At 41.1% G+C, this 144,179-nt stretch overlaps 1 non-coding gene across 1 annotated transcript; it reads right to left on the minus strand.

The window, feature by feature from the left end:
• Nucleotides 1–7,342: 7,342 nt before the first annotated feature.
• Trnat-ugu (transfer RNA threonine (anticodon UGU)) lies at nucleotides 7,343–7,416 on the minus strand. Its single transcript has one exon. It is a non-coding gene; the product is annotated as a tRNA-Thr (tRNA).
• Between the last annotated feature and the right edge of the window lie 136,763 nt (nucleotides 7,417–144,179).

Consider the following 144,179-nt stretch of genomic DNA (forward strand, 5'->3'; position numbering starts at 1 on the left):
CTCTTTTCTCCAAAGCTTATATTTTTTAATAATTTATTGTTCCGTGGGACCATATTAAGGAGAAATCTTCATGGTCATAGAACGAGTCAATACATGAAATTATAACACGATAGTAGAAACAGATAAAGTGAAATATAAAAACATATTAAGGCGACAAGTTGTAAGTTTAAATAAAAAAATTAACTACGTAACACTGAAATTTGCATAATTTTTTAGCTCTTCCAGGAGCTCCTCGACCGAATAGAAGGAGTGAGCCATGAGGAAACTCTTCAGTTTAGACTTAAAAGATTTTGGGCTACTGGTAAGATTTTTGAGTTCTTGTGGTAGCTTATTGACAATGGATGCAGCAGAATACTGCACTCCTTTCTGCACAAGAGTCAAGGAAGTGCATTCCACATACAGATTTGATTTGTGCCTAGTATTAACTGATTGAAAGCTGCTAACTGTTGGGAATACGCTAATACTGCTAACAATAAACAACATTAAAGAAAATATATGCTGTCAGGGCAATGTCAGAATTCCCAGACTATTGAATAGGGGCCAACAAGAGGTTCTCGAACTTACACCCCATATAGCTCGAACAGCCCGTTTTGAGCCAAAAATACCCTTTTTGAATCAGAAGAATTACCCAAAGAATATAATACCATACGACCTAAGCGTATGAAAATATGCGAAGTAGATTATCTTCCATGTTGAACTGTCACTAATTTCAGATACTGTTCTAATGGTAACTAAAGCAGCATTTAGTTTCTGAACAAGATCCTGGACATGGGCTTTCCACAACGGCTTACTATATATCCGATCGCCTAGGAACTTTAACTGTTTCGTCTCGCTTATAACATGCCCATTCTGTCTGATCAAAATATCGGTCCTTGTTGAATTGTGAATTAGAAACTGCAAAAACTGAGTCTTACTGTGATTTAGCATCAAATTGTTATCCACAAGCCATGAACTTATTCCATTAACTACATTATTTGATACTGTTTCAGTATTACACACGAGATCCTTCACTGCCAAACTGGTGTCATCAGCAAACAGAAATATTTTTGAATCACCTGTAATACTAGAGGGCATATCATTTATATAAGTAAGAAACAGCAGTGGCCCCAGAACCGACCCTTGGGGGAATGCCCTCTTAACAGAGCCCCATTGCGAATGATTATCACTACCACTCTCAATATCGCAGAGAATTACCTTCTGCTTTCTGTTCTTAAAGTAAGAGGGGAACCAATTGTATGCTACTCCCTTACTCCATAATGGTCCAACTTGTGCAGTAATATTTTGTGGTCAACACAGTCAAAAGCCTTCGTTAAATCAAAGAAAACACCTAGCGTTCGCAACCTTTTATTTTATCCGTCCAAAACCTCACAGAGAAAAGAGAATATAGCATTTTCAGTTGTTAAACCATTTCTGAAACCAAACTGTACATTTGACAGCAAATAATGTGAATTTAAATGCTCCAGTAACCTTGTATATACAACCTTCTCGATAACTTTAGCAAACACCGATGGCATGGAAATAGGTCTAAAGTTGTCAACATTATCCTTTCTCCCTTTTTATGAAGTGGCTTCAGTAGAGAGTACTTTAATCGGTCAGGAAACCGACCACCGCTAAAGGAAAAGTCACAGATATGGCTAAGTACTGGGCCAACATACACAGAACAATACTTCAGTATTCTGCTAGATACCCTGCCATATCCATGAGAGTTCTTGGTCTTTAGTGATTTAATTATTAACTCAATCTCCCTCTTGTCAGTATCATGGAGGACCGTTTCAGGTAACAGTCTCGGAACACTTTTTTCTAAGAGCGCTATATGATTCCCTGTTGGGGCTAGGTTTCTATTTAGTTCACATGGTACATTCACAAAGTGATTATTAAGTACTGTACATATATGCGACTTATCAGTAACACGAACATTCCCACTACGCACTGATTCTATATCGTCGACCTGTCTCTACAGACCAGCCACTTCATTTACGACTGACCATATGGTTTTAATTGTATCCTGAGACATAGCTATTCTATCTGCATACCACTTTGCCATACCAGTTTACATATGATTATATGAATTAAGGAGATCTACCAGCATCCTTTTACTTGCACAATCACCTTACAATTAATATTGAAATCACCACATATAAATAATTTTTTGTATTTCCTACAAAGTGTACCAAAAACCTCCTCTAGCTTTAGCAAAAATGTTGTGAAATTGGCGTCTGTGGCTCTGTAAATAACAATTAGAAGTTTAGCTCCATTAAATTTAACCATACCTTCACAACATTCTAACACCTTTTCAGTGCAGTACTTAGAAACATCAATTGACTCTAATGGGATGCTGTTTTTCACATACATGGCTACTCCCCCACACCGAAAAGAGCTCCTAGAAAAGCTGCCAGCCAACCTGTATTCTGGTAAAGGAAGCCTCTGAATTATCTCCTTATTTAAGAAGTGCTCAAATATACCAATAATTTCAGAGTCAACATCTATAAGCAGTTCACTAACTTTATCTCTAACATCTTGTATATTTTGATGAAATATACTAATTGTCTCATTACTTGGATACTTAAGCTTTGTCAAAAGTGGATCTTTTGTTAGAGAGACTTCCCTTAAGCAGGAACACCTATCAGCTGACTGGTGCAGCTCTAACATCAACTACTGCAGGAATTTTCCCATGAGTGATCCCACCACCTCGATCTATGCTGTCACTTTAATTTTCCTGTAGGCGGTGTCTATCTTACCCATGGTGATTTTCGCCTCTACATCCTTACATTTGTCCTCTAGCCATCCCTGCTTAGCCATTTTGCACTTCATGTCGATCTAATTTTTGAGACGTTTGTATTCCTTTTCGCCTGCTTCATTTACTGCATTTTTATATTTTCTCCTTTCATCAATTGAATTCAATATTTCTTCTGTTACCCAAGGATTCCTACTAGCCCTCGGCTTTTTGCCTACTTGATCCTCTGCTGCCTTCACTACTTCATCCCTCAAGGCTACCCATTCTTCTTCTACTGTATTTCATTCCCCCATTCCTATCAATTGTTCCCTTATGCTCTCCCTGAAACTCTGTACAACCTCTGGTTCTTTCAGTTTATCCAGGTCCCATCTCCTTAATTTCCCACATTTTTGCAGTTTCTTCAGTTTTAATCTACAGTTCATAACCTATAGATTGTGGTCAGAGTACACATTTGCCCCTGGAAATGTCTTACAATTTAATACCTGGTTTCTTACCATTATATAATCTATCTAAAATCTTGCAGTATCTCCAGGTCTCTTCCACGTATACAACGTTCTTTCACGATTCTTGAACCAAGTGTTAGCGATGATTAAGTTATGCTCTGGGCAAAAACCTACCAGGCGGCTTCCTCTTTCATTTCTTACCACCATTCCATATTCACCTACTACGTTTCCTTTTCTTCATTTCTCTACTATCAAATTCCAATCACTTGTCACTATTCTATTTTCATCTCCCTTCACTATCTGAACAATTTCTTTTATCTCATCACACATTTCATCAATTTCTTCCTCATCTGCGGACTACTTTTAAGATTATGGTAGGTGTGGGCTTCATGTCTATCTTGGCCACAATAACACGTTCACTGTGCTGCTTGTAGTAGCTAACCCGCATTCGAATTTTTTTTTATTCATCATTAGACCTACCCATGCGTTAGGTTCATATTGGCCTTCCTAATACTTAAATCTATATTCGATGTTAACAATGACGCCGGTGGATAGACTATATGAAATTACTGATCGTCGATAAAGTCGCGAATATAACCGACATGCTATTGGGCCCTTCGCAGGGAAAGGGTTTTCGCCGCAAAAAGCGGGAAACTGGAATCCAGCAAATGAGTAAAAAATATATATTCAGTGACAAAAAATTAGTGTACGTACACAACAATAGTCTGGGATTTCTGTATTACATAAAACAGTTTTTGTGATTGTATCTTGCAGCTTTAGTTATTTTTAATTAAAAGAGATTTTAAAAGGACAGAAAGAGCGTTTTGGTCTACGCTACACATCGTTCTGTTAGTATAGTCTTGACTTCGTAATCACTTTCGTGGACTTCTGCAACTCTCAATCAAAATCTCCAACCTAATCGAGACAATACGCTACGATACAGCCGACATGATGACAAGAGAATGGGCTACATCAAACTCGAAGTAATTTTATATAGATAAGGATCTCAATGACCTGTGTACGTCTAATATAAAAGATCTCCTAACTATTCTCCTCAAATAGATCGCCATCTTCACTTGACCTTTAACTGAAACTGTTTCAGAATTAAAGACTGAATTCAAAGAAAATTTGGCTTCCAGTCACAAAACTAGAAAAATAAAAATAATAAAAGTGAGAATGTGAAACAGGTTAGCAATAACCACAAACAGGAGATTCTACAGAAAATCAAAGTGAGAAAGGAAATTATTAATATTATCGACCGTTTAGGAACTCTATGCTACGAAAGGGATGAAACCACATATAGAATAACTGGTGGAAAAGTTAGTGTGTTTTAAGATTAAATCCAAACAACAATTAGAGAAAAATATATCGAAGCTAGGCCTATATTACGAAAAATTGCTAAATCTCGAGGCATATTGTGTCCTCCAGTATTTGATGAAGTGTTTGTGCCCCTAGCACGGATAAAACAGGATCTACAGCATCAACAGAAACTTCGGATATGTGTTTCATATTTCATCCAAGCCTACAGTCTATAAACACTAAAACAAAATACCACTACAGGGAAACTACCTACGAAGAAGTTCTTGGTAAAACTATGTAGCTGTAGTTGCCTTGGACTAACGACGTGTGATTATCAATGTAACCTGTACAGACTGTACGCTTTCCAAAGCTGTTATCCATGAAAAAGCTAAACGACGTTTCGTGAACAAAACACAATTTAAGACCGGACAACTAATAAAATTATCTGACAATAGGCACTGTTGAAAATTTGTGCCAGACCAGGATTACCACCCGAGTCTCCTGGTTACTAGGGAGAGGCAATGATCACTGTGTCCGAATTACGCAGTGGTCAACATAATAGCACGAACTGCCCGAGCATGCCGTTCGTCAGATCCAAATTCTCAATTTCTCCATAGACTGCTAATGCAGTGCTCCTTGAACATTATCCTCCTCGCCTTAATTAAACAGACACAGAATATATACAAGCTTGGCCTTACGAACATTGCAGACGCCGTCTATGCAACACGCGTCACACTTCAAAGAGTTTACCAATACATTGCATTGTTTACTATCGACCACGGATCAAGCAACGTAAAAAGCACTGCGTCTACTGAGATCATGATTCAGAGTTTTTTTTTTTAAAAAAAAAGAAACTAATAAGTCGCCTACATATTATAGTTGCTGCCGAAAGAGGAGAATCACTATTTTCCCACAAACGGAAATATAGTTAAAATTACGCTTCTAATTCGGCTAGTTTCGGCGGTTACTAAAATTTGTAGTGAAAGTTACATAGGGAACTCTCCCGTCCCCCCACCAGAAACGTAGTTTTCGTCGCTGTTGTGCGACTTTTGTACACAGCCAGAGAAAGTGTGTTAAACATGGCGCGGACGGAAACACTAGGCTACGCTACAAGGAAATCTGCTTACACAACGTTTACTCGGCATTAATAATCGTTGGCGTAAACATCTCTCAATCAAATTACCCCCTTCCAACCTAACTTAGATCTCGGGCTACACTGCCCATAGGCCTGTCATCACAACCAAAATTTCAGTGTGTGGGGGATATCCTGTATTTCTCGCTAATCTCTCTCTAGGCAAAAATGTCAGTTATTGTAGATTGGTGGCAGTCTCAACTACAAGATTTACTAATGATAAACACTATTGAGGCGGCTCGTAATTTTAGAATAGTTCTCTTCGTCTTACTTGGCATAAATTGTTCGCTGGCGTCCCAGCAGCTAGCTCCTTCAGTGTCTGCTTCTGCCATCGCACCACGCCAGTCTGTTGTTATCCTAGCAGACAGAACGCACCGCACATCCGACAACTTCGGAACCACTCAACTGGCCAGTTAGCAACTGAGCCGAACACTGTTTACACCGTCAAAGGAAAACTATGCAAAGATGTACACTCGAATGGCACGACTGAGTAGTACACACACACACAAACACACAAACAGTAATATCTGTAGGATGTCCATCGACACGCGCAGAACGAAATTCTTCTCGCGAACGTACAGCGTCTCCGAAAAAAATCTAGTGACTATATTCCGGCATTACGGCCAGGTTCTCATTCAAATGAGCAAAAAATGTTATATATTTTTTTTGAGACAGTGAAAATACACTTGAAGGATCTGTTTGGGAGTTACGAGTGATCATACTATGAGCTTTATTTTAGATTTTCAGTAAAAAAAAATGGCGCCCGCAATTATGATTTGATCACGCGGACTGCGTGCAGTGTGGCCTCTCAGATGTTACCTGAAATCAAAAATGGATGACATCAGTTGATACTAAATTACTTCTCTGAAATTGAAAATGGAAAACATCAGTCGATATTACATAAAATTTATGGGAGCGCATACCTAACCGCAATGAAACAACCGTAAATTTAACGATACGGTGCTAATTCGAACTCTGAGTTCGATTTTTTGGGTGGTTTATTTCACTCCTTATGCCTTCACAAAAATTACTTAATATTAATCAGTGTCATATATTATAGGTATAAGCTCCTAAGAAAAGTGTTTACTTTTCTGGGTCAGAGGTAGAAGTTAAGAGATTGAACCATTTTTAGTTAATGCTGCATGCCGTTCTGAGAAAATTGTTTCTCCAAAAAAAAAAAAAAAAAAAAGTTCAACGTCTAGGGAAACCTTTTAGTTATATTATTACTTCGATTTGCATGAACTGAGGGTTACATGTATATTTTTAATGTCGCTGAACACGAATCTGCAGTAAGATTTTCAATATTCAAAACGGCTAATGCAATACGGAGAGCACAGGATTATGCTTTGTCCAATTTTTACCAAAAATGCATTTTCGTTATTTACGTTTAGTGTGCAATCCAAGGAGCACTTTTCAACCCTTCCTCTGGCTGGAATTGTTCCTAGATAGCAACTCCCTGTTCTTCTTGGCAGGAAAAGCCGATCTGTCTAACCTGGATATGCAGCACTCGTTATTCGTCAGTGTTATCGGCGAGTATGTTTGCAGTATGAATCATTTTGTGCACGTGCGTCACGGGACGAGCTTTGATCTACATCTATATGGATACTCTGCAAATCACATTTAAGTGCCTGGCAAAGGGTTCTTCGAATCCCCTTCACAATTGATAGTTAATTGAAACCCTCAGCTGCCGACAGGTGTTGTTGATATACTTCGATGGGGACAGCTGAAAATGTGTGCCCCGACCGGGACTCGAACCCGGGATCTCCTGCTTACATGGCAGACGCTCTATCCATTTGAGCCACCGAGGACACAGATGAATACCGCGACTGCAGGCATTTATCCCTTACACGCTTCCCGTGAGACTCACATTTCCAACCGGCCACAATCCACAAACGTAATGTACGTAATAGGTGTTTGCCCATCCACTCAATACTGGCCCACACTAAGGTGACGATTCCCGTAAGATTTCGGGCAATCTGTGCGCATTCGCACAGACGAAGGTCAATGGCTGGGTAACGTTTAACCATATATATATAGATAGTAACTGTTCTCGAAAGAACAGGCGCCACTGACGACCGGGCAGCTTCTCTAGAATACATGGTAGACCGGCCTATGTGGCCGAGCGGTTCTAGGCGCTTCAGTCGGGAGCCGTGCGACAGCTACGGTCGCAGGTTCAAATCCTGCCTCGAGTATGGATGTGTGTGATGTCCTTAGGTTAGTTAGGTTTAAGTCGTTCTAAGTTCTAGAGGACTGATGACCTCAATTGTTAAGTCCCATAGTGTTCAGAGCCATTTGAACCATCAGTCCCTGTGCTTACACACTACTTACATTAACTTATGCTAAGGACAACAAACAAACACAACGATGCCCAAGGGAGGACTCGAACCTCCAACGGGGGGAGCCGCGCGAACCGTGACAAGGCGTTTGAGACATGGCGCATACCCCGCGCGGCTCATGGCAGTCGTGACACTGCTTCAAACAATGGGCTGTAGAAACTTTTTTAAAGCACGGATTAAGAAAAAAACCTTTCCGTTCCAAGAGTCTGGACAAGTACACCTTAAAAAAATGCAACTACAAAGAAATTGAATTTTCGAACTTTTTGGATGAGAACCTGTCCCTACGGAACACCGTTGATAAAATGTCACAGGGATTATGTACTCAGGTTTCACATGTGGATTACCAATTCCTAATCGAGGAATTTGCATCTCCCACCTTGGAATTCTCAGTACAGAATTTTTATCCATTACGAGATTCTCAGCCACTTGCAGAAGTGATTTCCCGTGATTCTGCAAAACTTTTCCGTTAGCCAATCGTAGCAACTATAATATTTGGTTCCTGGTGCATGACATGTCTCTTAACTTAAAGTGACCAACTCATTTGCATAAAGAGCTAACTTATCATCCGCTTCTTTACTTGCGTAGACCGTTTATGGTCTTCAAAGATTTTTTTTTCTTTAATCGTTTTTTTATGTCTTTTATAAACTGCAACACTTTCTAAACTTAACGCCATTGAAGCATCGTCTTTTACTGAATGACCAAGAAACAATGCCGACAGCTGGAGTCGAAGGTTTTTGTTAATCAAGCCGTTTGTATTCTTGTGGTGATATCTCCATAGAATCTTTCATTCCGCAACACATATTTCTTTTATATAACTGAGAAGTGAAATACCTGTTTTCATAGATGCAGATTTAACATATTTTAATATAAAGCAATAAATATTTCATTAAAATTTTCATCCCCTTACTATCGAAGTTCCAAAACCACTGAAACACATAGTTTTTAAAAATTCTAACAGAGGAGCCGAATACGAATTGTCAGATATATTTAGTAATGCTTTCATAATGAACCATTTTGAGAAACATCTCACACCCTTTAGGAGTTAGGTTTTCAAAAACAATTAAACATGTATTCTTCTATTTAGAACCAAGGAGCCAAATTCAAATCTTCATCCATTTAATTCTAAAAATGCTTTCATAGTGAAATATTTCATAAAACTTTTCATCCCCTATTTCACTCTATTAATGAGTTAAATTTCCAAAATCAACGAAACACATTTTTTTACATCCAACTGAGAAGTCAATTACCTATTTTCATAGATGTAACTTTAACAATGCTTTAGTAGTTCTTTAATAATGATTTATTTTCAAAAAACCTTCACTATTTATTCTATCCCCCCCCCCCCAATGAAAGAATTTCGGAAAATGATAAAAACCTTTTTTTTTGTTTCTGGCTGAGAAACCAAATGTCAATTTTCGTAGTTTTGTAGTTCTAGCTTCAACAGTGACATAGGGACATATTTTTTTTTTAAAAAAACTTTTCAACCCATATTTCACCCCCTTAGGAGTGGAATTTCGAAAAATCTCTTCTTAAATGGTGCTTTCAGCGTAATATTTACACCTTCATCAAATTTCAAGTCTGTATACTTTGCAGGTTGGGCTGGAAGGCGATGAGTGAGTGGATACATGTGCCCCTATCGCATCTCCTTGGAGGTTGTAGTTCCAAAAACAGTGAAACACGTATATTTCAATAACAGAATTTCCATATATTTATCTTTAAAAATTCTTTCACACTGAATTATTTTCATAAAACATTTCATCCTATATTCCCCCTCATTATGAATTGAATGTATCAAAAACAGTGAGACATGTAAATTTTTTTTTTATTTTTACTTCAACCGAGAAGCCAAATTCAGGTTTAAATATATTTAGCTTTAAAAATGCTTTCATAATTAAATATTTCATGAAACATTTCATCCTCTATGTAATGGGATTGTGGTAGTGACACACCAAAATCACAATAGTAATCCGTTGTAGTTGCTACACATTTTATTACAATCAAAAGCATTATAAAATCACAATCACAAAAATACAAGAGATTGCCTTATAAGGCCAGATCAGATGGACAAATAATAAATAAATTTTTTTACGTGGAACAAGACCCGTTAAACTTCAAATTTGGATATGACTAGGTAAATATACTTAGGTAAGGCTTTACTTAAATAGTACAAATGTGCATAGAATGTGCAGCAGAACTCTCATTACTTCCAATCAGCAGAGAAACAGATTAAGCCTAAGAAACAGATTTTTTAACGTTTGGCTACTCAACTTTCCATAACAAAACTATATACAAATGATTAAAGCAATTAAGGAGGTACTTTATTTTTGACCAAACCGACCTTCAAATTTACTTACTCAATTGATTAATCAACAATATTCTTAGAATGATTACAACTAGAACATGACCATATGACAATTCCCTTAAAATAAGGTTGCTTCAATATTTTCGTGTGAATTGGCGATAGACGCGAGCAGACCAAGGATTCAAATCAATGCGAGAGATCCACGAGACAGGGAGTGACATAGAAATATACTCAACTTGACAGTGCAATTGAACTTTGGATGCTATAGTTCTCCACCGGAACGATGGAATCACGCGAAAGTGACAACATAACCGAAGATGTAAAGGAGAGGACATGGCCTTAAACATCTCTCTGCCGCCGTGGTGCTCTGTTCCCAGTATGCTAGCGTCGACCGCTGCCAATTATCTCTAACACAACACACATCAAGGGTAGAGAGTTTTCTGAGACATATACTACACAACCTTATCTGGAGAACAGGTGATCATTACAACTGAACTGAAACAAATGAGCCTCCGTCAGTTACTTGCCCAGTGCCAGCCCTTAAACTTTGATTAATAAGTTCGCTAAAAGTCATGCCGAAGTTAAGATGACAAGATTTATCTCCAGGTTCCGCATATTAGGGGCAGAGACAATGAATTGGCGACGCTCTTAGCCGTATGTTCGCGGGAGAGTCTGGGGAAGGCAAGGGCCACGTGGAGCCGGATCTTGGAGCGAATTTCCTTCTCTCTGAGACACCCGGTTTCTTCTGCGACTCAGCCGGCAATCAGGCTGTGGACCCCAGGTGGGGACCGAATAGGCAGCAGTAGGCGGATGGCGACGTCGTTACTGGCTATTGCCCTGTTGCCTTCGGGGGGGCGGGGGGCTCTTGTGTAAAGGGGGAGACAACCGTGGTGAAGTGAAGGTCTCTATTCCACAGGAACGAGTTAGCATGATATATCCACGATTCGGTGGTCGGGGGTCATTTGGCGCTATACAAGACCTAGAACCGAGTTCGGGAACACATGTTTTGGCCCAACCTATATCGCGATGTCAGGAGATTTGTTGGCAACTGTGTCCAGTGTAAGCGCGGTAAGCCCGATGTGGGTCCGTGCAGAGAACTACTACAGTCGCTTAGGGAGCAGTGTCCTCTGGACCGCGACTCAAAGATCGAAGCAACGATCGATGGAAACTGGCGCCAGAAACGCACCAGCTCACTCTATTTCATCCCCTTAGGGGTTGAACTTCCAAAAACACTAAAACACGTATTTTCTTATTTGTAACCTTGAAGTCAAATACCAATTTTCGTAGATGTAGCCTTAAAAATACTTTCATAGTTATTCCATAATTATTTATCTCAAAATAAAATGTTCACCCGCTATTTCACCTCATTCCCAGTAATAATGGAACACATATTTCTTTATTTCTGACCTAGAAACCAGATACAAATTTTCGTATGCCTAGCTTCAAAATTACCTTAATAGCTACATGTTTCAAAAATCCTATAATTTCCTGTGTCTCCCCCTTTCAGTGTAGGAGGGATAGTGTCGTACAAGAGACAGTATACTCAGTAGACAACGAACTGCTAGTTGTGAAATCAGCGACATAGGAACCGAGACTGACACAGAAGGTGCTGAAGGTGAAGCACACTAGACTCGTGTCTACCACGGCTTCTAATAATATCGATTTACCATGAACGGAAGTTCCGAAAAGTGAGCAAGTAATTTTACAGTAAATTCAGTACCGATGGAGAGGATATACAACGAAAAACATTTCTATAAAATTTCAGAAATAATGAAATATTCCACTCAAGTCGCGCGGCAGAACACGCAATGGATATGCTTGCACTTAAGACGGAAAGCCCCACGTGCTTACGCAGGCTTACGACAGATCTCAAAATTCGGCAGTAGGCGTAAGCCAACCTCGTGTGCTGCTACCTGTTGTTGATGCCAGGCATCAAGGTCTCAGTAGTACGGCCATGCACTGGAGAGTAGTTGCTTTGTAAGCACTCCGTCTTCAGTCCACGAGTGGCCTACTGGGACGGGACCATCCGACCGCTGCGTCCATCCGTGGAGGATGCGAACAGGAGGGGCGTGGGGTCAGCACACTGCTCTCCCCGTCGTTATGGCGGTTTTCTTTGACCGGAGCCGCTACTATTCGGTCGAGTAGCTCCTCGATTGGCACCACGAGGCTGAGTGCACCCCGAAAAATGGCAAGAGCGCATGGCGGCCTGGATGACCACCCATTCAAGTGCCGACCACGTCCGACAACGCACTTAACTTCGGTGATCTCACGTGAACCAATGCAACCTCAGGGGCAAGGCCGTTGCCGCAGATATTTTAGAGTAGTTGCTAACGTTTCATAATTATCTAGTTTACGGGGAAAATGTAAAAATGGCGATTGTCACCGAAGCTACAACTAATCGGAATTTCTGGTTAGTTATCAAGTGGTCTTGTGTGCGAGCCTGAATTTTTCATCCTTTGCGGTGGGAATGATTCAAACCTGTCATGTTCTTCTTATGAAGTGTTCTATTTATTTTACACACAATGATCATTTGTAGTTGTGTTGAGTTACTACCTTGATAAATTTTTGGATGGCGCACGTATCATAACTGAGATCTGCGCTTGCGCTTAATGGCTGAAGGTGAATTAGCGTAATGAGTAGTAGCGAATGTTATAGTAACATGTTTGTAAATTATTTCAGGTAAATTACGTTAGTCGTGTAATATTATCCGTATACCAGTACAGTATGTGGGCCCATTACGTTAGTCATGGAATACTATCCGTATAAGACTATGTCACCTTGATGTCCCGGAATTTGCTTTAATTTTGGAATCCACGAAAGAACTGGAAATTTTCCTTTACACAGCTTTCCATATAACTTCTATTACAGTGATTCAGTCTTGTCTGTCACTCGACTTTTCTGATCGGGAAATAAATTCTATCGCTCAGATGCTTATTACCTCTTCGTGTTTCTATTTGCCGATATTGCTCATAAACACTTGCATATCTCAAAGTTGCTATGGACAGTGATGGAACGACACACTTTTCTATGGCGACACTGCAGTTTAGAGATAGAAAAACCGATCGGTTAAAACGATATGGGTATTTTAGTTCTGAATAACCCATGTCTTTCGGTATTTGTTTGCTCTCGGTTATAACAAGTATCTTTTTTTTCCTGATAACCACGTAAAAACAGATATATCGATTAGCCACAGCAGCCGCAGTAAAATTTTTAGTTTTCAAGTAAACCTTTTTTTAAAAAAGACGAGTAATTTTTATTCGTAAGATTTCCATAGCTCTGAAATACTGCGTTATTACAGAAAAATGGGAAAAGTGATGTATGCCACTTTAATAACACTGCTGACAGAAACGAGCAACAAATGGATTGGTCCAGCATTGCCGAGACAATATTGTGCCTGTTATACAAGCAGTGCGCGAGACTGGACGCAGTTTCTCGCTGTTGTCGAACGTCAGTTGTAACACAGAATGGCACCATCTGGAAGTCTGGAAGTATTTTACGATATGCGGTAACGAGTGAAGCACATGGGTTGATTTGGTCGACTTGAAACATCATACAAGGAAAAAAGTTAAAATTTCCGGGATAAAAATAGAAAGTGCCTGATCTGCTGCCTGTGTCTACGTAGTATGCCGTTATCTGCTTGTAGCCCTTGAAAACAGAGAAATTAAAACGAAAAAGAGTTCTCCAGCCGAAGTATTCACCCTTTATTGCAGGACTATACGTAACTCCCGCATAGTGCTGTGATAACCGATTACAATATAATTTTTGAGCAGAGCTTCTAAAAACTAAAATCAGTAGGAGAATACTGGCAGTTTTCTGTAGTACGGAAGCACTCGCCATATTTTGAGAGAAGCAGCGAACAGCTGACAAAGTTTTATTTGACTATTTATTTTAAATTATGTCCGAAAGAACAGACACCATATCCATATACGTATATGGTTCTGGCAATACCAGCCATGACCTTCTTCTGTGAAGATGCACACGTATTCCCCGAACTGTTACGGCACTTGGTAAGAATGTCTTCCACGAGTAATGAGTGTGTTGGTGTGAGACACTACGAATGTAGTGTGTGCACATACTATGTGAGTCTCGCGGGAGGCCTGTGCGAGATAGTCCCTGCAGTCACTATCGTCTGTGCCCTCGGTGGCTCAGATGGACAGAGCGTCTGCCATGTAAGCAAGAGATCCCGGGCTTTAGTCCCAGACGGGGCACACATTGTCACCTGTCCCCGTTGATGTATATCGACACCCGAGAGCAGCTGACGGTATTAATATAATTCTAATTTCGTTCTGGACGGCTGCAGGTCATCATAAAAGTATTTAATTTTACGTGTTGATTCCATTTATCAAGAAACTGAGAAAGTCAAATTTTTTAAATCTTTGTAGGATTCCTACGTTTACTAGAGGAAATAATGTAAATAAAAGACTGAAAATCGGTTATTACAAGCACTGGAATAGTGACGGGCTTTAACAATTAGGTTAAAGTGAGCCGAAAACCAGTTGTTTCAGCGATAACCGACATTCCCACTGGAGTTCTGCGTGGTAAGATTGACGCGCAATTGACGCATGGTGCACGGAATGGCAATTGAATCTCAATGTAGACAAGTGCACTCCGACAACAGAGGAAGTGGGTTACAATACGCTTGTTCGCCCACTGCTTGAATACTGCTCAGCAGTGTGGGATCCGTACCAGATAGGGTTGATAGAAGAGAGAGAGAAGATCCAACGGAGAGCAGCGCGCTTCGCTACAGGATCATTTAGTAATCGCGAAAGCGTTACGGAGATGACAGATAAACTCCAGTGGAAGACTCTGCAGGAGAGACGCTCAGTAGCCCGGTACGGGCTTTTGATAAAGTTTCGAGAACATACCTTCACCGAAGAGTCAAGCAGTATATTTCTCCCTTCTACGTATATCTAGCGAAGAGACCATGAGGATAAAATCAGAGAGATTAGAGCCCACACAGAAGCATACCGACAATCCTTCTTTCCACGTACAATATGAGACTGGAATAGAAGGGAGAACCGATAGAGTACCCTCCGCCACAGACCGTCAGGTAGCGTGCCTAGTATGGATGTAGATTTAGACATCTAGGACAGTTTTTCAGGAAGGTTACTGCAGCTCTGATGTTCTCAAAATGAACGGGCCAGCCATTGGCGTCCTCGAGGGGGAGGGGAGGAGGTGGGGAGGGGAGAAGAGGCAAAGGGGCACTTTCACCCATAGCCCCCAACCCTCCCTGGAATCTGGAGTAAAGAGGTTTTATTCGTTACAGTATACTCATACTCTTCCAGATAAGACTTCTCCACAATACTGCTAAACCTTAGCTTTGACCAGTTGTAGCGCTTATAGAGTTAGGGTCTTGCAGCTTGTTGCATCTCGTAACTGACCAGCTGATTTGTACACACAGTGCCAGTTTCAGAATCATGCACTCCAGCCCCGACGCGCCTCCCGCACTCCCCTCCACTGGAAATATTTCTGCAGATTCCAGTCTGCCACTGTGCATATGTTTTGATAACATCCTGGTTTTAATAGCATCGAAGGAACAGCATTGTGCAGTAAAGGGTAGACCTAGCACAGAACACACCATTCACATTGAAACGCATCACTTAGTAGATGGTGAAGTACTCTGAAGCTAGCCAGATAGAAACAGAAGTTCCTGGCACTATATTTGACCCAAATTCTAATCTTACACTAATCTCTTGTATCTACCTACCACGCCCTCAAAAAGCCAACGATTTACTATTATCAGAAGTTCCGAAAAATGAGGAAGAAATTGGCCCACACTTTTTTCCGTTGTGTATTATTTCGATTCCCCCATAAAGGGAATGGACTTGTAGACACAGGTTACACAAGCGATAGATGGCTTAAAATACATAAAAAGAGATGACAATAAGAGACGATTTTTAAAAACACAATGATACACGGTATTTTCGATTTTTACAGGAAAATAATGGATGAAAAAATAAAGGTTTTTGAAAAATACGCTGGTGGACAATATTGGGGAATTTTTATCTTTATAGATGACTAGCGGAAAAGCATGGCGTTGACCAGGCATTTATTTACAGCTGTGCGTCCACGCCCGTACAATGCAGCGTCTGGCCTTGTCCTGAATTTTTATAACGTATCTCCTGAAACATGTGTCGTACAATGATATAATTTTGTAGGTACGTTCAGCGTCATATGCGGATACTGTCTGCGAAATTTATTGCGAATATAGTAGCAAAGAAGAAACAAATTTAAATGTCACGAATGCTGTGATGCCCACACACTTGGGTGCAGCTAATGTACACGGAATGCTTGGCACGATCATTATAGCTACCATCACCTATGGTCGAAATTGGACCATCTGTGTCGACGTGGTGAAAATATAAATGTGCATAACATGGTAAACGTCCATTCTTTCGAGCCATCGGACCTGATCTACGATCAAAAATATCTTGTAAATGTGGTAGGGGCCACGGCCTTGCCGCAGTGGATACACCGGTTCCCGTCTGATTACTGAAGTTTAGCACTATCGGGCGAGGTCGGCACTTGGATGGGTGACCATCTGGGCCGCGATGTGCTGTTGCCATTTTTCGGGTTGCACTCAGCCTTGCGATGCCAGTTGAGGAACTACTCGACCGAATAGTAGCGGCTCCAGTCAAAGGAAACTACCACAACGAGTGGGAGAGCCAGCTCCTCCTCCACCCTCAGTGAGGATAACGTGGCGGTAGGATGGTCCTGATTGGCCACTTGTGGCCTGAAGACGGAGTGCTTTTTTAAAGTAGTGCTGCCTAGATAAAACTGACAGTCTGGGCTCAGGGACTGTCCACGGTAAATGCTGCATTGGACCTACGAATACTATTAAAATAACAGTTTGAGTTCTCTTTAATTGTCCAATCATCTGAAGTGAGTCCTTATTACAGTGAGCTGAAAAATAGATTTTACGTTAATGGAAGATAAATTTTATGTTTCCAGAATGAGATTTTCACTCTGCAGCGGAGTGTGCGCTGATATGAAACTTCCTGGCAGATTAAAACTGTGTGCCCGACCGACACTCGAAATCGGGACCTTTGCCTTTCGCGGGCAAGTGCTCTACCATCTGAGCTACCGAATCACGACTCACGCCCGGTACTCACAGCTTTACTTCTGCAAGTATCCGTCTCCTACCTTCCAAACTTTACAGAAGCTTTCCTGCGAACCTTGCAGAACTAGCACTCCTGAAAGGAAGCTGTGAGTGCCGGGCGTGAATCGTGCTTCGGTAGCTCAGATGGTAGAACACTTGCCCGCGAAAGGCAAAGGTCCCGAGTTCGAGACTCGGTCGGGCACACAGTTTTAATCTGCCAGGAAGTTTCATATCAGCGCACACTCCGCTGCAGACTGAAAATATCATTCTGGAAACATCCCCCAGGCAGTGGCTAAGCCATGTGCCCGCAATATCCTTTCGTTCAGGAGTGCTAGTTCTGCAAGGTTCGCAGGAGAGCTTCTGTAAAGTTTGGAAGGTAGGAGACGGATACTGGCAGAAGTAAAGCTGTGAGTACCGGGCGTGAATCGTGCTTCGGTAGCTCAGATAGTAGAGCACTTGCCCGCGAAAGGCAAAGGTCCCGAGTTCGAGTCTCGGTCGGGCACACAGTTTTAATCTGCCAGGAAGTTTCAAATTTCATGTTAATGGCGGCAAATTAACTTTACCCTAATGACACACAAGGTCAATGCCGTTCTATCACATAAAGTATTCTCAGATCGAAATGTTTAGCATTACAAAATCTGCAATGTAGATTCATCATGCCACAATTATAATTCTCAAAATAATTTGGAGCTACGTTCAATGCATATTTAAATGCATCTTTCAAAACAATAACAGAATTCTCATTAGATCATCATTACCAGTGGCTAGAGAATTCCTATTATTTCGTCTACCAAAAACCGCGTCTCACTATGGCTACTTCAGTACAGTTTTGTTTTCCACTGCTGACAATGGAAACGATCTGGTAGATGTGGCATTGTAGATGCCCAGTATGCGTGTCTTAATGGAAATAAACCGTCTGGAACGTTTACCCTTGAACGTCCCTGGAATGGGATTTCATGGAACGTTATTACTTTCCTGTGTCCATTTCTATCACACCAGCTGATCGCCATGACTGGGGAGGGGGAGGAGGGGGTGAATTTAAATTTGGCAGCACTTTGAGTGGCAGAAAAACCGAAGAAAACCTAACGTTTACGTCATTTGTTTGACGTAGTGCCAGTTCGTCACATAGGACGCTTTTCTTTCGGAAACGTTTACATTCATCGTCTGGCAATCAATGTCGCCTGCCGAGGTATGCAGTCGCACCACTCTGTACGAAATAGAAGCTTAAGTTGATGGAGTCGACAAGTAAGCAGCAGTGTCTGTCTTGTTTTAGATATGGAAAATTCAATTATAGGCCTTATTTGCTGCCTTGTAGTTGACATAGGACCTTGCGATTTTGCACGACCGAGGTCCGGTAGCCACACCACACGGGAAAATGCGAGGAGTGTTAATGTGTAGTAAAAACCGAAGAAAACCTTACGTTTTCTACATTTGTTTTCCTAATAACGAAATGGGAAATGGTCAGAATGAACGCTTTTCTCTCAGAAACGTTTACATTTATCGTCTGGCAATTAATGTCGCGTGCTGAGGTATGCAGTCGCACCACTCTGTACGAAATACAGTAGGTTCTAAGGTGATGCAGTCGACAAGTATGGTCGCAATATATTGTCACCTCGAAATACATCGACACCTCGAAATAAATCAACACCTCGAAATAAATCGCCACCTCGAAATAAATCGCCACCTCGAAATAAATCGCCACCTCGAAATAAATCGAAACCACGAAAGAAATCGAGACCCAGAGATAAATCAAAACCTCGATATAAACCGACACATCCAAAACAACCGACACATCGAAATGAGTCGAAATATCGAAATGTATAGACATCAAGACGCATTACGACGTACGAAATGGATCGATAATTCGAAATAATTCGAGGTCTCGATATTATGCGTGGTCTAGAAACACATCCATATCTGGAAATATATCGATACCTCGTAATACAAAGATTTCTCTAAAAAGAGGGATATCTAGAAATTTATGGTTACTTGAGGTATAGAGATATCTCGAAATATATCGATATCTCGAAAGAAATCGCTATCTGGAGTACACCTATACATGGAAATATATAGATACCTCGAAATATATAGACAACCCGTATTGTGTCGGTATATCAAAATAAATCGATATCTCGACATAACCGGATACATTGAATCAATCGATATCTCGAAATACGTCGACTATTCGATATAGACAGATATATAGAAATAAATCGACTGCTCAATACAAAACTGGGCCTCGAAATAAAATGGTATATCGAAATGAATCGATAATGTGATATGTATGGATGTCTCAAAATAAATCTGACCTCTAAGAAAACGATTCACGAAATAAATAAATAAATATCGAAATATATCGCTAACTCGATAAATAACGATATCTAGTGGTCAGATATATGTTTCAAGATGACAACACATATCAGTATAGTTCGATATACATCAAAATAGTTTCGATTTTCAATATATCGATAGCTTCCTAGACCTCGGGAAACAAAACGCCGATCCGACCTCGGGACAAAAACGCCGACCTCGGGGGAAAAACGCCGACCTCGGGGGAAAAACGCCGACCTCGGCGTTATGACATGGTCATAACAGAAAAGACCCATTATTTAGAAAGTTTAGAATGAGATGTTCTAAATATTACAGATAATCTATTTACAATAATCTACAAGTACTGCACAATGAGAAGAGACTTTGAAATAGTGCACAGCCAGGAAGACAGAGGTTGCATTGCTGTTTCTAATCTTCTGGTGTTTGAGATTCAGAATCTAGGATTGCCTATAATGAGAACAGCAGGAATGAATGTCCTGCAACAGTATAGAACATACTCTGAAACTCCATAGAAAATCACATGGCACAATTATTTTACATCATTCTCAGCAAGCTACAGAAGCCTCTAATGGACATAACAACGTCGTCACCTCCTTCACCAGTGAAAGATCTTAGTAGCTATTGAGTCATGACTAGGTGGCCAATTAATAATTTGTTGTTCAAAGCTAATTTCAGTATAAATGGGAATACTCAGTGGACATCTATTACAGTCATATTTTACTGTCTAAGATATATCAACTTTCCAGACTATAAGTATAAGCAGAGCTCGGTCTTTCCCATTCCGAGTTTGTTTAGAATGTATCAAGGGAATCTGATCCACTGGGCATTTAGAGCAATCTGCTTTAAACAATATGAGCAGGCAGTAGACACAGACACGGAATTTTTCATTTCTCTCTGAAACGGTTACCTTCATCGTCTGCAAACATGTTCCGTGCTGCGGTACGTGGAGGCACTAATAGCAATAAGGTAGAACACAGAAGAAGCTTATAAGTTGATGTAATCGGCCAGTAAGAAGTAGTACAATTGAAGTTTAGTTATCGATTATTGACTTATTAGCCAACTTTGGTGCCTGGGACATGACCAACGACCTTAAGATTTGGCATGAAACGAGACCTGGCAGCCACGTTACACGAAGAATGTGAAAAGTGTCCATATGTATTAAAAACCTGAGAAATCCGACCGTTTTCGTCATTTGCTATCGAATCGACGTAATGCCAGATCGTCACATTGGCCGCTCTTCTCTCGAAAACGGTTACATTTATCGTGTGCAAAGCTATGTCGCGTGCTGCGGTATGCGGAGACACTAAAAGCACCATAGTAGAACACAGAAGAAGCTTCTAAGTTGATGTAATAGACAGCAAGAAGCAGTACAATTCAAGGTTTGTTATCGATTATTGACTTTTTAGCCGGCTTTGGTGCCTTGGACATGAGCTATGACCTTACGATTTTGCATGAAGGGAGGTCTAGCAGCCACGTTGCACGGGAGAATGTGAAAAGTGTTCATATGTAGTAAGAACCTGAGAAATCCACCCGATTTCTTCATTTGCTATCGAATCGACTTAATGCCAGATCGTCACATTGGCCGCTTTTCTCTATCAAACGATTACATTTATCGTCTGAAAACTTATGTGGGATGCTGCGGTATGCGGAGACACTAAAAGCACCACAGTAGAACACACAAGAAACTTTCTAACTTGATGTATCGGTCAGTTAGAAACAGTACAATTCAAGTTTTAGCTATCGATTATTGACTTATTAGGTGGATTTGGTGCCTTGGACATGACCGACGACCTTAAGATTCTGCATCAAACAACGACTGGCAGTCACGTTGCACGAGAGAATGTGAAGAGGGTCCATATGTAATAAAACCCTGAGAAATCGCACCGCTTTCTTCATTTGCTATCGTATCGACGGATTGCAAGATCGTCACATTGGAAGCTTTTCTCTCTCAAACGGTTACATATATCGTCTGCAAACCTATGTGGCGTGCTGCGGTAGGTGGACACACTAAAAAGACCATAGTAGAACACAGAAGAAGCTTCTAAAATGATGTAATCGGCCAGTAAAGAGCAGTACAATTCAAGTTTCAGTTATCGATTATTGACTTATTAGGTGGCTTTGGTGTCTTGGACATGACCGAGGACCATAATATTTTGCATGTAACAACGGCTGGCAGCCATGTTACCCAAGATAATGTGAAACGTGTCCATAAATAGTAAAAACCTTAGACATCGCACCGTTTTCGTCATTTGCTATCGTATCGACGTAATGCGAGATCGTCACTTTGGCCGCTTTTCCTTCTGAAACGGTTACATTTATAATATGCAAACTTATGTGGCGTGCTGTGGAATGCGGAGACACTAAAAGCACCGCAGTAGAACACAGATGAAACTTCTAAGTTGATGTAATCGGCAAGTAAGGAGCAGTACAATTCAAGTTTTAGTTATCGATTATTGACTTATTAGCCGGCTTTGGTGTCTTGGACATGACCGAGGACCATAAGAGTTTGCATGTAACTACGGCTGGCAGCCACGTTGTTGTTGTTGTTGTTGTTGTTGTTGTTGTTGTGGTCTTCAGTCCAGAGACTGGTCTGATGCAGCTCTCCATGCTACTCTATCCTGTGCAAGCTTCTTCATCTCCCAGTACCTACTGCAACCTACATCCTTCTGAATATGCTTAGTGTTTCATCTCTTGGTCTCCCTCAACGATTTTTGCCTTCCATCCTGTCCTCCAATACTAAATACGTGATCCCCTGTTGCCTCAGAACATTTCCTACCAACCGATCCCTTCTTCTGGTCAAGTTTTGCCACAAACTTCTCTTCTCCCCAACACTGTTCAACACTTCGTCATTAGTTATGTGATCTACCCATGTAATCTTCAGCATTCTTCTGTAGCACCACATTTCAAAAGCTTCTATTCTCTTCTTGTCCAAACTATTTATCGTCCACGTTTCACTTCCATACATGGCTATATACCATAAAAATACTTTCAGAAATGTCTTCCTGACACTTAAATCTATACTCGATGTTAACAAATTTCTCTTCTTCAGAAACTCTTTCCTTGCCATTGCCAGTCTACATTTTATATCCTCTCTACTTCGACCATCATCAGTTATTTTGCTCCCCAAATGGCAAAACTCCTTTACTACTTTAAGTATCTCATTTCCTAATCTAATTCCCTCAGCATCACCCGACTTAATTCGACTACATGCCATTATCCTCGATTTGCTTTTGTTGATGTTCATGTTATATCCTCCTTTCAAGGCACTGTCCATTCCATTCAACTGCTCTTCCAAGTCCTTTGCTGTCTCTGACAGAATTACAATGTCATCGGCGAACCTCAAAATTTTTATTTCTTCTCCATGGATTTTAATACCTACTCCGAATTTTTCTTTTGTTTCCTTGACCGCTTGCTCAATATACAGATTGAATAACATCGGGGAGAGGCTACAACCCAGTCTCACTCCCTTCCCAACCACTGCTTCCCTTTCATGTCCCTCGATTCTTATAACTGCCATCTGGTTTCTGTACAAATTGTAAATAGCCTTTCGCTCCCTGTATTTTACCCCTGCCACCTTTAGAATTTGAAAGAGAGTATTCCAGTCAACATTGTCAAAAGCTTTCTCTAAGTCTACAAATTCTAGGAACATAGGTTTGCCTTTCCTTAATCTTTCTTCTAAGATAAGTCGTAAGGTCAGTATTGCCTCACGTGTTCCAGTGTTTCTATGGAATCCAAATTGATCTTCCCCGAGATCGGCTTCTACTAGTTTTTCCATTCGTCTATGAAGTATTCGTGTTAGTATTTTGCAGCTGTGACTTATTAAACTGATAGTTCGGTAATTTTCACATCTGTCAACACCTGCTTTCTTTGGGATTGGAATTATTATGTTCTTCTTGAAGTCTGAGGGTATTTCACCTGTCTCACACATCTTGCTCACCAGATGGTAGAGTTTTGTCAGGACTGGCTCTTCCAAGGCTGTCAGTAGTTCTAATGGAATGTTGTCTACTCCTGGAGCCTTGTTTCGACTTAGGTCTGTCAGTGCTCTGTCAAACTCTTCACGCAATATCGTATCTCCCATTTCATCTTCATCTACATACTCTTCAATTTCCATAATATTGCCCTCAAGTATTTCGCCTGTGTACAGACCCTCTATATACTCCTTCCACCTTTCTGCTTTCCCCTCTTTGCTTAGAACTGGGTTTCCATCTGAGCTCTTGATGTTCATACAAGGGTTCTCTTATCTCCAAATGTCTCTTTAATTTTGCTGTAGGCAATATCTATCTTACCCCTAGTGAGATATGCCTCTACATCCTTACATTTGTCCTCTAGCCATCCCTGCTTAGCCATTTTGCATTTCCTGTCGATCTCATTTTTGAGACGGTTGTATTCCTTTTTGGTTGCTTCATTTACTGCATTTTTATATTTTCTCCTTTCACCAATTAAATTCAATATTTCTTCTGTTACCCAAGGATTTCTACCAGCCCTCGTCTTTTTACCTACTTGATCCTCTGCTGCCTTCACTACTTCATCCCTCAGAGCTACCCATTCATCTTCTACTGTATTTCTTTCCCCCATTCCTGTCAATTGTTCCCTTATGCTCTCCCTGAAACTCTGTACAACCACTGGTTCTTTCAGTTTGTCCAGGTCCCATCTCCTTAAATTCCCACCGTTTTGCAGTTTCTTCAGTTTTAATCTACAGGTCATAACCAATAGATTGTGGTCAGAGTTCACATCTGCTCCTGGAAATGTCTTACAATTTAAAACCTGGTTCCTAAATCTCTGTCTTACCATTATATAATCTATCTGATACCTTTTAGTATCTCCAGGGTTCTTCCATGTATACAACCTTCTTTCATGGTTCTTAAACCAAGTGTTAGCTATGACTAAGTTGTGCTCTGTACAAAATTCTACGAGGCGGCTTCCTCTTTAATTTCTTAGCCCCAATCCATAATCAGCTACTACGTTTCCTTCTCTCCCTTTTCCTACACTCGTTTTCCAGTCGTCCTTGACTATTAAATTTTCGTCGCCCTTCACTACCTGAATAATTTCTTCTATTTCATCATACATTTCTTCAATTTCTTCGTCATCTGCAGAGCTAGTTGGCATATAAACTTGTACTACTGTAGTACGTGTGGGCTTCGTATCTATCTTGGCCACAGTAATGCGTTCACTATGCTGTTTGTAGTAGCTTACCCGCATTCCTATTTTCCTATTCATTATTAAACCTACTCCTGCATTACCCTTATTTGATTTTGTGTTTATAACCCTGTATTCACCTGACCAAAAGTCTTGTTCCTCCTGCCACCAAACTTCACTAATTCCCACTATATCTAACTTTAACCTATCCATTTTCGTTTTTAAATTTTCTAACCTACCTGCCCGATTGAGGGATCTGACATTAAACGCTCCGACCCGTAGAACGCCAGTTTTCTTTCTCCTGATAACGACATCCTCCTGAGTAGTCCCCGCCCAGAGATCCTAATGGGGGACTATTTTACCTCCGGAATATTTTACCCAAGAGGACGCCATCATCATTTAATCATACAGTAAAGCTGCATGCTCTCGGGAAGGATTACGGCCGTAGTTTCCCCTTGCTTTCAGCCGTTCGCAGTACCAGGACGGCAAGGCCGTTTTGGTTAATGTTACAAGGCCAGATCAGTCAATCATCCAGACTGTTGCCCCTGCAACTACTGAAAAGGCTGCTGCCCCTCTTCAGGAACCACACGTTCGTCTGGCCTCTCAACAGATACCAATCCGTTGTGGTTGTACCTACGGTACGGCTACCTGTATCGTTGAGGCACACAAGCCACCACACCAACGGCAAGGTCCATGGTTCATGGGGGGGGGGGGGGGGGGGGGGGGGGGGCAGCCACGTTATGCGAGAGAATGTGAAAAGTGTCAATAAATAGTATAAACGTGAGAAATCGAACCGTTTTCGTCATTTGCTATCCTATCGTCGGAATGCCAAATCGTCACATTGGAAGCTTTTCTCTCTCAAACGGTAACTTCTATCGTCTGCAAACTTATGTCGCGGAGACACTAAAAGCACAACAGTAGAACACAGAAGAAGCTTCTAAGTTGATGTTATCAAACAGTAAGAAGCAGTACAAATCAAGTTTTATTCATCAATTATTGATTTATTAGCAGGCTTTGGTGTCTTGGACATGATCGAGGACCATAAAATTTTGCATGTAACAACGGCTGGCAGCCACGTTACAAGAGAGAATGTGAAAAGAGTCCATAAATAGTAAAAGTCTGAGGAATCACACCGTTTTCGTCATGTGCAATCGTATTGACGGAATGCCAGATTGTCGCATAGGAAGCTTTTCTCTCTCAAACGGTTACATATATCGACTACAAACCTATGTGGCGTGCTGCGGTATGCGGAGGCACTAAAAGCATAACAGTTGAACACACAAAAAGCTTCTAAGTTGATGTTATCAAACAGTAAGAAGCAGTACAATTCAAGTTTTAGTTATCGATTATTGACTTATTAGCTGGCTTTGGTGACGTGGACATGACCAACGACCCTAAGATTTTGCATGAAACAACGACTGGCAGCCACGTTAAACGAGAGAATGTGAAAAGTGTCCAAATGTTGTAAAAACCTGAGAATTCGCACCGTTTTCGTCATTTGCTATCGTATCGACGTAATGCCAGTTCGTCACTTTGGCCGCGTTTCTCAGTAGAACGGTTACATTTAACTTCTGCAAACTTATATCGCGTTCCGCGATATGCGGAGACACTAAACGCTCCACAGTAGAACACAGAAGAAGCTTCTAAGTTGATGTAATCGGCCAGTAAGAAGCAGTACAATTCATGTGCTAGTAATTGATTATTGACTTATTAGCCGGCTTTGGTGCCTTGGACATGACCGACGATCTTTCGATTTTGCTGGAAACAACGACTGGGAGAAACTTTACAGGAGAGAATGAAAAAAATATCCACATGTAGTGAACACCTGAGAAATCGCACCGTTTTCGTCATGTGGTATCGAATCGACTTATACCCGGGCCGTTGAAACATTGCACTTGACGTTTGCGTATGAAGTTGGCAGCGTAACAGAGTAACAAGTGAAGAACGATAGGCACTAGACGTTCAGCGTGTGGCGCCAGCCAATCACAGCGCAGTGAGCACTGCTGTTACTCACGTGCTGTGACGTTAAAGTTACCGCGTTGCCGGCTTTGTTTAGTGAATGTGTATACAACGTGAGTTGTGTGTTGTTTACCGCGTATTTTCGTTGTACTGTGTGCTATATCGTTGTGACTTTTGTTACGTTGTGAGTTTACGTACTTGGAAAATGCCACCGAAAAGACTTCGTTCACCTAGTGACAATCCTTTGCGTCGAGGGGTGCCGCTAAACAGCCAGGCACTGGAGTTGCTACGCAGAACTCGTGAGTTTTACGAGCAGGAGAAAAGCTACGTAAGCATTCATGGACAGCCATCAATTCCTGCCGACAAAGTGGTGGAACGTACGTCGAAAACTCTTAGTATTAGTGCAAGAACGGTAGTAAGTAAGGGAGTATTACTACAAAACTTTGAAGATACTGAAGTGAGCCGTAACGACTCCGAGCTGTCTGGATCAAATAATACATTTTTATCAACCCCGGGAAAGAAGAAAAAGCGGCGTAGTCCTATCACAGATTTAGATTCTTTCCAGACTGATGCAGTTCGTAGGCATGTTTATGCTTACTACAGCAGAAAAGAGTATCTGACTGTAGCTAAGTTATTAATCTCTTTAAAAGAAAGTGAACTCTTCAGGGGTGGTAAAACATCACTAAAATTTGTGCTAAAAAATATGGGTTTCCGTTACAAAACGCTAGACGGACGCAAAGTACTGTTAGAGAGGGCACATATTGTTACCGCTCGTAGCATTTTCTTGCACAAAATTGTGGGCAGAGACATTCATTCCATAATTTGGCTAGACTAAACGTGGGTTAATGCCGGGGAAGCTGTCAGTAAATGTTGGAGGGATAACACACCCAGCAGTACCGGCCATCAGCCGACGGGAAGAGGAGCTAGATTAATTGTGGTCCATGCAGGCTCCTCCAGTTGATTTGTCCCTGACGCACTTTCAGTTTTTAGATCAAAAAAGACTGGTGATTACCATGAAGATATGGATCACGCACGATTTGTTGAGTAGTTCAGGAACCTTTTAAAACAATTTCTTGTCCCTACAACAATTGTAATGGACAATGCTCCATATCATTCGGTGATACAGAACAAAGCCCCAACTACAAATGATCGGAAAGAAATTATGGTGCAGTGGTTACAGGCTCGAAATATTGCAGCGGATATGGGTATGACAAAGGTTCTGTTATATTCTCTTGTTAAAGAAAATAAGCCTACGACACCTACATACGTAGTAGACGAAATTGCCAAGGAGCAGGGTCGTACTGTAATAAGGCTGCCACCATATCACTGCCATTTCAACCCTATTGAGTTAGTATGGAGTGACGTAAAAATGTATGTAAGGAACAACAACAAGTCCTTTACAATAGCAGAGGTGGAAAAGCTGTTGCGTGAAGCTCTTGTGACTGTGGATGCAGCCTCACGGAGAAAAAAAGTAGAGCACGTCGAGAAGCTTATACGAGCAGCACAGACAATAGAAGGCATTATCAGTGGCCTGAACAATTAATGATTTGTCTTGCCGATGACGACGATGAAGACGGTTTTAGCGATGAATCGGACAACAGTGACGATGGCGAGCTGGATGGAATTGAGCCATTATCGCTGTAAATTGGTGAGTGAAAAAATTCTAATATTGGTTATTTATTGCAATCTCGGTTATTATTTATTTTGTAAACTACGTACATTATTGATTTTAAAGTACCAGTCGTCAGATGCTTGTTTTTTGTATTTCTATGCTCCGTTATCGAAAGGGTGCGCATTGTTATGCTTTTACATGCATTATTATACGGTTGTTTACTTCCTGTCATTGTAGTACAACTAAAAACGAGTTTTTATATACATTGCAATTGCTCAATCGCTTGCATTTACGAGACGGGACGGAAAACTGTATCGTCTGCTGTGTGTATAGAGGCTGCTGTTGCAACATCGCTATTACAGTATAGCCAACCTAACTAGACAAAAAGCGAACTGTCAAGTGCATTGTTTCTCCGGCGGGGGAATAATGCCAGATCGTCAGTTGGCCCGCTTTTCTCTCTCAAACGGTTACATTTATCGACTGCAAACTTATGTCGCGTGCTATGGTATTCGGAGACACTAAAAGACCACAATAGAAGACAGAAGAAGCTTCCAAGTTGATGTAATCGGCCAGTAAGAAGCAGTACATTTGAAGTTTTAGTTATCGGTTATTGGCTTATTAGCCGGATTTAGTGACTTGGACATGACCGACGACCTTAAGATTTTGCATGAAACAGCGACTGGCAGCCACGTTACACGAGGGAATATGAAAAGTGTCCATTTGCAGTAAAAACCAGAGAAATCGCACCGTTTTCGTCATTTGCTATCGTATCGACTTAATGCCAGATCGTCTCTTTGGCCGCTTTCCTCTTTCAAACGGTTACATTTATCGTCTGCAAATTTGTGTGGCGTGCTGCGGTATGTGGAGACACTAAAACACCACAGTAGAGCACAGAAATTTCTAAGTCGATGTAATCGGCGAGTAAAAAGCAGTACAGTTTAAGTTTTAGTCATCGATTATTGACTTATTAGCCGGCTTTGGCGCCTTGATCATGAGCTAGGACCTTGCGATTTTGCATGAAACGACATCTGGACCTCACGTTGCACGGGAGAATGTGAAAAGTGTTCATATGTAATAGAAACTTGAGAAATCCGCCCCTTTTCGTCATATGCTATCGAATTTACTTAATGCCAGATCGTCACATCGGTCGCTTTTTACTCACTGAAACGTTTACATTTATCGTCTGCAAAGTTATGTCGCGTGCTGCGGTATGCGGAGACACTAAAAGCACTATAGTAGAACACAGAAGAAGCTTCAAAGAAGATGTAATCGGCCAGTAACAAGGAGTACAATTCATTTTTATTTATCGGTTATTGACTTATTTCGCTGCTTTAGTGCCTTGGACATGAGCTTGGACCTTGCGATTTTGCATGAAACGACGTCTGGACGCCACGTTGCACGGGATAATGTGAAAAGTGTTTATATATGGTAAAACTTGAGAAATCCACCCTGTTTCACCTTTTGCTTTCGAATCGACGTAATGCCATATCGTCACATTGTCCCCTATTCTCTCTGAAACGTTTACATTTATCGTCTGAAAACTTATTTCGCTTGCTGCGGTGTGGGGTGACACTACAAGCAACAAAATAGGAGCTTCTTAGTTGATGCAATCGGCCAGTAAGAAGTAGTATAAGTGAGATTTTTGTTACTCATTGATGAATTATTGGCCGGCTTTTATTGCCTTGCATGTGACCGAGGACCCTATGCTTTAGCATGAGCCGAGGTCAGGCAGCCACGTTACACGCAAAAATGCGAAAACTTTTAATATGTATTTAAAAACTGTAGAAGAGCACCCGTTTGCGTCACTTGCCTTATCACGTATTGCTAGATAGTCACATAGGTATCTTTTCTCTTGGAAACGTTTACATTTATGGTCTGGAAACCTATGTCACGTACTGAGGTATCCAGTAGTAACACAAGGAACAAAATAGAAGCTTCTAAGTTGTTGCAATTGACTAGTAAGAAGTAGTACAAGACTAGTTTCGGTTACGGAATGTCAATTATTGGCCAGTTTTGGTGTCTTGCAGTAGATTGAGGACCTGGGAACTTATCTGTCTACTTACGCTCCCCCCTCCCCTCCCGTCCGGAAGATTTCTGTCTACCTATCGCTCTTCCGCTACCGCTACTCTCGTATTAGGTCTGCCTACCTACCACCCCATGGAAGATCTCTCTCTACCTACCCCACCCATTGGAAGACATTTGTCTACCTACTCCCCTCCATGGAATATGTCACTCTACCTTCCTCCCATCAGAAGATGTCTGTCGACCTCCCCCTTTCCAGAGATGTCTGATTACCCACCCACGCAATCGGAAGATGTTTGTCTTCCTACCCCCTTGGAAGATGTCTGTCTACCTACCCCATGCCAGGATGTGTCTATCCCCCCCTCCTTGGAAGATGTCTGTCTACCCCCTCTTGGAACATGTCTTCCTGCTCCCCCTCGGAAGATGTCTGTCTGCCAACCCTCCAGACAGAAGATGTCTGTCGACCTTATCCCTCACTCGGAAGATGTCTTTCTACCATACACACTGCTTTGGAAGATGTGTGTCTATCTACGCCCTCCCTCCTCCCGTCTTGGAGGATTTCACTCTACCTACCACCCCTAGGAAGAAGGCTATCTAACCAACTGTCGGAAGATGTCTCCCCCCTCTCGGAATATGTCTATCTACCACCCTCTCAGAAAGTATCTAACCCCCTCGGAAGATGTCTACCACCACACGGAAGATGTCTACCTACCCTCGGAAAATGTCTGTCTACCTACCCCCTTCAGAGGATATCTGTCTACCTACCTCCCATCTGAAGATGTCTGTCTACCTACCCGCACCCTTGGAAGACGTCTGTCTACCTACCCCACTTGGAAGATATCTGTCTACATACTCACTCTCTATGAAGATGTATGTCTCCCTACCCACCCCTCGGAACAGGTCTGTCTACCTACCCCTCCCCCCCCCCCCCCCTGGGAAGATGTCTGTCTACCTACCCTATACTTTGAAGACGTCTGTCTGCCTACCTCCCCTCGTAAGGTTCTGACTACCTTTTTGTTTAGCCCATCCAGTACTTCACAGAGAAAAGAGAATATACCATTTTCAGTTGCCAAACGACTTCTAAAACCGAACTGTGCATTTGATACAAATCGTGTGATATAAAATGATCAACTAACCTTACATGCACAGCCTTTTCGGTAACTTTTGCAAACACTGATGGCATAGAAATAGGTCTAAAATTTTCTACATTATCCCTTTCTCCCTTTTCATAAAGCGGCTTTACAGCTGAGTACTTTAATCGCTCAGGAAACTGACCGTTCCTAAAGAAAAATTACAAATTTGGCTGAATACAGAACTAACATGTGCAGCACAGTACTTTAATATTATGCAAGACACTCCATCATAACCATGAGAGTCCTTAGTATTCAGTGATTTAATTATTGACTCAATCTCCCCCTTGTCTGTATCACAGAGGAGTATTTCAGACATCAATCTCAGAAAGGTATTTGCTAAGAAATTTGTATGATTTCCTGTTGAAACTAAATTTTTATTTAGCTCGCCAGCAATGCTCAGAAAGTGATTGTTAAATACCGTACATATATCTGATTTATCACTAACGAAAATATTATTACTTAGAACTAACTTTATATCATCGACCTTGTGCTGATGACCAGTCACTCCCTTCACAACTAACCAAATGTCTTTAATATTATCCTGTGAATAAGCTATTCTATTTGCATATCACATACTTTTTGCCTTGCTAATAACATTTTTAGGCACCTTATAATCCTGTTTGTAAGGGGCTATGGTAGCTCGATTGTGACTACTTCTAACATTTTGATGTATTTCCCGCTATGTTCTACATGATATCCTTATCCCACTAGTCAGCCAACCGGGCTGTCCATGACTGCTAGTACCCCATTTAGAATGTTCTAATGGAAAACAACTCTCAAAGAGCATGAGAAATGTGTTATGGAAAGCATTGCATTTATCCTCTGTATTATTGGCACTATAAACATCTTGCCACTCTTGTTCCTTGACAAGTTTTAAAAAACTCTCTATTGCTGTTGGATTGACTTTCCTATGTTCTATGTAACTAAATATGACATTGGTTGGAGTAAAAAAACCTTTTAGTGTTAAAATTTGTGCATTATGGTCTGAAAGGCCATTCACTCTTTTACTAACAGAATGCCCATCTAGTAATGAAGAACGAATAAAAATATGGTCTATGACTGTGCTACTTTTCCCCTGCACCCAAGTTGGAAAAAAACACAGTTTGCATCAGATCATATGAATTTAGGAGATCTTCCAACATCATTTTTCTTGGGACCGAGCGAGGTGGCGCAGTGGTTAAGACACTGGACTCACATCGGGGAGGACGACGGTTCAGTCCCGCGTTCAGCCATCCTGATTTAGGTTTTCTGTGATTTCCCTAAATCACTTCAGGCAAATGCCGGGTTAGTTCCTCTCAAAGGGCATGGCCGACTTCCTTCCCTAACCCGACGAGACCAATGACCTCGATGTCTGGTCTCCTTCCCCAAACAACCCAACCCCCCTTTTTCTTGCACAATCATATACAAAATTAATATTGAAGTCCCCACATATAACTACTTTCTGGTACTTCCTACAAAAGTGAATCAAGAACCCTCTCTAGCTTAAGCAAAAATGCTCTGAAGTTGGAGTTAGAGGCCCTATAAACAACAGCAATTAGAAGTTTAATTTCACTAAATTCAACAAATGCTGCACAACTTTCAAATACCTGTTCAGTGCAGTGTCGCGACAAGTCTATGGACTCAAATAACATACTGTTTTATTATGTACAGAGACACTTCCCCACCCCGCACGGAACTCCTTGAGAAACAGCCAGCTAATCTGTAGCCTGGTAAAGCAAGCCTATAAATTATCAATTTATTGAAGTGGTGCTCTGATGTACCAATAATTTCAGCATTAACATCTATTAGCAGTTCACTAACTTTATCTCTAATAAATCTTATATTTTGATGAAATATGCTAATTCCTTCTTTACTTGGAAACATTACATCCTCTGGAGGAGAGCCCTTAAAGGCACTTTCTTTAAGCAGGTATACCTATCAGCTGACTTCAGTATTAAAAAGGTGCAGCTCTAACAGCAACTACTACAGGAACTTTTCCATGAGTGACACCACTACCGCCACCACCACCCACTACACTGTCACCTATAAGCTTAGGTAGCCTCCCCTTCACATACCTATTGAGGTGCAGGCCATGCCTAGTGAAACCCAATTTACTGATAGACCCAACTGGTACCACTGAGATGTGATCCATGCCCTCTGTCATCAGTGCACCCTCCAGCCCCACATTAACGCGCCTAACTGCCGCATTAAGGTGTGGCCGATCATGATGCTGAAACAGTTTCACGAAAAGCACATTAGTGCCACCAGTTTGAGTAGCTATCTTAACCAAGTCACCACTGACATCATACCCCCTGTCCCTATTGCGACTGCTCCCAGCTCCATCCACTATCACTACCTTATCCTCCTTTGTAAAATTCTTACATAACTCCCCTACGCTTTCAGCCACCTGAGCCAACCCTGCACTAGGCTTCACAATGCTTGTGACCTGGTACTGACTCCACAAAACTTCCTGCAAATGCTGGCCCACACCTCTACCGTGGGAACTACCTAGCAGCAGAACCTAGGCCTCCTAATTGCTGAGGACTGCTGCAAGTTACCTACATATACAGCTTCACGAGGCTCCTCTCCGCTCTACTCTGACAGTTTGTCGTATCTATTGCATGTATGCAAAGTAAAACTGTCTGACTACCTCCTTTTCCTAGCTATCTTCCTGCCAACTGCCATTTCCCATTCCCTAGCACCTTTCACCCTCCTCAACTTATCTAGTTCCTTCTTTGCGCATTGTAACTGCACCTGAAGGGCACAGATCTTACACTCCTGCTCCTCTATTAACTTGTTTCTACTACAGATTCTACATTCCCACGACAGGATCACCCTAAAATTACCACTGGCTTCCCCAATGCATTTCCCGCAATGAAAACACTTTGAACAAATCCCACAGTGTAATCCACTACTCACAAACCTACGACAGAACCCACACTTCTCACTCATGATAAAATTTTACAGTTACTAAAAAAAACTATACGTCTACGTTACCAAAGTTCAGTTACAAAAGCAGCACTGTTTAAGAACTAACAACTATGGTCTCGAAATTCTCTAACTACTAAGAAAGCAGCTACTTGTATTAATACTACTACAACACAGCCGATACCAATACCAGCAAAACTTCACAAAATTATTGGCTAAAACCAAAAAATTAAAACTAAACGCCAGTTCAAAACTAAAGCACGAAATTTACTGAAAACTCTATAAAACACAGCGAGCGAACGATTACAAAAGTTTATTAAGTCATTATTTCACCACAAACGTCAAGCAACACCACTGTAATCCATTCAATTTAATAACTGTATTACAGAGCACAAACAAGTTCGTCAGTACTTAGCTTATAACCGCTACAGATGCAGTGAACGCCGCAAAATGTAAACACACTGATGAGGCGCGAGGCTTAGACGAACCACGAAAGCACACTCACAAATAATAGACCACTCGAGTCAATGCAACAGGAAGAAAGACGGAGGTAAATGAATATCCACTAATAAGTTGCTTTTACGGCTAAAATAATAACACAAACAAACTATAAAATACGTAAATGAAGCCTAAAAGTTATAAAACATTAACAAGCTATTTCAACAGCAGTGCAGCTCACTTGACGTCACACCCATGATGATCTGCCCCCCCCCCCCCCCTGGGATGGTGCCTATCTACCCCACACTCGAAATATGCCTATCTATCCCCCTCAGAAGATATCTGCCTAGCTACCCCCCCCCCCCCCCTCGGAAGATATCTGTCTACCTACCCCTCCTCGGAAGATCTATGTCAACCTGCACCTACCTCCCCACCCCCTCAGATGAAGTCTGTGTACCTACCCACACCCTTGGAAGATGTCTGTCTACCTAACCCCCCCCCCCCCCCCAGAATATGTATGACTACCTACCACTCCCCTCGGAATATGTATGTCTACCTACCCCACCCCTCGGAAGATATCTACCTACACCTCCCACATCGGAAGATGTCATTCTACCTCTCCCTCATTGAAAACTGTCTGTCTCTCATCGCCCCACCACCTAATATGTCATTCTACCTACTTGCCTCCTTAGAAAATATCAGTCTACATAACCCCCCCACAGGCGATGTCTTTCTACCTGCCCCGTGAATGACGTCTATCTACTTAACCCCCTCGGTAGATGTCTGCCTACCTCAACCCCCTAAGGAAGATGTTTGTCCACCTACCTCACCCTCTGAAGATGTCTATCTACATCCCCCAGAAAAACTTTCTCCCCACCTCGTAAGATGTCTATCACTCTGGAAGATGTCTCTCAACCCTCCCCCCCCCCCCCACTCGCTACGCAGATGTCTATCTACCTACCTGCCCTCTCGGAATATGTCTGTCTACCTATCCCAACCCCCATCCAGCCCCCCGCTCAGAAGTTGTTTACCCCTATCATGGAAGATGTCTAGAGACCCCCAAATTTCAGAAGGTGTCTTCCAGCCCTCATCACCATTCGAAGATGTCTACCCCCTTGGAGGATGTCTACTCCCCCTGGAAAATGTCTGTCTACCCATGTTGGATGATGTCTGTCTATCTACTCAGCCCCCCTGGAAAGATGTCTGTTAAACTACCACCCCTTGGAATTTGTTTATCTATTATTACCAGCACAAAAGATGTCCATCAACCTACAATCGCCCTCTGAAGATGTCTGTCTACCTGTAGCTCCCGCTTGGAAGATGTCTGTCTACCTACAACAGCCCTCAGAAGATGTCGGTCTACCTATCCCCACATCAGAAAATGTCTGTCTCATCTCCCCACCCTTGAAATATGTCTGTATACCTACATTCCCCGTCGGAAATGTCTGTCTACCTAAGCTCCCTCAAAACATATCCGATTAGCTATCCACCCCAAAAGATGTCTGTCTACCTACCCAACCGCCGGAAGATGTCTGTTTACCTACCCCTCCCCCTCGGAAAATGTCTGTCTCTCATCCCCCCACCAGAGGATATGTCTGTCTACTTACCTGCCCTCCCTCGGAAAGATCTCTGTCTAACTAAACGCACCCCTCAGAAGATGTGTGACTACCTACCCCTCCCCTTGGAAGATGTATGTTTTCCTACCCTCCCTTCAGAATATTTCTGCCTACCTATCCTCTACCATGAAGGATGTCTGTCCACCTACAATTCCTTTCAGAATGTGTCTGTCTACATACCCACCCACACTCGGAAGAAGTTTGTCTACCTGCCCACCCCCTCAGGAAATGTCGGTCTACCAACCCCCTTAGAAGATGTCTGTCTACCTGTACCCCTCTGATGACGACTGTCTACCTAACCGCCCTCTGAAGAAGCCTGTCTACCTAACCCCCTTGGAAGATGTCTGTCCTCCTACAACCCTTCAGAATATGTCTGCCTACCTACCCCCGTCTTGTGAGATATCTGTCTACATACCCCCCCCCCCCCCACATGATCTGTCTACCTACTCCCCTCCCCTGTCATAAGATGAATGTCTACCTATACTCCTCAGAAGATGTATGCTTATCTACCCCCCCTTCAAATGATTCGATTTTATCCCTCCTGTGGGAGATGTCTGTCTCCCTACCCCTACCTCTGAGGATATCTGTCTACCTACCCCCCCTTTCGGAAGATGTCAAACTTCCACTCCTCTCCGAAGATATCTACTCCAACATCAGAGAATGTCTACACCCCTCTTGGTCTGTCTACCAAAACGCATACTTTGAAAGATGTCTCCCTCCCCTTGAAAGATGTCTGTCTAACAAGGACACCACTCAGAAGATGTCTGTCTACTGAACTCACCCTCAGAATATGTCTCCTCCTTACTTACCCCCCCCCCCCCCCACCTTGGAATATGTCTGTCTACCTACCCAATTCCCCATAAGATGATAACTGTCTACCTTATTCCCCTCAGAAGGTGTATGTCTACATACCACCCCTCGGAACATGTGTGCCTACCTAAAACCCTCGGAAGAGGTCCATCTTCTCCCATCTTGGAAGATATTTATTTACCGCCCTCTTGGAAGATATCTACCCTTGTCTTGGAGGATGACTACCTCCCTCTCGGAGGATGTCTACCCCTCTCTGAAGATATCTGTCTACGTACCCTCCTCTCGAAAGGTATCTCTCCTCCGTCACATGATGTAAGTCTATCAACCCTCAAATGGAAAATGTCTGTCCTCCTAATCCCCCTCGGAAGATGTCTGTGTACCTACCCACCCATGATGTCTGTCTACCTCCCCCTTAGGTATATGTCCGTATACCTACACCCGTTTGGAAGGTGTCTGTATACCAAACACCCCTCCGAAGATGACTATCTACCTACCCTGCTTCAGAAGCTGTCAGTCTACCTAACCCCTCCTTGGAAGATGCCTGTCTACAAAACTGCACTGGGAAGATGTCTGCCTACCTAACCCTTTCCACAATTGATGTCTATTTACCAACCGCTCTGCCTCGGAAGATGTCTGCCTTCCTACAAATCTCACAACAGAAGAGGTCTATCTACCTACTTACACCCCTTGGAAGATGTCTCTCTACATAGCCCCAGTCATAAAATATTGTCTACCAACCCATACCTCGGAATATGTCTGTCTGTCTATCTACCCCCCAGAAGATGATTGTCTGATTACCCCCTCATCTGAAGATGTCTGCCTACCTAGCCCCCACTTGGAAAATGTATGTCTATGTACACCCCTCGGAAAATGTCTGTCTACCTACGCCCCCTCAGAAGATGTCTGCCTACCTACGTGAACTTTTGTATGATGTCTATCTACAATGCCTGCACTTCGAAGATGTTTGGCTACCTACCGCACCCATTGGAATATGTCAGTCTACGTACCCACCACCCATCGGAAGATGTCTGTCCACCTACACATCCCCCTCGGAAGATGTCTGTCTACCTACACCCATCAGAAGATGTCTACTTACCACCATCGGAATATGTCTCTCTAACTATCCCCTCTTGGCAAATGTCATTCTACACAAACCCTCTGAAGAGGTCAGTTTACCTACAACCCCCCAGAAGAAGTCTGTCTACCTACCCCCCCTCTCAAAAAATGTCTATAGTCACCCTACCTCGGACAATGTCTCTCTACCTATGCCCCATCATGGAAGATGTCTGTCTACCCACCCACCCATCAGAAGAAGGCTGTCTACTACCATCCCCTCACAGAAGATGTCTGCCAACCAACCCCCTATTGGAAGATGTCTGTCTACCTACCCCACCCCACCTCTGAAGATGTCTGTCTACCAACCCTCCACTTGGAAGATGTCTGTCCTCCTACAACCCCTCAGATGATGTCAGTCTACCTAACCCTCTCTCAGACGTTATCTGCCTAAATACCCCTCCTCAGATGGTTTCTGTCTACCTACACCCACAACCCCTCATAATATGAATGTGTACCTAAACCCCTCAGAATCTGTATATTTACCTACCCAACGTCGAATGATTTGTGTCTATCTTATCCCTATCTCGGAAGATGTCTGTCTCCCTACCCACCCCCTCTGAGGGTGTCTGTATACCTACCCCCCTTCTCAAAAGTTGTCTCTCTACATTCACCACACATTTGAAGATGTCTATCTATGTACCTCCTCTCGAAAGATATCTATCTATTGCCACCATGGAAGAAAAGTATCTCTCCCCTCTCGGAAGATGTCAGTCTACCACTCCTCTCAGAAGTTATACACTCCCCATCTGAGAATGTCTACACCCCTCTCGGAGGATGTCTGTCTACCAAACTACATCCTTTAGAAGCTGTTTCCCACCCCTTGGAAGATATCTGTCTTCCAACACCCCCCATCCCCCCATGGAAGATGTCTGTCTACCAAACCCAGCCTCAGAAGATGTCTCCATACCTACCACCACTCAGAAGATGTCTGTCTACCTACCCACCCCCATCAGAAGATGACTGTCGACGTTATCGCCTTCAGAAGATGTCTGTCTACATACCCTCCCTCAGAAGATGTCTGCCTACCTAAGACCAGTGGATGATGGACAACAACCTCCCTCTCGGAGGATGACTACCTCCTCTCTGAAGATATCTGTCTATGTACCCTCCCCTCGAAAGATGTCTCTTCCCCCTCAGATGATGTATGTCTACCAACGCCCACATGGAAAGTGTCTGTCCTTCTAACCCCTTCGGATGATGTCTGTGTACCTACCCACCTGGAAGATGGCTGTCTACCTACCCCCAATCGGGACATGTCTGTCTACCTTCCCACCTAGGCATATGTCTGTATACCTACAGACGGCCATGGTGGTCTCGCGGTTCTAGGCGCACAGTCCGAAACCGTGCGACTGCTATGGTCGCAGGTTCGAATCCTGCCTCGGGCATAGATGTGTGTGATGTCCTTAGTTTAGTTAGGTTTAAGTAGTTCTAAGTTCTAGGGGACTGATGACCATAGCAGTTGAGTCCCATAGTGCTCAGAGCCATTTGAACCATTTTTTTTATACCTACGCCCTTTCGGAAAATGTCTGTCTACCTACCCCATCACCTCAGAAGATGTAATTCTACTTACCACATCTCGGAAAGTGTCAGTCTACTTATGCCCCACCCTCAGAAACTGTCTGTCTACCTTGCCCCTTTGGAATATGTCAGTTTACCAACCCCACTCAAAAGATGTCTGCTTACCTACTCTCCCATCCAAAGATATCTGTCTACCTACCACCTCTCGGAGGATTTTGTCTACCCCCTCTCTGAGATGTCTTCCTACATCCCCTTGGAAGATGCCTATCTAAACCCCTAGGAAGATATCCCTCCCTCTAAAAATGCCTACCTAATCCCTTCCACATCGGAAGATGCCAATCTCGCCCCTTAGGTTGATGCCTACCCACACCCACCTCATAAGATTATCTATCCATTCCCTCCAAAGATGCCAATCTCCCTCCTCGGAAGAGGTCTATCTACACCCCTCAGAAGATGTGTATCTACCACTAATCTTGGAAAATGTCTATCTACCCCCCTTAGAAGCTGTCTCCCTACCCCCCATGGAAGATGTCTACCCCCTTCTGAAGATGTCTATCTACCCAGCCCAGGCGGAAAATATCTATGTATCCCTCCACTTGGATGGTGAAAATCAACCAACAGCTTGGAAGATGTCTATCTACCCCACCCTCAGATGACATCTACACCCTCTGGAAGATACCTATCCCGACCTCAGAAGATGTATATCCCCCAGGAGGATGTATATAACCCACCTCATGAAAGATGCCTGTCTACCAACCCCCTCCTCTTGGAATATGTCTGTCTACCTACCCCACCCCTGTAAGATTTCCATCTGGCCCCTCCCCTCAGAGGACGTTTATCCTACACTCAAAAGATTTCACAGCCTTCCTTCATTTGGAATGTGTCTACCGCCTATTCTGAAGATGTCTGTCTACCTCCAAATTCTAGGAACATGTCTGTATGTCTGTCTTCCTCACAAACTCGGGAAAAGGCTATCTATCCCCCCTATGGAAGAAATCTATCTAACCCTCTCTCGGAAGATGTATACCTACCCTCCTTGCCGAAGATATCTACACCCCATCTTCGAGGAGCTCTATCACCCCTTCACGGAAGATGCCTGTTTATCTACCAGAACCCATCGGAAGATGTAAGTGTACATACCATCACTCCCCACAGAACATGTCTGTCTACTTACCGACCATTCTTGGAAGATGTCTGTCTACCCCCCTCCCCCTTTGAAGATGCCTGACTACTCACCTCCCCCCATGGAAGAATACTATCTCCCCCCCTCCCAGAAGATGTCAATCTACCTCTCGAAAATATCTACCTCCCCCCCCAGAAAAATGTCAACCCTCTCTCTCGAAGGATATCTGTTTACTTATCCGGCCCGAATCGAAAAATGTCTCCCCCTTGGAAAATGTCTGTCTACCAAGCTCCCTCCTGGAAGACGTCTGTCTAAGAAACAACCACTCAGAAGATGTCTGTCTATCTACCCCTCCTCGGAATTGTTTGTCTACCATTATCACCACAGAAGATGTCTACTCCCTCCCCCCTTGGAAGATGTCTGTCTACCTACCACCCCCTCAGAAGATGTCTGACCACATACCCTGCTTCGGAATATGTCCGTCTACTTACCCCTCGCAGAAGATGTGTGTCTTCCTACCTCCCCACAGAAGATGTAGGTAAACAGATATCTTTCGAGAGGGAGTAGGTAGACAGACATCTTGCAAGGGAGTGATATGTAGACAGAAATTACCAAGGGGTGGGGAAAATTTAGACAGACTTCTTCCGGGGGGGGGGGGGGGGCGGGGGGGGGCATGGGTATACATACATTTTCTGAGTGTATGTAGGTAGACAATCTTCTGAGGGAGTAGGCAGTAAGGCACCTTCCGAGGGGTTAGGTAGACAGACATCTCCCATTGGTGGGTTGGTAGACAGCCAACTTCCGAGGGGCGTACTTAGACAGACATCTTCTAGAGGGGTAAGTAGACCAACATCTTCCAAGAGGGGGGGGGGGGTAGGTAGACAGACATCCTCAGAGGATAGGGGGGGGGGGTAGGTAGATAGACATTATCTGTGGAGGTGTGGATAAACAGACATCTTCTGAGGGGTAGGTAGACAGACATTTTCTGAGTTGTGTTATAGGTAGACAGATATCTTGCAAAGGGGGGTAGGTAGACAGAGACTTCCTTGGTGGTAGTTTGAGAGACATCTCCTGATGGGGGGTTGGTAAACAGACTTCTTCTGAAGAGGGGTAGGTACACAGACATCTACTGTTGGTGCAGGACAGATAGACACAATTCTTCTGAGGCTGGGGATAACAGAAATCTTCCGAAGGATGGCACATGGACAGATATTTTCCAAGTTGGGCAGGCTGACAGACATCTTCCGGGGGGTAGAAAGACATAGATATTCCAAGGGTGGTAGGTAGACAGACATCATATGTGCGGTGGAAGGTTGATAGACATCATCTTAGTTTGGGTATGTAGACAGGCATCTTCCAAGGGGAGGGGGGTATATAGGAAGATACCTTCTGAAGGGGATGATAGACATCTTATGGGAGTAGGTAAACAGACATCATTTGTGTGGATTTGATAGACATATATATTGGGAGGGGGGTAGTTAGACATCTTCCGAGTGGTGGAAAATAGACAACTTCCAAGGGGGAAGTAGGCATCTTCCTAAGTGAGGGGGCAGGTTGCCTGACATCTTCCATGGGGTAGGTAGCCAATCATCTTCCAAGGATGGGTTGAGTGGACAGATATATTCGATGGGGGGGAGGGGGGTAGGTAGAGAGACATCTTACATACAGGGGTAGGTAGACTATCATTTTCTCAGGGTAAGATGGGTACACAGACATTTTGTGGGGGGTAGGTAGACAGACATCTTCAAGGGGGTAGGTAGACAGACAACGGGGGGGGGGGGGGGGTTGTTAGACAGACATGTTCCAAGGAGGGGTAGATAGACAAACATCTTATGGGGGGGGGGGGGGGGGCAGGTAGACAGACATCTTCCATGTGGGGTACGTAGACAGACATATTCTGAGGGGGTGAGACTGGCATATACCGAGGTTCGTTAGTTAGACAGACATCTTCCAGAGGGGTCCTAGGTAGACATACACCTTACGAGGGTAGTGATAGGAAGTCATACATCTTCCAAAGCGGTTTTTTCGGTTGTCAAATGACTTCCAAAAGGGGGGTATGTACACAGACATCCTCCAGGGATGGGGGAGGGTTTGACAGAGATCTTCAGAGGTGGGGTAGGCAGTTAAACATCTTTCGAAGTGGGGGTAGGTAGCCAGACACCTTCTAAATGGCGGTACCTAGGTAGATGGGCAGACATCTTCTGGGGGGGGGGGGGGGGGGGAGGGAGGTAGGTAGACAGGTATCTTCCAAGGGTGTGTACGAAGAAAGTCATCTTCTGATGGCGGGTTTGAAAACACGTTTTCCGGTTGAGGGGGTAAGTAAAGAGACATCTCAGGGGGAAGTAGGTAGACAGACATCTTACGATGGGGGGTGGTGTACGTAGGCTGTCATCTTACGAGGGGGGGGGGGGGGGGGGGGTGGTAGATAGACAGATAGGTTCCAAGGTACTCTATCAACTGCAAAACACCAAAACCGACCAATAACTGAATTTTCTATTACTAAAACTAGACTTATAATATGTCTTACTTGCCTATTACATCAACTTATAAGTTTCTATTTTGTTTCTTGTGGAGTCATCACATACATCAGCAGGCGAGAGAAGTTTTCAGATGATAAATGTAGACCTTTCCGGAAAAAAAGAGATCAATGTGACGAGATGTCATTACGTCATTACGAAAGAAAAAGACGAAATCGTGAGGTTTTCTCAGTTTTTTACTACATATTATCACTTTTCGCATTTTCTCGTGTAATGTGGGTGCCAGACCTCGGTTCATGCGAAATCATAAGGTCCTCGGTCAAATGCAAGGCACCAAAACCGGCCTACAGTTTAATTTTCGATACCTAAAACTTCAGTAGTACTACTTCTTACCTACCTATTACATCGACTTAGAAGCTCATATTTTGTCGGTTGTGGTCCCACCGCATACCTCAGCACATGACGTAAGTATCCAGATGTATATGTAAACATTTCCGTGAGCAAAGCTGCCACTGCGACGATCTGGCATTACGATTAAGCGCGTGAGTGCGTGTGAAATCGCTCTCTAAGTTTTCATACATTTTTAGGTTTCAGATACATATTTTAACGGTTTTTGTGATAATATTTACTATATAAGTTGCTTATTAATGGTTTCTTCATTCACCTCCGCCTTTCTTGAGTTGTGACCCGATCTTTGTGAGTGTTTCGTATCGAGCACCTTAACTTCTTACCTGTGTTTACATTCCGCGCTGACCAGGTACAGCTGTAGCGGCGCATCCAAAGCTAAGTACTAATTACTTGTTTGTGTATAGTGGCTTATTTTGGAACTTTAAGAGTCTTCGTCCGGTGTTCTTATTGTCATCTGGTGAAATAATTTCAAACGAAATTTTCGCGAACTGTTTTCAGTTTCGTTACTGTGTCATTAGACGTTTGATTATCTTTCTGTTTTGGCTTTTGTTATATTTGCTGTTGATAAATACTGTTAATAATAGTAGCTACTTGATTTGTAGAGCAAGATTATGATTATTGTAGCCAGTTTCTTATTGTACTAACGGAACTTAAATAAATGCGAAAGGTTTTCTCAGGTTTTTACTACATATTAACACATTTCACATTTCTCCGTGCAACGTGGCGGCCAGACCTCGATTGATGCAAAAGCTTAAGGTCCACGATCATGTCCAAGGCACCAAAGCCGGCTAATATGTCAATAATCGATAACCAAAACCTGAATTGTACTGGTTCTTTCTGGCCGATTACATCAAATTAGAAGCTTCATCTGTTTTATACTTTGTTGCTTTTAGTGTCTCCGCATACCGCAGCACACGACATAAGCTTGCAGACGATAAATGTAATAGTTTCAGAGAGAAAAGCGGCGAATGTGACGATCTGGCATTACGTCGATTCAAAAGCAAATGACGAAAACGAAAGGTTTTCTTAGAATTTTACTACATATGAACACCTTTCAGATTCTCTCGTGTAATGTGGCTGCCAGACCTCGTTCGATGCCAAATCTTAAGGGCCTCGGTCATATCCAACGCACCAAAGCCAGCTAATAAATCAATAATTGATAGCTAAAACTTGATTTGTACTGCTTCTTACTGTCCGATTACATCAACTTAGAAGCTTCTTCTGTGTTTTAATATGGTGCTTTTAGTGTATCCGCATTACCGAAGCACACGACATAGCTTTGCAGACGATAAATGTATCCGTTGCAGGGAGAAAAGCGGCCATTGTGACGATCTGGCATTAATTCGACTCGATAGCAAATGACTAAAACGGGCGGATTTCTCGAGTTTTTACTACATATGAACACCTTTCACATTCTCCCGTGCAACGTGGTCGACAGACCTCGTTTCATGCAAAATCTTAAGGTCCTAGCTCATGTCCAAAGTACCAAAGCCGTGTAATGAGTCAATAATCGATAACTAAAACTTTAGTTGTAGTGGCATTTGCTGTCCGATTACATCAACTTAGAAGCATCTTCTGTCTTTTACTGTGGTGCTCTTAGTGTCTTCGCAAACAGCAGTATGTGACATAGCTCTGCAAACGATAAATGTAACCGTTTCAGAGAGAAGAGCTCCCAATGTGACGATCTGGCATTAGGTCGATTCGATAGAAAATGACGAAAACGAGCGGATTTCTCAGGTTTTTACTACATATGAACAGTTTTCACATTCTACTGTGCAACGTGGCTGACAGACTTCGTTCGATGCCAAATCTTAAAGGCCTCGGTCGTATCCGACGCACCAAAGCCAGCTAATAAATCAATCATTGATAGCTAAAACATGATTTGTACTGCTTCTTACTGGCCGATTACATCAACTTAGAAGCTTCTTCTGTGTTTTAATATTGTATTTAATATTGTGTATCCGCATTGCCGCAGCACACGACATAGCTTTGCAGACGATAAATGTATCCGTTGCAGGGAGAAAAGCTGCCATTGTGACGATCTGGCACTAAGTCGATTCGATAGCCAATGGCAAAAAAGCGCGGATTTCTCAGGTTTTTACTACATATGAACACTTTTCACACTCTCCCGTGCAACGTGACTGGTAGACCTGCCTTCATGCAAAATCGTAAGGTCTTAGCTCATGTCCAAGGCACCAAAGCCGGCCAAAAAGTCAATAATCTTTAACCAAAATTTGAATTGTACTGCTTCTTACTGGCTATTACATCAACTTAGAAGCTTCTTCTGTGTTCTACTATAGTGTTCTCAGTGTCTCCGGTTACCGCAGCACGCAACATAGCTTTGCCGACGATAAGTGTAACCGTTTCATAGAGAAGAGCAACAAAGTGACGATGTGGCATTAAGTCGATTCGGTAGCAAATGACAAAAACGAGCGGATTTCTTACGTTTTTACTACATATGAACACTTTTCACACTCACGTGCAACGTGGGTGCTAGATCTCCCTTCATGCAAAATCGTAAGGTCTTAGCTCATGTCCAAGGCACCAAGCCGTCACTAATCGAGAACTAAAACTTTAGTTATACTGCTTCTTACTATCCACTACATCAACTTAGAAGCTTGTGTTCTACTATGGTACTTTCAGTGTCTCCGGATACCGCAGCACGCAATATAGCTTTCCAGACGATAAGTGTAAATGTTTCATAGAGAAGAGCGGCCAAAGTGACGATCTGGCATGAAGTCGATTCCATAGCAAATGACAAAAACCGGCGTTTCTCTCATGTTTTTACTACATATGAACACTTTACACACTCTCCTTTGCAACGTGGCTGCTATACTTCCCTTCATGCAAAATCGTAGGGTCTTAGCTCATGTCCAAGGCACCAAAGCCGGCTTAAAAGTCAATAATCGATAACTAATACTTGAATTGTACTGCTTCTTACTGTCTATTACATCAATATAGAAGCTTCATCAATGTTCCACTATGGTGCTTTCAGTGTCTCCGGATACCGCAGCACGCAAAATAGCTTTGCAGTCGATAAGTGTAACCGTTCCATAGAGAAGAGCCGCCAAAGTGACGATTTGGCATTAAGTGGATTCGATAGCAAATTACAAAATCGGGCGGATTTCTCAGGTTTTTACTACATATGAACACTTTTCACACTCTCCCATGCAATGTGGCTATTAGACCTCCCTTCCTGCAAAATCGTAACGTCTTAGCTCATGTCCAAGACACCAAAGCTGGCTTGAAACTCGATAATCGATAACTAAAACTTGAATTATACTGCTTCTTACTGGCTATTACATCAACTTAGAAGCTTCTTCTGTGTTCTACTATGGTGCTTTCAGTGTCAACGGATACCGCTGCACGCAACATAGCTTTGCAGACGATAAGTGTAACCGTTTCATACAGAAGAGCGGCCAAAGTGACGATCTGGCATTAAGTCGATTTGATGGCAAATGAGCTAAACGGGCAGATTTCTCAGGTTTTTACTGCATTGTAACACTTTTCACATTCTCCCATGCAACGTGGCTGGTAGTCGTCCCATCATGCAAAATCGTAACATCTTAGATCATGTCCAAGGCACCAAAGCCGTCTAAAAAGTCAGTAATCGATAAGTAAAACTTGAATTGTACTACTTCTTACTGGCTATTCCACCAACTTAGAAGTTTCTTCTGTGTTCTACTATGGTGCTTTCAGTGTCTCCCGATACCGCAGCACGCAACATAGCTTTGCAGACAATAAGTGTAACCGTTTCATAGAGAAGAGCGGCCAAAGTGACGATCTGGCATTAAGTCGATTAGATAGCAAATGACAAAAACGTTCGGTTTTTTCAGGTTTTTACTACATATGAACACTTTTTACACTCTCCCGTGCAACGTGGATGGTAGACCTCCCTTCATGCAAAATCGTAACGTCTTAGCTCATGTCCAAGGCACCAAAGCCGCCTAAAAAGTCAATAAACGATAACTAAAACTTGAATTCTACTGCTTCTTACTGGTTATTACATCAACTTAAAAGCTTCTTCTGTGTTCTACTATGGTGCTTTCAGTGTCTCCGGATACCGCAGCACGCAACATAGCTTTGCCGACGATAAGTGTAACCGTTTCATAGAGAAGAGCAGCCAATGTGACGATCTGGCATTAAGTCGATTCGATACAAATGACAAAAACGGGCGGATATCTAAGGTTTTTAATACATATGAACACTTTTCACACACTCCCGTGCAACGTGGGTGGTGGACCTCAATTCATCCAAATCATTAGGTCTTAGATCATTTCCAAGGCATCAAACCCTGCTTAATAGTCAAGAATCTATAGCTAAAACTTGAATTGTACTGCTTCTTACTCGCTATTACATCAACTTAGAAGCTTCTTCTGTGTTCTACTATTGTGATTTTAGTGGTTCCGCATACTGCAGCACGCAACATAGCTTTCCAGTCGATAAGTGTAACCGTTTCATAGAGAAGAGAGGCCAAAGTGACGATCTGACATTCAGTCGATTCCATTGCAAATGACAAAAACGGGTGGTTCTCTAAGTTTTTTACTACGTATGAACACTTTACACACTCTCCCGTGCAACGTGGCTGGTAGACCTCCCTTCATGCAAAATCGTAAGGTCTTAGCTCATATCCAAGGCACAAAAAGCCGGCTAAAAAGTCAATAATTGATAGCTAAAACTTGAATTGTACTGCTTCTTACTATCTATTACATCAACTTAGAAGCTTCCTCTGTGTTCTACTATGGTGCTTTCAGTGTCTCGGGATACCGCAGCACGCAATATAGCTTTGCACACGATACGTGTAACCGTTTCATACATAAGAGCGGCCAAAGTGACGATCTGGTATTAAGTCGATTCGATAGCAAATGACAAAAACGGGCGGATTTCTCAGGTTTTTACTACATATGAGCACTTTTCACACTCTCTCGCGCAATGTGGCTGGTAGACCTCCCTTCTTGCAAAATCGTAAGGTCTTATCTCATGTCCAACGCTTAAATGCCGACTTAGTAGTCAATAACCGATAACTAAAAGTTGAAGTGTACTGCTTCTTACTGGATATTACATCAACTTGGAAACTTCGTCTGTGTTCTACTATGGTGCTTGCAGCGTCACTCGATACCGCAGCACGCAACATAGCTTTGCAGACGATAAGTGTAACCGTTTCATAGACAAGATCGGCAAAACTGACGATCTGGCATTTAGTCGATTCGATAGCAAATGACAACAACGGGCGGATTTCTCAGGTTTTTACTACATATGAACACTTTTCACATTCTTCCGTGCAATGTGGCTGGTAGGCCTCCCTTCATGCAGAATCGTAAGGTCTTAGCTCATGTCCAAGGCAGCAAAGCCGGCTTCAAAATCAGTAATGGGTAACTAAAACTTGAATTGTACTGCTTCTGACTGGCTATTACATCAACTCAGAAGCTTAGTCTGTGTTCTACTATGGTGCTTTCAGTGTCTAGGGATACCGCAGCACGCAACATAGCTTTCCAGACGATAATTGTAACCGTTTCATAGAGAAGAGCGGCCAATGTGTCGATCTGGCATTAAGTCGATTCAATAGCAAATGACGAAAACCGGCAGATTTTTCAGGTGTTTACCACATATGAACAGTTTTCACATTCTCCCGTGCAACGTGGTTGCTAGGCCTCCCTTCAGGCAAAATCTCAAGTCCAAGCTCATGTCCTAGGCACCAAAGAAGGCTAAAAAGTCAATAATCAATAACTAAAACTTGAATTGTACTACTTCATACTGTCTGTTTCATGAACTTAGAAGCTTCTTCAGTGTTCTACTATGGTGCTATTAGTGTCTCCGCATACCGCAGCACGCGACATAGCTTTGCAGACGACATATGTAACCGTTTCATAGAGAAGAGCGGCCGATGTGACGATCTGGCATTAAGTGGATTCGATAGCAAATTAAGAAAACGTGCGGATGTTACAGGTATTTACTACATATGGACATTTTACTCATTCTACCGTGCAACGTGGCTGCTAGACCTCCCTTCGTGCAAAATCTTAAGGTCCTAGCTCAAGTCCAAGGCACCAAAGCCGGCTAAAAAGTCAATAATCGATAACTATAACTTGAATTGTACTTCTTCTTACTGGCTATTACATCAACTTAAAACCTTCTTCTGTGTTTTATTATGTTGCTTTACGTATCTCCGCATTCCGCAGCACCCGACATAGCTTTGCAGAAGAAAAATGTAACCGTTTCATAGATGATAGCGGCCAATGTGACGATCTGGCATTAAGTCGATTCCATAGCAAATGAAGAAAACGGGCGGATTTTTCTGGTTTCTACTACATATGAACACTTTGCACATTCTCCCTTGCAACGCGGCTGCTAGACCTCCCTTCATGCAAAATCGTAACGTCTTAGCTCATGTCCAAGGCACCAAAGCCGGCTAAAAAGTCCATAATCAATAAATAAAACTTGATTTGTACTGCTTCTTACTTGCTATTACATCAACTTAAAAGCTCCTTCAGTGTTTTACTATGGTGCTTTTAGTGTCTCCGCATACCGGAGCACACGACATAGGTTTGCAGACGAAAAGTGTAACCGTCTCATAGAGAAGAGCGGCCAATGTGATGATCTGTCATTAAGTCGATTCGGTAGCAAATGCCGAAAACGGGTAGATTTTACAGGTTTTTACTACATATGAACACATTTCACATTCTCCCGCGCAACGTGGTAATAGACCTCTCTTCAGGCAAAATCTTAAGGTACTAGCTCATGTCGAAGGCACCAAAGCCGGCTAAAGAGACAATAATCGATAACTAAAACTAGAATTGTAGTGCTTCTTACTGGCTAATACATCAACTTAGAAGCTTCTTCTGTGTTCTACTATGGTGATTTTAGTGTCTCCGCATACCGCAGCACGCGACATAGCATTACAGACGAAACGTGTAACTGTTTCATAGAGGAGATCGGCCAATGTGACGAACTGGCATTAAGTCGATTCGATAGCAAAGGACGAAAACGGGCGGGTTTTACGGTTTCTTACTACATATGAACACTTTTCACACTCTCCCGTGCAACGTGGATAATAGACCTCTCTTCAGGCAAATTATTAAGGTCCTAGCTCATTCCCAAGGCATCAAAGCCGGCTAAAGAGACAATAATCGATGACTAAAACTCGATTTGTACTGCTGCTTACTGGCTATCACATCAACTTACGAGCTTCTTCAGTGTTCTACTATGGTGCTTTTAGTGTCTCCGCATACCGCACCACTCCACATAGCATTGCAGACGAAAAGTGTAACCGTCTCATAGAGAAGAGCGGCCGATGTGACGATCTGGCGTTAAGTTGATTCGATAGCAAATTTCGAAAACGTGCGGATTTTACAGGTTTTTACTACATATGAACATTTTTCACATTCTACCGTTCAACGTGGCTGCTAGACCAACCTTCGCGCAAAATCTTAATGTCCTAGCTCATGTCCAAGGCAAAAAGCCGGCTTAAAGGTCAATAACCGATAACTAAAACTTGATTTGTACTGCTTATTACTGGGTATTACATAAAGTTACAAGCTTTTTCTATGTTCTACTATGGTGCTTTTAGTGTCTCCGCATACCGCAGCAAGTGAAATAGCTTTGCAGACGAAAAGTGCAACCTTTTCATCGAGAAGAGCGGTCAATGTGACGATCTGGCATGAAGTCGATTCGGTAGCAAATGACGAAAACAGGCGGATTTTGCAGGTTTTTACTACATATGTACACTTTTCACATTCTCCCGCGCAACGTGGTAATAGACCTCTCTTCATTCAAAAACTTAAGGTACTAGCTAATGTCGAAGGCACCAAAGCCGGCTAAAGAGACAATAATCGATAACTAAAACTAGAATTGTAGTGCTTCTTACTGGCTAATACATCAACTTAGAAGCTTCTTCTGTGTTCTACTATGGTGATTTTAGTGTCTCCGCATACCGCAGCACGCGACATAACATTACAGACTAAACGTGTAACCGTTTTATAGAGAAGAGCGGTCAATGTGACGATCTGGCATTAAGTCGATTCGATAGCAAATGACGAAAACGGGCGGATTTTACAGGTTTTTATTACCTACGAACACCTTTCACATTCTACCGTGCAATGCGGGTAGCCACACCTCCATTCATGCAAAATCCTAAGGTTCTAGCTCATGTCCAAGGCACCAAAGATGGCAAAAATGTCAATAATCGATAACTAAAACTTGAATTGTACTGCTTCTTACTGGCTATTACACCAACTTAGAAGGTTCTTGTGTGATCTACTATTGTGCTTTTAGTGTCTCCGCATACCGCAGCACGCGACATAGCATTACAGACGAAACGTGTAACTGTTTCATAGAGAAGAGCGGCCAATGTGACGATCTGGCATTAAGTCGATTCGATAGCAAATGACGAAAACGCTTGGATTTTACAGGTTTTTACTACCTACAAACAACTTTCACATTCTACCGTGCAACGCGGTCTGCTAGACCTCCCTTCATGCAAAATCTTAAGGTTCGAGCTCATGTCCATGGACCAAAGGTGGCAAAAATGTCAATAATCGAAAACTAAAACTTGAATTGTACTGCTTCTTACTGGCTATTACACCAACTTAGAAACTTCTTGTGTGATCTACGATTGTGCTTTTAGTGTATCCGCATACAGCAGGACGCGACATAGCTTTACAGACGAAACGTGTAAGAGTTTCATAGAGAAGAGCGGCCAGTGTGACGACCTGGCTTTGAGTCGATTCGATAGCAAAGGACGAAAACGGGCGGATTTTAGGGGTTTTTACTACATTCGAACACCTTTCACACCCTTCCGTGCAACGTGGCTGCTAGACCTCACTTCATGCAAAACCTTAAGTTCCTAGCTCTTGTCCAAGGCACCAAAGCCGGCTAAAAAGTCGATAATCGACAACTAAAACTTGATTTGTATAGCTTCTTACTATCTATCACATCAACTTAGAAGCTTCTTCTGCGTTCTACTATGGTCCTTTTAGTGTCTTCGCATACCACAGCACGCGACGTAGCTTTGCAGACGGAAAGTGTAACCGTTTCTTAGAGAAGAGCGGGCAATGTGACGATCTGGCTTTCAGTCGATTCCATAGCAAATGACGAATACCGGCGGATTTTAGAGGCTTTTACTACATTCGAACACCTTTCACATTCTACCGTTCAACGTTGCTGCTAGATCTCTCTTCATGCAATATTTTAAGGTCCTAGCTCATGTCCAACGCACCAAAGCCGGCTAAAAAGACAATAATCGGAAACTAAATTTGATTTCTACTGCATCTTACTATCTATCACATCAACTTAGAAGTTTCTTCTGCGTTCTACTATGGTCCTTTTAGTGTCTTCGCATACCACAGCACGCGACGTAGCTTTGCAGACGGAAAGTGTAACCGTTTCTTAGAGAGGAGCGGCCAATGTGACGATCTGGCATTAAGTCGATTCGATAGCAAATGACGAAAACGGGCAGATTTTACAGGTTTTTACTACATATGAACACTTTTCACATTCTCCCGTGCAACGTAGCTGCTAGACCTCCCTTCAGGCAAAATCTCAAGGAACTAGCTCATGTCCACGGCGCCAAAGCCGGCTAAAAAAACAATAATCGATAACTCGAACTTGAATTTTACTTCTTCTTACTGGCTATTACATCAACTAAGAAGCTTGTTTTATGTTCTACTATGGTGCTTTTAGTGTCTCCGCATACCGCAGCAAGTGAAATAGCTTTGCAGACGAAAAGTGTAACCGTTCCATAGAGAAGATCGGCCAATGTGACGATCTGGCATTAAGTCGATTCGATAGCAAATAACGCAAACGGGCAGATTTTACAGGTTTTTACTACCTACGAACACCTTTCACATTCTCCCGTGCAACGTGGCTGCTAGACCTGTCTTCAGGCAAAATCTCAAGGAAGTAGCTCATGTCCACGCCGCCAAAGCCGACTAAAAAATAAATAATCGATAACTAAAATTTTAATATTACTGCTTCTTACTGGCAATTACATCAACTTAGAAGCTTCTTTTGTGTTCTACTATGTTGCTTTTACTGTCTCCACATACCGCAGCACACGACATAGCTTTGCAGACGAAAAGTGTAACCGTTTCATAGAGAAGAGCGGCCAATGTGACGATATGGCATTAAGTCGATTCGATAGCAAATAACGAAAACGGGCAGATTTTACAGGTTTTTAATACATATGAACACTTTTCACATTCTCACGCGCAACGTGGTAATAGACCTCTCTTCAGGCAAAATCTTAAGGTACTAGCTCATGTCGAAGGCACCAAAGCCGGCTAAAGAGACAATAATCGATAACTAAAACTAAAATTGTAGTGCTTCTCACTGGCTAATACATCAACTTAGAACCTTCTTCTGTGTTCTACTATTGTGATTTTAGTGTCTTCGCATACCGTAGCACGCGACATAGCATTACAGACGAAACGTGTAACCGTTTCATAGAGAAGAGCGACCAATGTGACGATATGTCATTAAGTCGATTCGATAGCAAATGACGAAAACGCTCGGATTTTACAGGTTTTTACTACCTACGAACACTTTACACATTCTACCGTGCAACGCTTGCTGCTAGACCTCCCTTCATGCAAAATCTTAAGGTTCGAGCTCATGTCCTTGGACCAAAGATGGCAAAAATGTCAATAATCGATAACTAAAACTTGAATTGTACTGCTTCTTACTGGCTATTACACCAACTTAGAAGCTTCTTGTGTGATCTACGATTGTGCTTTTCGTGTCTCCGCATACCGCAGCACGCGACATAGCTTTGCAGACGGAAAGTGTATCCGTTTCTTAGAGAAGAGCGGCCAATGTGACGATCTGGCATTGAGTCGATTCGACAGCAAGTGACGAAAACGGGCGGATTTTAGAGGTTTTTACAACATTCGAACACCTTTCACACCCTTCCGTGCAACGTGGCTTCTAGACCTCACTTCATGCAAAACCTTCATGTCCTAGCTCTTGTCCAAGGCACCAAAGCCGGCTAAAAAGTCAATAATCGACAACTAAAACTTGATTTGTAAAGCTTCTTACTATCTATCACATCAACTTAGAAGCTTCTTCTGCGTTCTACTATGGTCCTTTTAGTGTCTTCGCATACCACAGCACGCGACGTACCTTTGTAGACGGAAAGTGTAACCGTTTCTTAGAGAGGAGCGGCCAATGTGACGATCTGGCATTGAGTCGATTCGGTAGCAAATGACGAAAACGGGCGGATTTTACAGGTTTTTACTACCTACAAACAACTTTCACATTCTACCGTGCAACGCGGTCTGCTAGACCTCCCTTCATGCAAAATCTTAAGGTTAGAGCTCATGTCCATGGACCAAAGGTGGCAAAAATGTCAATAATCGAAAACTAAAACTTGAATTGTACTGCTTCTTACTGGCTATTACACCAACTTAGAAGCTTCTTGTGTGATCTACTATTGTGCTTTTAGTGTCTCCGCATACCGCAGCACGCGACATAGCATTACAGACGAAACGTGTAACTGTTTCATAGAGAAGAGCGGCAAATGTGACGATCTGGCATTAAGTCGATTCGATAGCAAATGACGAAAACGCTCGGATTTTACAGGTTTTTACTACCTACAAACAACTTTCTCATTCTACCGTGCAACGCGGTCTGCTAGACCTCCTTCATGCAAAATCTTAAGGTTCGAGCTCATGTCCATGGACCAAAGGTGGCAAAAATGTCAATAATCGATAACTAAAACTTGAATTGTACTGCTTCTTACTGGCAATTACATCAACTTAGAAGCTTCTTTTGTGTTCTACTATGGTGATTTTAGTGTCTCCGCATACCGCAGCACGCGACATAGCATTACAGACGAAACGTGTAACTGTTTCATAGAGAAGAGCGGCCAATGTGACGATCTGGCATTAAGTCGATTCGATAGCAAATGACGAAAACGCTTGGATTTTACAGGTTTTTACTACCTACAAACAACTTTCACATTCTACCGTGCAACACGGTCTGCTAGACCTCCCTTCATGCAAAATCTTAAGGTTCGAGCTCATGTCCATGGAGCAAAGGTGGCAAAAATGTCAATAATCGAAAACTAAAACTTGAATTGTACTGCTTCTTACTGGCTATTACACCAACTTAGAAACTTCTTGTGTGATCTACGATTGTGCTTTTAGTGTATCCGCATACAGCAGGACGCGACATAGCTTTACAGACGAAACGTGTAAGAGTTTCATAGAGAAGAGCGGCCAGTGTGACGATCTGGCTTTGAGTCGATTCGATAGCAAAGGACGAAAACGGGCGGATTTTAGGGGTTTTTACTACATTCGAACACCTTTCACAACCTTCCGTGCAACGTGGCTGCTAGACCTCACTTCATGCAATATTTTAAGGTCCTAGCTCATGTCCAACGCACCAAAGCCGGCTAAAAAGACAATAATCGGAAACTAAATTTGATTTCTACTGCTTCTTACTATCTATCACATCAACTTAGAAGTTTCTTCTACGTTCTACTATGGTCCTTTTAGTGTCTTCGCATACCGCTGCACGCGACATAGCTTCGCAGACGGAAAGTGTATCCGTTTCTTAGAGAAGAGCGGCCAATGTGACGATCTGGCATTGAGTCGATTCGACAGCAAATGACGAAAACAGGCGGATTTTACAGGTTTTTACTACAAATGTACACTTTTCACATTCTCCCGTGCAACGTGGCTGCTAGACCTCCCTTCAGGCAAAATCTCAAGGAACTAGCTCATGTCCACGGCGCCAAAGCCGGCTAAAAAAACAATAATCGATAACTCGAACTTGAATTTTACTTCTTCTTACTGGCTATTACGTCAACTAAGAAGCTTGTTTTATGTTCTACTATGGTGCTTTTAGTGTCTTCGCATACCACAGCACGCGACGTAGCTTTGCAGACGGAAAGTGTAACCGTTTCTTAGAGAGGAGCGGCCAATGTGACGATCTGGCATTGAGTCGATTCGATAGCAAATGACGAAAACGGGCCGATTTTACAGGTTTTTACTACATATGTACACTTTTCACATTCTCCCGTGCAACGTGGCTGCTAGACCTCCCTTCATTCAAAATCTCAAGGAAATAGCTCATGTCCACGGCACCAAAGCCGCCTAAAAAATCAATAATCGATAACTAATATTTTAATTGTACTGCTTCTTACTGGCAATTACATCAACTTACAAGCTTCTTTTGTGTTCTACTATATTGCTTTTACTGTCTCCAAATACCGCAGCACCCGTCATAGCTTTGCAGACGAAAAGTGTAACCGTTTCATAGAGAAGAGCGGCCAATGTGACGATCTGGCATTAAGTCGATTCGATAGCAAATAACGAAAACAGTCAGATTTTACAGGTTTTTACTACATACGAACACTTTTCACATTCTCCCGCGCAACGTGGTAATAGACCTCTCTTCAGGCAAAATCTTAAGGTACTATCTTTTGTCCAAGGCACCAAAGCCGGCTGAAAAGTCAATAATGGACAACTAAAACTTGATTTGTATAGCTTCTTACTGGCTATCAAATCAACTTAGAAGTTTCTTCTGCGTTCTACTATGGTCCTTTTAGTGTCTTCGCATACCACAGCACGCGACACAGCTTTGCAGACGATAAATGTAACCGTTTCTTAGAGAAGAGCGGCCAATGTGACGATCTGGCATTAAATCGATTCGATAGGAGATGACGAAAACAGTTGGATTTTACAGGTTTTTACTACATATGAACACTTTTTACATTCTCCCGTGAAGCGTGGCTGCTAGACCTCTCTTCATGCATACACTTAAGGTCCTAGTTCATGTCCAAGGCACCAAAGCCGGCTAAAAAGTCAATAATCGATAACTCAAACTTGAATTTTACTTCTTCTTACTGGCTATTACATCAAGTTAGAAGCTTGTTTTGTGTTGTACTATAGTGCTTTTAGTGTCTCCGCATACCGCAGCACGTGTCATAGCTTTGCAGACGAAAAATGTAACCGTTTCAGTGAGAAGAGCGGCCAGTGTGACGATCTGGCTTTAAGTCGATTCGATAGCAAATGAAGAAAACTGGCCGATTTTACAGGTTTCTGCTACATATGAACACTTTTCACATTCTCCCGTGCAATGTGGCTACTAGACCTCTCTTCATGCAAAATCGTAAGTTCCTAGCTCATGTCCAAAATACCAAAGCCGGCTACAAAGTCAATAATCGATAACTAAAACTTGATTTGTAGTGCTTCTTTCTGACTATCACATCAACTTAGAAGCTTCTTCTGCGTTCTACTATGTTGCTTTTATTGTCTCCGCATACCGCAGCACGTGACATAGCTTTGCAGACGGAAAGAGTAACCGTTTCATAGAGAAGATCGGCCAATGTGACAATCTGGCATTAAGTCGATTCGATAGCAAATGACGAAAAGGAGCAGTTTTTAAGGTTTTTACTACATATGAACACATTTCACATTCCCGCGTACAACATGGCTGATAGACATCACTTCAGGCAAAATCTTAAGGTAGTAGCTCATGTCCAAGGCACCAAAGCCGGCAAAAAAAACCATAATCGATAACTCGAACTTGAATTTTATTTCTTCTTACTGGCTATTACATCAACTTAGAAGCTTGTTTTATGTTCTACTATGGTGCTTTTAGTGTCTCCGCATACCGCAGCAAGTGAAATAGCTTTGCAGACGAAACGTGTAACAGTTTCATAGAGAAGAGCGGCCAGTGTGACGATCTGGCTTAGAGTCGATTCGACAGCAAATGACGAAAACGGGCGGATTTTACAGGTTTTTACTACAAATGTACACTTTTCACATTCTCCCGTGCAACGTGGCTGCTAGACCTCCCTTCAGGCAAAATCTCAAGGAACTAGCTCATGTCCACGGCACGTAAGCCGACTAAAAATTCAATAATCGATAACTAAAATTTTAATTGTACTCCTTCTCACTGGCAATTACATCAACTTAGAAGCTTCTTTTGTGTTCTACTATGTTGCTTTTACTGTCTCCGCATACCGTAGCAGCAGACATAGCTTTGCAGACGAAAAGTGTAACAATTTCACAGAGAAGAGCGGCCAATGTGACGATCTGGCATTAAGTCGACTCCATAGCAAATGACGAAAACGGGCAGATTTTATAGGTTTTTACTACATATGAACACTTTTCACATTCTCCCGTGCAACGTGGCTGCTAGACCTCCCTTCAGGCAAAATCTTAAGGTAGTAGCTCATGTCGAAGGCACCAAAGCCGGCTAAAAAACCATAATCGATAACTCGAACTTGAATTTTACTTCTTCTTACTGGCTATTACATCAACTTAGAAGCTTGTTTTATGTTCTACTATGGTGCTTTTAGTGTCTCCGCATACCGCAGCAAGTGAAATAGCTTTGCAGACGAAACGTGTAACAGTTTCATAGAGAAGAGCGGCCAGTGTGACGATCTGGCTTAGAGTCGATTCGATAGCAAACGACGAAAACGGGCGGATTTTACAGGTTTTTACTACATACGAACACCTTTCACATTCTACCGTTCAACGTGGCTACTAGACCTCTCTTCATGCAATATTTTAAGGTCCTATCTCATGTCCAAGGCACCAAAGCCGGCTAAAAAGACAATAATTGAAAACTAAATTTGATTTCTACTGCTTCTTACTATCGATCACATCAACTTAGAAGCTTCTTCTGCGTTCTACTATGGTCCTTTTAGTGTCTTCGCATACCATGGCACGCGACATAGCTTTGCAGACGGAAAGTGTAACCGTTTCTTAGACAAGAGCGGCCAATGTGGCGATCTGGCATTAAGTCGATTCGATAGGAAATGACGAAACCGGGCGGGTTTTACAGGTTTTTTACTACATATGAACACTTTTTACATTCTCCCGTGATACGTGGCCGCTAGACCTCTCTTCATGCATACTCTTAAGGTCCTAGCCATTGTCTAAGGCACCAAAGCCGGCTACAAAGTCAATAACCGATAACTAAAACTTGAATTGTACTGGTTCTTACTGGCTATTACTTCAACTTAGAAGCTTCTTCTGTGTTCTACTTGGTGCTTTTAGTGTCTCCGCTTACCGCAGCACGTGTCATAGCTTTGCAGACGAAAAATGTAACCGTTTCAGTGAGAAGAGCGGCCAGTGTGACGATCTGGCATGAAGTCGATTCGATAGCAAATGAAGAAAACTGGCCGATTTTACAGGTTTCTGCTACATATGAACACTTTTCACATTCTCCCGTGCAATGTGGCTACTAGACCTCTCTTCATGCAAAATCGTAAGTTCCTAGCTCATGTCCAAAATACCAAAGCCGGCTACAAAGTCAATAATCGATAACTAAAACTTGATTTGTAGTGCTTCTTTCCTACTATCACATCAACTTAGAAGCTTCTTCTGCGTTCTACTATGTTGCTTTTATTGTCTCCGCATACCGCAGCACGTGACATAGCTTTGCAGACGGAAAGAGTAACCGTTTCATAGAGAAGATCGGCCAATGTGACAATCTGGCATTAAGTCGATTCGATAGCAAATGACGAAAAGGAGCAGTTTTTAAGGTTTTTACTACATATGAACACATTTCACATTCCCGCGTACAACATGGCTGATAGACATCACTTCAGGCAAATTCTTAAAGTAGTAGCTCATGTCCAAGGCACCAAAGCCGGCAAAAAAAAACCATAATCGATAACTCGATCTTGGATTTCACTTCTTCTTACTGGCTATTACATCAACTTAGAAGCTTGTTTTATGTTCTACTATGGTGCTTTTAGTGTCTCCGCATACCGCAGCAAGTGAAATAGCTTTGCAGACGAAACGTGTAACAGTTTCATAGAGAAGAGCGGCCAGTGTGACGATCTGGCTTAGAGTCGATTCGACAGCAAATGACGAAAACGGGCGGATTTTACAGGTTTTTACTACAAATGTACACTTTTCACATTCTCCCGTGCAACGTGGCTGCTAGACCTCCCTTCAGGCAAAATCTCAAGGAACTAGCTCATGTCCACGGCACCAAAGCCGACTAAAAATTCAATAATCGATAACTAAAATTTTAATTGTACTCCTTCTCACTGGCAATTACATCAACTTAGAAGCTTCTTTTGTGTTATACTATGTTGCTTTTACTGTCTCCAAATACCGCAGCACCCGACATAGCTTTGCAGACAGAAAGTGTAACCGTTTCTTAGAGAAGAGCGGCCAATGTGGCGATCTGGCATTAAGTCGATTCGATAGGAAATGACGAAACCGGGCGGATTTTACAGGTTTTTACTACATATGAACACTTTTTACATTCTCCCGTGATACGTGGCCGCTAGACCTCTCTTCATGCATACTCTTAAGGTCCTAGCCATTGTCCAAGGCACCAAAGCCGGCTACAAAGTATATAACCAATAACTAAAACTTGAATTGTACTGCTTCTTACTGGCTATTACATCAACTTCGAAGCTTTTTTTATGTTCTACTTGGTGCTTTTAGTGTCGCCGCATACAGCAGCAAGCGACATAGCTTTGCTGACGATAAATATAACCGTTTCATAGAGAGGAGCGGACATTGTGACGATCTGGCATGAAGTCGATTCGATAGCAAATTACGAAAACGGGCGGATTTTACAGGTTTTTACTACATATGAACACTTTTCACATTCTCCCGTGCAACGTGGCTGCTAGACCTCCCTTCAGGCAAAATCTCAAGGAACTAGCTCATGTGCACGGCGCGAAAGCCGGCTGAAAAAAACAATAATCGATAACTCGAACTTGAATTTTACTTCTTCTTACTGGCTATTACATCAACTAAGAAGCTTGTTTTATGTTCTACTATGGTGCTTTTAGTGTCTCCGCATACCGCAGCAAGTGAAATAGCTTTGCAGACGAAAAGTGTGCCGGCCGCGGTGGTCACGTGGTTCTAGGCGCGCAGTCCGGAACCGTGCGACTGCTACGGTCGCAGGTTCGAATCCTGCCTCGGGCATGGATGTGTGTGATGTCCTTAGGTTAGTTAGGTTTAAATAGTTCTAAGGTCTAGGGGACTAATGACCACAGCAGTTGAGTCCCATAGTGCTCAGAGCCATTTGAACCATTTTTGAACGAAAAGTGTAACCGTTTCATAGAGAAGATCGGCCAATGTGACGATCTGGCATTAAGTCGATTCGGTAGCAAGTGACGAAAACGGGCGGATTTTAGAGGTTTTTACTACATTCGAACACCTTTCACACCCTTCCGTGCAACGTGGCTGCTAGACCTCACTTCATGCAAAACCTTAAGGTCCTACCTCTTGTCCAAGGCACCAAAGCCGGCTAAAAAGTCAATAATCGACAACTAAAACTTGATTTGTATAGCTTCTCACTGGCTATCACATCAACTTAGAAGCTTCTTTTGCGTTCTACTATGGTCCTTTTAGTGTCTTCGCATACCACAGCAGGCGACGTAGCTTTGCAGACGGAAAGTGTAACCGTTTCTTAGAGAGGAGCGGCCAATGTGACGATCTGGCATCGAGTCGATTCGATAGCAAATGACGAAAACGGGCGGATTTTACAGGTTTTTACTACATATGTACACTTTTCACATTCTCCCGTGCAACGTGGCTGCTAGACCTCCCTTCAGGCAAAATCTTAAGATAGTAGCTCATGTCCAAGGCACCAAAGCCGGCTAAAAAAACCATAATCGATAACTCGAACTTGAATTTTACTTCTTCTTACTGGCTATTACATCAACTTAGAAGCTTGTTTTATGTTCTACTATGGTGCTTTTAGTGTCTCCGCATACCGCAGCAAGTGAAATAGCTTTGCAGACGAAACGTGTAACAGTTTCATAGAGAAGAGCGGCCAGTGTGACGATCTGGCTTAGAGTCGATTCGATAGCAAAGGACGAAAACGGGCGGATTTTACAGGTTTTTACTACATACGAACACCTTTCACATTCTACCGTTCAACGTGGCTGCTAGACCTCTCTCCATGCAATATTTTAAGGTCCTATCTCATGTCCAAGGCACCAAAGCCTGCTAAAAAGACAATAATTGAATACAAAATTTGATTTCTACTGCTTCTTACTATCTATCACATCAACTTAGAAGCTTCTTCTGCGTTCTACTATGGTCCTTTTAGTGTCTTCGCATACCACGGCACGCGACATAGCTTTGCAGACGGAAAGTGTAACCGTTTCTTAGACAAGAGCGGCCAATGTGGCGATCTGGCATTAAGTCGATTCGATAGGAAATGACGAAACCGGGCGGATTTTACAGGTTTTCACTATATGAACACTTTTTACACTCTCCCGTAATACGTGGCCGCTAGACCTCTCTTCATGCATACTCTTAAGGTCCTAGCCATTGTCTAAGGCACCAAAGCCGGCTACAAAGTCAATAACCGATAACTAAAACTTGAATTGTACTGCTTCTTACTGGCGATTACATCAACTTCGGAGCTTATTTTATGTTCTACTTGGTGCTTTTAGTGTCTCCGCATACAGCAGCAAGCGACATAGCTTTGCTGACGATAAATATAACCGTTTCATAGAGAGGAGCGGACATTGTGACGATCTGGCATGAAGTCGATTCGATAGCAAATTACGAAAACGGGCGGATTTTACAGGTTTTTACTACATATGAACACTTTTCACATTCTACCGTGCAACGCGGGCTGATAGACCTCCCTTCATGCAAAATCTTAAGGTCTTAGCTCGTATCCAAGGCACTATAGCCAGCTAAATAGACAATAATAGAAAACTTAAACTTGATTTGTATTGCTTCTTACTGGCTATCACGTCAACTTACAAGCTTCTTCTGCGTTTTACTATGGTGCTTTTAGTGTCTTCGCATACCACAGCACGCGACATAGCTTTGCAGACGAAAAGTGTAACCGTTTCATAGAGAAGAGCGGCCGATGTGACGATCTGGCATTAAGTCGTTTCGATAGCAAAGGACGAAAACGGGCGGATTTTACAGGTTTTTACTACATATGAACACTTTTCACATTCTCCCGTGCAACTTAGATAATAGACCTCTCTTCAGGCAAAATCTTAAGGTTCCAGCTCATGCCCAAGGCATCAAAGCCGGCTAAAAAGACAATAATCGATGACTAAAACTCGATTTGTACTGCTTCTTACTGGCTATCACATCAACTTAGAAGCTTCTTCTGCGTTCTACTATGGTGCTTTTAGTGTTTCCGCATACCTCAGCACGTGACATAGCTTTGCAGACGAAAAGTGTAACCGTCTCATAGAGAAGATCGGCCAATGTGACGATCTAGTAATTAAGTCGATTCGATAGCAAATGACGAAAACGAGCTGTTTTTAAGGTTTTTACTAGATATGAAATCATTTCACATTCCCGCGTACAACATGGCTGCTAGACCTCGCTTAAGGCAAAATCATAAGGTACTAGCTCATGTCCAAGGCACCAAAGCCGGCTAAAAAGTCGATAATCGATAACTAAAACTTGAATTGTACTGCTCCTTACTGCCTATTACATCAACTTAGAAACTTCTTCTGTGTTCTACTACGGTGCTTTTAGTGTCTCCGCATACCGCAGCACGCGACATAGCTTTACAGACGAAACGTGTAACCGTTTCATAGAGAAGAGCGGCCAATGTGACGATCTGGTATTAAGTGTGAGATGATCCACATGAGTTCCAAAAGAAATCCGCTGAAATTCCATTACTCGATAGATAGTATAATTCTCAAGGCTGTCAATTCAACTAAGTACCTGGGTGTTAAAATTACGAACAACTTCAGTTGGAAGGACCACATAGATAATAATGTCGGGAAGGCGAGCCAAAGTTGCGGTTCATTGGCAGGACACTTAGAAAATGCAACAACTCCACTAAAGAGACAGCTTATACTACACTCGTTCGTCCTCTGTTAGAATATTCATGCGCAGTGTGGGATCCTTACCAGGTGTCTCCACATACCGCAGCACTCGATATAGCTTTGCACACGATAAATTTAACCGTTTCAGGGAGAAAAGTGGCCAATGTGACGATCTGGCATTAAGTCGATTCGATAACAAATGACGAAAACGGGCGGATTTCTCAGGTTTTTACTACAAATGAACACTTTTCACATTCTCCCGTGCCACGCGGCTGCTAGTCCTCCTTTAATGCAAAAATCTTAAGGGCCTAGCTCTTGTCCAGGGCACCAAAGAAGGGTAAAAAGTCAATAATCGATAACTAAAACTTCAATTGTACTGCTTCTTACTGGCTATTACATCAACTTAGAAGCTTTATCTGTTTTATACTATCGTGCTTTTAGTATCTCCGCATACCGCAGCACGCGCCATAGCTTTGCACACGATAAATGTAACCGTTTCAGAGAGAATAGCGGCCAATGTGACGTTCTGGTTTTAGGTCGATTCTATAACAAATGACGAAAACGGGCGGATTTCTCAGGTTTTTACTACATATTAACACTTTTCACATTCTCAAGTGCAACGCGGCTGCTAGTCCTCCTTTAATGCAAAAATCTTAAGGGCCTAGCTCTTGTCCAGGGCACTAAAGAAGGGTAAAAAGTCAATAATCCATAACTAAAACTTCAATTGTACTTCTTCCTACTGGCTATTACATCAACTTAGAAGCCTCTTTTGTGTTGTACTATGGTGCCTTTAGTGTCTCGGCATACCGCAGCACGCGACATTGCTTTGCAGACGATAAATGTAACCATTTCAGAAAGAAGAGCGCCAATGTGAAGATCTGGCTTTAAGTCGATTCGATAACAAATTACGAAAACGAACGGATTTTTCAGGTATTTACTACATCTGAACAATTTTCACATTCTCTCATGCAGCGTGGCTGCCAGTCCTCCTTTCATGCAAAATCTTAAGGTACTAGCTCATGTCCATGGTATCAAAGCCGGTTAAAAAGTCAATAATCGATAACTAAAACTGGAATTGTACTGCTTCTTAGTGGCTGTTACATCAACGTAGAAGCTTCTTCTGTATTCTACTATGGTGCTTTTAGTGTCTCCGCATACTGCAGCACGCGACATAGCTTTGCAGACGATAAATGTAACCATTTCAGAGAGAAGAGCGGCCAATGTGACGATCTGGCTTTAAGTCGATTCGATAACAAATGGCGAAAAGGACGGATTTCGCAGGTTTTTACTATATATGAACACATTTCATATTCTCCCGTGCAACGTGTGTGCTAGACCTCCCTTCATCGAAAATCGTAAGGTCCTAGCTTATGTCCAAGACACCAAAGGCGGCTAAAAAGTCAATAATCGTTAACTAAAATTTGAATTGTACTGCTTCTTACTGGCTATTGTATCAATTTAGAAGCTTCTTCTGTGTTCTACTATGGTGGTTTTAGTGTCTCCGCATACCGCAGCACGCGACATAGCTTTACACACGAAGGATATAACCGTTTCAGAGAGAAGAGCGGCCAATGTGGCGATATGGAATGAAGTCGATTCGATAGCAAATTACGAAAACGGTCGTATTTCTCAGGTTTTTACTAGATATAAACACTTTTCACATTCTTTCGTACAACGCGGCTCCCTGACCTCCCTTCATGCAAAATCTTAAGGTCTTACCTCATGTCCAAGGCACCAAAGCCAGCTAAAAAGTCAATAATCGATAACAAAAACATTAATTTTACTGCTTCTAACTGGCGATTACATCAACTTCGTAGCTTCTTCTGTGTTGTACTGTGGTTCTTTTTGTGTCTCCACGTACCGCAGCACGCGATATAGCTTTGCAGACGTTAAATGTAAACCTTTCAGAGAACAGAGCAGGCAATGTGACGATCTGGCCTTAAGTCGATTCGATAGTAAATTACGAAAACGGACGGATATCTCTTGTTTTTACTACATATGAACACCTTTCACATTCTCCCGTGCAACGCGGCTGCTAGTCCTCCTTTCATGCAAAATCTTAAGCTCCCGGCTCATGTCCAAGGCACCAAAGAATGGTAAAAATTCAATAATCGATAACTAAAACTTGAATTGTACTGCATCTTACTGGCTATTACATCAACTTAGAAGCCTCTTCTGTGTTCTACTATGGTGCGTTTAGTGTCTCCGCATACCACAGCATGCGACATAGCTTTACACACAACAAATGTAACGGTTTCAGACAGAAGAGCGACCAATGTGGCGGTGTGGAATGAAGTCGAATCGATAGCAATTGACGAAATCGGCCGTATTTCTCAGGTTTTAACTACATATGAACACTTTTCTCATTCTTCCGTGCAACGCGGCACCCTGACCTCCCTTCATACAAAATCTTAAGGTCTTAGCTCATGTTCAAGGCACCAAAGCCAGCTAAAATCAATAATCGATAACTAAAATTTGAATTGTGTTGCTTCTAACTGCCTATTACATCAACTTCGAAGCTTCCTCTGTGTTCTACTGTGGTTCTTTTAGCGCCTACACGTATCGCAACACGCGATATAGCTTTGCACACGATAAATGTAACCGTTTCAGAGAGGAGAGCGGCCAATATGACGATCTGGCATTAAGTCGATTCGATACAAATGACGAAAACAAGCTGATTTCTCAGGTCTTTACTACATACGAACACTTTTTACATTCTCCCGTGCAACGCGGCTGCTAGTCCACCTTTCATGCAAAATCTTAAGGTTCTAGCTCATGTCCAAGGCACCAAAGCCGGCTAAAAGTTTAATAATCGACAACTAAAACTTGCATTGTACTGCTTCTTACTGGCTATTACATCAACTTAGAAGCTTCTTCTGTGTTCTACTATGGTGCTTTTAGTGTCCCCGCATACCGCACCACGCGACATAGCTTTGCACACGATAAATGTAACCGTTTCAGAGACAATAGCGGACAATGTGACGATCTGGCTTTAAGTCGATTCGATAACAAATGACGAAAACGGGCGGTTTTCTCAGGTTGTTACTACATATGAACACTTTTCACATTCTCCCGTGCAACGCGACTGCTAGTCCTCCTTTCATGCAAAATCTTAAGGTCCTACCTCATGTCCAAGGCACCAAAGAAGGGTAAAAAATCAGTAATCGTTAACCAAAACTTGAATTGTCCTCCTTCTTACTGCCTTTCACAACAACTTAGAAGCTTCTTCTGTGTTCTACTATGGTGCTTTTAGTGTCTCCGCATACCGCACCACGCGACATAGTTTTTCAGACGATAAATGTAACCGTTTCTGAGAGAATAGCGGCCAATGTGACGATCTGGCTTTAAGTCGATTCGATAACAAATGACGAAAACGGGCGGTTTTCTCAGGTTGTTACTACATATGAACACTTTTCACATTCTCCCGTGCGACGCGGCTGCTAGTCCTCCTTTCATGCAAACTCTTAAGGTCCTAGCTTGAAACGTCCCCTTTGAAAAATTTATACACGACTGTGCTCAAACTGACACACAATATTTTAGCGCAACGCAATCTGACTTCCAAAAATCCCTACGAAAGAATGGCCCTGATTAACATTAACGTATACGTTTCACAAATCACTTACCTCATAAAAATCTTCGTTACTCGAACTACTGCAATACAGCGAGCGCCACTACTGCCAGCTAACTAAAAGAATCAAACTACGGAAGGCACTAACTACTGATAGGTACAGTTAGCAAATGAAAGATTTTAATAGAGAACAAACAATGTATTTACCTTAATAGTCATAATATATATATCAGTTCATGACACCAATTCTTACAAATTTCAAAACTCCGCCATCTCTCTCCCCACGTCCACCACTGCTGGCGGCTCACCTCCAACTGCGCAACGCTACGCGCTGTTAGCATCCAGCTGCCGCTGCCCAACACTACAATGGCAGACAACAATGCAAACTAAACACAGACTGCACACGGCACAGCCAGTGATTTTTTCATACCGAGCGCTATGTGGCGTTACCAATAAGAAGACCTAAACAGCCTACTTACATAGCCCCCATGCTCCCCACAAAAAATTTTTACAAATTGTTTTGGGCAGTGGCCAATAATGATTTGATAAAATTTTTCATAATTACTGTAACAAAGATATCAAATACACACACTTATTGATACAATGTTGGTCAGAAGCTAAAACTTTCTCACAGTCCATAAAGACAGTCCTGATCGTTCATCATAGTATAATAGCAGTGTTTTTGATCAATGTCTATGCAGTAAAAGAAAATGCACATTGAAGTAGTGGATTTCCATGCAGCCTTGAAGAAGTAGTGTTTTCCTTCCAACAGAAAGACAGTGCTGGCTCTTCACATGCTGACAGGTAATGGGCCACCACAGAGCAAACCCACAGCAGAGTCAGCCCAAGTTTTGAAGAATATTGGTAGGTAGGTCGTCACAGAATAGGCCCATTGTAGTCCTGGTAGAGATTACGGTATTGGTGGGCCACCAGAGGTGCAGACCCATTGCAGTCCTTGTAGAAATAATGGTATTGGTGAGTCATCAAAGGTGTAGACCCACTGTAGCCCTTGTAGAGATGGCCAGCAGCTATCTGTTTGACTGTGCAGGCGCACAATCACCATTGAAGAGTCTTGCGGATAATATAACAAGTCCATAACCACCACTTGTGCACTCAGAAAAATTGTTTTTGAATTGTCCTTAGAACCAGCAATGCTGTTATCCATTCCCTTACAGAGTTATTAACACACGTGCAAACACTATCAGTCCCTACTTCTCACATATTGTCCATATACTATGACCAACAGAAACGTGTGACGTGAAATGTAATTTACAAGTTACTTAATTTGATGAACTGGTGTCAATTACAATTTTATAACATAAGAATGCAATAACAAAGGTACAAAATACATCTTTAAAGAACATAACATTACAGATAACATTTGCAGTAGTACAGGCTTTACAAAAGAATCGAAATAGCAAATATATCAGTGTTACAAAAATTACAACAAAAGTACATACATAAGGTTCAGAATAACTTTTGAAACATCAACTTCACACATGAGCATTAAAACAAAACACTATAAATAATGTCTGAACATATTTACAAAGAAAATGACATAGTATTTGAAAAATTCTACAACATAAATCTTATTAGCTAAACACATAAAGACAGGAAAAAGACAAATACACAAGGGTATATAAACACATAGAGGGATAATACGAAAGGAAAGGACAGGGTTTGTTTTACTGCAGTATTTTGCATAGAGATCTCCCTTAGTTCATCATTTTTCCAAAAAGTCCTATCTAAACCTGCTTTCTGTATTCGGTTCACATCCTCTTTCAAAAATAGTTTTTCTCCACTGTACACTACTTTTTTGGCCAAACCAGTTTCTTAAAGCTTCTCAATGCTTTTCTTCCAATTCATCATAGTTAGTTTCTTATATAGTCTACCCCCTCTTAAGCTAACTTAAATCTACTGAGCTCAGATACGAAACTAAGGGACGAGGCAATGCAGCAGCACAAAACAATTAACACAAACAGCAATGATAAGAAAATGGAAATTGGCAAAAAAAAGGCAGCAATATTACAACTAATATAAGGCAAACAAGAAAAATAAATCAGTAATAAAATTAGCTTAACCTAGTAATACAAAGTGACATTCAGTAGCACTATGAATGGCAAGCAGCCGCAGCAAATGCTATAACTTATACCTAAACATGACAAAGCTGAAGCAGAAAAAATATTACAGTATAAATGTTTAATACCTATGTCACATCTTAACACTAGAGTGATGCATCACGAAAACATACGCTAGCAGATAAGTTACCAAATCGTAAAAAGATTATTTTTGCAATTCCTGTGAAGGGAAATGTCTATTTGTGTTCTCTTTTCTAAGAAAGTATCATAAAATGATTCTTTACTGGGTCTGTAGACAGAAAATAGTGATATTAGTACATCTATTAAGTTTTGTTTTAGCCAATGCTGCAGTGCAGATAGAAACTGGATATTAAAGAAAATGAGCAATCTCTCAGCTATAAAGACAATAGATATAAAATATTTCTCATCATTTCATTTCAGTAAATATCATAAATTAAGAGCTTCACAGTGTAATCATATGTTTTCAGGTTTGGGCGTGGCATATTTGCGATGCTTTCTACAAAGGAATGAATGTCAATAGCGAGGATAATGGCCTCTTTTTTTTTACCTGTGTCTCTGAAAGGCACACACTAATGGCTTTCTTTTTGTCAGGTGGTTGTCGCGCAGCTGGGTGCCCACGACGCATTACATGCAGGTGGTCACTTAACTGTCTTATCGAAATATTTACGACACCAGTTTCCGCTACAGTGGCAGGCTCATATAAAAAAATTCACAGGTCAAGAATTTGCGTTACACATCTGTAGAAACAAAATACTATTGATATAACAGTGTCCAAAAAATTTTCGTCGGCATTGTAATACGTTCACGCATTTACATACATTTCATAACTCTTAAAGTACGATTCTTGGTTTCCAACAACTTTTTTCACAAACCAGAGTCCCTAACCTCTTCTCATTATTTCTTACCTTATTCGTCGACACTTCTTCAATATTTCATCATAACAGATACATAGCATAATCAAATGACTCATATAGCATCGGCTTATCGATCATAAACATACCGCAAGAGCATAATACACATAGTAATCGTAATAATAACATCATAACACCTCAGTCAACTCTCAAAATCTCCGTAACTTCCTCCAATAATTTCAAAACCTAAAAAAAAAAATTCTCTGCTCATGTCAAAAGTGTCATCTGCCTCAAACGTACTTTCAAAATCGTGATCCCATACCAAATATGTCATTCAAAGCTCTCATAGTATCACAATGGTTCCGAAAAAATATGAACAGTTCACAAAGTACAGACAAAATACAACTTCGTAAGTGTGAAGTTATCCAATGGTGTAATTACGTAAACATCTGTCGCTGATGCAGTAAAGTAAATGTTTGTCTCTCTCAGTTAAATGATCAGATAGCTGTGTAATTTATGTGTTAGAGAAATATGGTACCGATGTGTAAAGTTGTATAAGCAAATACCATATTAGCTAGGGCTCCTTGTGCTTGCCAAACACATGGTACACAAAGCATGCGTGTACCCCCCTGAGGATAATGTAATTATATCCTCAAGTGTTACAGATTACAGCAATGGAATGAAATGTATTACAGAAAACTTTCTTTGTAATTAAAATATGTTGAAAAATAAATAGTTTAATGCGTGTCCTGTAGCGCTAAATGTGCGTCTTGCTGTAAGACAATCTCTGTGGAAGTGTCGTTGTTGTTGTCCTCCGAAGGCTAAGTTCTGCAGAAGTCAATGTACTTACCTCATGATAAACGAAATTGAAATGCTATGCGTATAGATATCATAGTTATTACACTTATTGCCGTGATGAAGTAAGTACTGTACTGTACGTATTGTTGTGCTACAGAAAAGGCTGTCTCATTGTAGCTATACCACAAACGTTACTACTAAAACATGTTTTACTTTCCAGAAAAATTCAGAAAAACTGTGTAGATATAAAACAGATAAACTGCAAAAGCAACGTTGTAAATTGTCACTCATCAGTAGCGTCGTGATAAAATCGTGTAGCTGTCACATAAACTAACCACTGTATCATCTGGTATCTCACAGAAAGTACTTTAAATCCAGAATGTATTTTCAAGTAAACCAAAATGTTGCATTAAAATCCCATTAGCAATACTGGTAAATGTTCTAAGTATGTGAACCTTATGGTCGTTACGTAATCGTGCAACTAACAAGCAAGAATGTACACGCACAATAAGACTGTGACGTCTGTTCACTATAACAATGCATTCGTAATTTCTGTTTAAATATGTTCCGTAGGTTCTAAACTGGATAGTAAACTTCAAACATTGTTGCATGTTAACAGTTTCTCAGTGTGACAAAGCATACTAGAAATGTGAAGTGAAATGTTTTATGGCAAAGACAAAGTTAAAAAGCAGATTATCTTTCAATAAACGGTTTTACATGTGAAATGTGGTGTAAACCTTTACTCTTCCTAGTACGCAGAGTTTCAACTTCAACGAAATTATCATGTGGTATACGTCGGATTCTGTAAGGTCCATTGTAAACTAGAGAGAATTTGTGACTCAAGTGTTTCTTCTTATGTGACAATGGATAAGCTTTAATGAGAACTTTCTGACCAATATATAATTTCTTTGCATTTGCTTTACCATGTAATTTTTTTCCTTTTGTCTGCAGCAGAATTTATATTTTTAATAGCCAAATCAATTATGTCTTTGTGTCGAAGTTTACGTGTATTCGGAAAAGGTACAAGCTCTCTGATTCTGTTTGGTGGTTCTTTATTCTTCAGTACAAGAACAGGTGGTAAAGCAGTGGAGTCATGAGGCATTTCATTCAGCACGTTTTGAAATAAGTGTAAATATCTGTCCCAATGCTGATGCTTTCTGTGACAATAAAGTCTGCAAAGCTTATTGATTTCTTTCATAATCCGTTCAGACGGGTTACAATGTGGTGAGTACAATGAAATAAAAACAGATTTGATTTTATGGTTACGAAGCATGCGTGACCAAACAGCAGATCTGAATTGCGGTCCGTTATCTGAAATTACTTTACTAACGTGTCCAACTTCACGTAAGAAATTTCTAACAAAGGCGTTGGATACAGACCGTCCAGTGGCTTTACGTAACGGAGTGAAAGAAACGAATTTTGAAGTAAGTTCAACAGCGACTAGAACGTACGAAAATCCATTAGATGTTCTGACAAGCGGTCCCAAGAGATCAACAGCAGCAAATTCTTTTCATTTAGAAGGAATGATAGGAAACAATGGAGCACGATGAGTGACAGTAGATGGTTTCGCCTTTTGACAAAGTTTACAAATAGACAAGACTCTTTGAATTCTCTTTTCCATATTGTTAAAATAACAAGTCGTTCGAAGAATATGATAACATTTTCGTGGACCAAAATGTGCATAGCTGAAATGAATGTACCAAATGAGCTTATTAACAAAATCGTCTGGAATGCAAAGTACCCATAGCTTGTCATCAACAGTGCATCGTTTGAACAGTATGTTGTTTCTAACCAGATAATAAAGCCGAATCTGTGTGTGTGTCTTTTCATGCCATTTACTTTTGATGTCTTTCCAAATCGGATCTTTGTCTTGTTCATGAGCAATGTCCTTTAAAGATGTGGTGATGAAGTTTTCAAAGGCGACTTTCTGGATGTAAAGAATACTGAAATTTCTCTCGAGGTTGCTTTCTGTGTTACTTTTCTCAAGCCCAGCCGGTGCGCGTGACAGTGCGTCCGCAACAATGTTCTCCTTGCCGGGAATGTAGACTATTGTGAAGTGGAATTCTTGCAGAAACAATGCCCAACGTTTTAACCTGTCATGATTTAATTTTGAAGACATAAGAAATTGTAATGCACTGTGGTCACTGTATACTTTTACGTGCTTACCATAAAGAAAGAAACGGAATTTGTTAAATGCCCAAACGATAGCTAAAGCTTCTAATTCAGTAACGGAATAATTTTTTTCAGATTTTGTTAGCACTCGGCTAGCAAAAGCAATGGTTTTCTGAACAGTAATGTCATTTTCTGTGGCTTCTTGAAATAAATGGGCACCAAGACCGACTTTAGAAGAATCCGTGCTTAGGCAAAAGTCTTGTGAAAGATCTGGATGAGCTAGTATTGGCGCGTTAAGGAGCGATTCTTTCAAAGAATTGAATTCCAAATGTGCTTGTTCGTCCCAGTTCCAAATAGTATTTTTTCCAGTGAGAGAACAAAGTTTTGGTGTAACTAGAATTTGCATATTCAGAAAACGACGGTAAAAATTTACGAGACCTAGAAAACTGCGGACTTGTTTTTTTGTGGATGGAATTGGAATGGCTCTGATTGCTTCTAACTTTTCAGGAACCGGCTGGATGCCTTCAGAAGAAATAATATGTCCCAAAAACTTCACTTTTGTCCTACCGAATTCAGACTTTTCCAAGTTAACTGTAATTCCAGATTCTGCAAAAATATGTAACACGCTGTTGAGGATGCGATTATGTTGTTCCCATGAGGCTTCTGCTATCAGAATATCGTCCACATATAAGGTGATGTGACGTTTTAAGAGCTCAGGTAATATGGAATTTAGCCCGCGAATGAATGCTGCCGAGGAAATGTTCAAACCAAAAGGAAGTTTCCGAAACTGATAACAAACGCCAAAACAAAGAAAAGCTGTATATTTTCTACATTCTGGATGATGTTCGATCTGATAAAAGCTGGATCTGAGATCAATGGAAGACAACACTTTTACACCATTAAAATTTTGAAGAAGTTCTTCCAACGTTTGCGGCCTGTCTGTTTCAGGAATAATGATAGTATTGATTTGTCTCGAATCTAAGACAAGCCTGATCGATCCATTTTTCTTCTCAACAACATGTAATGGATTGTTGTATGAGCTTACTGCAGGCTCAATAATGCCGTCGTCAAGCATGGATTGTATTTCTGTTCTAACACGGTCCCTATAATGTGCTGGAATTACGTATGGTCTAACACAAAATTTAGTATGCTCATGAACACGAAATTGGTATTGAAATCCCTTGATTGTTCCTGTTTTGTGAGTAAAAACTGTGGAATGTGCTTGTAAAATCTCAGAAAGGTCCTGCCTATCAGTGTCATTACAATTCTCAATTGTTTGAATTTTATTCTGAATTAACTCATTAGTTTCAATTGTGCCGTCGATATCATCCCTGTCAGTACTTGCAGAGCGACTGTTAGTGTCTAGTTCCGTAGAAAATTCCGAACTGTTGTCTAACAGAAGGTAAATCCGATTAATTTCCTCGTCATGGTTTGAGAGCCAATCTTCAAATTTCAAAGTTATTGACTTACCTTCTTTCTCTAAACTTATTTCAGCATCGTGAAAGTTTAAGATTGCTTTGTATTCATTCAAAAAGTCTACTCCCAGTATAATTTCCGACGACAACAATGGAACAATAAGAAAGTTCATAGAGAAGCTGTGGCTCTGACAAAAGAATTCTAAGTTGGTTTGTTGGTGTACATCTACACTTTTTCCAATGACTGCACTTTGTAATTTAATCTTGCGTAACGGAAGTGTGGGGCAATCGTTCGATTTATTGCATTTGCTAAAAGCTGTTTCACTAATTACTGAAATGGGACTGCCTGAGTCAAGTACTGCCGTAAATTTTACGTCATTTACAGTAATGTGAATCACAGGATATGCAATGTTGTTGTGTTTTACGTCGTGTTCCTGGAGTAATATATCCCTAATGTCTTCCATTTTAACGTAATTACTAGCTACGGCAGCTGCGTCGTCAGTTTGATAAGTACGTTTTGAGGCTGCCAGCGGTATGAGTCATTGCCTATTGTGTCTTTGTTGGCGCGCGTCGTTATTGGGATTTGGAGACCTAACTTCTACAAATTCACCTTGTCGAGAGGGCCCTGCTCTGTTTGATTCCCGCCAGTTCTGCTGCAATTCAGGTCTGTCGTTACGATCATATCGTCTGTCGTCATGTCGGTAGATTCCATAGTTTCTTTCTTGTCGGTCACGTGGTGGAGAATTTCTCTCTGAATCGTAACTGCGCGCTGGACCGTTGCGTCTAAAGTTATTCTGTCTCCCTTGATAGTAATTATTTTGGTTCCCATATTGTCTGTTTCTCTGATTGTCTCTGTGATAGTCATTACCGCGGAGAGGTGACCTTTCCCTGTAATTATTACTACTCTGCCAACGGTTGTCATACGGGTGGTGTCTGTTTTGGTCACGATTTGTATTGTGAGAATAGCCTTGTCGTGTCCAGTTATTATTTCTTTCATCGCGGAATTGCGACGGATGTGACCTGTAATTGTTGTGTTCCTGTTTTCGCGTTCCGCGATTGTCAGTGTCAATTTCTAATTCTTGTAAGAGTCCCTGAAAAGCTTCAATGTCGTCTTTGCAACGGCCTGCCAAAATAATATGCCGTAAATGTTCAGGCAATTTGATTAAGCAAATGCGGATGAGTTCTGACAGGCTGTATGGGTTTGACAGGTACTGATTCTTGTGCAACATGTCTTCAAAATATTTCACAAGACTGGAAAATTCAGATTGTTCGAAATGTTTCATCATCATGATGCCATGTTTTACTCGGTCTTGTGTGGCTTGCGGCCAATATGCTGAGAGGAAGGCATGGTAAAATTCTCCTTCACTGTGGCAATCGTGAATGACCAATCGCATTCTTACAGCTGGTTCATTCTCTAAGTAGCCATACATAAATTCTAATCTGTGCTCTAGTGACCAGTTGGGAGGAAAACAATGAGAGAATTGATGGAGCCACGCTTGTGGATGAATGTCGTTGCCAGAATTCTTAAATGTTTTGAATTTACGTGTAGTAATGAACAGCTTATAGTCAAAATCATCGTCTCGGCGGGTAGCATATCGGTCATTGTTACGTCGTGTCGGCGGTTCCATCTCAGAATTCGGTGTACCTTGCCAATTTCTTTCATAATTTTCGAAGTGCCCTGTGATATTATTTTGTGGCTGTTCCGTATTTCTATGTCCCTCTTTCCGTGTTGGAGCGCGAGTGTCCTCTGAAATACGTAATTGTTGTATTACCTGTGTCAGCTGATCTTGTACTTCCCGGATTTCTCTTTGGTGTTGCGTACTAATTTGATTCAGACTTTGTTTGAATTTCCTAATTTGTTCGCACTCTTCTGTGTCATTAAAGACTACCGGTTTTGTGTCATTCAAATTATCATCTACCTTCGTAGATAAATTAGTGAACTGATCCGAAACTTCGGCTACTTTCTCCGATAGTGAACACATTTCCTCAGTGTGATTTTCTGAACCAAATTTCAGAATGTCCATTTGTGTTGAAATCGAATCTACTGTGTCCTTTAAGTTTTCCTGAATTCTTGCAAGTTGCATAACCGAATCGGTGGATGCAACTGAGTCCATTTTAGCTTGCAAGGTGTCATGATTTTCACGAACAACAGTTTGCAATTCTTTTATGGCTGCTTCGTGATTCTGTAATGAGTTTTCATGCCGCGAAAAAATAGGTTGAAAATGCTCACAAATTTGTGTTTTTACGTCATTACAGATTTTTTGACATTTCGATTCAATGTTATGTAACTCAGTAGTTAAATCTTCACGTGTTTGTTCAAGTGTGGTGTCTAACTTCCGAGGATTATGTTCCATTGTGTCCAACTGTTGCTGTGTTTGTCTCTGATTTTGTTCCATTGTGTCTAACTTTTGAAGATTTTGTTCCATTGTGTCTAACTTTTGAAGATTATGTTCCATTGTGTCTAACTTTTGAAGATTTTGTTCGATTGTGTCTAACTGTTGCTGTGTTTGTCTCTGGTTTTGTTTCATTTGTTGCATTAATTGCAATAATAATGTATTAGTGTCTGGAATTTGATCATCTATGCTTTTCGGCAGTGCATTTGCACCGGCAACATTCACAGTTTGACAAGCAGAAAATGTGTCTCGGCTTATTTGAGAAAACGGTGAGGACGCAAAACCTGAATGTACAGTATTTGCAAGATTGTGTCCTGTCATATCGGATTCCTGACGCGAGCTGTTGCCGACCAATCGAACGATAATGCTTCCCTGTTCACTAACTGTTTCACTTCCTACACCATTATTTGCAGCCCGCTCCATTTTCCTATGCACTATTACCAAATTACTACTTTGAACATTTGTGAATTCATTACATGGTGGCGCTAACACATTGCTTCCGTCTTCACTGTCATTTCCCGGTTTACTTTGTAGCCTAGTATTACGTTTTTCACACGCCATTATTGTCACAATATTTCACACGATAACACAGAAAAGCACAATTTGAAGAGCAAAAATAACAGAACACATTAACATAGCACTGAAAATAATATCTAGTTAATTGCAAGCGCAGCTGCGAAATACTTGGTGCAACTCTACATGCATGCCACAACTGTTGTACTGTACAACAATGAAAGACTACAACTACAAAGGAAATTCACTCTAAGATTAGGCGCTAGCAATAAACAAAAGCTACACTAATTACACAAACTACAAGGAAAAAATCAGAAGATTCAAAAATGGTTCAAATGGCTCTGAGCACTATGGGACTTAACATCTGTGGTCATCAGTCCCCTAGAACTTAGAACTACTTAAACCTAACTAACCTAACGACATCACACACATCCATGCCCGAGGCAGGATTCGAACCTGCGACCGTAGCAGTCACGCGGTTCCGGACTGAGCGCCTTAACCGCGAGACCGCCGCAGCCGGCAAAATCAGAAGATTCCAGTGAGGTATCCTCGGCTAAGGGTCGACATATGAAACGTCCCCTTAGAAAAATTATACAAGACTGTGCTTAAATTGACACACAATAGTTTTTAGCTCAACGCAATCTGACTTTCATTAATCCCTACAAAAGAATGGCCCTGACTAACGTTAACCTATATGTTTCACAAATCACTTACCTCATAAAAATCTTCGTTACTCGAACTACTGCAATACAGCGAGCGCCACTACTGCCAGCTAACTAAAAGAATCAAACTGCGGAAGGCACTAACTACTGATAGGTACAGTTAGCAAATGAAAGATTTTGATAGAGAACAAACAATGTATTTACCTTAATAGTCATAATATATATATCAGTTCATGACACCAATTCTTACAAATTTCAAAACTCCGCCATCTCTCTCCCCACGTCCACCACTGCTGGCGGCTCACCTCCAACTGCGCAACGCTACGCGCTGTTAGCATCCAGCTGCCGCTGCACAACACTACAATGGCAGACAACAATGCAAACTAAACACAGACTGCACACGGCACAGCCAGTGATTTTTTCATACCGAGCGCTATGTGGCGTTACCAATAAGAAGACCTAAACAGCCTACTTACAAGCTCATGTCCAAGGCATCAAAGATGGGTAAAAAATTAATAATCGATAACTAAAACTTGAATTGTACTACTTCTTACTGGCTATTACATCAACTTAGAAGCTTCATCTGTGGTATACTATGGTGCTTTTAGTGTCTCCGCATACCGCAGCACGCGACATACCTTTGCAGGCGATAAATGTAACCGTTTCAGAGAGAAAAGCGGCCAATGTGACGATTTGGCCTTAAGTCGATTCGCTAACAAATGACGAAAACGGACGGATTTCTCAGGTTTTTACGACATATGAACACTTTTTACATTCTTCCGTGCATCGCGGCTGCTAGTGATCCTTCCATGCAAAATCTTAAGGTCCTAGCACATCTACAAGACACCAAAGAAGGGTAAAAAGTGAATAATCGATAACTAGTACTTGAATTGTACTGCTTCTTACTGGCTATTACATCAACTGAGAAGCTTCTTCTGTGTTCTGCTATGGTGCTTTAAGTGTCCCCGCATACCGCACCACGCTACATAGCTTTGCAGACGATAAATGTAACCGTTTCAGACAGAAGAGCGGCCAGTGTGACGATCTGGCTTTAAGTCGTAACGATAACAAATGACGAAAACGGACGGATTTCTCTGGTTTTTACTACATATAAACTCTTTTCACATTCTCCCGTGCAACGCGGCTGCTTGTCCTCTTTTCATCCAAAATCGTAAGGTCCTAGCTCATGTCCAAGGCACCAAAGAGGGGTAAAAAGTCAATAGTCGATAGCTAAAACTTGAATTGTACTGCTATTTAAAGGCTATTACATCAACTTAGATGCTTCTTCTGTGTTCTACTATGGTGCTTTTAGTGTCTCCGCAAACCGCAGCACGCTACATAGATTTGCAGACGACAAATGTAACCGTTTCACATAGAATAGCGGCCAATGTGACGATCTGGCTTTAAGTCGATTCGTTGACAAATGACGAAAACGGGCGGATTTCTCAGGTTTTCACTACATATGAACACTTTTCACATTCTCCCAAGCGACGCGTCTGCTAGTTCTCCTTTCATGCAAAATCTTAAGGTCCTAGCTCATGTCCAAGGCACCAAAGCCGGATAAGAAGTCAATAATCGATAACTAATACTTGAGTAGTACTGCTTCTTACTGGCTATTAAATCAACTTAGAAGTTTTTTCTGTGTTCTACTATTGTGCATTTAGTGTCTTCGCATACCGCAGAACACGACATAGCTTTGCAGACGATAAATGTAACCGTCCCAGAGAAAAGAGCGGATAATGTGACGATCTGGCTTTGAGTCGATTCGATAACGAATGACGAAAACGGACATATTTCTCCTGTTTTTACTACATATGAACAGAGTTCACATTCTGCCGTGCAACGGGGCTGCTAATCCGCCATTCATGCAAAATCTTAAGGTCCTAGCTCATGTCCAAGGCACCAAAGCCAGTTAAAAAGTCAATAATCGACAACTAAAATTTGAGTTCAACTGCTTCTGACTGGCTATTACATCAACTTAGAAGCTTCTTCTGTGTTCAACTATGGTGTTTTTAGTGTCTCCGCATACCGCCGCACGCGACATACCTTTGCAGTCGATAAATGTAACCGTTTCAGAGAGAATAGTGGCCAATGTGTCGATCTGGCTTTAAGTCGATTCGATAACAAATGACGAAAACGGACGGATTTCTCAGGTTTTTACCACATATGAACACAGTTCACATTCTCCTGTGCAACGCGGCTGCTAGTCCGCCATTCATGCTAAATCTTAAGGTCCTAGCTCATGTCCAAGGATCCAAATAAGGCTAAAAAGTCAATAACCGATAACTAAAACTTGAATTGTACTGCTTCTTGCTGGCTTTTACATCAACTTAGAAGCTTCTCCTGTGTTCTACTATGGTGCTTCTACTGTCACCGCATGCCGCACCACGCGACATAGCTTTGCAGACGATAAATGTATCCGTTTCAGAGAAAATAGCGGCCTTTGTGACGATCGGGCTTTAAGTCGATTCGATAACAAATGAAGAAAACGGACGGATTTCTCAGGTTTTTACTACATATGAACACTTTTCACATTTTCCCGTGCGACGCGGCTGCTAGTACGCCTTTCACGCAAAATCTTAAGGTCCTAGCTCATGTCCAAGGCACCAAGGAAGGCTAAAAAGTCAATAATCGATAACTAAAACTTGAATTGTACTGCTCCTTACTGGCTATTACATCAACTACTATGGTGCTTTTAGTGTCTCCGCATACCGCAGCACGCGACATAGCTTTTCAGACGATAAATGTAACCTTCCAGAGAGAAGAGCGTCCAATGTGACGATCTGGCTTTAAGTCAATTCGATAACGAATGGCAAAAACGGACGGATATCTCATGTTTTTACTACATATGAACACTTTTCACATTCTTCCGTGCGACGCGGCTGATAGTACGCCTTTCACGCTAAATCTTAAGGTCTTAGCTTATGTCCAAGGCACCAAGGAAGGCTAAAAAGTTAATAATCGATAACTAAATTTTGATGTACTGCTTCTTACTGGCTTTTATATCAACTTAGAAGTTTCTTCTGTGTTCTACTATGGTGCTTTTAGTATATCCGCATTTCGCAGCACGCTACATAGATTTGCAGACGACAAATGTAACCGTTTCACATAGAATAGCGGCCAATGTGACGATCTGGCTTTAAGTCGATTCGTTGACAAATGACGAAAACCGGCGGATTTCTCAGGTTTTCACTACATATGAACACTTTTCACATTCTCCCAAGCGACGCGTCTGCTAGTTCTCCTTTCATGCAAAATCTTAAGGTCCTAGCTCATGTCCAAGGCACCAAAGCCAGTTAAAATGTCAATAAACGACAACTAAAATTTGAGTTCAACTGCTTCTTATTGGCTATTACATCAACTTAGAAGCTTCTTCTGTGTTCAACTATGGTCTTTTTAGTGTCTCCGCATACCGCCGCACGCGACATACCTTTGCAGACGATAAATGTAACCGTTTCAGAGAGAATAGTGGCCAATGTGTCGATCTGGCTTTAAGTCGATTCGATAACAAATGACGAAAACGGACATATTTCTCCTGTTTTTACTACAGATGAACACAGTTCACATTCTCCCGTGCAACGCGGCTGCTAATCCGCCATTCATGCAAAATCTTAAGGTCCTAGCTCATGTCCAAGGAACCAAGGATAGCTAAAAAGTCAATAATCGATAACTATAACTTGAATTGTACTGCTTCTTACTGGCTTTTACATCAACGTAGAAGTTTCCTCTGTGTTGTACTATGGTGCTTTTTGTGTTTCCGCATGCCGCAGCACGCAAAATAGCTTTGCAGACGATAAATGTAACCGTTCCAGAGAGAATAGCGGCCAATGTGACGATCTGTCTTTAAGTCGATTCGATGACAAGAGACGAAAACGGACGGATTTCTCAGGTCTTTACTACATATGAACACTTTTCACATTCTCCCAAGCAACGCGTCTGCTAGTCCTCCTTTCATACAAAATCTTAAGGTCCTAGCTCATGTCCAAGGCACCAAAGCCAACAAAAAAGTCAATAATCGATAACTAAAACTTGAGTTCAACTGCTTCTTACTGGCTATTACATCAACTTAGAAGCATCTTCTGTGTTCAGCTATGGTGTTTTTAGTGTCTCCGCATACCGCCGCACGCGACATACCTTTGCAGACGATAAATGTAACCGTTTCAGAGAGAATAGCGGCCAATGTGACGACCTCTTTAAGTCGATTCGATAACAAATGACGAGAACGGACGGGTTTCTCAGGTTTTTACTACATATGAACACTTTTCACATTCTCCCGTGCAACGCAGCTGCTAGTCCTCCTTTCGTGCAAAATCTTAAGGTCCTAGCTCATGTCCAAAGCACCAAAGAATGGTAAAAAATCAATAATCGATAGCTAAAATGTGAATTGTACTGCTTCTTACAGGATATTACATCAACTTAGAAGCTTCTTCTGTGTTCTACCATGGTGCTTTTAGTGTCTCCGCATACCGCAGCACGCGACATAGCTTTTCAGACGATAAATTTAACCGTTTCAGAGAGAATAGCGGCCAAAGTGACGATCTGGCTTTAAGTCGATTCGATAACAAATGACGAAAGCGGGCGGATATCTCAGGTTTTTACTAGATATGAACACTTTTAACATTTTCCCGTGCAAGGCGGCTGCTAGTCCTCCTTTCATGCAAAATCTTAAGGTCCTAGCTCATGTCCAAGGCACCAAAAAAGGGTAAAAAGTCAATAGTCGATAGCTAAAACTTCAATTGTACTGCTTTTTAAAGGCTATTACATCAACTTAGATGCTTCTTCTGTGTTCTCCTATGGTGCTTTTAGTGTCTTCGCATACCGCAGCACGCGACATAGCTTTTCAGACAATAAATGTAACCGTTTCAAATAGAATTGCAGCCAATGTGGCGATCTGGCTTTAAGTTGATTCCATAACAAGTGACGAAAACGCACGGATTTCTCAGGGTTTTAGTATATATGAACACTTTTCACATCCTCCCGTGCACCGCGGCTCCTAGTCCTCTTTTCATGCAAAATCTTAAGGTCCTAGCTCATGTCCAAGGCACCAAAGAAGGGTAAAAAGTTAATAATCGATAGCTAAAACTTGAATTGTACTGCTTCTTACTGGCTATTACATCAACTTAGAAGCTTCTTCTGTGTTCTACTATGGTGCTTTTAGTGTCTTCGCATACCGCAGAACGCGACATAGCTTTGCAGACGATAAATGTAACCGTTCCAGAGAGAAGAGCGGCCAATGTGACGATCTGGCTTTAAGTCGATTCGATAACAAATGACGAAAATGGACGGATTTCTCAGGTTTTTACTGCATATGAACACAGTTCACATTCTCCCGTGCAATTCGGCTCCTAGTCCGCCATTCATGCTAAATCTTAAGGTCCTAGCTCATATCCAAGGAACCAAATAAGGCTAAAAAGTCAATAATCGATAACTCAAACTTGAATTGTACTGCTTCTTGCTGGCTTTTACATCAACTTAGAAGCTTCTTCTGTGTTCTACTATGGTGCTTTTAGAGTCTCGGCATTCCGCAGCACGCGCCATAGCTTTGCTGACGATAAATGTAACCGTTCCAGAGACAAGTGCGGCCAATGTGACGATCTGGCTTTGAGTCCATTCGATAACGAATGACGAAAACGGACGGATTTGTCCTGTTTTTACTACATATGAACACAGTTCATATTTTCCCGTGCAACACGGCTGCTAGACCGCCATTCATGCAAAATCTTGAGGTCCTAGCTCATGTCCAAGGAACCAAGGAAGGCTACAAAGTCAATAATCGATAACTAAAACTTGAATTGTACTGCTTCTTACTGGCTTTTACATCAACTTAGAAGTTTCTTCTGTGTTCTACTATGGTGCTTTTAGTGTCTTCGCATACCGCAGAACGCGACATAGCTTTGCAGACGATAAATGTAACCGTTCCAGAGAGAATAGCGGTCAATGTGACGATCTGGCTTTAAGTCGATTCGATAACAAATGATGAAAACGCACGGATGTCTCAAGTTTTTACTACATATGAACACTTTTGACATTCTCCCGTGCAACGCGTCTGCTAGTCCTAATTTCATGTTAAATCTTAAGGTCCTAGCTCATGTCCAAGGCACTAAAGCTGGCTAAAATGTCAATAATCGATAGCTAAAACCTGAACTGTACTGCTCCTTTCTGGCTATTATATCAACTTAGAAGGTTCTTCTGTGTTCTATTATGGTGCTTTTAGTATCTCCGCATACCGCAGCTCGCGACATAGCTTTGCAGACGAAAAATGTAACCGTTTCAGCGAGAACAGCGGCCAATATGACGATCTGGCTTTAAGTCGATTCGATTAAAAATGACGAAAACGGACGGGTGTCTCAGGTTTTTACTACATATGAACACTTTTGACATTCTCCCGTGCAACGCGGCTGCTACTCCTCCTTGCATGCAAAATCGTAAGGTCCTAGTTCGTGTCCAAGGCACCAAAGAAAGGTAAAAAATGAATAATCGATAACTAAAACTTGATTTGTACTGCTCCATACTGGCTACTACATCAACTTAGAATCTTCTGCTATGTTCTACTATGGTGCTTTTAGTGTCTCCGCATACCGCAGTACGCTACATAGCTTTGCAGACGATAAATGTAACGGTTTCAGAGAGAAGAGCCTCCAATGTGACGATCTGGCATTGAGTCGATTCGATAACGAATGACGAAAACGGACGGATTTATCCTGTTTTTACTACAAATGAACACAGTTCACATTCTCCCGTGCAACGCAGCTGCTAGACCGCCATTCATGTAAAATCTTAAGGTCCTAGCTCATGTCCAAGGAACCAAGGAAGGCAAAAAAGTCAATAATCGATAACTAAAACTTGAATTGTAATGGTTCTTGCTGGCTTTTACATCAACTTAGAAGTTTCTTCTGTGTTATACTATGGTGCTTGTTGTGTCTCCGCATACCGCAGCACGCGACATAGCTTTGCATACGATAAATGTAACCGTTTCAGAGAGAATAGCGGCCAATGTGACAATCTGGCTTTAAGTCGATTTGATAACAAATGACGAAAACGGACGGATTTCTCAGGTTTTTACTACATATGAACACCTTTCACATTCTTCCGGGCAAAGCGGCTGCTAGTCCTCCTTTCATGCAAAATCTTATGGTCCTAGCTCATGTCCAAGGCACCAAAGCCGGCTCAAAAGTCAATAATCGATAACTAAAACTTGAATTCTACTGCTTCTTACTGGTTATTACATACACTTGTAAGCTTCTGCTGTGTTCTAGTATGGTGCATATAGTGTCTCCTCATACCGTAGCTTGCGACATAGCTTCGCAGACGATAAATGTAACCGTTTGGGAGACAATAGCGGCCCATTTGACGATCTGGCTTTATGTCGATTCGATAACAAATGAGGAAAACGGACGGATTTCTTAGGTTTTTACTACAAATGAACTCTTTTCACATTCTCCCAAGCAATGCGTCTGCTAGGCCTCCATTCATGCACAATCTTAAGGTCCTAGCCCATGTCCAAGGCACCAAAACCGGCTCAAAAGTCAATAATCGATAACTAAAACTTGAATTGTACTGCTTCTTACGGGCTATTACATCAACTTAGAAGCTTCTTCTGTGTTCTACTATGGTGCTTTTAGAGTCTCGGCATTCCGCAGCACGCGACATAGCTTTGCAGACGATAAATGTAACCGTTCCAGAGACAAGTGCGGCCAATGTGACGATCTGGCTTTGAGTCGATTCGATAACGAATGACGAAAACGGACGGATTTATCCTGTTTTTACTACATATGAACACAGTTCACATTCTCCCGTGCAACGCGGCTGCTAGTCCGCCATTCATGCAAAATCTTAAGGTCCTAGCTCATGTCAAAGGAACCAAGGAAGGCAAAAAAGTCAATAATCGATAACTAAAACTTGAATTGTACTGCTTCTTACTGGCTTTTACATCAATTTAGAAGTTTCTTCTGTGTTCTACTATGGTGCTTTTAGTGTCTCCGCATACCGCAGCACGCTACAAAGCTTTGCATACGATAAATGTAAGTGTTTCAGAGAGAATAGCGGCCAATGTGACGATCTGGCTTTAAGTCGATTCGATAACAAATGACGAAAACGGACGGGTTTCTCAGGTTTTTACTACATATGAACACCTTTCACATTCTTCCGTGCAACGCGGCTGCTAGTCCTCTTTTCATGCAAAATCTTAAGGTCCTAGCTCATGTCCAAGGCACCAAAGCCGGCTAAAAAGTCAGTAATCGATACTAAATCTTGAATTCTACTGCTTCTTACTGGCTATTACATCAACTTAGAAGCTTCTTCTGTGTTCAACTATGGTCTTTTTAGTGTCTCCGCATACCGCCGCACGCGACATACCTTTGCAGACGATAAATGTAACCGTTTCAGAGAGAATAGTGGCCAATGTGTCGATCTGGCTTTAAGTCGATTCGATAACAAATGACGAAAACGGACGGATTTTCAGGTTTTTACTACATATGAACACTATTCACATTCTCCCAAGCGACGCGTCTGATAGTCCTCCTTTCATGCAAAATCTTAAGGTCCTAGCTCATGTCCAAGGTACCAAGGAAGGCAAAAAAAGTCAATAATCGATAACTAAAACTTGAATTGTACTGCTTCTTACTGGCTTTTACATCAATTTAGAAGTTTCTTCTTTGTTATACTATGGTGCTTTTAGTGTCTCCGCATACCGCAGCACGCTACATAGCTTTGCAGACTATAAATGTAACCGTTCCTAGAGAGAAGAGCGTCCAATGTGACGATCTGGCTTTAAGTCTATTCGAAATCGAATGACGAAAACGGACGGATATCTCAGGTTTTTACTACATATGAACACTTTTCACATTCTGCCGTGCGACGCGGCTGCTAGTACGCCTTTCACACAAAATCTTAAGGTCCTAGCTCATGTCCAAGGCAACAAGGAAGGCAAAAAAGTTAATAATCGATAACTAAATTTTGATGTACTGCTTCTTACTGGCTTTTACATCAACTTAGAAGTTTCTTGTGTGTAATACTGTGGTGCTTTTTGTGTCTCCGCATACCGCAGCACACGACATTGCTTTGCTGACTATAAATGTAACCGTTTCAGAGAGAATAGCGGTCAATGTGACGATCTGGCTTTAAGTCGATTCGATAACAAATGAGGAAAACGGACTGATTTCTTAGGTTTTTACTACATATGAACACTTTTCACATTCTCCCGTGCAACGCGTCTGTTAGTCCTCCTTTCGTTCAAAATGTTAAGGTCCTATCTCATGTCCAAGGCACCAAAGCCGGCTAAAAAGTCAATAATCGCTAACTAAAACTTGAATTGTACTGCTTCTTACTGGCTATTACATCACCTTAGAAGCTTCTTCTGTGTTCTACAATGTTGTTTTTAGTGTCTTCGCATACCGCAGCACGTGACATAGTTTTGCAGACGATAAATGTAACTGTTCCAGAGAGAAAGCGGCCAATGTGACGATCTGGCTTTACGTCTATTCGATAACGAATGACAAAAACGGACGGATATCTCAGGTTTTTACTACATATGAACACTTTTCACATTCTCTCGTGCAACGCGGCTTCTAGTCCTCTTCTCATGCAAAATCTTAAGGTCCTACCTCATGCCCAAGGCACCAAAGAAGAGTAAAAAGTCAATAATCGATACCTAAAACCTGAATTGTACTGCTTCTTACTGGCTATTACATCACCTTAAAAGCTTCTTCCGCGTTCTACTATGGTGTTTTTAGTGTCTTCGCATACCGCAGCACGTGACATAATTTTGCAGACGATAAATGTAACCGTTTCAGAGAGAATAGCGGCCAATGTGACGATCTGGCTTTAAGTCGATCCGATAACTAATGACGAAAACGGACAGATTTCTCCGGTTTTTACTACATACGAACATTTTTCACAATCTCGCGTGCAACGCGTCTGCTAGTCCTCCTTTCATGCAAACTCTTAAGGTCCTACCTCATGTCCAAGGCACCAAAGAAGCGTAAAAAGTCAATAATCCATAGCAAAAACTTGAATTGTACTGCTTCTTACTAGCTATGACATCAACTTAGAAGCTTCTTCTGTGTTCTACTATGGTGCTTTTGTGTCACCGCATACCGCAGCACGCGACATAGCTTTGCAGACAATAAATGTAACCGTTTCAGAGAGAAGAGCGGTCAATGTAAATATCTGGCTTTAAGTCGATTCGATAACAAAGGAGGAAAATGGACGGATTTTTCAGGTTTTTACTACATATGAACACTTTTACATTCTCTCGTGGAACGCGGCTGCTAGTCCTCCTCTCATGCAAAATCTTAAGGTCCTAGCTCATGTCCAAGGAACCAAGGAAGGCAAAAAAGTCAATAATCGATAGCTAAAACTTTAATTGTACTGCTTCTTACTGGCTTTTACATCAATTTTGAAGTTTCTTCTGTGTTATACTATGGTGCTTTTAGTGTCTCCGCATACCGCAGCACGCTACATAGCTTTGCATACGATAAATGTAACTGTTTCAGAGAGAATAGCGGTCTTTGTGACGATCTGGCTTTAAGTCGATTCGATAACAAAGGAGGAAAACGGACGGATTTTTCAGGTTTTTACTGCATATGAACACTTTTCACATTGTCCCAAGCGACGCGTCTGATAGTCCTCCTTTCATGCAAAATCTTAAGGTCCTAGCTCATGTCCAAGGAACCAAGTAAGGCTAAGAAGTCTATAATCGATAACTAAAACTTGAATTGTACTGCTTCTTGCTGGCTTTTACATCAACTTAGAAGTTTCTTCTGTGTTATAGTATGGTGCTTTTAGTGTCTCCGCATATCGCAGCACGCGACATAGGTTTGCAGACGACAAATGTAACTGTTCCAGAAAGAAGAGCGGCGGCCAATGTGACGATCATTCTTTAAGTCTATTCGATAACGAATGACGAAAACGGACGGATATCTCAGGTTTTTACTACATATGAACACTCTTCACATTCTCCCGTGCAACGCGGCTGCTAGTACTCTTTTCACGCAAAATCTTAAGGTCCTAGCTCATGTCCAAGGCAACAAGGAAGGCTAAAAAGTCATTAATCGATAACTAAAACTTGAATTGCACTGCTTCTTACAGGCTATTACATCAACTACTATGGTGCTTTTAGTGTCTCAGCATACCGCAGCACGCGACATAGCTTTTCAGACGATAAATGTAACCGTTCCAGAGAGAAGAGCGTCCAAAGTGACGATCTGGCTTTAAGTCTATTCGATAACGAATGACGAAAACGGTCGGATATCTCAGGTTTTTACTACATATGAACACTTTTCACATTCTCCCGTGGGACGCGGCTGCTAGTACGCCTTTTACGCAAAATCTTAAGGTCCTAGCTCATGTCCAAGGCAACAAGGAAGGCAAAAAAGTTAATAATCGATAACTAAATTTTGATGTACTGCTTCTTACTGGCTTTTACATCAACTTAGAAGCTTCTTCTGTGTTCTACTATGGTGGATTTAGTGTCTCCGCCTACCACAGCACGCGACATAGCTTTGCAGACGATAAATGTAACATTTTCAGAGAGAATAGCGTTCAATGTGACGATCTGGCTTTAACTCGATTCGATGACAAATGACGAGAACGGTCGGGTTTCTCAGGTTTTTACTACATATGAACACTTTTCACATTCTCCCGTGCAACGCAGCTGCTAGTTCTCCTTTCATGCTAAATCTTAAGGTCCTAGTTCATGTCCAAAGCACCAAAGAATGGTATAAAATCAATAATCGATAGCTAAAATGTGAATTGTACTGCTTCTTACAGGCTATTACATCAACTTAGAAGTTTCTTCTTTGTTCTACCATGGTGCTTTTAGTGTCTCCGCGTACCGCAGCACGCGACATAGCTTTTCACACGATAAATTTAACCGTTTCAGAGAGAGTAGCGGCCAATGTGGCGATCTGGCTTTAAGTCGATTCGATAACAAATGACGAAAGCGGGCGGATTTCTCAGGTTTTTACTAGATATGAACACTTTTCACATTTTCCCGTGCAATGCGGCTGCTAGTCCTCCTTTCATGCAAAATCTTAAGGTCCTAGCTCATGTCCAAGGCAGCAAAGAAGGGTAAAAAGTCAATAGTCGATAGCTAAAACCTGAATTGCACTGCTTTTTAAAGGCTATTACATCAACTTAGAAGCTTCTTCTGTGTTCTACTATGGTGCTTTTAGTGTCTCCGCATACCGCAGCACGCGACATAGATTTGCAGACCATGAATGTAGCCGTTTCAGAGAGAAGAGCGGCCAATGTGGCGATCTGGCTTTTACTCGATTCGAGAACAAATGACGAGAACGGACGGGTTTCTGAGGTTTTTTCTACATATGAACACTTTTTACATTCTCCAGTGCAACGCACCTGCTAATCCTCCTTTCATGTGAAATCTTAAGGTCCTAGCTCATGTCCAAGTCACCAAAGAAGGATAAAAAGTCAATAATCGATAACTAAAACTTGTATTGTACTGCTTCTTACTGGCTATTATATCAACTTAGGAGCTTCTTCTGTGTTCTCCTATGGTGCTTTTAGCGTCTTCGCATACCGCAGCTACCAAGCGAGGTGGCGCAGTGGTTAGCACACTGGATCGCATTCGGGAGGACGACAGTTCAATCCCGACTCCGGCCATCCTGATTTAGGATTTCCGTGATTTCCCTAAATCGCTTCAGGCAAATGCCGGGATGGTTCCTTTGAAAGGGCACGGTCGATTTCCTTCCCCATCCTTCTCTCGCCCGAGCTTGAGCTCCGTCTCTAATGACCTCGCTGTCGACGGGACGTTAAACGCTAATATACTACTATACCGCAGCACGCGACATAGCTTTTGAGACAATAAATGTAACCGTTTCAAAGAGAATTGCAGCCAATGTGGCGATATGGCTTTAAGTCGATTCGATAACAAATGACGAAAGGGGGCGGATTTCTCAGGTTATTAGTACATATGAACACTTTTCACATTCTCCCGTGCAACGCAGCCGCTAGTCCTCCTTTCATGCAAAATCGTAAAGTCCTAGCTCATGTCTAAGGCACCAAAGAAGGGTAAAAAGTCAATAATCGATAACTAAAAAGAATTGCACTGCTTCTTACTGGCTATTACATCAACTTAGAAGCTTGTTCTGTGTTCTACTATGGTGCTTTTGGTGTCTCCGCATACCGCAGCACGCGACATAGCTTTGCAGACGATAAATGTAACTGTTCCAGAGAGAAGAGCGGCAGACAATGTGACGATCATTCTTTAAGTCTATTCGATAACGAATGACGAAAACGGACGGATATCTCAGGTTTTTACTACATATGAACACTCTTCACATTCTCCCGTGCAACGCGGCTGCTAGTACTCTTTTCACGCATAATCTTAAGGTCCTAGCTCATGTCCAAGGCAACAAGGAAGGCTAAAAAGTCAATAATCGATAACTAAAACTTGAATTGTACTGCTTCTTACAGGCTATTACATCAACTACTATGGTGCTTTTAGTGTCTCCGCCTACCGCAGCACGCGACATAGCTTTGCAGACGATAAATGTAACATTTTCAGAGAGAGTAGCGGCCAATGTGACGATCTGGCTTTAAGTCGATTCGATAACAAATGACGAAAGCGGGCGGATTTCTCAGGTTTTTACTAGATATGAACACTTTTCACATTTTCCCGTGCAACTCGGCTGCTAGTCCTCCTTTCATGCAAAATCTTAAGGTCCTAGCTCATGTCCAAGGCAGCAAAGAAGGGTAAAAAGTCAATAGTCGATAGCTAAAACTTGAATGGTACTGCTTTTTAAAGGCTATTACATCGACTTAGAAGCTTCTTCTGTGTTCTACTATGGTGCTTTTAGTGTCTCCGCATACCGCAGCACGCGACATAGATTTGCAGACGACGAATGTAACCGTTTCAGAGAGAATAGCGGCCAATGTGGCGATCTGGCTTTTACTCGATTCGAGAACAAATGACGAGAACGGACGGGTTTCTGAGGTTTTTTCTACATATGAACACTTTTTACATTCTCCCGTGCAACGCACCTGCTAATCCTCCTTTCATGTGAAATCTGAAGGTCCTAGCTCATGTCCAAGTCACCAAAGAAAGATAAAAAGTCAATAATCGATAACTAAAACTTGAATTCTACTGCTTCTTACTTGCTTTTACATAAACTTGGAAGCTTCTGCTGTGTTCTACTATGGTGCATATAGCGTCTCCGCATACCGTAGCACGCGACATAACTTTGCAGACGATAAATGTAACTGTTTGAGAGAGAATAGCGGTCAATGTGACGATCTGGCTTTAAGTCTATTCGATAATAAATGAGGAAAACGGACGGATTTCTTAGGTTTTTACTACATATGAACACTTTTCACATTCTCACGTGCAACGCGTCTGCTAGTCCTTCTTTCATTCAAAATCTTAAGGTCCTATCTCATGTCCAAGGCACCAAAGCCGGCTAATAAGTCAATAATCTATAGCTAAAACTTGAATTGTACTGCTTCTTACTGGCTATTACATCAACGTAGAAGCTTCTTCTGTGTTCTAATATGGTGCTTTTAGTGTCTCCGCATTACGCCGCACGCGACATACCTTTGCAGACGATAAATGTAACCGTTTCAGAGAGAGGAGCGGCGATTGTGACGATCTGGGTTTAAGTCGATTCGATAACAAATGACGAAAACGGACGGAATTCTCAGGTTTTTACTACATATGAATACATTTCACATTCTCCCGTGCAACGCGGCTGCCAGGAATCCTTTCAAACAAAATCTTAAGATCCTAGATCATGTCCAAGGCACCAAAGAAGGGTAAAATCTCAATTATCGATTACTAAAACATGAATTGTACTGCTTCTTACTGGCTATAACATCAATTTAGAAGTTTCTTCTTAGTTCTACTATGACGCTTTTAGTGTCTCCGCATACCGCAGAACGCGACATAGCTTTGCAGACGATAAATGTAACCGTTTCATAGAGAACAGCGGCCAATGTGTTGATCTGGCTTTAAGTCGATTCGATAACAAACGACTTAAACGGACGGGTTTCTCATGTTTTTACTACATATTAACACTTTTCACATTCTTCCGTGCAACGCGGCTGCTAGTACTTTTTTCATGCAAAATCTTAAGATCCTAGCTCTAGTCCAAGGCTCCAAAGAAGGGTAAAAAGTCAATAATCGATTACTAAAACTTGAATTGTACTGCTTCTTACTGGCTATTACATCAACTTAGAAGCTTCTTCTGTGTTCTACCATGGAGCTTTTAGTGTCTCCGCATACCGCAGCACGCGACATAGCTTTTCAGACGATAAATTTAACATTTTCAGAGAGAATAGCGTCCAATGTGACGTTCTGGCTTTTACTCGATTCGACAACAAATGACGAGAACGGACGGATTTCTCAGGTTTTTCTACATATGAACACCTTTCACATTCTTCCGTGCAACGCGGCTGCTAGTCCTCCTTTCATGCAATATCTTAAGGTCATAGCTCATGTCCAAGGCAACAAAGCCTGCTAAAAAGTCAATAATCGATTACTAAAACTTGAGTAGTACTGCTTCTTACTGGCTATTACATAAACTTGGAAGCTTCTTCTGTGTTCTCCTACGGTGCTTTTAGTGTCTTCGCATACCGCAGCACGCGACATAGCTTTTCAGACAATAAATGTAACCGTTTCAAAGAGAATTGCGGCCCATGTGGCGATCTGGCTTTAAGTCGATTCGATAACAAATGACGAGAACACACGGATTTCTCAGGTTTTTAGTACATATCAACACTTTTCACATTTTCCCGTGCAACGCAGCTGCTAGTCCTCCTTTCATGCAAAATGTTAAGGTCCTAGCTCATGTACAAAAGCACCAAAGAAGGGTAAAAAGTCAATAATCGATAACTAAAACTCGAATTGTACTGCTTCTTACTGGCTATTAGATCAACTTAGAAGCTTCTTCTGTGTTCTACTGTGGTGCTTCTAGAGTCTCCGCATACCGTAGCACGTGACATAGCATTGCAGACGATAAATGTAACCGTTTCAGAAAGAAGAGCGGACAATGTGACGATCTGGATTTAAGTCGATTCGATATCAAATGACGAATACGGACGGATTTCTCTGGTTGTTACTACATATGAACACTTTTCACAATCTGCAGTGCAACGCGGCTAATAGTCCTCCTTTCATGCAAAATCTTAAGTTCCTAGCTCATGTCCAAATTCACCAAAGAAAGGTGTCGATGAAAACACAGAAATTGCATCGCGATTGAATTCAACAGGCACCATGCGGACTTTTCCCCATGGGAGTAATGTCTCAAACTCTCCACGCTTTGAACGTTCCCTAGCAGACCAATAGTAGTTTCCGAAGCACATCTGGAGGCAGTTTGTAGTCTGTGGACCTTCAGAGTGTTGATGAAACACAGAAGTTGCACCGAGATGGAATACAACATTCACCATGCGGACTTTTCTCCTTGGGAGTAATGTCTCAAACTGTCTGCGCTTTGATCGATTCCTTGGAGACCAGTAGTGGTTTCTGAAGCTCATCTGGAGGCAGTTTGTAATTGTGGACCTTCAGAGTGTTGATGGATCACAGAAATTGTATCGAGATTGAATACAACAGGCACCATGCGAAATTTTCTCCATAGGACTAATGTCTCAAACTGTCTACGCTTTGATCGTTCCCTGGAAGACCAGTAGCAGATTCCGGAGCACATCTGCAGGAACTCTGTAATCTGTGGACCTTCACTTCAGAGTGTTGTTGAAATATTATAATTGTATCCTGATTGAATACAACAGGCACCATTAGGACTTTTCTCCATGCGAGTAATGTCTCTAACTGTCTACGCTTTGATCGTTCCCTGGAAGACCAGTCGTAGTTTCCGAAACACATTTGGAGGCATTCTGTACTCAGTGGAGCTTCAGAGTGTTGATGAAACACAGAAATTGCATCGTGATGGAATAAAATATTCACCTTGCGGACTTTTCTGGATGGGAGTAATGTCTCAAACTGTCTACGCTTTGATCGTTCCCTGGAAGACCAGTAGTTGTTTACAAAGCACAACTGGAGGCATTCAGTATTCTTTGGACCTTAAGAGTGTTGATAAAACACAGATATTGCATCGGGATTGAATACAACATGCCTCATGCGGACTTTTCTCCATGGGAGTAATGTCTCAAACTGTCTACGATTTGATTGATTTCTGGGAGACCAGTAGTGGTTTCCGAAGCCCATCTGGAGGCATTCTGTGATCTTTGGACCTTCAGAGTGTTGATGAAACACAAAAATTGCATCGGGATTGAATACAACAGGCACCATGCGGACTTTTCTCAATGGGAGTAATGTCTCAAACTGTGTACGCTTTGATCGTTCCCTGGAAGAACAATAGTTGTTTCCCAAGCATATCTGGAGGCTGTTTGTAATCTGTGGAACTTCAGAGTGTTGATGAAACATAGAAATTGCATCGGGATTGAATACAAGAGGCACCATGCGGCTTATCTTCATGGGAGTAATGTCTCAAACTTTCTACGCTTTGATCGATTCCTGGGAGACCAGTAGTGTTTTCCGAAGCCCATCTGGAGGCATTCGTAATCTTTGGACCTTCAGAGTGTTGATGAAACACAAAAATTGCATCGGGTTTGAATACAATAGTCACCATGCGGACGTTTCACCATGTGAGTAATATCTCAAACTGTCTACGATTTGATCGATTCCTGGGAGACCAGTAGTGGTTTCCGAATCCCATCTGGAGGCATTCTGTAATCTTTGGACCTTCAGAGTGTTGATGAAACACAAAGATTGCGTCGGGATTGAATACAACAGGCACCATGCGGACGTTTCTCCATTGGAGTAATTTCTTTAACTGTCTACGGTTAGTTTGTTCCCTGGAAGACCAGTAGTAGTTTCCGAAGCCCATCTCAAGGCATTCAATAATCTGTGGACCTTCAGAGTGTTGGTGAAACACAGAAATTGCAAAGTAAAGGAATACAACATTCACCACGTGGACTTCTCTCCGTGGGAGTAATGTCTCGAAGTGTCTACGCCTTGATCGTTCCCTGGAAGAACCAGTAGTAGTTTCCAAAGCACATATGGAGGCATTCAGTAATCTTTGGACCTTCAGAGGTTTGATGAAACACAGAAATTGATAAGGGATTGAATACAACAGGCACCAGGCGGACGTTTCTCCATGGGAGGAATTTCTGAAACTGTCTACGCTTAGATATTTCACTGGAGGACCAGTACTAGTTTCCGAAGCACATGTGGAGGCATTATATAATCTGTGGACCTTCAGAGTGTTGGTGAAACAAACAATTGCATCGTGATGGAATACACCATTCACCATGCGGAATTTTCTCCATGGGAGTAATGTCTCACACTGTCTACGCTTTGATCCTTGCCTGCAAGACCAGTAGTTGTTTCCGAAGCACATTTGGAGGCATTCTGTAATCTGTTGACCTTCAGAGTGTTGATGAAACACCGAAATTGCATCGTGATAGAATACAACATTTACCAAGCGGACTTTTCTCCATGGGAGTACTGTCTCAAACGTCTACGCTTTGACCGATTCCTGGGAGACCAGTAGTAGTTTCCGATGCAAATCTGATTGCATTCAGGAATCTTTGGGCATTCAGAGTGTTGACGAAACACAGAAATTGCATCGGGATTGAATACAACAGGCACCATGCAGACTTTCCTCCATGGGAGTAATGTCTCAAACTGTTTACGCTTTGATCTATTCCTGGGAGACCTGTCATAGATTCCGAAGCACATGTGGAGGCATTCTGTAATCTGTGGACCTTCAGAGTGTTCATGAATCACAGAAAGTGCATCGGGATTAAATACAACAGGCACCATGCGGACTTTTCTCGATGGGAGTAATGTCTCAAACTGTCTACTCTTACATCGTTCCTGGAAGACCAGTAGTAGTTTCCGAAGCACATCTGGTGGCACTCTGTATTCTGTGGACGTCCAGAGTGTTGATGAAACATAGAAATTGTATTGTGATTATATACAACAGGCACCATGCGGACTTTTCTCCATGTTAGTAATGTCTCAAACTGTCTACGCTTTGATCGTTTACTGAAAGACCAGCAATAGTTTCCGAAGCACATCTGGAGGCATTTTGAAATCTGTGGACCTTCAGAGTGTTCATGAAACACAGAAAGTGCATCGGGATTGAATACAACAGGCACCATGCGGATGTTCCTCCGTGGGAGTAAAGTCTCAAACTGTCTGGATTTACATAGTTCCCTGGAAGACTAGTAGTAGTTTCCGAAGCACATCTGGAGGCACTCTGCAATCTTTGGACCTTCAGAGTGTTGATGACACACAGAAATTGCATCGGGATTGAATACAACAGGTACCATGCGGACTTTTCTCCATGGGAGTAATATCTCAAACTGTCTACGGCTTGATCGTTCCCTGGAAGACCAGTAGTATTTTCCAAAGGACATCTGGACGCATTCAGTAATCGTTGGACATTCAGAGTGTTGATGAAACACAGAAATTGCATCGGCATTGGAAACAACAGGCACCATACGGACTTTTCTCCATGGGAGTAATGTCTCAAACTGTCTACGCTTTGATCGTTCACTGAAAGACCAGCAATAGTTTCCGAAGCACATCTGGAGGCATTCTGAAATCTGTGGACCTTCACAGTGTTCATGAAACTAAGAAAGTGCATCGGGATTGAATACAACAGGCACCATGCGGATGTTCCTCTGTGGGAGTAAAGTCTCAAACTGTCTGGATTTACATAGTTCCCTGGAAGACTAGTAGTAGTTTCCGAAGCACATCTGGAGGCAGTCTGCAATCTTTGGACCTTCAGAGTGTTGATGACACACAGAAATTGCATCGGGATTGAATACAACAGGTACCATGCGGACTTTTCTCCATGGGAGTAATATCTCAAACTGTCTACGGCTTGATCGTTCCCTGGAAGACCAGCAGTAGTTTCCAAAGGACATCTGGACGCATTCAGTAATCGTTGGACATTCAGAGTGTTGATGAAACACAGAAATTGCATCGGCATTGAAAACAACAGGCACCATGCGGACTTTTCTCCATGGGAGTAATGTCTCAAACTGTCTACCCTCTGATCGTTCCCTGGAAGACCAGTAGTAGTTTCCGAAGCACATCTGGAGTCATTATGTAATCTGTGGACCTTCAGAGTGTTGATGAAACACAGAAATTGCATCGGGATTGAATACAACAGGCACTAGATTTTTCTCTATGGGAGTAATGTCTCAAACTGTCTACGCATTGATCGTTCCCTGGAAAACCAGTAGTAGTTTCCGAAGCACATCTGGAGGCATTCAGTAATCTTTGGACATTCAGAGTGTTGATGGAACACAGAAATTGCATCAGCATTGAATACAACAGGCAACATGGGGACTTTTCTCCATGGGAGTAATGTCTCAAACTGTCTACGCTTTGATCGTTCCCTGGAAGACTAATAGTAGTTTCCAAAGCACAACTGGAGGCATTATGTAATCGGTGTACCTTCAGAGTGTTGATGAAAGATAGAAATTGCATCGGAATTTAATACAACAGGCACCATGCGAACTTTTCTCCATGGTTGGAGAGGAATGTAGAAAATTGGGATGTGGAAGTAGGTGAGAACCAATGATTATGCAACACTGAGTCTGTGACAATGGCAAAAAAGAAGAGAGACAGTGTGTCAGTGAGAAGATACAGCAGCAGTAGGAAGGAGTGAAACAGATAGTAGCAGTAAGATAGAGCAAGGCAGAGACAGTGACAGCAAGAGGAAATACTACTACTACTACTACTACTACTAGTACTACTAGTAGTGGTAGTAGTAGTAATAGTAGTAGTGAATGAGTGAGAATGGGCAAGCCGCTGTGAGGGGTATGAGTGACATATTAGTGAGAAGAGAACAAGTATATTTGTGTACCAAAAGTTTTGGGAAATTTTTGGGAAGGTGCTGTGTAAAGAAGGATGAGGCAGCTAGAATCAGATTTTTCAGTCAATTATTTAAAAAGGAGCATATACACTTATTTGTGTTTAGAGAGGAGCATTTTCCCATTGGTAGATAAAACACTCAAAAAATATTACGTGTAACTGAACCAAGACATCAGATTCTTCCATTTTGTCCCTATATAACACTTAAAATGCTGAGATGAAGTGAGAGATATGATGCTGCGCGAAGAGTTTGACAGAGCACTGAAAGACCTAAGTTGAAACAAGGCCCTGGGAGTTGGCAACATTGCATTAGAACTACTGACAGCCTTAGGAGAGCCAGTCCTGACAAAACTCTACCATCTGGTGAGCAAAATGTATGAGACAGGTGAAATACCCTCAGACTTCAAGAAGAATATAATAATTCCAATCCCAAAGAAAGCAGGTGTTGACAGATGTGAAAATTACCGAACTATAAGTTCAATAAGTCACAGGTGCAAAATACTAACGAGAATTCTTTACGGATGAATGGAAAAACTGGTAGAAGCTGACCTCGGGGAAGATCAGTTCGGATTCCGTAGAAATATTGGAACACGTGCAGCAACACTGACCCTATGACTTATCTTAGAAGCTAGATTAAGAAAAGGCAAACCTGTGTTTATAGCATTTCTAGACTTGGAAAAAGCTTTTGACAATGTTGGCTGGAACACAGGGAGTCGTTTCTGAAAGTATTTGTATGGAGTGTAGCTATGTATGAAAGTGAAACATGGATGATAAATAGTTGGACAAGAAGAGAATAGAAGCTTTCAAAATTTGGTGCTACAGAAAAATGCTGAAGATTAGATGGGTAGATCACATTACTAATGGGGAGGTATTGTGTAGAATTGGAGAGAAGAGGAGTTTGTGGCACAGCTTGACTTGAAGTAGGGATTGGTTGGTAGGACATGTACTTAGGCATCAAGGGATCACCAATTTAGTATTGGAGGGCAGTGTGGAGGGTAAAAATCATAGAGGGAGACCTAGAGATTAATACACTAAGCAGATTCAGAAGGATGTAGGCTACAGTATGTACTGGGAGATGAAGAAGCTTGCACAGGATAGAGTTGCATGGAGAGCTGCATCAAACCAGTCTCAGGACTGAAGATCACAACAACAACAACAACAACACTAAAAATCTTGAAAACAGCTTAATGTTTTTACCATTTGTGTGTTATTATTAGTGTATCAAAGAAATAAAAGAAGAAACTACTCTGTCTTCATCAGTGACCCATTATAAAGTTAGTTAGTTACACATTCCATGGACAATTTTGCATGACAGATTGTAATGATGTGGAGAAAGTCATTTTACATTGACATTCCAAGTTAATTTGTACATATAATTACTTTCCGATCATTTCCTAGTTTGTGTTTTTTCTTTATTATTTACAAAAAGAAAAGTGTGTTCAGATTTAAGTAAGTAATTACTGTTCACCATAGTATCCTTTGCATCACATACATGATGTAGGTATTGTCATAATGAGATACAGCATACATACATCACAATTCTAGATGTTAATATAACTAATATGAAATTAACATTATACAATGTGTTTAAAAAATTTCATAATGGACTAATGGATTGGTATTAGATGTGCCCTATAACAATTCTGACATACAAGCAGTACACTTCAAGAAACAAGAATATACAAACAATATTTAATATTTACAATCAGAACAGCATGTTTGAATGACAATGAAAAGAAAACAAGTGGTTATTAGTCATCAAGGAATTCAAAATACTCATCCATGATATAGAAACATTAATTTAATACTTAAGTTTTATTTCTGACTTAAATTTTTTGTCATCCATAATTCCCTTGATCTAAATTGACAGTGTGTTATACAGCTTTATTCCATAATGGCTCAACCTGTTTTGAGTTTTTGTTTTTATAGCTCTTTCTACATGCAGATTCTTACTGACGTGTGTTGTACTTCTGTAAATCTGAATTCATATGTAAATTACTTGTGTGTGTACTTCTATCAGACATACTTTTGAATATGAACAACAATGGTACTGTAAGTATTATTAAATGCATGAATAAGGGCTTGCAGTGAGTTTGTGGAGAGCTGTATTTAATAATTTTAATGACATTTTCCTGTCATTTCAAAGTATCTGCAAGTGAGGTTTTTTGACACCTCAGAACATTCTTCTATAAGATACAGCAGACTGGAAATAAGCAAAATACACTAACGTTGTACATTGTTTGTAACAAATTCCATAAATTATGCTCGGTGCAAAACATGCAGAATTGAGTTTTTGGGATATGTAAATGCAATGGCTTTTCCAGCTGAAGACATGGTCAGTGTGCATGCCCAATAATTCTGTAAACTTTACTTTCTCTATTTCGTGGGCACTCAATAAAAACTGGAGGATATACTTCTCATTTCCTTTACTGTACTGTAGCTAATTTATTTTATTTAAATTAAATGTTAACTTATTAGGAAGAAACTGCTGCAGCACGCATTTCACAACTTTTTCAGCAGTAATAGATAAGGATTTTCCATCATCACCAAATTATGGTTGTATGGTCTGCAAATAACATCATTTTTGACAAACCGTTTGGGCTTTTAATGTCAATTATATAGATCAGAAATTATAGGTGGGGCCATGAACAGTACCCTACAGGACACCTGTTGCCACCCTCTTAGCATCTGATAGCCACTTTATTTTTTGCCTGTTTTGAGACCCTGTGAGTTCCAAAACCTGTGTTCTATGTTGTAGATAGGATTAAGTTAGTTCCTTGCCAATATCTTTGATGCTATAGCTTCCAGTTTCTCATGGAGTATTTAGTGGTTTACTGTATCAAAGGCATTGATAAGATCTTGGTTGATTGCTACAACACTTTTGTTATGGTCGAAATTCCTTCTGGCTCCTTCATGAGGCTTGTATGGCTCCTGTGTTATAACCTGTATGAAAGCTGTGTTGATTACAATTCAGAAGATTGGAGGTGTCGAGATAGCTTATGATCCTGATTTTCATCAACTTCCTAAAGATTTATGAAAGAGATTGAAGGAGGGACATACGTCTGCAGTTTTCTACCTAGCATGAATACCCATTTTTGAACAGAGTTCTAACCTTAGAAATTTTCATCCTCTGTGTGAACACACCTTCACTGAATGAGAAATTGGCAGTATGTACCTGTGGCTACAAAATTTGTGGCGCAACTTTTTTATTTGTGACACTTGCACTTTATCCATTTCTGCAGACATTTCTGGCTTCAGACTATTAATTACTTCCACATTTCATATTCATTAGTGGAACTTGGAACTTATTCTCCTACTGATGCCTACTTTGGTGCTGGTTTTTACTTTTGTTTGTTAAAGTTCATGCTTAGTTTCTCAAGTACACTTAGAAAGTAGTTAATAATGTAATTGAGCAATGCTTCTTTTTTTAGTTGATTGTTATCTCCAGATATAAGTATAGTCTCCTGTTCCTTACTGCTTTTCCCAGTTCTCTTTAACTATTTACCATGTTCTGCTTGATTCATTGTCTGACTCCCTTACCAATCTATAATTATGTAATATGTATGCTACATTAATTATCCTTTTTATACACTTACATTTGCAGTTTCATACTTTTTTTTCTTTTTTAGTGTCAGAAAAAATTTTCACTTCAGTGTAGAAGTTTCTCAGTGTGTTTTTGTAAGTGTATGTGAGTGGACTTTCATGAATCTTTATAGACAGCACATTTCCAGATCTATCATGGAAAGAGAGAACATGGCATTTGTATTTGTTTGTGACAATACGTATGCTGAGGATTGGTCAGTCAGTGTGGTAGTAAACTGGTGGCAGTTTTCAGGGGAGAAAATTCTTTTGTACCTATGATGTACTATTGTTGTATTTACGGGAAGTGTGAGAACTGTAATGAGTGCATTGTGGTCAGATAAGCCTAGGTCAATGTTCCTTACTTCTATATCTGAGGTTTCTAGATTTGAAGATGTATTGTCTATGAAACTTTTTGAAGAGTTTGTTAGCATAGCTGGGATATTTATACACATGCCGGAAAAGTTTTGCATCATCCCAGTTCCAAGAACTCCTGAAGATAGATGTTGACTGTGGATATTGTATTACAGACACAGTCCCTTTGACTGTTAAGAGATGTCACTAAACCCACCCAAAGATGTAAACAACCATGCATGAGCAGCACCTATTAGACGGAGGGGCTCCGACAGCCAATAAGTTCGAGTCATTCCACCTGGAAGGAGGTAGACAGCTCATGTTGTCTGAAGTTCAGCCATGCCTAGATGGCCAATACTGTGGTTTGATCACATCCACTTAGTTACTTTGTGCTAGGAAGGTCTCTCAACAGGGGAAGTGTCCAGGCATCTCGAAGTGAACCAAAGTGATAATGTTCAAACATAGAGGACCTACAGAGATACAGGAACTCCTGATGACAATCCTCGCTCAAGCCACCCAAGGGCTACAACTGCAGTGGATGACTGCTAGCTATGGATTATGGCTCATAGGAACCCTGACAGCAATGCCAGAATAATGCTTTTTGTGGAGCCACAGGATGTCGTGTTATGACTCAAACTGTGCACCACAGGCTTTATGATGGGCAGCTCCACTCCTGACATCCATGGTGAGGTTCATTTTTGCAACCATGACAACATGCAGTGTCTTACAGATGGGTCCAACAACATGCTGAACAGACCACTCAGGATTGGCATCACATTCTCTTCACTAATGAGTATCATATATGCCTTCAACCACATAATCGTTGGAGACGTGTTTAGAGGCAACGCGGTGAAGCTGAACACCTAAGACACACTGTACAGCAGGTGTAGTTTCATTATGTGGGGCTGATGTATGTTGCTGCTGGTCATGGAAGGCATCATAATGGCTGCATGATACATGAATGCCATTCTCCAACCAATAGCGCAATGATATCGGCAGCATATTCGTGAGGCATTAATTGTTGTGGACGAGAATTCATACCCCCATGAATGACTTCCTTCGGGATAATTATATTGTTTAACTAGAGTGGCCAGCATGCTCTCCAGACAGAACCCATCAAACTTGTCTGGGATTTATTGAAAATGGCTGTTTATGGATAACATGACCCGCCAACCACTCTTGGGGATCTATGCCAAATCGCCGTTGAGGACTGTGACAATCTGGACCAACAGTGCCTTGATGAACTTGTGGATGGTATGCCATGACAAATACAGGCATGCATCAATGCAAGTGGATGTGCTATTGGGTATTAGAGATACCAGTGTATACAGAAATCTGGACCCCCTACCTGTGAAGGTATCACTGTATAGTGGTACAACAGGCAGTGTGTGGTTTTTATGAGCAATAAAAAGGGCAGAAATATTGTTTATGTTGATTTCTATTCCAATTTTCTGTACAGGTTCTCTACTCTCCAACCCTAGGGAATGGGGTTATGCAAAACTTTTTTGATGTGTGTATTAGAATAAAAGTTGAAACTACATAGAAAGTTAAGGAACGGAATTTTAATTGCACTGTGTACCAACATATTGACATTATAAAGTCCCCAGATACAATTATTGACTTTTTCTCACCACATAAGATGCGCAGTCTAATTAATAAAAATGTCTGGATCTCAGTTCTAGTTTCTAGAACACTTTCACAGCTGCAACACTTTCTATACCAAGAAGTCCCTTCCATACAGCCTAGTCATCCATGGCTGTTGCATCAGTAGTGATGAGCAGTTCCTCTGAAAATATGCTGAGGATCTCACTGAGGCCTTCACACACTGTTATTACCTTCCCAGCTTCGTACAACAACACATCCCCGTGCCTTATTGCTCCAGTCACCCACCACCTCCCAAAGGTGCAGCATTCCACTCATGAATGGTAGCACAATCAGGACTGGAGCAACCATATCATATTCTCCTTCTCCCCTGCAGGTCCGGGGTATTCCTGCCTGTCGTACAAGGTGACTAAAAGGAGTTTCACTTGTTTCAGCCTTTATGTGATGGCCCCCTGTAGGGTTTGACTTCCATTCTTCAAACATTTCCAAAAGAATGAGCCAACTGGAGAAGGGAGCCTTAAAAGGTCCATCGTGTTCTTCGTGAATTAAGATCTTTAGACCCATAACCACACAGGCATTGTGCTGCTGATGACTGCACTGTTAACTCCCTGCATATGCCAAGGGGTAGATGCCCATCCTCCTGAGGCATCAGGACTCCCAGCAAAGGCCATCCTATCAGGTGGCGCCTGTTGGGAGGGCCCCTGGTCAGAGTGGGCGGCATCAGGGTGGATGACAAACGATGAAGCGCAGTCCATCACCTCTTGCTGGTGGTGAAACACCAGCAGTCTCTAAGCGATCACAAGCACAATTCAACACACAACAGTACAACAAGTAAGAGCCTAAATGTGGTCCAGGGTATCACATTTCATAGAGACATTCTTTTGCAGTCCGAAATTGAGCTGCTGGCCAATTTAGAGTGACGAGGTGTAAATTTCGTCCAGCATGTCCACCGGGGTCGGAAGGATAATGAGGTTGCCAGCGGTGCCTTCATATTGGCCTTTGAGGGTGATACATTGTTCGAGAAGGTCAAGGTGATGGTCTACTGGTGTGATGTAAGGCCCTGTATCCACCCCCCAACTCGGTGCTTGAAGTGCTGGAAGTTCAGCAATATGTTTTCCCTCACTACGTCCAGTGTCACAAACCAAGATTTTGGATGCCCATCACATCCCAATACTCCATGTGCACTGCCTTCCACCTGTGTCAACTGCAGAGAGCACCATTCACCTTGCTCACCTGACTGCAGGATTCTCCAGAAAGAAAGGAGAATCATGGAGTACAAGACCCTGGAATGAATCACCTACACTGAGGATAAGAGAAAATTTGAACACCTGCATCCTGTGTGTATGACATAGTCTTACACCACCACTACAACAGTTCTGACACCATGAGCTCTGCCAACCCAGGTCAACTCTCAGAGCTGGTAGACTCACCTGCCCCCTTGATGTTGGATAGCATTTCCATCCCTGTTGATCCTGCACCACCTACTTGAGGAGCAACACCACCCTGCCCCCCCCCCCCCCCCGCCGCCCCCCGCCGCCCCCCGCCGCCACCATCATTGCGCAACAATCATGGCTGGAGCTGGAGAAGCGTAAGTGTTCTTCAGCTTCTCTCCCTAGGAAGTGGTCCCTTGGGTCACTCCATTCCTAGGTAGCTTCTAGTGGGAAACAGGACACCAGCCAGTGGCCAAAGAGCAAAAAAGCAGCTGGTTGTAGGATGTCACGCTCATCCTCAGTCCTGGAGACTGAGCCAGTGAAGTCCTCCCAGCCAGGGAAACCCAAGGAGCTGTGAGAGAAATCCAAAACGAAAACCGCTAAGACCAAAGAAATTGCGGTCGCACCCACACCACTGCTACCTACAGGCTCTGCAGCTGAGGGTGGGGTGGAGATTTGGGCACCTGCTAAGTACCTACACTCCTGGAAATTGAAATAAGAACACCGTGAATTCATTGTCATAGGAAGGGGAAACTTTATTGACACATTCTTGTTGTCAGATACATCATATGATCACACTGACAGAACCACAGGCACATAGACACAGGCAACAGAGCATGTACAATGTCGGCACTAGTACAGTGTATATCCACCTTTCGCAGCAATGCAGGCTGCTATTCTCCCATGCAGACGATCGTAGAGATGCTGGATGTAGTCCTGTGGAACGGCTTGCCATGCCATTTCCACCTGGCGCCTCAGTTGGACCAGTGTTCGTGCCGGACGTGCAGACCGCGTGAGACGACACTTCATCCAGTCCCAAACATGCTCATTGGGGGACAGATCCGAAGATCTTGCTGGCCAGGGTAGTTGACTTACACCTTCTAGAGCACGTTGGGTGGCACGGGATACATGTGGATGTGCATTGTCCTGTTGGAACAGCAAGTTCCCTTGCCGGTCTAGGAATGGTAGAACGATGGGTTCGATGACGGTTTGGATGTACTGTGCACTATTCAGTGTCCCCTCGACGATCACTTGAGGTGTACGGCCAGTGTAGGAGATTGCTCCCCACACCATGATGCTGGGTGTTGGCCCTGTGTGCCTCGGTTGTATGCAGTCCTGATTTTGGCGCTCACCTGCACGGCGCCAAACACGCATACGACCATCATTGGCACCAAGGCAGAAGCAACTCTCATCGCTGAAGACGACACGTCTCCATTCGTCCCCCATTCACGCCTGTCGTGACACCACTGGAGGCGGGATGCACGATGTTGGGGCGTGAGCGGAAGACGGCCTAACGGTGTGCGGGACCATAGCCCAGCTTCATGGAGACGGTTGCGAATGGTCCTCGCCGATACCCCAGGAGCAACAGTGTCCCTAATTTGCTGGCAAGTGGCGGTGTGGTCCCCTACGTCACTGCGTAGGATCCTACAGTCTTGGCGTGCATCCGTGCGTTGCTGCGGTCCGGTCCCAGGTCGACGGGCACGTGCACCTTCCGCCGACCACTGGCGACAACATCGATGTACTGTGGAGACCTCACGCCCCACGTGTTGAGCAATTCGGCGGTACGTCCACCCGGCCTCCCACATGCCCACTATATGCCCTCGCTCATAGTCCATCAACTGCACATACGGTTCACGTCCACGCTGTCGCGGCATGCTACCAGTGTTAAAGACTGCGATGGAGCTCCGTATGCCACGGCAAACTGGCTGACACTGACGGCGGCAATGCACAACTGCTGTGCAGCTAGTGCCATTCAACGGCCAACACCGCGGTTCCTGGTGTGTCCGCTGTGCCGTGCGTGTGATCATTGCTTGTACAGCCCTCTCGCAGTGTCCGGAGCAAGTATGGTGGGTCTGACACACCGGTGTCAATGTGTTCTTTTTTCTATTTCCAGGAGTGTAGATCTTGCCAGACCCTCTCACATGATGGATATAGACTATTCAGGCAATAAATCAGTGGAAGCAGGTGACTGTGAGCCATACAGTGCTTCACTGAATTTTCCGTGCCTTCCCAGTCTCACGATGTCATCGTCCAGTGCAACTGTGGTGCTTTTATCCACTGCCTGGCTGAGCTACAGCAACTGTTGAGGTTTAAACCTGCCATCTGCATTGCCCTCCAGGTAACCTGGTTCCCTGCCCTCCGTGACTATAAGGCATATTACAGCAACCACAGTGACTATAATCGATTGACAGGTGGAGTTTGCGTTTATGTTCTAAACTCAGTCTGTAGTGAACATGTGCCCCTTCAAAACTCTCTTGAAGCTGTGGCTGTCAGAATAAAGATGATGCAGGAAATAACTGTCTGAAATGTATATCTTCATCTAGATGGTGCAGTACCCCTGAATGTATTAGCTGCACTAATTGATAAACTGCCTAAACCTTTCCTTCTTCGGGAAGATTTTAATGCCCATAACCCCTTGTGGGGTGGTACCATAGTTACTGGGCGAGGCAGAGTTGTCGAAATTTACTGTTGCAATTTGACCTATGACTCTTAAATACTGGGGCCGCCACATGTTTCAGTGTGGCTCATGGGAGTTACTCAGCCATTGACGTATCAATCTGCAGCCCAGAACATCTCCCATCCATCCACTGAAGAAGACATGACTACCTGTGTGGTAGTGAGCACTTCCCCATCTTCCTGGCAGTGCCCCAGCATCAGGCACACAGATGCCTGCCCAGATGGGCTTTGAACAAGGCTAACTGGGTAACTTTCACCTTAGCTGTCACCGCTGAATCTCCCCTACATTGTAATATCGATGTGATGGTTGAGCAGATGACTAGCACAATTGTTTATGTCACAGAAAACGGAATCCCTCGCTCTTTAGGTTGCCCAAGGAGTAAGGCAGTCACTTGGTGGTCGCCGCAAATCGTTCAGGCAATTGAAGAGTGTCTGCAAGCTTTACAGCCCGTAAGTGGCACCCTTCCCTGGAGCACATCATAGTCTTTAAATGGCTCTGTGCCAGTGTTCACTACCTTATCGAGCAACAGAAGGAGTGGTGTTGGGAGAGATAAGTCTCCACCATTGGAGGCCACATGTCTTCCCAAGTCTGGAAAAAGATCAAATGTCTCTTTGGGTACCAAGCCTCAATGGCTGTCCCTGGTGTTACCTTAAATGGCGAGTTATGTACCAACACAAATGCGATTTCCGGGCACTTTGCCGGGCACTGCATTGGATAATCACCCCCCAAGGTTTCGCACACTGGAACGGTGGCTGAAAGGTAATGTACTCTAATGCACTACATGCTGTGGTGAATCCTATAACGCCCCATTTACAAAGTGGAAGCTTTTCAGTGCTCTTGCACATTGCACCGACACAGTTCCTGGGCCTGACCGCATCCACAGCCAGGTGATTAAACATATCTCATCTGACTACAAGTGACATATAATCATCATCTTCAACCGGCTATGGTGAGATTGTGTAAAAACGCACTTGATGTGGACAGCTATCACACCATCTGCCTCACCAATGTTCCTAAAAAGCAATGCCACAAGAGTGAGAATAAAACGGATTAAATGTGTAACACAAAACAGAAAGAAAGGAAAAGCCATAAGAATGAAGGGCACACTATGAACACTAAAAGGAACAAAAGAGGACAAGGAAACAACAGAAGAGAGTAAAACATGAAAGCAGATTACAGTGGCTGGCAAGCACGAGAATAGAAAGGGAAAGCCAGTGACTCTGCAACACATTAAAAACTCAACCGTAAAGCACTAGGCTGGAGGACACAGAGGGTCAAAGGATACACTAAACCCTATATAGAAGTATAAAACCCACTCTCACGGATAAAATGTAGAACTAAAGCTGCTGTGGAGTCATTGTGTCCAACACCGAAGGCAGGTTGGTGGGAAAGTTGAAAGTCTGTCACAGAGCGGTTAAATGTGAGTAGTCCAGCAAGAGGTGAACAACTGTCATTTGGAAGCCACATCGACACTTAGGTGGCTTCTCGCTACAGAGTAGTTAACCATGCATTAGCCTCATATAGTCAATGCAGAGCCAGAAGAGGATGACTGATTCCCTGGGAGAGGCCTGCCTGGAAGACTTCCACACATTCATAGCCTCCTTAACGACATGCAGTTTGTTATGTGTGCTGTTATGCCATTCCATCTCCCAAAGCCAGAAAACCCCATGGTGTAGACAGAATGTAGGTCAGCTTCAGAGAATGCCTATCTCATGAAGCAGTTTCCACGTCGCCTGCTTGGGAGCCATTCCGTGGTTTATCAGTGGACCCCAGGACACGTCATTATCCCTGGCCATGAACTTGTATGATAGGCAGTTGTGAGAAAATGCAAATCACCAAAATGTAAGTAGCTACTCTTTTTTAAAAAAAATGTGAATTTAACTGTTTAATAATATGAAACAAACACAACTGTATCGTTATAAATCCCACTGATGATACCTTAGAACAGGAGAAGGTGAAAAGTGTACAGGATAAATAAAGTAACTAGCAGCAGGGTAAGGCAGCTTTATTTACAAAACAAATTTTTATATGCTTGCTGCAGAGGATGGCCACACAAACAGACTTGTTATTCATGCCATGCCAGGCATTTCCACATGGCCCATACCAGAAATTCAGAAGAATCATCTGAACATCCATAAAACCATACAACACACAAAATTCAACATATGCAAATGTAACAATCTGGTACCTAAATATTCAATGTAAAAATTAAAAACAGTTCAACCACCACCCAAAAAGCAATGCATTCTGCTCAGAAAATATGGTTAAAATACGAGATAAAATCCCTAGACTCTAAAAAACAAGAGTTGAATTACGAGTTGTATAAAACATATTTACAACTCGCAGACACCATAAATAATATGAAAGTTTTCTCCCATCTGGTCAACAGGGTCGAAAAGCTTACAAAAACTGCTGCACAAAGAATAGAAACAGTTCATAGAAGAAAGATCAACCAACTCAAAAAACTCCAGTTACAACATATTACCTTTACTCACACACACAAATTCTACCCAAGATTAGTGAACCTTACAGACACACAGTTAAACAGTAAAGAAAGACAGCTGTTGGAGAAAGGATGAAAATACAATCTAAATTCAGAAATAGATGAAGGTTACTTATGAAATCTAATTATAGAAGCATAAAGTGTTTTGACAAGGGATGATAGGAATGAAAATAGCAGTGTCAGCATTGGATTAACTAGAGAACTAGTAAAAAAGGAAATCCAGAATATAATAACCAGCATAAAAATGCAACAACACAAAACAACAAAAACTCAGATCTGCAACACTAGGAAAAATTAGGAGAAAACTACAAAAACAAAATGTTATCATTTTAAAATAATAATTCCAATCCCAAAGAAAGCAGGTGTTGACAGATGAGAAAATTACCAAACAATCAGTTTAATAAGTGACAGCTGCAAAATACTAACATGAATGATTTACAGACGAATGGAAAAACTAGTAGAAGCTGACCTCTGGGAGATCAGTTTGGATTCCATAGAAATAACACACGCGAGACAGATTGACCTTACGACTTATCTTAGAAGAAAGATTAAGGAAAGGCAAACCTATGTTTCTAGCATTTGTAGACTTAGAGAAAGCTTTTGACTATGTTGACTGGAATACTCTCTTTCAAATTCTAAAGGTGGCAGGGGTAAAATACAGGGAGCGAAAGGCTATTTGCAATTTGTACAGAAACCAGATGGCAGTCATAAGAGTCGAGGGGCATAAAAGGGAAGCAGTGGTTGGGAAGGGAGTGAGACAGGGTTGTAGCCTCTCACTGATGTTATTCAATCTGTATATTGAGCAAGAAGTAAAGGAAACAAAAGAAAAATTCAGAGTAGGTATTAAAATCCATGGGGAAGAAATAAAAACTTTGAGGTACGCCTATGACATTGTAATTCTGTCAGAGTCAGCAAAGGACTTGGAAGAGCAGTTGAATGGAATGGATAGTGGCTTGAAACGAGGATATAAGATGAACATCAACAAAAGCAAAATGAGGATAAAGGAATGTAGTCAAATAAAGTCGGGTGATGCTGAAGGAATTAGATTAGGAAATGAGACACTTAAAGTAGTAAATGAGTTTTGCTATTTGGGGAGCAAAATAACTGATGATGGTTGAAGTATAGAGGATATAAAATGTAGACTAGCAATGGCAAGGAAAGCGTTTATAAAGAAGAGAAATTTGTTAACATCGAGTATAGATTTAAGTGTCAGGAACTCTTTCCTGAAAGTATTTGTATGAAGTGTAGCCATGTATGGAAGTGAAACATGGATGATAACTGGTTTGGACAAGAAGAGAATAGAAGCTTTCGAAATGTGGTGCTAGAGAAGAATGCTGAAGATTAGATGGGTAGATCACGTAACTAATGAGGAGGTATTGAATAGGATTGGGGAGAAGAGAAGTTTGTGGCACAACTTGACTAGAAGAAGGGATCGGTTGGTAGGACATGTTCTGAGGGCATCAAGGGATCACCAATGTAGTATTGGAGGGCAGCATGGAGGGTAAAAATCATAGAGGGAGACCAAGAGAAGAATACACTCAGCAGATTCAGAAGGATGTAGGTTGCAGTAGGTACTGGGAGATGAAGAAGCTTTCACAGGATAGAGTAGCATGGAGAGCTGCATCAAACCAGTCTCAGGACTGAAGACCACATCAACAACAACAACAACAACATTTTAAAAGGAGACAAGGAGACCACAATATTACTGATACACAAAGAACAATACATTGAAAAAACACAAGAATTCATTTTACAAAATAGCATTACAAATTTAAAATCAGACATGACATTCAGATTAAAGACAAAAGTAAAAAAAAAAAAAAAAAGAAAACACACTCTGAAAAATATTGACATCATATTGGATAACATAGAGAAAAGAAAGTTGTCATAGATCAGTCCCACTGATCTGGTTCTCCAAAGCCAACCAAAAATCCACAAACCGAATCTTCTGTGAGGCCAATACTGGATTTCAGAAACTCCCCCCTCTTCAGAGCTTGCAGGATACATGTTAAAATTTCTGTCTGAAAATTTCAAAGTACAAGAAGACAGAACCATTAAAAACACTACACAGCAAATACAACGAACAAAAGATATAACCCTCTTTTCATTTGTTATAGAAATCATGTATTGCAACATATCAGTACCAGAAATGGTTCAAATGGCTCTGAGCACTATGGGACTTAACATCTGAAGTCGTCAGTCCCTTAGATCTTAGAACTACTTAAACCTAACTAACCTAAGGACAACACACACACTGTCATGCCCGAGGCAGGATTCGAAATTGCAAACTTAGTGGCTGCGCAGTTATTGACTGATGTGCCTAGAATGGCTTGGTCACACCAGCCAGGAGTACCAGAAGTAATAGAAATTATAGATAAGTACCTGAAAACTTATAGTCACCTTCCTGATGAACAGATTAAGGAAATATACAAACTAATAAAGCTCATAACACAACAAAATTACTTCAAATTCAGTAATGAATTTTATTTAGAAGAAGATGGATTACCAATTGGGTCCCCAGTTTCAGAAGCCTTAGCAGATATTTTGGTAAACCACATTTAACAGATCATTTTCACAAAAATATTAGCAAAAGAATACAACATATTATAGTGGTTCAGATACATGGATGACATCCTTTGCTTAACAAATATACCACAAAGATAAATTGAAAAACTACATACTGACATCAGCAAGATCCATAAAAATATAAAATTCACAATTGAAAGAGAACAGAACAACCAAATTAACTTCCTGGATATAACAATAAAAAAACAGAACCATAAGCATATGTTTGAAATTTACCGTAAACCCACAGCAACAGACAATATGATTCCTCAGTCCTCTAACCACCCGCACACACAAAAGCAAACAGCACTTCAACACATGCTCCATAGACTCAACACAGTACCACTTGCCAAAGAAGGCTACCAAAAAGAATGGGACATAATGATGCAGGAGGCACAAAATAATGGTTACAACAGTAACACAGTAACAAAGCTTAACAACAAAATTAAAAGTAAAATAAAAGCAGAAAGCTCCAAACCACAGACAACAACACAACAGAACCAAACACAAACATGTAGTCCCATAACAACTGCACAGGATAATCAGAAAAAGTTGAAAGAAAACAATAGATGGTACACAATGACATACAAACGCAAACTCACCTATCAAACCACCAACATTTTCAAGAGATAAGGAATAAACATAGCAGACACAATAGACAATTCTGTTCAAAAATACACCCCAAAACTGACAAATAACAGAGACATATACCAGAAAGCAGGTATATATCAGCTACAGTGTAACACTTGTGAAGGCAGTTACATAGAGCAAACATGGGAACATCTGATGTCAGATAAAAAAACACATGAGAGTTTGGAAATATGGGACAAACCACATCACATTTGCAGAATGCCTAAGAGAAAATGACCACAAACCAACCACTAGAGACAATGACATAAAATAATTATAATCGACAGTAAAACAACACCTCCTAATAATGCAAGAAAATTACCACATACAGAAAACCAAAGCAGAAGGGAAAATCCTGTTGAATGACCAAGTACACATGCCAAGCCATTCATTATTTAAAATAATAGAATACCATCTGCAAAAAGGATTAATAAAATAATACAGTCCAATATAATAATAATAGAATCCAAAAAATCCATGAGCCCCTCCACAGAATATTGAAAGGAAAAGTCAAATCAGCTGTCGCTGTCACCAAAGTTTTCAACCACTCACTGATAGCTTGTAATCCCCCCTCCACTGCCCCCCCCCCCCCACCCAAGTTAAAACTCGTCAGCTCTATCCCCCTCCCTCCCTCTCTCTCAATCATACGCACACACAGTATAAACATCAGAAATAGAAGTTAGTCTCAAACATATACTTCGTTACATTTGCAACAAATAGGTAAATTTCTCAAAGAAGATGAAACAAATAATAGAGTTGCAATATTTACGTTGAGAAAAACGGTGTACGACGAAATAAATGTATTGAGTGACAAAGGAACAATAGTCGACCAAAGAAGGGGAAGAAATATGGTGAATGGTGTATGGAAGGTGAGAACACAAAAATGTGATTATATGGCAGTGATAAAAGTGGTAGTGTGACCTCCAGACCAGATGTGAGGATAAGCAAATTAGCAAATCATAAGTAATTACTTTTTTTTTACAAAGTGAACTGTTTAATAATCTAAAACTAACAAAATTGTATCATTATATATCCCACTGATGATGCCTTAGAACAGAAGGCGAAACACATATAGGATAAATAAAGTAACTAGCAGAAGGAAAAGGAAGCTTTATTTACAAACCAAAAATATATATCATAGTACCCTGGAATGGGGAATCTATTAAGCACTATCTTTTACATCCCTTCCACAGTAGTATTCCACTGACCACTGAACCTAGAGAATATCACTACTACACAACCCCTGCTTGCTGCCCTTTACCTCATGGCTCATGCCCCTGTAATAGACATAGATGCAAGACTTGTCCCATACATCCTCCCTCCACCACCTACTCCAGTCCACTCACAATTATCGCTTGCCCAATCAAAGACAATGCTACCTGTGAAACCAGTCATGTGATCCAAGAGCTAAGCTGCAACCACTGAGCTCTATTTTATGTTGACACGGCAACTGACAAAATGTATGTGCACATGAATGACAACCAAAATCCTGTGATGAAGAAACAGTTGGGCCAATCAATTGCTGAGCATGCTGCGCAGCATGACATTTGTCATTTCAGTGACTGCTTCACAACCTGTGCCTTCTGGATTCTTCCCACCAACACCAACTTTTCTGAATTGCACTAGTGGGAACTCTCCCTACAGTATAGCTTTCATTTAAGTAACCCTCAACCTTCATTAGTCACTGTCTACCACCAAACTATACCATTCCTTGTTCCCATTCCAGAACTCAATTCCAGTAATGCACCCACAGTTTTTATAGCTACCTCCTTTTCTGATGGCCCTCCCACCCCCCTGCTGACATCTGTCTAATCTCCTGACTCCAACTAGCTGCCATACTCTCTCCCCACTTTGTCCCTGTAACCGTCCACAAGCAGCACATAACTGTCCCCCTACCCTGCTATCTCTCCCTGCCCCATTCTCCTCCTTCCCTACCACCTGTTTGCTTCTCCCACCATGTGCTTCTGCTTGCAGTCTGGTCTTGGGTGCCAGAGCTTGTGTGCTTTTGTGTTTGTTTTCCTTGCTCTGATGAAGATTTGTTATGATTATTAATATGCAGCCAATATGCAAGGTATCAACATTCTATTAAGGAATGGGATTATCATTGTCTACCATCAAAGAAAAGCTCTACAGTTGGGTGCATTTCCTTGAAGAAGCTTCTGGCTTTGAAACATTTAAAACACTGTGGGCTCAATCTTATTTCTGTTATCTCTCTCTGAAAATAATGCTAATAATCAAGAACATATATTTAAGATTATTTCTATTTTCTTTCATCTGTGATCAGATTCTACATATTTCAAAAAATTTACTTATTTTCAGTTTTAATATCTATTGAGCAATAGTGACTGTTTACTAGCACTGAAGTTAACTAAATCAAAACAATAGTTGTTAGCAACACTATCCCACAAGGATTTTTGTGCATGATCTTTCACACAGCACTGAAGATGAGCTCCCACTGTCGTATTTGTAGTCCTCTACTATTTCATGTTTCAGGTTCAGAACCCACTAAATTATTGAGATGTTCATCATCATGATTATGGTTCAAGTAAGGTTAAACCCTGTAATGGATAGAATGGGATCTTCATTCCAGATGACAATAGAAAATATACCGTAGGTGTTATGTCACATCAATAGTTGTGATACAAGCCGTTCAGAAGCTGTACAGTTTCAGAGGATCAGCACCTGAAATTACTGTTGACAGTTCCGTACTTAAAATGGATAGCCAGAAGTTTCTTTTATAAGTTCAAAATTATGAGCTCACTAATCTTTAATCATGTCTTTAAGATCCTGTTGGGGATGACCAGATCTCTTACAGTTTCTAATGATGTATGCAGACAGGTACTTAGTATGGACATCTGTGGAGCACAATACTTATTATCTCTTCAGAAAGTAAATGTGCACACAATACAGATGAAGTGATCAAAAGTTGTTTCACATAGAGTTAAGTAAAACACGGCAAAGAATGGTTGTTGTAAACACAAATATTACTAAACAAAACTGAAACACACACATAATGATATTTATTGCTCATAATTGTAAAATAAGTTCTCTCAGCCTGACTTAAATGAATGGAGAGGCAACACAAATAGTTCCCAAGAGTGGTCTAGAATGCAGCCAAGTTAAACTGAAGCCATACCTGAAGAAGATTAACAGCAGAATCAAGAAAGTGGAGTGAATGTAGGCCGTAAACAGATTTGTTCTACGGTATTAATGAATTATGTTAATTTATTATTAAATTTACAAAACCTGTGAGCCAGAAGGCTAAGTTTTATTGGCTGTGGATATTGTCATTATATTTTGTTTGTAGCAGTATGTTGCTTCGCATGAGCAGCGTCTATTCAAAAGTTCAATTCTAATTTATGCCTATGCATTGGAAATCAAGGGATTATTATTATTATTATGGGACCCATCTTGCATATTAAAATGTAGTTACTGAAAAATCTGTAATTTGTAATTCAGGACTCTTGCTCATTAGTACTGGTGTCAATAGAAATTAGAAAAATCAGATGATCAAAAGTGTATCAACAGATCCTGGAAATTCACAGCAATATGTCCATAACTGGCACTACAAATGTGGATAAAGTTAAACTAACAATTATCAATATCTGTTAATGCATATAACAAAGAAAGTTGTTGTGACTTACCAAATGAGAAAGTGATGGTAGATAGACACAATAAAAAATACACAAACACACACACAAATTTCAAACTTTCACAACCCATAGATGAAGCAATGTCTGTCTACCAGTGTTTTATCATTTGGTGAGTCACAGCATCTTTGTTTTTTATGTATATTTTTACCATGTTGAATGTTTCCCTCTATTATATTCAATATCTGTTAAGATAGTAAAGTTTACTGAAAAGAGGAAAAATAGCCCTTTAATTTGAAAGTGATCTTTCCTTCAAAATATACCTATTAACTCGTAAGACTTTGCATAAAGTATGAACTTCATCATCAGAATTTTGAAAATAAAGTTACCAAATGGCTTATGAGGATCTTAATATACGGTATGGGAGTGGTGCCACTGCTCCACACTTCTCTCCAGTGCTAAACTAGTGATCCGTTAACATCTTAGAATGCATCCTGTCCGCTAATCCTTTCTTTTAGTCAGATTGTGTAGGAAATTTCTTTTCTCTCCAAGTCCATTCACCCACCTTATGTTCAGTATACATCTGTAGCACCACATTTCAGAAGCTTCTATTCTCATCCTGTCTAAGCTGTTTGATATCCATGTTTCACTTCGTATATGACAACAATCAATACAAATGTTTCCAGAAAAATCTTTGTAACACCTAAATCTATAAACATGTTGTGAATATTGCAGTTCCATGTTGTGAATATTGCAGTTCTCTTTATTTCTGTGTCTAAGAAAATTAGAGAGAAATTTCCCCTCTCTTTTTTTTCAGGCATGTTCATAGCTGTGTTTTCACACAAACCTGTTTCAGCATTTTCTGTACTATCTACATCTACATGTCTGAAGATAGCAAAAAAAAGTGCTGAAAAATGTCTCACTGAAAACAAAGCTACAAAGGTGTCTTGCATAAAGTGCAATTACTCTACAACCTAAGTTTATATTCAATGCTCCAAAATTTCTCTTCTTCAGAAACACTTTCCTCTCCATTGTCTGCCTAGATTTTATATCATCTCTACCTTGAACATCATTAGCGATTTTGCTGCCCAAATAGCAAAAATCATCATCTTTAAGTGTCTCATTCATTAATCTAATTCCCTCACATCACCTGATTTAATTTGACTACATTCCATTATCTTCTTTTGCTTTTGTTTATGTTCATATCATATCTTCCTTTCAAGAACTGTCCATTCCGTGCAACTGCTCTTGCAGGTCCTTTGCAGTCTCTGACAGAATTACAATGTTGTCAGCAAACCTCAAAGTTTTTTATTTCTTCTCCATGTATTTTAATTCCTATTCTGAACTTTTCTTTTGTTTCTTTTACTGGTGGCCAAATATACAGTTCGAATAACGTCACGTATAGGCTACAACCCTGTGTCACTTGCTCCCCAACCACTGCTTCCCTTTCATGCCCCTCAACTGTTATAGCTGCCATCTGGTTCTGTAAAAATTTTAAATAGTCTTTCACTCCCTGTATTTCATCCCTGCTTCATAATTTGAAGAAGAGCATTCCAGTCAACATTGTCAAAAGCTTTCTCTAAGTCTACAAATGGTAGAAACATAGGTTTGCCTTTCCTGAATGCATCTTCTAAGATAAGTTGTAGGGTCAGTATTGTCACATGTGGTCCTACATTTCTCCAGAATCCAAAGTTATCTCCTATGAAGTCAGTATCTGCTGCTTTTTGGTCCTTTTATATAAGAATTTGTGTTTGTATTCTGCAACGACAAATTCCTAAACTGACAGTTTGGGAATATTCACACCTCACAGCACCTTATTTCTTTGGAAGTGAAATTAATACATTCTTAGTGAAATTTGTGGATATTTCACCTGTTTCGTACATCTAGCACAGCAAATGGAATAATTTTGTCATTGTTGTCTCTCCCAATGCTATCGGTAGTTTTGACAGAATGTTGTCTACCCCTGGGTACTTGTTTCCTTGTTTCACTGTGAGTCTTCAGTGCTCAGTCAAATGCTTCTCACAGTATATCTCCCTTGTTACCTTCATCTGTCTCTTCTACTATTTGTATGATGTTGCCCTCAGTTATATCTCCCTTGTATAGATCCCCTATACACCGAGGAGCCAAAACATTATGACCACTGCCCACTGTGATGTCGGATGCCACCTGGTAGCGTTACAGGCATATGACACTCTAAAAACAGTAAGTAAGTGGGAAGCAGATGCATATGGGGATCACCCTAATGAAGATACAGGTCCTCACAGCTTTACTTCTGCCAGTATCTCGTCTCCTATCTTCCAAACTTTACAGAAGCTCTCCTGTGAACCTTGCAGAACTAGCACTCCTGAAAAAAAGGATACTGTGGAGATATGGCTTACCCACAGCCTGGGGGATGTTTCCAGAACAGTTTTAATCTGCTAGAAAGTTTCATATCAGTGCACACTACACTGCAGAGTGAAAATCTCATTCTGGAAACATCCCCCAGGCTGTGGCTAAGCCATGTCTCCGCAATATCCTTTCTTTCAGGAGTGCTAATTCTGCAAGATTCACAGGAGAAAATCTGTAAAGTTTGGAAGGTAGGAGCCGAGATACTGGCAGAAGTAAAGCTGTGAGGACCGGGCGTAAGTCATACTATGGTAGCTCAGATGGTAGAGCACTTGCCCACAAAAGGCAAAGTTTCTGAGTTCGAGTCTCGGTAGGGCACACAGTTTTAATCTGCCAGGAAGTTTCATATCAATGCACACTCCGCTGCAGAGTGAAAATCTCATTCAGGAAACCAACAAAGTGATTGTATTGTGAGGGGGCTTCGTGCAGCTTATGTCCCATAAAGCACTTAGGATTATGGATGAAATGGGATGACTGTTGCTTTGTAGTAACCATACCAACATAGTGTAATAGAGTGAGAGGAGCTTGCTGGAGCTTCTTTCAGAAATAATTCACATAGTGTTTTGGATGAAGTGTGATGATTGTGGCTATGTAGTAACTATAACAACAGGATGATAGTATTGTGAGTGGAGTTTTCTGAAGCTCCTTTCAGAAATAATTCACATAGGACTATGAATGAAATGCAATGATTGTGGCTTTTTAGTAACTGTACCAAAACTCGTGGTATTGGTCGGAAAGCTTTTTACAGTTTCTTTTGGAAATAATTCACATAGGACTACGAATGAGATGAGATGATTGTGGCTCATTAGTAATTATACTGGAAAAGGGATAGTATTGTGAGGGGAGCTTCCTGCGGCTTCTTTCAGGAATAAATCACATAGGCTTATGGATGAAATGCTATGATTGTGGCTTTGTAATAGCTATACCAACAGATTGATACTTGAGTGAGAGGAGCTTGCTGCACCTTCTTTCAGAAATAATACACATATGATTATGGATTAAATGCAATGGTTGTATGTCTTCAGTAACTATAACAACAAAGTGATAGTATTGTGAGGGAATCTTCCTGCAGCTTCTTTAAGAAATAAATCTCATAGTGTTATGGGTGAGATGCCATGTATGTGGTTTTGTTGTAGCTATAGCAACAAAATGATTCTACAGTGAGAGTACCTTTGTGCAGCGTCTTTCAGAAATAATTCACATAGGTTTATGCATAAAATGCGATGGATATGACTTTGTAGTTACTATACCGACAAGGTGATAGTATTGTGAGCTTTCTGCAGCTTCTTTCAGAAATAATTCACATACCATTATGAGTGAAGTGCAATGATTGTCACTTTTTAATAACTATACCAACACTTTGGTTCTAGAGTGAATGGAACTTTTTGCATATTCTTTCAGAAATATTTCACAGCATGCTATGAATCAAATGCAATAATTGTGGCTTTGTAGTAACTACACCATCAAGGTTTATAGTATTTTGAGGGGAGCGTTCTGTGGCTTCTTTCAGAAATAATTCACATGATGTTACAAATTAAATGCAACGATTGTTGCTTTGTAGTAGCTATATGAACAGATTGATTGTTAAGGAAGAGCATCTTACTGCAGATTCTTTCAGAAATAATTCACATAGTGTTATGAATGAAATGTGATGATTCTGGCTTTATGGTAACTACACCAAGAAAGTGATTGTAGTGTGAGAGGAGCTTTCTGCAGCTTCATCCAGAAATAATTCACATAGTGTTATGGCTGAAATGAGACGACTGTGGCTTTGTAGTAACTAACTGTGAAAGTGATTGTAGTGTGAGAGGAGCTTTCTGGAGCTTCTTCCAGAAATAATTATCATAGTGTTAAAGATGAAATGCCATGATTGTGGCTTTTTTGTAACTATACCAACAAAGGGATAGTAATTTGAGAGGAGCTTTTGTCAGCTTCTTTCAGATATAATCTTCATAGGGTTATCGATAAAATGCAATGCTTGTTGCTTGTTGTGGACCTTTCCAACAAGAGAGTGCAAGAATTCAAATACCTAGGGGCACTTTCCACTGTGAACTCGTCATGTGATGCAGAGATCAATGCCAGAATACAAGCAGGAAACCGATCTTTCCACAGCCTAGCACAACTGCTTTGGTAGAAATATCTCTCCAGACAGTTCAAGATTCAACCGTACAAAACCTTTATCCAGCCTCTTGTTCTATATGGCTGTGAGATATGGAGTATCCGGAAACAGGGCTTCCATAAGCTCCTTGTTTTTGAGAGAAAAGTGCTTCGGAAGATTTTTGGTACAGTTCTGGATGCAGATACTGGGGAATGGAGGATCAGATACAATGAAGCCCTTGAGGAACTATACCAGTGGCCCAACATAGCAGGTACCCTCAAAGCCAAATAAATGCAGTGGGCCGACATTATAGCTTGGATGGAGGATCACAGATGGCCTCGGAAGCTCCTGGATTTCACACCTACAGGAAAGAGACTTCCTGGGAGACCAAAGAACCATTGGAGTGGTGGATCCCATGAAGATTTAATCCAAGTGTCAATAGATGTGGACGAATGGCAGATAGCAGCATTGGACAGAATACAGTGGAGGAGGTAACTTGTAGATGTGTGTGGTCTACTGGGCCTGATCACGTAGTAGTAGTAGTAGTAGTAGTATTGCTTTGTGTAAAATTTCAAACAATGTGACAGTACTGAGAGAGGTGCTTTTGCAGCTTCCTTCAGAAATAGATCACAACTGAACCAACAATGTGATAGTAATGTGAGAGAATCTTTCTGCAGCTTCTTTCAGAAATAATTTCCACAGGGTTGTGGATGAAATGCGATGAATGTGGCCTTGTAGAAACTGTACTAACAAAGTTACAGTACTGTGAGCAGAGCTACAAGCAATTCATTTCAGCAATAATTAACGTATGGTAGTGGATGAAATCAGAAGATTCTGGCCTTGTTGTAACTATACCATGAAAGTGATAGCAGTGTGGTAGGAGTTCCCTGCAGTTCCTTTCAGAAATAATACTCATAGGGCAATGGATGAAATGTGATGATTCTGTCTTTGTAGTAACTGTAGGATCAAAGTGTAGTAGTGTGAGTGGAGCTTTCTGCAGCTCCTCTCAGAAATATTTCAGGTAGTGTAATGGATAATATGCAATGATTCTGGCTTTTATGTAATCATACCAACAATGTGAAGCTGCTGTGGTATGAGCGTTCTGCTGATTCTCTTGAAAAAAAAAAAATTCACATATGGAAATGCATGAAATGCGATGATTCTGGCTTTGTAGTAATCATACCAACAAAGTGATGCAAATGTGGGAGGAGCTTTCTGCAGCTTCATTCAGAAATAATTCGCATAGGGTTATTCATGAAATTCAATGACTCTGGCTTTGTAGTAATCATACCAACAAAGTGATGCGAATGTAGGAGGAGCTTTTTGCAGCTTCTTTCAGAAATAATTCGCATGGTGTAATTGATGAAATGTAATGATTCTGGCTTTGTAGTGTGACGCAAGTGTGGGAGGAGCTCTTTGTAGCATCATTTAGAAATAATTCTCATAGGGTAATGGATGAAATGAAATGATTCTGGCATTGTTGTAATCATAGCAACAAAGTGACACAATTGCGGCAGGACCTTTCTGCAGCTCCTTTCAGAAATAATTCACATAGGGTAATCAAAGAAATGCAATGATTCTCACTTTGTAGTAATCATACCAAGAAAACAACGCAAATGTGAGAGGCGTTTTCTGCAGCTTTTTCCGGAAAAAAATTCAAATAGGGTAACAGATGAAATGTGATAATTGAGGATTTGTATTAATCATACCAACAGAGTGACGCCATTGTGGGTGGAACATTTTGCAGCTTTTTTCAAAAGTAATTCACATAGGGTAATAGATGAAAATTGATGATTCTGGTCTTGTAGTAATGACACCAACAAAGTAACGCAAATATGGGTGGAGCTTTCTGTAGCTTCTTTCAGAGAAAATGCACGTAGTGTAATGGATGAAATGTTTTGATTCTGGTTTTGGAGTAATCATACCAACAATGTGACGCTGCAGTGGGAGGTTCTTTTGACACTGCCTGTGAGAAATAATTCATATAGTCTTAAGGATGAAATGAGATGATTCTGGCTTCGTAGTAATCATACCAACAAAGACACGGTGCTGTGGGAGGAGATTTCTGCAACTTCTTTCAGAAATAATTCACATAGCATGATGGATGAAATGGGATGATTCTCACTTTGCAGTAATCATATGAACAATGTGACACTGCTGCCTGAGGAGCTTTCTGCAACTTCTTTTAGAAATAGATCAGATACGGTTATGGATGTAGTGTGACGGTTATGGCTTTGTTGTAATGATACCAAAAAAGAGATGCTGCTGCGGGAGGAGCTTTCTGCAGCTTCTTTTAGAAAATAACCACATACAGTAATGGATGAAATTGGATGATTCTGGTTTTGTAATATTCATACGGAGAAAAAGATGCAGCTGTGGGAGACGCTTTCTGTAACTTCTTTGAGAAATAATTCACATAGGATAATGGATGAAATGCGATGATTCTGGCATTGTAGTAATCATAGCAACAAAGAGATGCTGCTGCAGGAGGAGATTTCAGCAGCATTGTTCAGAAATAATTCACTTAGGGTAATAGATGAAATAGGATGATTCTAGCTTTGTAGTAATCATAACAACAGAGAGGTGGTGAGGTGGGAGAAGCCTTCTGCAGCTTCTTTCAGAAATAATTCACATAGGATAATGGATGAAATGCGATGATTCTGGCTTTGTGGTAATCATACCAACAAATAGACACTGCTGCTGGAGGAGGGACTGCAACTTCTTTCAGAAATAATTTGCATAGGGTAATGGATGAAATGCGTGATTGTGGCTTTGTAGTAATCATATCAACAAAAAGATGCTGCTGTGCTAGGAGCTTTTCTGCAGCTCCTTTCAGAAATAATTCACATAGGGTAATGGATGAAATTCGATGATTCTGGTTTTTATAGTAATCTGATGAAAAAAGAGGAACTACTGTGGAAGGAGATTTCTGCACCTCTTTTCAGAAATAATACACATATGGTAATGAATGAAATGGAATGATTCTGGCTTTGTAGTAATCATATGAACAAAAAGACGCTGCTATGTGAGGAGCTTTTTGCAGGTCCTTTCAAAAATAAATCACATATGCAAATGGATTAAATGCATTGATTCTGGCTTTGTAGGAATCATACAAGCAAGGAGACACTACTGCAGAAGGAACTTTCTGCTGCTTCATTCAGAAATTATTCACATAGTGTAATGGATGATATGCGATGTTCCTAGCTTTGTAGTAACCATAACAAGAAACAGGTGGTGCTGTGAGTGAAGCCTTCTGCATCTTCTTTCAGCAATAATTCACATAGGATAATGTATGAAATATGTTGATTCTGGCTTTGTGGTAATCATACCAACAGAGAGACGCTGCTGTGGGAGGAGCTTTCTCCAACTTCTTTCAGAAATAATTCGCATAGGGTAATGGATGAAATGTAATAATTCTTGCTTTGTAGCAATCATATCAATATAGATATGCTGCTGCAGGAGGGGCTTTCTGCAGCTTCTTTCAGAAATAATTCACATATGGTAATGGATCAAATGCAATGATTCTGGCTTTGTAGTAATCATACCAACAAAGAGACACAAATGATGGAGGACCTTTCTGCAGCTTCTACATCTATATCTACATCTACATCTACATCTACATCCATACTCCGCAAGACACCTGACTGTGTGTTTTTGGAGGGTACCCTGAGTACCTCTATCCGTTCTCCCTTCTATTCCAGTCTCGTATTGTTCATTGAAAGATGTATTGTCGGTATGCTTCTGTTTTTGCTCTAATCCCTGATTTTGTACTCATGGTCTCTCTGCGAGGTATATGTAGGAAGTAGCAATATAATGCTTGACTCTTCGGTAAAGGTATGTTCCCGAAACTTTAACAAAAGCCCATACCGAGTACTGAGCATCTCTCCTGCAGAGTCTTCCACTGGAGATTGTCTATCATCTCCGTAACCCTTTCGAGATAACTAAATCATCCTGTAACGAAGTGCGCTGCTCTCCATTGGATCTTCCCTATCTCTTCTATCAACCCTATCTGGTACGGATCCCACACTGCTGAGCAGTATTCAAGCAGTGGGCGAACAAGCGTACTGTAACCTACTTCCTTTGTTTTCGGATTGCATTTACTTAGGATTCTTCCAACGTATCTCAGTCTGGCATATGCTTTACTGACGATCAACTTTATATGATCATTCCTTTTTAAATCACTCCTACTGCGTACTCCCAGATAATTTATGGAATTAACTGTTTCCAGTTGCTGACCTGCTATTTTGTAGATAAATGATAAGGGATCTATCTTTCAGTGAATTCACAGCACATTACACTTGTCTACATTGAGACTGAATTGCCATTTCCTGCACCATGCGTCAATTCGCTGGAGATCCTCCTGCATTTCAGTACAATTTTCCGTTGTTGCAACCTCTCAATACACCACAGCATCATCTGCAAAAAGCCTCAGTTAACTTCCGATGTCATCCACAAGGTCATTTATGTATATTGTGAATAGCAACAGTCCTATGGATGTCTCTATAGGCCTCCTGGCTCAGCAGCTGTTGTCGCTGAGCACCTGAAGGGTAATTTGGAAAATATTTTGAGCAGATTTCTCCACCATGTTATAGTTCATGGTGGAGATTTTAATTTGCCAGATATAGACTGGGAGACTCAAACGTTCATAACGGATGGCAAGGACAAAGAATCCAGTGAATTTTTTTTTAAGTGCTTTATCTGAAAAATACCTTGAGCAGTTAAACAGAGAACCAACTCGTGGCGATAACATATTAGACCTTCTGGTGACAAAAAGACCTGAACTATTTGAAACAGTGAATGCAGAACAGGGAATCAGCAATCATAAAGCAGTTACTGCATCGATGATTTCAGCCATAAATTGAAAAATTAACAAAGGGAGGAAGATTTTTCTGTTTAGCAAAACTGACAAAAAGCAGATTACAGAGTACCTGACAGCTCAACACAAAAGTTTTGTCTCAAGTACAGATAGTGTTGAGGATCAGTGGACAAGGTCAAAACCATCGTACAATATGCGTTAGATGAGTATGTGCCAAGCAAGATCGTAAGAGATGGAAAAGAGCCACCATGGTACATCAACCGAGTTAGAAAACTGCTGCGGAAGCAAAGGGAACTTCACAACAAACATAAACATATCCAAAGCCTTGCAGACAAGCAAAAATTATGCGAAGTGAAATGTAGTGTGAGGAGGGCTATGTGAGAGGCACTTAATGAATTCAAAAGTAATGTTCTATGTACTGACTTGGCAGAAAATTTAAGAAATTTTGGTCTTATGTCAAAGCGATAGGTGGATCAAAACAAAATGTCCTGACACCACAGATGACAAAAGGGTAGATACCAAAATAGACGACAGAGTGATAGAGAAAAAATTAAAATCACACAAAAGAGGAAAGCCCACTGGACCTGAAGGGATACCAGTTAGATTTTACACAGAGCACGCGATGGAACTTAGCCCCCTTCTTGTAGCAGTGTACCGTAGGTCTCTAGAAGAGCATAGCATTCCAAAGGATTGGAAAACGGCATGGTCTTCCCCATTTTCAAGAAGGGACCTCGAACAGATGTGCAGAACTATAGACCTATATCTCTAATGTTGATTAGTTGTAGAACTTTGGAACACAAATTATGTTAGAGTATAATGAGTTTTCTGGAGACTACAAACCTACTCTGTAGGAATCAGCATTTGTTTTGAAAAAGACGGCCATGTGAAACCCAGCTCTTGCTAATCATCCACAAGACTCAGAGGACCATAGACATGGGTTCACACTTAGATGCCGTGTAGCTTCTTTCAGAAATACTTCACATAAAGTAATGGATAAAATGCAATGATTCTGGCTTTGTAGTAACCTTACTAACAAAGAGAAGCAAATGAGAGATTAGCTTTCTGTAGCTCTTCTCAGAAATACTTCACATAGTGTAATGGATGAAATGCGATGAATCTGGCTTTGTAGTAACCATACCAACAAACAGACGCCAATGGGGGATGAGCCTTCTGCAGTTTCTCACAGAAATGCTTCACAAAGGGTAATGCATGGAATGCATTGATTCTGGCTTTGTAGTAACTGGAAGAACAGAGAGAGGCAAATGAGGGAGGAGCTTTCTGTAGCTTCCCTTAAAAAATTTCACATAGGGTAAAGGACCAAATGTGATGATTCTGGCTTTGTAGTCACTTCTCCAATAAAGAGACACCTATGAGGCAAGCGCATTCTGCAGCTCCTCTCAGAAATACTTCACGAAGTGTAATGGATAAAATGCGATGATTCTGACTTTGTAATAACCTTACCAACAACGACACGTCTTTGAGGGAGGAGCTTTCTGCAGCTCCTCTCAGAAATAGTTCACATAGGGTAAGGGATGAAATGTGATGATTCTGGCTTTGTAGTAACCATACCAACAAAGAAACAGAAATGAGGGACGAGCTTTCTGTAGCTTCTTTTAAATACCTCACATCAGGTAGTGGATGAAATGTGATGATTCTGTCTGTGTAGTAATCATACCAACAAACATATGTAAATGAGGGAGGAGCTTTCTGTAGCTTCTCTTATGTACACCACATCAGGTAATAAATGAAATGTGATGATGCTGTCTGTGTAGTAATCATACAAACAAAAATTGCAAATGAGGGAAGGGCTTTCTGTAGCTTCTCTCAGAATTACTTCACATAAGGTAATGGATGAATTGCGATGATCCTGGCTTTGTAGTAACGTTACCAACAAATGTACACGTATGAGGGGAGAGCTTCCTGCAGCTTCTCTCTGAAATACTTCACATGGGGTAATAGATGAAATGCAAATATTCTGGCCTCTGTAGTAATCATACCAACAAACAGTCACAAATGAGGGAAAAGCTTTCTTTAGCTTCTTTCAGAAATACTTCACATTGTGTAATGGACACCCCATGAACAATGGACCTTCCCAATCGTGGGGAGGCTTGCGTGTCTCTGTGATACAGATAGCCATACCGTAGGTGCAACCACAACGAAGGGGTATTTGTTGAGAGGCCAGACAAATGTGTGGTTTCTGAAGAGGGGCAGCAGCCTTTTCAGTAGCTGCAAGGGCAACAGTCTGGATGATTGACTGATCTGGCCTTGTAACAATAACCAAAACGGCCTTGCTGTGCTTGTACTGTGAACGGCTGAAAGCAAGGGGAAACTTCCTGAGGGCATGCAGCTTTACTGTATGATTAAATGATGATTGGGTCCTCTTGGGTAAAATATTCCGGAGGTAAAATAGTCCCCCATACTGATCTCCAGACGGGGACTACTCAAGAGGATGTCGTTATCAGGAGAAAGAAAACTGGTGTTTTACGTATCGGAGCATGGAATGTCAGATCCCTTAATCTAGCAGGTAGGTTAGAAAATTGGTGAAGTTCCGTGGCAGGAGGAACAAGACTTTTGGTCAGGTGACTACAGGGCTATAAACACAAAATCAAATAGAGGTAATGCAGGAGTAGGTTTAATAATGAGTAGGAAAATATAAATGTGGGTAAGCTACTACAAACTGCATAGTGATAGCATTATTGTGGCCAAGATAGATACGAATCCAACACCTACTACAGTAGTACAAGTTTATAGGCCAACTAGCTCTGCAGATGATGACTAAATTGAAGAAATGTATGATGAGATAAAAGAAATTATTCAGATAGTGAAGAGAGGTGAAAATTTAATAGTCATGGGTGACTGGAATTCGAGTGTAGGAAAAGGGAGAGAACGAAACATAGTAGGTGGATATGGATTGGGGCTAAGAAATGAAAGAAGAAGCCGCTTGGTAGAATTTTGCACAGACTTCAACTTAATCATAGCTAACACTTGGTTTAAGAATCATGAAAGAAGGTTGTATACATGGAAGAACCCTGGAGATACTAAAAGGTATCAGATAGATTATATAATGGTAAGACAGAGATTTAGGAATCAAGTTTTAAATTGTAAGACATTTCCAGGGGCAGAGGTGGACTCTGACCACAATCTATTGGTTATGACCTGTAGATTAAAACTGAAGAAACTGCAACAAGGTGCGAATTTATGGAGATGGGACCTGGATAAACTGAAAGAACCAGAGTTTGTACAGAGTTTCAAGGAGAGCATAAGGGAACAATTGACAGGAGTGGGGGAAAGAAATACAGTAGAAGAAGAATGGCTAGCTTTGAGAGATTAAGTAGTGAAGGCAGCAGAGGATCAAGTAGGTAAAAATACGAGGGCTGCTAGAAATCCTTGGGTGACAGAAGAAATATTGAATTTAATTGATGCAAGGAGAAAATATAAAAATGCAATAACTGAAGCAGGCAAAAAGGAAATCAAACGTCTCAACAATCAGATCGACAGGAAGTACAAAATGGCTAAGCAGGGATGGCCAGAGGACAAATGTAAGGATGTAGAAGCTTATCTCACTAGGGGTAAGATAGATATTGCCTACAGGAAAATTAAAGAGACTTTTGGAGATAAGAGAACGACTTGTATGAACATCAAGAGCTCAGATGGAAACCCAGTTCTAAGCAAAGAAGGGAAAGCAGAAAGGTAGAATGAGTATATAGAGGGTCTATACAAGGGTGATGCAATTGAGGACAATATTATGGAAAAGGAAGAGGATGTAGATGAAGATGAAATGGGAGATACGATACTGCGTGAAGAGTTTGACAGAGCACTGAAAGACCTGAGTTGAAACAAGGCCCCCAGAGTAGACAACATTCCACTGGAACTACTGACAGACTTGGGAGAGCCAGTCCTGACAAAACTCTTATCATCTGGTGAGCAAGATGTATGAAACAGGCGAAATACCCTCAGACTTCAAGAAGAATATAATAATTCCAATCCCAAAGAAACCAGGTGCCGACAGATGTGAAAATTACCGAACAATCACTTTAATAAGCGACAGCGGCAAAATACTAACACGATTTCTTTACAGATGAATGGAATAACTAGTAGAAGCTGACCCCAGGGATGATCAGTTTGGATTCTGTAGAAATACTGGAACACATGAGGCAATACTGACCTTACGACTTATCTTAGAAGAAAGATTAAGGAAAGGCAAACCTATGTTTCTCGCATTTGTAGACTTAGAGAAAGCTTTTGACAATGTTGATTGGAATACTCTCTTTCAAATTCTAAAGGTGGCAGGGGTAAAATACAGGGAGCGAAAGGTTATTTGCGATTTGTACAGAAACCAGATGGCAGTTATAAGAGTCGAGGGGCATAAAAGGGAAGCAGTGGTTGGGAAGGGAGTGAGACAGGGTTGTAGCCTCTAACTGATGTTATTCAATCTGTATATTAAGCAGGCAGTAAAGGAAACAAAATAAAAATTCTGAGTAGGTATTAAAATCCATGAGGAAGAAATAAAAACTTTGAGGTTTGCCGATGACATTGTAATTCTGTCACAGACAGCAAAGGACTTGGAAGAGCAGTTGAATAGAATGGAGAGTGTCTTGAAAGGAGTATATAAGATGAACATCAACAAAAGCAAAATGAGGATGAGGGAATGTACTCGAATTAAGTTGGGTGATGCTGAGGCAATTAGATTAGAAATGAGACACTTAAAGTAGTAAATGAGTTTTGCTATTTGAGAAGCAAAATAACTGATGATGGTCAAAGTAGAGAGGATATAATATGTAGACTGGCAATGGTAAGGAAGGCATTTCTGAAGAAGATAAATTTGTTAACATCGAGTATAGATTTAAGTGACAGGAAGTCATTTCTGAAAGTATTTGTATGGAGTGCAGCTATGTATGGAAGTGAAACATGGACGATAACTAGTTTGAACAAGAAGAGGATGCAAGCTTTCTAAATGTCATGATTCTGGCTTTGTAGTAACGTTATCAACATAGAGACGCCTCTGAGTGAGGAGCTTTCTAAAGCTCTTCTCAGAAATACATCACATACAGTAATGGATAAAATGTGATGATTCTGGCTTTCTAGTAACCAATCAAAGAAACGGATATGAGGGAAGAGTTTTCTGTAGCTTCTCTGATAAACTTCATATCAGGTAATGGATGAAATGTGATCATTCTATCTGCATAGTAATCATACCAACAAACAGACGCCTATGAGGGGGCAGCTTTCTCCAGTTTCTCTTTGAAATACTTCACATAGTATAGTGGATGAAATGTGATGATATGCGGTCTGTAGTAAACCTTCCAACAAAGAGACACAAATGAACATGGAGCTGTCTGTAGCTTCTCTCAGAAATGCTTCACATAGGGTATGGATGAAATACGATGATTCTGGCTATGTAGGAACCCTAACAACAGATAGATGCCTATGAGGGAGGAGCTTTCTGCAGCTTCCCTCTGAAATACTTAACATAGGGTAATGGATAAAAATGATTATTCTGGCTTTAGAGTAAGCATACCAACAAAGAGACACAAATGAGGGAGGAGCCTTCTGCGGCTCCTCTCATAAATACTTCACATCAGGTAAAAGATGAAAAGTCATGATTGGGTCTGTGTACTAATCATACCAACAAACAGATACAAGAGAGGGAGGAGCTTTCCGCAACATCTCTCAGATATACTTCAAATAGGGTAATAGATGGAATGCGAATATTCTGCCTTTGTACTAACCATACCAACAAAGAGACGCAAGTGAGAGAGGAGCTTTCTGTAGCTTTTATCTGAAATACACCACATAGGGTAAAAAATGAAATACGATGATTTTGGCTTTGTAATAACCATACCAACAAACTAATGCAAATGAGGGAGGAGCTTTCTGTAGCTATACTCAGAAATACTTCACATAGGGTAATAGGTGAAATACGATGATTCTGGCTTTGTAGTAAACATACTAACAATCAAACGCAAATGAGGGAGGAGCTTTCTGAAGATTCCATCAGAAATACTTCACACCAGGTAATGGATGAAGTGTAATGATTGTGTCTGTGTACTAATTATACCAATAAAAGATGCAAGTGAGGGAGGAGCTTTCTGCAGCTTCTATCAGAAATACTTCACATAGGGTAATAGATGAAATGGGATGATTCTGGGCTTGTAGTAACCATACCAACAAACAAACACAAGTGCGGGTGGAGCTTTCTGTAGCATCCCACAGAAATATTTCACATCAGGTAAGGGATGAAACGTAACCATAGTGTCTGTGTACTAATCATACCAACAAACAGATGCAAGTGAGGGATGAGCTTTCTGCAGCTTTTCTCTGAAATACATCAAATAGGGTAATAGATGAAATGCAATGATTCTGGCTTAGTAGTAAACTTACCAACCAATGCACGACAATGTGGGAGGTGCTTTCTGTAGCTTCCCTCAGAAATACTACACATCAGGTTATGGATGAGATGTAATGATTGTGTCTGTGTACTAAAATGCAAGTGAGGGAGGAGCTTTCTGCAGCTTCTATCAGAAATACTTCACATAGGGTAATAGATGAAATGGGATGATTCTGGGTTTGTAGTAACCATACAAACAGAAAAACACATATGAGGGTGGAGCTTTCTCTAGCTACCCTCAGAAATAGTTCACATTAGGTAATTGATGAAAGGTATTGAATGAGTCTGAGAACTAATATTACCAACAATCAGATACAAGTGATGGAGCAACGATCTGCAGCTTCCCAACAAAAAACTTCACATAGAGTATTAGATAAAATGCGGTTATTCTGGCTTTGAAGTAACCATACCAGCAAACAAACGCAAATGAGGGAGGAGCTTTCTCCAGCTTCCCTCAGAAATGTTTCACATCAGGTAATGGATGAAATCTAATGATTGTAACTGTGTATTAATCTTACCAAGAAACAGATGCAAGTGAGGGAGGAGTGTTCTGCAGCTTCTCTCAGAAGTACTTCACGTAGTGTAGTGGAAGAAATGCAAAGATTCTGGCTTTGTAATAACGATAACAACAAAGTGACGCAAACGGGGGAGTAGCTTTCGGTGGCTTCTCTCTTAAATACTTCACATTAGCAATGGATGAAATGTAATGATTGTGTCTGTGTACTAATCATACCACAAAGAAGAAGCAGGTGAGTGATTAGCTTTCTGCAGATTCTCTCATAAATACTTCCCATAGGGTAATGAATGAAATTTAATGATTCTGGGTTTGTAGTAACCATACCAACAAACAAACACAAATGAGGGATGAGCTTTCTGTAGCTTCCCTCAGAAATACTTCACATCAGGTAATGGATGAAATGTAATGATTGTGTCTGTGTAGTTATCAAACCAACAAACAGATGCAAGTGAAGGAGGCGTTTTCTGTACCTTTTCTATGAAAAACATCACACACGGTAATGGATGAAATGCAATGATTCTGGCTTTGTAGTGACCATACCAACAATCAAAAGCAAATGAGCTAGGAGAATCCTGCATCCTCTGTCTGAAATACATCACAAAGGGTAATGGATGAAATGCAATTATTGTGGCTTTGTAGTAACCATACCAACAATCAAACCAAAATGAGGTGGGAGCTTTCTGTACCTTTTCTCAGCAATACTTCACATAGGGTAATAGATGAAATGCAAGGATTCCGGCTTTGTAGTAACCATACCAACAAAAAAACACAAATGATGGTGGTGCTTTTTGTAGCTTCACTCAGAAATACATCACATACGGTAATAGATGAAATTCAATGATCCTAGCATTGTAGTAACCTTACCAACAAACAAACACAAATGAAGGAGGAGCTTCTGTAGCTTCCGTCACAAATAATTCACATCGGGTAATGAATGAAATGTAATGATTGTGTCTGTGTACTAATGATACCAACAAACATATGCAAGTGAGGGTGGAACTTTCTGCAACTTCTCACTGAGATACTTCACATAGGGTAAAAATGAAATGCGATGATTCTGGATTTGAAGTAACCATACCAACAAACACACACAAATGAGGGAGGAGCTTTCTGTAGCTTCCCTCACAAATACTTTACATCAGGTAATGGATGAAATGTGATAATTGTGTCTGTGTCCTAATCATACCAACAACAGATGCAAGTGAGGGAGGATCATTCTGTAGCTTCTCTCAGAAATACATCACATAGGGTAATAGATGAAATGCGATGATTCTGGGCTTATAGTATCCATACCAACAAACAAACACAAGTGCAGGTGGAGCTTTCTGTAGCATCCCACAGAAATATTTCACATCAGGTAAGGGATGAAATGTAACCACAGTGTCTGTATAGTAATCTTACCAACAAACAGATGCAAGTGAGGGAGGAGCGTCCTGCAGCTTTTCTCAGAAATACTTCACATAGGGTAGTAGATGAAATGCTATGTTTCTGGCATGGTAGTAACCATACCGACAAACAAAATCCAGATGAGGGGGGAGCTTTCTGCAGCTTCTCTCTGAAATACATCAAATAGGGTAATAGATGAAATGCAATGATTCTGGCTTAGTAGTAATCTTACCAACAAATGCACGTCATAGAGGGAGGAGCTTTCTGTAGCTTCCCTCAGAAATACACCATATCAGGTAATGGATGAAATGTAATGATTGTGTCTGTGTACCAATCATACAAACAAACAGATGCAAGTGAGGGAGGCGCTTTGTGTAGCTTCCTCAGAAATACTTCACATCAGGAAATGGATGAAATGTAATGATTGTGTCTGTTTAATCAAGCCAACAAACAGATGCAAGTGAGGGAGGAGCTTTTAGCATCTTCTCTCTGAAATACATCACATTGGGTAATAGTTGAAATGCGATGATTCTGGATTTGAAGTAACCATGCCAACAAACAAATGCAAATGAGGGGGGAGCTTTCTGTAGCTCACCTCAGAAATACATCACATCAGGTAATGGAAGAAATTTAATGATTGTGTCTGTGTACTAATCATACCAACAAACAGATGCAAGTGACGGAGGTGTTTTCTGTACCTTTTCTCTGAAATACATCACAGAGGGTAATGGATGAATTGCAATGATTCTGGCTTTGTAGTAACCATACCAACAATCAAACGGAAGTGAGGGAGGATCTTCCTGCAGCCTCTGTCTTAAATACATCACAAAGAGTAATGGATGAAATGCAAGTATTCTGGCTTTGTATTAACCATACCAACAATCAAACCAAAATGAGGTGGGAGCTTTCTGTAGCTTGTCTCAGAAATACTTCACATAAGGTAATGAATGAAATGTAATGATTGTGTCTGTGTTCTAATCATACCAACAAACAGATGCAAGTTAGGGTGTAGCTTTCTGCAGCATCTGTCATAAATACATCGCATTGGGTAAAATATGAAATACGATGACTCTTGCTTTCTAGTAACCATACAAAAAAACAAACACAAATGTGGTAGAAAGCTTTCTGTAGCTTTTGCCAAAAATATTTCTCGAAGTCCAATAGATGAAATGTGTTGATTCTGGCTTTGTAGTAACCATACCAACAAACAAACGTAAATGAGGGGCGAGCTTTCTGTAGCATCCCTCACAAGAACTCAACATCAGCTAATGGATGAAATGTAATGATTGTGTCTGTGTGATAATCATACCAACAAACAAATTCATGTGAGGGAGGAGCTTTCTGCAGCTTCTCTCTGAAGTGCATCATTAAGGGTAAAAAATGAAATCCGATGATTCTGCCTTTGTAATAACCATACCAATAACCTAAGGCAAATGTGGGAGGAGCTTTCTGTAGCTATTCTCAGAAATAGTTCACACAGGGTAATAGATGAATTGCGATGAATCTGGCTTTGAAGTAACCATACCAACAAACATACGCAAATGATTGAGGAGCTTTCTGTAACTTCCCTCAGAAATACTTCACATCATGCAATAAATGAAATGTATTGATTGTGTGTGTGTACTAAACATACCAACAAACAGATGTAAGTGAGGGACGAGCTTTCTGTGGCTTCTCTCAGAAATACTTCACATTGGGTGAAAAATGAAATGCTATGATTCTGGCTTTGTAGTAACCTTAAGAACAAACAAACACAAAAGAGGGTGGAACGTTCTGTAGCTTCCATCAGAAATATTTCACATCAGGTGATGTGTGATATGTAATGATTGAGTCTGTATTCTAATCATATCAACAAACAGATGCAAGTGAGGGTGAAGTAACTGCAGCTTCTCTCTGAAATACATCACATAATGTAATAGATGAACTGCGATGATACTGGCTTTGTAGTAACCACACAAACAAACAAACGCAAGTGATGGAGGAGCTTTCTGCAGTTTCTCTCAGAAATTCTTCACATTGTGTAATAGATGAAACGCGATGTTTCTGGCTTGTAGTGACCGTACCAGCCAACAGATGCAAGTGAGTGAGGAGCTTTCTATATCTTCCCTCAGAAATACTCCACATCAGGTAATGGATGGAATGTAATGATGGTGTCTGTGTACTAATCATACCAACAAACAGTTGCAAGTGAAGGAGAAGCTTTCTGCAGCTTCACTCTGAAATACATCACAAAGGGTAGTTGATGAAATGCAATGAATCTGGTTTTGTAGTAACCATACCAACAAACATACGCAAATGACGGAGGAGCATTCAGTAGCTTCTCTCAGAAATACTTCACATCATGTAATAAATGAAATATAATTGTTGTGTCTGTGTACTAATCATACCAACAAACAAATGCAAGTGAGGGAGTAGCTTACTGCAGCATCTGTCTGAAATACATCACATATGGTAAAATATGAAATACGATGTTTCTTGCTTTGTAGTAACCATACCAAAAAACAAAACCAAATGAGGTAGGAGCTTTCTGTAGCTTTTCTTGAAAATATTTCACATAGTGCAATAGATGAAATGCGTTGATTCTGGCTTTGTAGTAACCATACCAACAAACAAACATAAATGATGGGCAAGCTTTCTGTAGCATCCCTCAGAAATACTCCACATCAGGTAATGGATGAAATGTAGTGATTGTGTCTGAGTACTAATCATACCAACAAACAGATGCACATGAGTGAGGAGCTTTCTGTAGCTTCTCTCACAAATACTTCATATACGTATAGGATGAATTGCGATGATTCTGGCTTTGTAGTAACCATACCAACAAACAAACGCAAATGAGGGAGGAGCTTTCTGTTGATTTCCTCAGAAATATTTCACATAGTTTAATAGGTGAAATGCTATGATTCTGGCTTTGTACTAGCCATACCAACAATCAGATTAAAGGGAGGGTGGAGCTTTCTGCAGCTTCTCTCTGAAATACATCACATAGGGTAATAGATGAAATGCAATGATTCTGGCTTTGTAGTAACCACAGCAACAAACAAATGCAAATGACGCAATAGCTTTCTGTAGCTTTTCTCAGAAATACTTTACATAGGGTAATAGATAAAATGTGATGATTCTGGCTTTGTAGTAACCATACCAACAACCAAACGCAAATGAGGGAGGAGCTTTCTGTAGCTTACCTCAGAAATACATCACATCAGGTAATGGATGAAATGTAATGACTGTGTCTCTGTACTAATCATAAAAACAACCATATGCAAGTGAGGGAGGAGCTTTCTGATCTTCTCTCTGAAATACATTACTTAGGATAATAGATGAATTCTGATGATTCTGGCTTTGTAGTAACCATACCAACAAACATACGCAAATGATTGAGGAGCTTTCTGTAGCTTCCGTCAGAAATACTTCACATCAGGTGATGGATTAAATATAATGATTGTGATGGTGTACCAATCATACCAACAAACAGATGCAAGTGAGAGATAAGCTTTCTGAGGCTTCCATCTGAAATACACCACATAGGGTAAAATATGAAATACGATGAATTTGGCTTTGTAACAACCATCCCAACAAACTAACGCAAATGAGGGAGAAGCTTTCTGTAGCTATTCTTAGAAATACTTCACTAAGGGTAATAGATGAAGTGCGATTATTCTGGCTTTGTAGTAACAATACTAACAAACAAACGTAAGTGATGGTGCAACTTTCTGTAGCTTCCCTCAGAAATACTTCACATCAGGTAATGGATAAGTAGCTGGAACTATTCTGGAATTTGTATCTATCATCGCCACCAAGAAATGACAGAGTCCAGCAATTCTACCCGCAATTCCACCTACTGACATGCAGGCGCCACTACATTGCGCAATCACTGTAATCGAGTACTATAATGATGTACAGTGATGGATCAGCTAAATGGATGTGTTAGTGTGCTCAAATATAAGGTAATTTATAACTGAGTTTATGTACCTACCTTGATTTTTCTCCTTACCATAACACCTATCAGGTTCCTCTCCGTTTGAAGTAAAGAGATTTCCGAGTGTCCCTACTGAAAGAACATTAAAGACCAGTGTTTTTGCTAATTAATGCCTCTTGAACATAAAAAAAGAAAGTTAATGAAAGTAATTTTCCTAATAAAACTGCTTATTAATGCATTGTTGCCAACTTCAAATTAAAAAGTTCGTGAGGCTGAGGCTTATAAAGTTTTGCTTCGTAAATGATCTCATTACCGCCTGTTGTAAATCACAGAAGGTGAGTCAGTATCTTACATATATGTTAATTTTGTGTGTCAATGTAGTAAAAGTGGAAAACTGCAGTGTGGAACATTATATACTCAAGTCTGCTAAGTGTATGTCTCTCCTGTGTTTTAGAAGTGCTTATTAATAAAATAACAGGATCCACAGTTTGTATATTGGGTTAATGCTTGGTAACAAGTAACAGAAAGACCACTAATTAGGAAAACCTTAATTTCTTTAATCAAATGATAGTGAGGAGCAACCTGTAAGTGGATTCAAATTAACTTTCATTTTAAATTGTAACGCACTTAACTGAGAGAGACTTAACCTATATCCAATTAATGATTCTGCAGTTAGTAGTAATAATGTTATAAAGACCATTCAGTTTGTGTAAGCCCTGAAAGTAATAGTGTGTTTCAGTATCTGTTATAATTTTGCAAATAGTTTGTGCTGCTTTAACTGTTAGTTTCAATCTTACCGTACCCACATGAATGTGTCAAGAGTATACTGCTCTCGCATGTGACAATGTATAGGTTGTGTTTATCCATTCAAGTTACTAATAACTATTTTCTTGAACGAGAATGTTAATCATTCTCTTGCCTACTTAGGCTGGCGACCGTTTTCTTTACCTGTTAAACAGTGCAGATAGGCAAAATTTTGTTTATTACTGTTCAAATATTTCCGTAATTCTGACTTTCATTTCCGATAAGCCACTTCCGTTAGGTACAACACGGTCAACACAACAAAATTCCTCCCAGAGGGTAACACTGCTCTGTTGCATTATACCATAATTGCTTTAATAATATTGTTTTACTTCACAACCTGCTTTAAGGTTATGGTTCAGCAGCAGCAGACAATAGTGTTATAAGCTTTCTGCAGCTTCCCTCAGAAATATTTCACATCAGGTAATGGATGAAATGTAATGATTGTGTCTGTGTAGTAATCATTCCAACAAACAGATGCAAGTGAGGGAGGAGCTTTCTGCAGCTTCCCTCTGAAATACATCACATAGGGTAATAGATGAAATGTGATGATTCTGGCTTTGTAGTAACCACACCAACAAACAAACGCAAATGACGGAGGAGCTTTCTGTAGCTTCCCTCAGAAATACTTCACATCAGGTAATGGGTGAAATGTAATGATTGTGTCTGTGTACTAATCATCCCAACAAACAGATGCAAATGAGGGAGGAGCTTTCTGCTGCTTCTCTCTGAAATACCTCACATAGGGTAATGGATGAAATGCAATGATTCTGGCTTTGTAGTAACCATACCAACTAACAAACGCAAATGAGTGAGGAGCTTTCTATAGCTTCCTTGAGAAATATTTCACAACAGGTAATGGATGAAATGTAATGATTGTGTCGGTGTAATAATCATACCAACAAACAGCTGCAAATGAGTGAGGAGCTTTCTGCAGCTTCTATCTGAAATACATCACATAGGGTAAAATATGAAATAAGATGATTCTGGCTTTGTAATAACCAGCCCAACAAACTAAGGCAAATGAGGGATGAGCATTTTGTATCTATTCTCAGAAATACTTCACATAGGGTAATAGATGAAATGCAACGATTCTGGCTTTGTAGTAACCATACCAACAAACCAAACGCAAATGACACTTGAGCTTTCTGTAGCATTTTTTAGAAATACTTCACATAGGGTAATAGATGAAATGCGATGATTCTGGATTTGTAGTAACCATACCAACAAACAAACACATTTCACTCATAAATACTTCATATCAGGTAATGCATGAAATGTAATGATTGTGTCTGTGTACTAATCGTACCAACAATCAGATGCAAGTGAGGGAGAAAATTTCTGCAGTCTCTTTCTGAAATACATCGCATGGAGTAATAGATGATATTCAAAGATTCTGGCGTTGAAGTAACCATACCAACCAACAAATGCAACTGAGGTAAGATCTTTCTGTAAATTCCCTGAGAAATACCTCACATCAGGTAATGGATGAAATGTTATGGTTGTGTCTGTGTACTGATAAGAACAACAAACAGATGCAAGTGAGGGAAGTGCTTTCTGCAGCTTCCCGCAGAAATACTTCACATCAGGTAATGGATGTAATGTAATGAGTGTGTGTGTGTATTAATCATTATAACAAACAAATGCAAGTGAGGGAGGAGCTTTCTGCAGATCCTTTCGGAAATACATCACATAAAGTAACAGATGAATTGTGATGATTCTGGCATAGTAATAACCGTACCAACAAACTAAAGCAAATAAGGGGGGAGCTTTCTGTAGCTATTCTCAGAAATTCATCACATGGGGTAATAGATGAAATGCGATGATTTTGGCTTTGTAGTAACCATACCAACAAATGAAACCCAAATGAGTGTTGTGCTTTCTGTAGCCTCCCTCTGAAATATTTCACAACAGGTAATGGATGAAATTTAATGATTGTGTCTGTGTACTAATCATAACAAAAAAGGAGCAAGTGAGGCACGAGCTTTCTTCAGCTTCTCTCTGAGATACATCACATAGGATAATGGATGAAATGCGATGATTCTGGTTTTGTAGTAACCATAAAAACAAACAAACGCAAATGACACTTGAGCCTTCTGTAGCTTTTCTCAGGAATACTTCACATAGTGTGATAGATGAAATGCGATGATTCTGGCTTTGTAGTAATAATACCAACAAACAAACGCAAATGATTGAGGAGCTTGCTGTAGCCCCCCTCAGAAATACTTCACATCAGGTAATGGATGAAATGAAATGATTGTGTCTGTGTACTAATCATAACAACAAACAGATGTAGTTGAGGGATGAGCTTTCTGCAGCTTCCCTCATAAATACTTCACATCCAGTAATGGACGAAAAGTAATTATTGTGTCTGTGTACTAATCATACCATAAACAGATGCAAGTGAGGGAAGAGTTTTTTGCAGCTTCCCTCAGAAATACTTGACATCAGGTAATGGATGTTATGTCATGAGTGTGTGTGTGTATTAATAATTATAACAAACAGATGCAAGTGAGGGTGGAGCTTTCTGCAGCTCCATGCTTAAATACATCACATAAAGTAATATATGAATTGCGATGATTCTGGCTTTGTAGTAACCATACCAACAAACAAACGCAAAGGACACTTGAGCTTCCTTTTGTTTAGAAATATTTCACATAGGGTAATAGATGAAATGCGATGACACTATATTTGTAGTAACCTTACCAACAAACAAACGCAACTGAGAGAGGAGCTTTCTGTAGCTCCCCTGAGAAATATTTCACATCAGGTAATGGATGAAATGTAATGATTGTGTCTGTGTACTCATCATACCATAAACGGATGCAAATGAGTAATGAGCTTTCTGCAGCTTTTCTCTGAAATTCATCACATAGGTTAATAGATTAAATGCGATGATTCTGGCTCTGTAGTAACCATACCAACAATGAAACGCAAATGAGGGTTGTGCTTTCTGTAGTTTCCCTCAGAAATATTTCACATCAGGTAATGGATGGAATGCAATGATTGTGTCTGAGTACTAATCATACCATAAACAGAAGCAAATGAGGGATGAGCTTTCTGCAGCTTTTCTCTGAAATACATCACATGGGGTAATAGATGAAATACGATGATTCAGGCTTTGTAGTAACCCCACCAACAAACAAACGAAAATTACGAGGAGCTTTTACAGCACCCCTCAGAAATACTTCACATC

The sequence above is a fragment of the Schistocerca gregaria genome, unplaced genomic scaffold, assembly GCF_023897955.1.
Source record: "Schistocerca gregaria isolate iqSchGreg1 unplaced genomic scaffold, iqSchGreg1.2 ptg000440l, whole genome shotgun sequence".
In the NCBI taxonomy this organism is placed as follows: domain Eukaryota; kingdom Metazoa; phylum Arthropoda; class Insecta; order Orthoptera; family Acrididae; genus Schistocerca; species Schistocerca gregaria.